The sequence below is a fragment of the Schistocerca nitens genome, chromosome 5, assembly GCF_023898315.1.
Source record: "Schistocerca nitens isolate TAMUIC-IGC-003100 chromosome 5, iqSchNite1.1, whole genome shotgun sequence".
In the NCBI taxonomy this organism is placed as follows: Eukaryota; Metazoa; Arthropoda; class Insecta; order Orthoptera; family Acrididae; genus Schistocerca; species Schistocerca nitens.
Window position 1 is genome coordinate 347479201 of NC_064618.1, and position 144179 is coordinate 347623379.

The 144179-nt window shown below is 45.9% G+C and overlaps 1 protein-coding gene across 1 annotated transcript; it reads right to left on the reverse strand.

Moving 5' to 3' along the window:
- Positions 1 to 34577: 34577 nt before the first annotated feature.
- LOC126260439 (juvenile hormone acid O-methyltransferase-like) lies at positions 34578 to 112597 on the reverse strand. Its single transcript, XM_049957767.1, has 4 exons — positions 112230 to 112597; positions 75947 to 76079; positions 58205 to 58352; positions 34578 to 34756 (listed from the first exon to the last, which is right to left on the reverse strand). The coding sequence occupies exons 1-4, from the start codon at positions 112595 to 112597 to the stop codon at positions 34578 to 34580; spliced, it is 828 nt and encodes a 275-aa protein (XP_049813724.1).
- Positions 112598 to 144179: the final 31582 nt, after the last annotated feature.

The following is a 144179-nucleotide window of genomic DNA, read 5'->3' on the forward strand; positions in this document are numbered from 1 at the left end:
ATTTCGCGATACTTTGCATTAATATTTTAGCTAAATCATTATTCTGCTCTACAGTTACAATATCAATATGTTCTAGTTTCCCACGGCTCAGTTAACAGTTTTCTTCCTCCTGCCTTTGATTATTTCCATTATCTGTAGCAAGATACATTAGAGGAATATGACTCAAATTATCCAGTTTCCCAAGAAAATTTACTTCCTTTGCATTACCATTGTAATTAGAAGAATATCTTGGAGCAGCAAAATCAATTTTGACATTCCATCTGCACAAAAAGGGAGTTCCAAAAAGTACACTTGTATTAAGACCAGGAATAACTGAAAAATTACAATCCACCCTTTGTTCAGCGAATTCTGTGGTTAACATTACATCTTCTTTAATGCCTTTTTCACATTTTTCCAGTAGCAGCAAAATACGAATTCCAGAAATGCTCAGGGCAACTACCCTCGCTTTGTTTTTTATAGAATCAAAAAATGCTTGATATACACTATTTAATACTCTCCCATAGTCCAAAAATCACTTAACTACTACTCCTTGTGACTCATCCATACCCACAGAATTATTCTCTGAAATGTCTCGTTCACATAAGAACGCTTCATTTATTTCTCTTCTAAAAAAACCTGTTACTTAGATTACGAAAATTGTTTTCAATTAAAGTCAAGTGATAAATGATACACAGCAGTATCTTACTCACCACTTACTTCTTCTACATCCCTCTCTTCATCAATAATGCCATTTTTCAGAATTACTTTCTCTTTACTAATTAAATTACTTTTTTCCTCATATACAAATTCATCTTCACTACTATACAATTCATCATTCGCCTCATCATCTGAACTGCTACTGGTGTCACTACGACTGTTATTCAACATTTGTTTAACCATGTGATCCTTTTCCTCGTTATTATTAGACCAAAAAGAGACACATCCAAGTTGGTGCTCCTTATACAGACTAACATTCTGGTATCTCCTCTTGAATGCCCCTGTTTTCGATTGGTAACAGTGGAACAATATTTTCAATTTCACCCTTTTGGTCAGACAACTTTTCAAAACAATCTTCTACACTACTACTACTACTGGAAATTGCTCTATTTAACTCTAAACTAAAGTTACTGGTATCCTCTTTAATGCTTTTTACTTCTTCTGTTATTTGTCTGTACCAATTCATCTACCGGTTCATTTTCATACTGATTTAGCATACAACTTGGTTTCTTCCATTTCCTTCCTGGTATACAAGCTGATTTCTTACCATATCTATAATTTCAAGGGTATATATTGTCATTATCTTTAGAAAAATGTTTAACTCCACTACCTACTTCTTAGAACATAACCAGTGTTACATTTAAAACTGTATGAATCTTTGGAACCTTTTGTCCAAGTTTAAACCTGTACTGGTGCAAATCTTAGTTTCTCTGATCCTGATTTGTATGACCATTTATCCTTTCATTCCGCTTACCTGAGCTATCTGCATCCCTACCTCTTCTATTACTATTACTTCTTCAGTTATCCCTGTGATTATTTTGATCAGCTAATCTACTGATCATATTCATTTAGTAATTATTTCTATTTCAATTTTTCCTTGCTGAAGTGGGTTCATTTTCCCAGAAATTACGTTTAACACTCTCTATTCTACCCACACAACTTAAAAAAATCATTTAAATTACCTCTTGGGATATGTATCAGTAATTCTTTCAGTCTTTAAGCAGTTTATTGTCTTACACGAAGATAGCTCTTTCACTACCCACATCCTGATCAAGATATTTGAGTTTGTTTACCTAATATCGATAAAAGTCTTTTAATGTGTCTCTTTCGCTTATATTTTTCTCTACCACAAAACTCACTCAAGGTGTGTTGTTGTTCTGCTTTGGACTAATATTCTTCTATGAAGACCATTCTGAATTCTGGTCTAGAAGTACATTTACTTGCTACTTCTGCTGCCCACCCATAACCGTTCCCTTTCATAAAACCTCTTCACAAAAGACATTTCGTCTCTTTCGCGACAACCTTTATATAAATTATCAAATTTGCTGTAAAAGTCCATTGGGTGTACATTGTCACAAGCTTCAAAATTTAAAACAACTAATGAATGATGAGACACCTGATACATAGTGATCTCTTCCACCAACACTTCCATACCCTGTTTTTAATTTCAGTAAATTTTACTTTCATGATTTCGCTAACTCCCAACATTGTGTTCTTAATTAAAGAAATACATTTATTTTCTACTTTACTTACCAGATTTAGAATTGAAACATTCACTGCTCCTTTTGTCCGCCCCTGGTAGCTGAGTGGTCAGCGCAACGGAATGTCATACCTACCAGCCCGGGTTTGATTCCTAGCTGGGTCAGAGATTTTCTCCTCTCAGGGACTTGTTGTTGTGTTGTCCTTATCATCATCTTTTCATCCCCATCGACACGCAAGTCGCCGAAGTGGCGTCAACTCGAAGACTTGCACCAGGAACTTTCTGACAATTAGCATTTATTGCTTCAAACCAATGCTTACATATTTTTATGACTTTTCCTTACTACCTTTACAGTGATTGGCTCCATCCTTCTATTTAGAATCTATTTCTATATGAGCATCACTCAACTGGCTCTCTAAGTTACTTTATACTTCAGCAAAGCTTTGGTCAAATTTTGTTAAATTTTCATTTAGAACCTCCAGTTTTTTGTATATATTGCCAGTATTCCCTTTTATTTCACCAATATTAGAATTCATTTCTCCTTTTCAAAAATGGTTCAAATGGCTCTGAGCACTATGGGACTCAACTGCTGTGGTCATCAGTCCCCTAGAACTTAGAACTACTTAAACCTAACTAACCTAAGGACATCTCACACACACCCATGCCCGAGGCAGGATTCGAACCTGCTACCGTAGCAGCAGCGCGGCTCCGGACTGTAGCGCCTAGAACCGCAAAGCCACCGCGGCCGGCTTTCTCCTTTTAGTTCAATCATATTTGAATTTAAGCGTAGCTATTACTTTTGCCATGCTATTATCCATACCATTATTTTGTTCTCTTTTAACTTTACTAAATAATAAGTGGTCACTGACAGGTTCTTGCTTGACATTACAGGGTTTATCAGTCTGTAGATACTTTCCACATTACTTAAATATGTTCCATTAGCCCTTTTCATTTCTTCCAAAATTTGACTGTTTGACTATCATCATAACCTCTTTCATTATCTACCTCAGCATCATTTAAAATTTCTGTTTTAATTAGGAAATTATAAACAACTACCACACTATTCCTGATTTCCTTTATCAACAACAACAATTTTCTTACTGCTAACACTTTTTTCCCTATGATAAATTCTTGTAGAACTAAATTGGAACACTGAATTGAACAAGTTACTCAAAGAGTTTTTAAATATATGTGTCTGACGGGTTTAGTGATGCCTCCTCAGGATCCATTCGGTACTATCTGGTATCTTCTGCTATGCTGCCTTCTACAGCACACCAAACACTGGACTGTTCGATTTTCAAGATAGCTCCCTCTCAGCCGCTCCAGTACCAATCATTCCTTCTTCTATAGACCAATCGAGTTATTCACAACTCCCACGGTCTTCTTCTGTTGTTCTACCTCCAGTCCAGTAATCGATCAAAGCAGGCACTTTGTCCCGAAAAGTTACTATACCTGCCACTACACATTTCACTCAGTCATCTTCTTGTTCTCCACGTAAGTGTACACTCAAGTAACAGTGCCTTGAATAATTTGTTAGTTCGTTAAGGTACAGTGACATGTTTACCATTGTTACTTGTTAAGTCTATGTCTGATTCTAATAATAATCTTGAGCAACACCAGAGCACACTGCATAGAGAATACTGAAATCCTGGGGCAACTTACATACTGATCAAGTCTTAACTCCAAGAAAAACTATAATCATAATCTCGTAATTGTGCATGCTTTGTCTTTATATAGACGCGTGATAGAATATTACATGATTTTGGTTATTTGATTATTGTTTAAAATTTCCTTAGGTCACGGAATTCCTTTCTAAGTAGATTAATACGTTACCGATATTATCAGTAGCTATTAAAATGTGGCATCCAAACTGAGTATTAACGTATGGATATTAAAAATTACGCAATTCTTATTGATTTCAATTACATATTTGTTATTGATGTAATTGGGTTCAGAAAATTATGCCATCAATAGAACGTTAAAATATTACAGAAATTTATAGTGATTTAGTCATAATATGAGCTGAAAGTGTGGGCTGCTTGAAATCTTTAGTTCATTATATCTCCTGTATTAATTACATTTGAGCTAAAATAAACTTGGCTTTGAAGTGAGCAAAAATTGGTCTCGAGTTTAGAGATTATCTACTTTTCACAATCTATTTATTAGCTCACTAGAATATTATGGATGCCTACTAGATCAAAAAATTTGAAATACAATAACTTTCATAATACATCATTTCCAGCAAAACTAATTAATACAAAATGTCCAGAACAGTGAATTGTATAATCTGAATAAAGAAGTTTCACAGGGGAAATTAATTTACATTAGTTTGTAGATTCATGTAGTCCCTGGTCAGATAACGAATTCTATCATCAAAAGTTTTGAGAAGAATAACAATAAGATGAAATAGTTCCTAGCTATTGTAATTAGGAGTATAAAAGACAAAGGAAGACAGTGGGGCCAGCCGCCTTTTGTCAGAAGCACTACTAAAGTGTGCCTAACAGTGGGTGTCCCATCTTATTCATACTGACTTCAATTTCTTTTTTTATCATGTCATCAGACAATTCCTCTACCTCATAAAGGCCATCAATGCACTCTTTCCACACATCCACACTCTCCTCTGCATTCAGCAGCGAATTCCTGTTGCACTTTTAATGTTGCCACCCATGTTTTAATTTGACTGAAGATTTTTTTACTAGATTAGATTGGCTGAAATGGTTCAAATGGCTCTGAGCACTATGGGACTTAACTGCAGTGGTCATTAGTCCCCTAGAACTTAGAAGTACTTAAACCTAACTAACCTAAAGGCATCACACACATCCATGCCCAAGGCAGGATTCGAACCTGTGACCGTAGCGGTCGCGCGGTTCCAGACTGTAGCGCCTCGAACCGCTCGGCCACTCTGGCCGGCTTAGATTAGATTAGATGTACTTTTCGTTCTAATTGACGCATAGTGAGGAGATCGTCTGGGAATTGTCAGAAATCAAGAAAACACAATAAATATTAATAAAATAAAAACAGATCTGCTGATGTACCTTCCACAGATCCAAATGACATTGGCCTTGTTGAAGTGGAATCAGTCAAAAAAACTTAAGCATAATTGCATTCCAGTGGATATAAAATTTGGGCCATAGTGCTCAGAGCCATTTGAACCATAAAATTTGGGATCCAAAATCAAATGTTCAATACACTTTTGTGCATATGATAATTCTTAGACTATTGTAGCCATGTATCACAAAAATAAATAAATAAAATAAACTTTTACAGCATATATTTACAATGATTGCATTATTGCAAAAAATGTGTACAGGAGCAGACTGTATGCAATATTCACATTATGTGCTATTATTAATAATATACACACATCATGTGGTTCTGCTAAGAAATTCTTCATAGAGTAGAAGGTGCTGGTCTCCAATAATCCTTTAGACTCTTCTGAAACTGAACTTTATTATTAGGTAAAGTTTTTATGTTATTGAAAATGTATATTGCTGAACAGTGCACAACTTTATGAACCCAAGTAAGTGACTTTAAATTCTCGTGAAAGTTATTCTTATTTGTAGTATTGATTCCATGAATTGAGCTGTTGGTTTGAAAAGAAGATATATTTTCAATAACAAATTTCATTAAGGAATAAGTATACTGGGAAGACTTGGGCGACTTCTCTATATGCTGAATCAATCCTTCTGGCAACTATACCTTTTTCAATTTCATTACATATATCTCTGCAGCCATTCATAAGTGACTTACATCTGTATTTGTATACTTCTGACACATTTTTGTCCTTTCTTCCGTCATCGATCAGTTGAATTATTTCTTCTGTTACCCAAGGTTCCTTCACAGCTACCTTTCTTCCAACGGCTGTGACTGGGCTTTTAGATATGTCCAGTGATCTTCAAAGGACTGCCCATAGTCGTATTCCTTATTGCAGTACCTACGTATTTGACAAACTTGACACATGTCTCAGTTTTCCTCAGTATTTCAGCATCCCACTTCTTTCCACACTAACTCACTGGACGATTCTTTTGAACCAGTCTACTCTTCATCGTTACCAAATTGTGGTCTGAGTTTACACCTGCTCCTGGGTATGCCTTGCAAACCAGTCTCTGGAATCTTGCCGTCTCGTAGATTTTTTTTTTTTTTTTTTTTTTTGTCATCAGTCTACTGACTGGTTTGATGCTGCCCGCCACGAATTCCTTTCCTGTGCTAACCTCTTCATCTCAGAGTTGTACTTGCAACCTACGTCCTCAATTATTTGCTTGACATATTCCAATCTCGGTCTTCCTCTACAGTTTTTTCCCTCTACAGCTCCCTCTAGTACTATGGAAGTCATTCCCTCATGTCTTAGCAGATGTCCTATCAGCCTGTCCCTTCTCCTTATCAGTGTTTTCCACATATTCCTTTCCTCTCCGATTCTGCGTAGAACCTCCTCATTCCTTACCTTATCAGTCCACCTAATTTTCAACATTCGTCTATAGCACCACATCTCAAATGCTTCGATTCTCTTCTGTTCCGGTTTTCCCACAGTCCATGTTTCACTACCATACAATGCTGTACTCCAGACGTACATAATCAGAAATTTCTTCCTCAAATTAAGGCCGGTATTTGATATTAGTAGACTTCTCTTGGCCAGAAATGCCTTTTTTGCCATAGCGAGTCTGCCTTTGATGTCCTCCTTGTTCCGACCGTCATTGGTTACTTTACTGCCTAGGTAGCAGAATTCCTTAACTTCATTGACTTCGTGACCATCAATCCTGATGTTAAGTTTCTCGCTGTTCTCATTTCTGCTACTTCTCATTACCTTCGTCTTTCTACGATTTACTATCAAACCATACTGTGTACTTATTAGACTGTTCATTCCGTTCAGCAGATCATTTAATTCTTATTCACTTTCACTCAGGATAGCAATTTCATCAACGAATCGTATCATTGATATCCTTTCACCTTGTATTTTAATTCCACTCCTGAACCTTTCTTTTATTTCCATCATTGCTTCCTCGATGTACAGATTGAAGAGTAGGGGCGAAAGGCTACAGCCTTGTCTTACACCCTTCTTAATACGAGCACTTCGTTCTTGATAGTCCACTCTTATTATTCCTCTTGGTTGTTGTCCCGTCTCTCCCTATAGCTTACCCCTACTTTTTTCAGAATCTCGAACAGCTTGCACCATTTTATATTGTCGAACGCTTTTTCCAGGTTGACAAATCCTATGAAAGTGTCTTGATTTTTCTTTAGCCTTGCTTCCATTATTAGCCGTAACGTCAGAATTGCCTCTCTCGTCCCTTTACTTTTCCTATAGCCAAACTGATCGTCACCTAGCGCATTCTCAATTTTCTTTTCCATTCTTCTGTATATTATTCTTGTAAGCAGCTTCGATGCATAAGCTGTTATGCTGATTGCGCGATAATTCTCGCACTTGTCAGCTCTTGCCGTCTTCAGAATTGTGTGGATGATGCTTTACCGAAAGTCAGATGGTATATCGCCAGACTCATATATTCTACACACCAACATGAATAGTCATTTTGTTGCCACTTTCCCCGATGATTTTAGAAATTCTGATGGAATGTTATCTATTCCTTCGGCCTTATTTGACCGTAAGTCCTCCAAAGCTCTTTTAAATTCCGATTCTAATACTGGATCCCCTATCTCTTCTAAATCGACTCCTGTTTCTTCTTCTATCACATCAGACAAATCTTCATCCTCATAGAGGCTTTCAATGTATTCTTTCCACCTATCTGCTCTCTCCTCTGCATTTAACAGTGGAATTCCCGTTGCACACTTAATGTTACCACCGTTGCTTTTAATGTCACCAAAGGTTGTTTTGACTTTCCTGTATGCTGAGTCTGTCCTTCCGACAATCATATCTTTTTCGATGTCTTCACATTTTTCCTGCAGCCATTTCGTCTTAGCTTCCCTGCACTTCCTATTTATTTCATTCCTCAGCGACTTGTATTTCTGTATTCCTGATTTTCCCGGAACATGTTTGTACTTCCTCCTTTCATCAATCAACTGAAGTATTTCTTCTATTACCCATGGTTTCTTCGCAGCTACCTTCTTTGTACCTATGTTTTCCTTCCCAACTTCTGTGATGGCACTTTTTAGAGATGTTCATTCCTCTTCAACTGTACTGCCTACTGCGCTATTCTTTATTGCTGTACCTACAGCGTTAGAGAACTTCAAACGTATCACGTCATTCCTTAATACTTCCGTATCCCACTTCTTTGCGTATTGATTCTTCCTGACTAATGTCTTGAACTGCAGCCTACTCTTCATCACTACTATATTGTGATCTGAGTCTATATCTGCTCCTGGGTACGCCTTACAATCCAGTATCTAATTTCGGAATCTCTGTCTGACCATGATGTAATCTAATTGAAATCTTCCCGTATCTCCCGGCCTTTTCCAAGTATACCTCTTCCTCTTGTGATTCTTGAACAGGGTATTCGCTATTACTAGCTGAAACTTGTTACAGAACTCAATTAGTCTTTCTCCTCTTTCATTCCTTGTCCCAAGCCCATATTCTCCTGTAACCTTTTCTTCTACTCCTTCCCCTACAACTGCATTCCAGTCGCCCATGACTATTAGATTTTCGTCCCCCTTTACATACTGCATTACCCTTTCAATATCCTCATACACTTTCTCTATCTGTTCATCTTCAGCTTGCGACGTCGGCATGTACACCTGAACTATCGTTGTCGGTGTTGATCTGCTGTCGATTCTGATTAGAACAACCCGGTCACTGAACTGTTCACAGTAACGCACCCTCTGCCCTACCTTCCCATTCATAACGAATCCTATACCTGTTATACCATTTTCTGCTGCTGTTGATATTACGCGATACTCATCTGACCAGAAATCCTTGTCTTCCTTCCACTTCACCGACCCCTACTATATCTAGATTGAGCCTTTGCATTTCCCTTTTCAGATTTTCTACTTTCCCTACCACGTTCAAGCTTCTGACATTCCACTCCCCGACTCGTAGGACGTTATCCTTTCGTTGATTATTCAATCTTTTTCTCATGGTAACCTCCCCCTTGGCAGTCCACTCCCGGAGATCCGAATGGGGGACTATTCCGGAATCTTTTGCCAATGGAGAGACCATCATGACACTTCTTCAAATACAGGCCGCATGTCCTGTGGATACACGTTACGTGTCTTTAATGCAGTGGTTTCCATAGCCTTCTGCATCCTCATACCGTTTATCATTGCTGATTCATCTTTTAGGGAAAATTTCCCACTCCAAGGGCAGACGAGTGCCCTGAACGTCTGTCCACTTATCTTCGCTATTTGACGAGGCTGCTGACAGAACGAGGGTGACTTATTATGTCAGAAATACATTAGTCTTATACTTAAGTGACACATTAAAGCTAGAGAACCGTTGTTCTCAATCCAGGACGTTGTGCTCCACACAATAAAATACAGATACTGCTAAATTACCACTGGATCAAATGGCTCTAAGCACTATGGGACTTCTAAGGTCATCAGTCCCCTAGAACTTAGAACTACTTAAACCTAACCAACCTAAGGACATCACACACACCCATGCCCGAGGCAGGATTCGAACCTGCGACCGCAGCGTTCGCGCGGTTCCAGACTGTAGCGCCTAGAACCGCTCGGCCACTCCGGCCGGCTTACCACTGGATCCATTGAATGTTATTCCACATACCGTCAGGAAAAAGCCAAAGTATCAAACAGACGTAAATCGTGCCCTATTAGGAGCTATACATTGCAGGTGTGCAGTCAAGACTTACTAATTAAATACAGTATGTGGAAAATCTGTATGTGACTGGGAGGTACAGTGAATCAGTATTTACTATAAATACGGACGGATGGTGGTCGTACGATGAAGTACCCAGACAAAAACATAGATTTGAGAATATTTCCTATGTTAAAGGATATATGAAAAATTTGTATATATCCTCAGTGCCCCTATGGATCAGTTTAAATTGTGTGTTTACTTGCATCTAAATGTGACAGTCTCTTCATTTTGTATCTAGCAACAGAAAAGAAAATCACTAAGTTTAAAACTAATCGAATAACTACAGTTAACAAGCATTCATTTGCTGAAATGTTAACCTTAATGTTCTATACGAAAACTCCACAAAACTATGGAGGAGAGATGTTGGCACCCAGAAGAAGTGGAATGCCGTAACTGTAGTGTAACGCAGGAAGAAACGCGTTCAGTCTCATGTTGTAAGGTTAGTGTCGTACTGTGAAGGTGGCAGCCAGTCGAATATTTTAGGGGACTGGTTTAAAAAAATAGTTGAAAGGACTCAGTCAAGTCTTTACAAGTTTCATCCCAGAGTAACTTCAGCTGTACCTGTGTAACCCACGCTGCCTGCCTTTCAGAACAGAGGCCGTTCTGTTTGATTAAATCTGCTGACAAAAGACGCCTTTAGCACTCTCCTGTAGTTCGCTGGCGAATGCATGCAATCTGTTAGAGAACAGCGAGCTTGGGAGCCAGGTTCAAATGGCTCTGAGCACTAAGGGACTTAACATCTGAGGTCATCAGTCACCTAGAACTTAGAACTACTTAAACCTAACGAACCTAAGGACATCACACACATCCATGCCCGAGGCAGGATTCGAACCTGCGACCGTAGCGGTCTTGCGGTTCCAGACTGCAGCGCCTTTAACCGCACGGCCACTTCGGCCGGCTTTAATGTTGTGTGGCCGGTCAGTATTTGCCGTTGTTATTTTGGTGGAAGCTGAGCCTCGGTGCTGTTGCGCGCAAGCTTTGCTGCCATACCACACGCTGCGTCCGCACACAGCAGTGCCGGGGGCAATGTCTACTGGGACTGTTGATATTATTTAAAAAATCGGGAATGTGATATATCGATAGTTGAAAAATATCATTGTCGGTCCTCGATGCATCGAGAAAATATCGATATACGAATGCGAAGGATAAACGTATCACCGTACATGCCCGTAAAAATATCTGCAGCACATTGTAAATGTACTGCCGGTTTTAGAGCTGTATATGTAAGTACTGATTTATTATTAGATATTCTGTACATCAACAAACTAGTAGCCTGCCTGTCCCCCTTAGGGCAAGAATTGAAAGGAAAACTATGCACGTTCACGCTTGGAGATAACCACTTTGCTATCATTGGTAACTGCACGTAAGTGCCACAGTAAAAGATGTCCGGTGGGTCTGTCGTTCGGTTTCGTCACATATCGGATTTGACTGGGACACTTCATGCCGAAGTCCCTGGTCTTTTTTTCTCCTAATGCCAACGACCTAACAGTAGTAGGGTAAAAATTTCGTGCAGTTACTGTTTGTAGTGCCGATTACGTCAGCATATTCCCCCACACGTCTCCACCCACCGCAAAAATTAATCTTGTCATTTAGATTATGGTCATCTTATTCAGCAACTGTTTTCGAAGAATGCCGGTGTCAGGAAATACACTAGTTGCGTTAAAAATTGACATTTAACGCAACTGGTGTCCTCTTTCTCCACATCGGAAAACCGGTTATTCCATTCACACCGTCACCGTCCCCACTCTCCCCCTCACCATCACCATCACCAGTGCAATCTTACTACTACTTCACGCCACCTATACTTGCTTCGCACAGTCAAAGAGGAAGACTAGACGTGATGGAAGCTCAAAAAGTAGAAAGACTCCTTCGCACAGTGAAAGTAGAATTATGCTATACTACAATTCCGAACGAAAAATTTCAATTATTTACCGAAAATCCCGAAAATAATATGAAAGAAAAGTATCGGCACTCGATATCGCCATTTCGATGCCCATATGTAGTGGAAACATATATCGCCGATGCTATTCAATCTGTATATTGAGCAAGCAGTAAAGGGAACAAAAGAAAAGTTCGGAGTAGGCATTAAAATCCATGGAGAAGAAATAAAAACTTTGAGGTTCGCCGATGACATTGTAATTCTGTCAGAGACAGCAAAGGACTTGGAAGAGCAGTTGAACTGAATTTGACAGTGTCTTGAAAGGAGGGTATAAGATGAACATCAACAAAAGCAAAACGAGGAAAATGGAATGTAGTCGAATTAAGTCGGGTGATGCTGAGAGAACTAGATTAGGAAATGAGACACTTAAAGTAGTAGATGGGTTTTGCTATTTAGGGAGCAAAATAACTGACGATGGTCGAAGTAGAGAGGATATAAAATGTAGACTGTCAATGGCAAGGAAAGCGTTTCTGAAGAAAATTTGTTAACTTCGAGTATTGATTTAAGTGTCAGGAAGTGGTTTCTCAAAGTATTTGTATGGAGTGTAGCCATGTATGGAAGTGAAACATGGACGGTAAATAGTTTGGACAACAGGAGAATAGAAGCTTTCGAAATGTGGTGCTACAGAAGAATGCTGAAGATTAGATGGGTAGATCACATAACTAATGAGGAGGTATTGAACAGAATTGGGGAGAAGAGGAGTTTGTGGAACTACTTGACTAGAAGAAGGGACCGGTTGGTAGGACATGTTCTGAAGCATCAAGGGGGTCACCAATTTAGTACTGGAGGGCAGCGTGGAGGGTAAAAATCGTAGAGGGAGACCAAGAGATGAATACATTAAGCAGATTCAGATGGATGTAGGCTGCAGTAGGTACTGGAAGATGAAGAAGCTTGCACAGGATAGAGTAGCATGGAGAGCTGCATCAAACCAGTCTCAGGACTGAAGACCACAACAACAACATATCATTGTTTGGAAGAAATAGCTATATATCGATATTTTATCAGCAGCTATAGCGTCTACTGTGCTGCCTCTCGCCTCCCTGCCTGCCCCATAGTGTGTCATCTTTTATTGATAAAGGACTGAATTTACTTTCATTATATACCATACTTACCATGATGCATGAAATTAAGTAAGGCATGGCGCGAAATTATGATGATTTTGCAGAGGTAAAAACGCACTGCATAAACTTTGCGTGTGATTTATTTTAGAAAATAGATTGCAGTGAATGAAATGTAAATAAGACATAGAAATTTATTTACAACTGAGAGTGAAGGAGTACCTCATTTCGTTCTCGAGTTACGGGGTTTTATATGTGGAGGACGGTCGCGTGCGACGTGCACCTTCACGTCGTTGCACACCGTGAGTCATGTGGTCATAACAATCGTTATACCTTATAAACGATTGAAGATGTCGAATCGAGGATTTGTCTGCAAATGAAAGTACACAATGAGGTACATATGTTGTACGATAAATGCTGGAACCTTTATTGTTCAATAGGATATGGAAGTATCTCATCCACAGCAGTGAGAGGCGCAGAGCTCAGGACGCATTCAGATGTTCATAGCAGTGTAGGAAAATCTAAGAAGCACACGTACGCATGTAAGCATTAAGGCAAGCAGTGAGCTGGTGCACTTTTTTCGCGCAAGTTGCAAACATTCAGGAGCAAATTACCCCTCTCCCCTTCCCCAAACCCATTGTTAGGCTACTGATTTATAACTCCCTGGGGATAATTCCTCCTCCTGAGAAATCCCCCACCCCTCCCCCTCCCCTTGTTCTCCTTCACCCCTCGAAAGAAAAGGACTGCCGATCATGGGAAACTTTTTTGTTACACCCTCTCCAGATCAGTTCTGAGCCACTTTTGCCGCTATGGTAAATCTCCTAGCCTAAATCACATCCCTCCGATTCGATCCGATCCCATCCCATCCCATCCCATCCCATCAACACTGCACCACTGCTGAAATAAAAAAAAAAATGTTGGGAAATTGCTCAATTGTGGTACCTCCACTCTTACCTATTGGTGGATACTGATGCAGTTAGGTGAATATCTTTTATTGCCTCCAATCACAACGCCACAGTTCGCCACCGCCTTGTGGAAATACTGTCACACTTTTGATTAATAGACTCAACTGACTTCATCGCTACAGCTCATTTGCATATTTGGGTCTAAATAATCATATTGACTATGTTGGAGGGAAAAGAGAGAACTTAAAACACACACCTCCATTAACATCAACTACATGGCATCTTCAAGCTGGTCGTCCATCAACTGCAGGAGTTCTGGAAACCGCGGCCATACCGACCAGGAGAGGCCCATTGCTGCTCGCCCACCCATCTCCCATAGGCTCCATGTGCCACCACGGCCGGGAGAGGTTTGAAACTGGTATGAACGCAGCAGTCCTCTCTCATCCACTTGCCAGGAAAAGCCTGCAGATGATCAATTTAAAAAGATCACATTTTATTAGAAACTGATCTGACAATTACCCGACAGCCCTGGTACTACACACACACACACACACACACACACACACACACACACACACACACACACAAAAGCGCGCGCTCGCGCGCATGCAAGAAAACCAGCACCTGTAAACAAAAGATGATAATGCACCACACCCACGTGAATCACACATGCCTTTTACAAATCAAGTAACTAAATTTTGAAAAAAAAAAAAAAAGACAAAGAACGTTCGCCATAGTGATAAATATATCCGAGGTCTCGTGTGCACTGTCATCTGAGAACACAAACACCCTCCTCCATGCGCTTCCCATAACCCACGCAACACACAAGATCTCGAAGGCAGCCCGATGTGTACTGAGTAATAGTACACAATAAAGCCGCCGAGAGGGCCCCGTGATAGCGGACACAAGCTAAATTTTTTGTGACTAAATGCCCCCGAGAAATGCGTGATACCGAATGTTGATCTCGCAGCCCAGAACAATGCCGCGAGTATCGGCATCCCTTTGAAATTTGATGGTCGCTAAAGGCTAAGCCGCGTCTTCACGTCCTTCGACGCCACGTCACCACACCGGCCGCTGGCAGTGGACACTGCGAGATAAGCAGGTTCGGCTGGGACTTAAAAAGTTCCAACTGCTACTCCACCCCGCGACACAGACACCACGTTTAAAAAATCCGCTTTTCCCTAGCCAAAACAGAGATTATGTCCATATACCTCACATTTCTAACGCTAAATTTAGATTCCTTCCTCTTCACTCCGTTACTTTCTAAGAGGAGAAAATACAAAAATGCATTAAATGAAGCAGGCAAAAAGGAATTCAAACGTCTCAAAAATGAGATCGACAGGAAGTGCAAAATGGCTAAGCAGGGATGGCTAGAGGACAAATGTAAGGATGTAGAGGCTTATATCACGAGGGGTAAGACAGATACTGCCTACACGAATATTAAAGAGACCTTTGGAGAGAAGGAACCACTTGTATGAATATCAAGAGCTCAGATGGCAACCCAGTTCTAAGCAAAGAAGGGAAGGCAGAAAGGTGGAAGAAGTATATAGAGGGCCTATGCAGGGGCGATGTTCTTGAGGACAATATTATGGAAATGGAAGAGGATGTAGATGAAGACCTAAGTCGAAAAAAGGCCCTGGGAGTAGAAAACATTCCATTAAAACTACTGACAGCCTTGGGAGAGCCAGCCCTGACAAAACTCTATCAACTGGTGAGCAAGATGTATGAGACAGGCGAAATACCCACAGACGTTAAGAAGAATATAATAATTCCAATCCCAAAGATAGCAGGTGTTGACAGACGTGAAAATTAAGGAACTATCAGTTTAATACGTCACAGCTGCAAAATACTAACGCGAATTCCATACAGACGAATGGAAAAACTGGTAGAAGCCGACCTCGGGGAAGATCAGTTTGGATTCTTTAGAAATGTTGGAACACGTGAGGCAATACTGATACTACGACTTATCTTAGAACAAAGATTAAGGAAAGGCAAACCTACGTTTCTAGCATTTGTAGACTTAGAGAAAGCTTTTGACAATGTTGACTGGAATACTCTCTTTCAAATTCTGAAGGTGGCAGGGGTAAAATATAGGGAGCGAAAGGCTATTTACAATTCGTACAGAAACCAGATGGCAGTCATAAGAGCCGAGGGACATTAAAGGGAAGCAGTAGTTGGGAAGGGATTGAGACAGGGTTGTAGCCTCTCCCCGATGTTATTCAATCTGTATATTGAGCAAGCAGTAAAGGAAACAAAAGAAAAGTTCGGAGTAGGCATTAAAATCCATGGAGAAGAAATAAGATCTTTGAGGTTCGCCGATGACATTGTAATTCTGTCAGAGAAAGCGAAGGACTTGGAAGAGCAGTTGAACGAAATGACAGTGTCTTGAAAGGAGGGTATAACATGAACATCAACAAAAGCAAAACGAGGATAATGGAATGTAGTCGAATTACGTCGGGTGATGCTGAGGGAATTAGATTTGGAAATGAGACACTTAAAAAGTAGTAAAGGAGTTTTGCTATTTGGGGAGCAAAATAACTGATGATGGTCGAAGTAGAGATGACATAAAATGTAGACTGGCGATGGGTAGGAAAACATTTCTGAAGAGGATAAATTTGTTAACATCTAGATTTAAGTGTCAGGGAGTCGTTTCTGAAAGTATGTGTATGGAGTGTAGCCATGTACGGAAGTGAAAAATGGACGATAAATAGTTTGGACAAGAAGAGAATAGAAGCTTTCGAAATGTGGTGCTACAGAAGAATGCTGAAGATTAGATGGGTAGATCACACAACTAATGAGGAGGTATTGAATAGAATTGGGGAGAAGAGGAGTTTGTGGCACAACTTGACTGGAAGAAGGGATCGGTTGGTGGGACATGTTCTGAGGCATCAAGGTATCACCAACTTAGTACTGTAGGGCAGCGTGGAGGGTAAAAATCGTAGAGGAAGAGCAAGAGATGAATACACTAAGCAGATTCAGAAGTATGTAGGCTGCAGTAGGTATTGGGAGATGAAGAAATTTGCACAGGATATAGTAGCATGGAGAGCTGCATCAAACCAGTCTCAGGACTGAAGACGACGACGACAACAACAACAACAACAACAACAACAACGTTCGAAGACAGAAGAAATCTGAGCATACACGCATTTTCGCATCGCTAAAGTGTCAGTGCGAAAATCCTGTACAACAGTAAGCCATAGGCTGTATTTCATCTAGGTATTCTCTCATCCGGTTACAACATTTGTTCTTATAAGCTTCACATCTGTTACATCCTGCATTGCAGGACTAGAATATTTAACTTATTTTTGGGTCTTGACAGAGTGCTAAAAGAATGGTCTACTTCTGTCACAGGATACCTCTTCAATTTCGAACTCTTAACATTGTCAAATATCTCTTCACCTACAAAGTCTCTTTTGGTAGTGAAATAGCAGCATAGAGTAGTTATAAGTACCCGTATCAGAGTAATACTACGTATCACTTCATAAACTGGGTTATACAGCTGATTTTATTATAACGGCCATCTCTCACTGTGTAGGTGGGAGCTGGAAATGTCGTTAAAAGCTCACTGCAGTGAAACCACACTTGATTACCACTGCAACTTGCGAAGCATATCCATGCAGTATCACCATTGCTGCCCGCTTGCGTAGCGTAGCGTTACCGCCTACCACTCAGGGGGGGCCGGGTTCGATTCCCGGCAGGGCACTGGGTGTTGTGTGTCCATCATCATCATCATCATCATCATCGACTCGCAAGTCGCCGATGTGGCGTCAACTAAAGAGGACTTGCAATACGACGGCCGAACTCCCCCGCATGGGGCCTCCCGGCCAAGAATGCCATACGATCATCTCTCATCGCTCTTGCATCCACCCACCTGGTGGCACGTCATTCACATCGAATTCATTGACTAATTAATTGAAATGAACATGAGAGTCCCTTTTGCAAGGTGAGTTATGTTTTTCCTACACTCCGATTACATTCGCCAGATAACTATACAGACGCTTCTGTAACGTTTCTGGGGACTTCGCACAGAATAGGTAGCCACTTACTCCAGCACTAAAATGGATGGTAACCAACGTAGGTTAGCTAAAGATATCCAGTAGTAATGACATTATCTCTGTCGGTTGCCTTGTCATGCTGGTGAAAGTGAGTCACTTAGAATTCTGGTATACTGCTAGCAAAGTAATCCTGCTAACTTCCGGCTCACGAACATCCACCCGCACGTCAGCGCTGCACTGCTCGTGGCCGACAAGGCAATGCTCGCCGTGCTGGACATCCGTTAATGACTCCAGACCCTGCTGTCCTCTACTTCTCAGAAGGCCTGAGCACTTAAATGTCGCTGGGATAAATACCATCATGTTGCACAAGATTCTTCGCTTTTCGTGCCTGGAAACCGAAATGCTCCGATGTGTTCTAGAAATATGCCGGATAGTCTGACCCAGTGAACAATAGCAAAAAACGTATCTGCCGACCACCCATCCCAAACGTGTATGAACCTGCAGACCTGGTTTCCCTCAGAATACAACCCTCTAGAAGCCTTCCTATTGGCTCCCGCCAAATTATGGGTGGATGCCTCGGGAAGTCAAATGGGAATCCCTGGAGCGAAGGCGATGTTCTTTCCGAGAAGAACTATTGATAAAATGTAGAGAACCGATATTTAAAGCTGATTTCATGAGGATTCTATTGCCGCCGACATACATTGCGCGTAATGACGACGGCGATAAAATATGAGAAATCAGCGCTCATATGGACGCTTATACACACTCTTTCTTCCTTCGCTCTATTTGCGAATCGAATAGGATAGGACAGGAAATGACTAGTAGCGGTACAGGGTAGCCCCCTGCCGGCACTGTACGATGGCTTGTGAAATATGCATATAGACGTAAATTTAGGTAACCTATTAACATTTAAGTCCACCCATTTACAGGCACATGAAATTCACAGAAGAATGTTGTCTCTTATTTATCGAGAAATTAAAACTCAGAACGTCTGCTACCGATTGTCTATCGGTAAAAACCTTCGTATTAGCCCTCAATTTTCTCAAATGGTTCAAATGACAAAGCACTACGGGTCTTAACATCTGAGGTCATCAGTCCCCTAGAACTTAGAACTACTTAAACCTAACTAACCGAAGGACATCACACACACCCATGCCCGAGGCAGGATTCGAACCGGCGACCGTAGCAGCAGCGTGGTTCCAGACTGAAGCGTCTAGAACCGCTCGGCCACAGCGGCCGGCCCTAATTTTCTCACTGCAGTCACTTCGCTAGACATATTTGAGAGGTTGTAATATGTTTGTCCACAATACTTAACCTCCGTAGAGAGTTCTTCTCTCAACTGTCCTTTCGTTGTGTTCTGCTTACCAACCACATTCTCATGAGTCATCCTTCTTCGACGTATAGCTTTTGAATCCACCTGATTTCGACGAGAAAGAAATGTCACCTGCAAACTCACAGACCAATGCAAATTCCCTCGAAACCACACCGATTCGACAGCTCGACAATACATAGTCGCTGTCTACCAGTCGTGTGAGCCCGCATCTTATCGTGTTATGTGACGAAACTGCGACCTAAAAGCATCATGTTCATGTTGCTAGGATCTTATAAGTTGGCAAACTCCATTCGAGTAAGTGACAAAAAAAAGTTCTCAGGGAAAGACATAGGGGCTGATCCGGGTATGTGCTTTATTTACAAGGCTTCCTTTTCCTTCACCAGTTACTGACTATGTAGAGAGCTGTCACAGTGATACAAATAGCACCCTACGTACAGGGGGAACGTTACAACCGTGCCGAGAATATTTGGACCGCACAAAGAAATTCTGAAGCTTAACACCTACAATTTATCGATATCTAATGTTTGTCTACAAATATCCCCTTGTACATGTTCTGATCTTATCATATTCGTGTGATTACTGCGCTAAAAGTTCGCCAGTGTAATTATCTCAGAGTCTTAGTTGCTAGTACAGTATCTTGTGAAAAATACGTAACCATTTTAAAATGAAGCATACTTTCATAATACTAAAACACTCCCTATTAAACCCGCTGTTATTGACTAGTGGATTATAGCCTAACAGTTTAAAATAGTTTGACCGTGTGCAACTGATAAAAGCTGATCAGTTAACATATGCACAGGAGTTGTTTCGTATCAAATCCAACAAAGCTGATTAGGATGTCAGGTAGCAATAACCGGTACATAGTTTGTTGTTAATGTTCTATATCTTTTGTCTAAACAGCACGAATGAGGCATTTCTCCCTTCGTCTGACAAAGTAATACCGGTTAACTGATCACAGTTCGCCAGTACTCTCCACGTGACACTGAATACTCAATCCTCACGCGGTTGTCGCGTAATCACGGTGCACAAATGAACACTTAAACACGTCAAACAAATCACTCAGTTGACGGCATTTATGTATTTGCTGGAGGTCAGACCCAAGACTTTGGGTGACACGCACAGCCGTTAAACAATTGTAAACGCGGTCGGCCGGCCTGCCGAAATCCGCCGAGCTCGCTTAGCAGCCAACTACTTACTTGCTCGGAGTCAACACGGACTATCCTCTGGCGCACTGGGCGCTCGACTGTCGATAGTACCCACTGCGACCTGCGTGAGGCAAAGATATATTATTTTTAATACGTAAAGGCGGTTGACCCCTTACAATATGAATCTAACAGTACTATAGAACTTTTAATACACTTTCAGCTTCATCATTTACATTGGTACGACAGCCTCACACGTCCACGCATAATTCAGAGTTTATTGCAAGGGTAGGGGCAGATTCGAGACTTAATCATAGTATTGTGCATGTTCTACCGCAACGAAATATTTGGTAGTGAATCGACCATGATACTATATTCTGTCTAGAACAGAACATATCCACATTGGTAGCACACATATGCATAGTGCTTTTAGAAGCAAACCCAGGACTTATTCAACTATCGTAAATCGAGACCCAATTAACTAACAAGTACGAGCCAGACCACATCAATGCCAGTGTTTCCTCCAGTAACAGCAGTCGTCTTGGTAACGTTTACTTCTCTATCCATAACGACGGGATTTGCCACTTGCCTCCTACACCGTCACACAGACAATTACTGGCTTACGGATTCGGATAAACTGAATGGATATGTGCGACTACATAACGTTTGAGAGAAACGTTTACAGCTTCCTTTGCTGAAAAGAGCATGGTTTTTGAGCTCTGATTCATAACTATGGAAAGTGACTGTCCGAATTTGATCCTGCGTAAATTCTAGTAATGCGGAAGTACGTTTAAAAAATCAGTGTGGGAAGTATGTGGTGGAGAAGATCGTAGTTTCAATGTATCATTTGTCGATTATGGACCAGAGTACCCTACACAGCATCACTCTACTTAAAAAGGCTTGCAAATTATTTGTGATCTATGCTACACGAATCTGATTCCAATGCGCCGTAGGATTATAGAGCCTTTTTTCCCCGTAGGCAAATTGCATTTCGAAACCAGGATGGAGTTCATAGGCACGTACATGACATGGAAAATCCTAGCTTTAATGGAACATTTGTTAACGGTGAGAGGGAGTACTACACACAGCAATACTGTACTGAAATAGCACTGGATGACATTTGGAAACTACGCGACAGTATTTCGCATTACTCCCTCTTACGACAGCAGCAGTGTTAGTGCGTCAACGCTCATTGAGCTTGGCGTTGCTACGTTAAAAATAACACCTCGAGAGTCATCACGAGAAGCATTTCTAAAGCAACAAAGTGCCGTGAACAAACATGGTCTGAAGGAAGTAGTATGTGCTGCAGCGGAGCCAAAGTATATCTCTGTTGTTGTTATGCTTAAGATAATGGGAGCACTGATATGGAGATGTGCTGTTCGTGATTTCACTCACTCCATCATCCTAAGATTAACGAAACTTCAACTTAATACAGTATTCTTACGCCATAGGTTTTGTATGCAGTATATGTCGGATTCAAAACATAAAAAAAATTTGAAAAAAGAATTAATAACGAAATATTGTAGCGTAGTTTCCAGTTGTCAGCCAGTGCTATTTAAGTACAGTAATGCTGTGTGTAGTATGCCCTCTCACCATTAACAAATGTTCCATTAAAGGTAGGATTTTCCATGTCATGTACGTGCACATAGACTCCATCCTGGTTTCGAAATGTAATTTGCCTGCGAGGAAAAAAGCCCCAGTAATCCTATGGTGCGCTGGAATCAGATGCGTATAGCATAGGTCACAAATGTCCAGCAGCGCTTTTTAAGTAGAGTGATGCTGTGTAAGGTACTCTGACCCATAACTAACAAATGATCCACTGAAACTAAGGTCTTCGGCATCACATACTTCCCACGCTGACTTTTTAAGTCTACCTCCGCATAACTAGCATTTACACAGGATCAAACTCGGACAGTCAGTTTCCATCGTTATCAATCAAAGCTTAAAAACATGCTTTTTCAGCAAAGGAAGCTGTAAACGTTTCTCTCAAACGTTATGTAGTCGCACATACCCATTCAGTTTGTCCGAATCCGTAAGCTAGTAATCTCTGTGACAATGTAGGAGGCAAGTGACAGATCCTGTCGGTATTGGCATTTATTTGGTCTGCCTCATACTTGTTAGTTAATTGGGTCTCAGTTTACGATAGTTGGTCAAGTCCTGGGTTTGCTTCTAAATAAATACCTAACGCTGTACATATGTGTGCTAAAAATTGTTCAAATGGCTCTAAGCACTATGGGACTTAACATCTGAGGTCATCAGTCCCCTAGATTTAGAATTTCTTAAACCTAACTAACCTAAGGAAATCACACACACCCATGCCCAAGGCAGGATTAGAACCTGCGACCGCAGCAGCTGCGTGGTTCCGGAGTGAAGCGCCCAGAACCGCTCGGCCAAAGCGGCCGGCTTATGTGTGCTACCAATGTGGACGGAATATAGTATAATGGTCGATCCTCTCTCAAACATTTCTTTGTTGTAAAACATGCACACTTATGATTTAGCCTCGAATCTGTCCCCTACTCTTGTAGTAACCCTGAATTGTGTGTAGGCGTATGACGATGTCTTACAAGAGTAAATGATTCAGTGGATAATGTACTGAAATTTCTGTGGTACTGTTGCATTCGTATTATGAAGATAAGCAACCATCTGAGAAAGGTGATGTATTTCTCATGACCCACTTTGCTATTAACGAAGACTGACACCATTACACTGGCGAATTCCTAGCTTAGAAATCGCAGAAATACGATGAAAAAGATAATAACACGTACATATGAATATTTATGGACAATCATTCGCTATCGATAAATTTTAGTTATTGTGCTTGTGAATTTCTTTGCACAGTCCACGTCCACACTGTACAGTTGTGACTTTCCTCCTGTACGTTAGTGTGCTATTTGTCTCATTGTGATAGCTCTCTACACAGTCAGTTACTAGTGGAGAACTAGACAGCCATCTAACTAAAGAAAGGGCTGTCGGAAAGTGATGGGATTTCGAGAGAATTAGCATGGGTCTGTGACTTTGCTGGCGCCATCTCTTCCTCGTCGAGCTCAGGTGGATTCAAATGCTATATATATATATCTCGAAGACTGGAAGATTCGTGAGAATATGGTTGGTAAACGAAATTCGACGAAAGGGGACTTAAGAAGTCAGCTCTATAGGGCTTCTAAGTGTTGTGTCCAAACATATTAGAACCTCTCTCATACGTCTAGGGAAGTGACTGCACTGAGAAAATTAGTTTAGTAGCTCTTTACCGATAGACCGTCCGTAACAGAAGTTCCGTTTTGTTTTCTCGATAAGTAAGAGACAACATATTTCCGTGATTTCATGTGCCTGTAAATGGATCTTAATAGGTTAACTAAATTTACACCTACATCTGTTTGCACAGTCGACGAGCCATCCTACGGTGCGTGGTGTAAGGAACCCTGTATCAGAACCACTCATTTCCATTCTCATCCCATCCGCAAATACAACGTGGTAAGAAAGAATGTTTATCAGCCCCCGTATGAGCACTAATTTCCCGTATTTTATCGTCGTCGTCGTCGTCGTCGTCGTCGTCGTCGTCGTCGTCATTACGCGCAGTGTATGTCGGTGGCAGTAGAATCCTCATGCAGTCAGCTTTAAATATCGGTTCTCTACATTTTCTCTATAGTTCTCCTCGGAAAGGACGTCGCCTTCACTCCAGAGATTGCCATTTGACTTCTCGAAGCATCAGCCCACTAATTTGGCAGGAGCCAACAGGAGCGCTTCTACAGCGCTGCAATCTGAGGGAAACCAAGTCTGCAGGTTCATACACGTTTGGGATGGGGTGGTCGGGCGACAGGTATTTTGCTGAAACTTCCTGGCACATTAAAACTGTGTGCCCGACCGAGACTCGAACTTAGGAACTTTGCCTTTCGCGAGCAAGTGCTCTACCATGATGGTAGAGCACTTGCCCGCGAAAGACAAAGATCCCGAGTCCGAGTCTCGGTCGGGCACACAGTTTTAATCTCCCAGGAAGTTTCATATCAGCGCACACTCCGCTGCAGAGTGAAAATCTCATTCAGGTATTTTGCTATTGTTCACTGGGTTAGACGTTCCGGCATATTTCGAAAACACATCTCTGAACAGTTTAGTCTGCAAGTGCGAAGAGGGGAAGCCTGTTGTTCAGCGCCGGCCGGAGTGGCCGAGCGGTTCTAGTCGATACAGTCTGGGACCTCGCGACCGCTACGGTCGCAGGTTCGAATCCTGCCTCTGGCATGGATGTGTGTGTGATGTCCATAGGTTAGTTAGGTTTAAGTAGTTCTAAGTTCTAGGGGACTGATGACCTCAGATGTTAAGTCCCATAGTGCTCAGAGCCATTTGAAACATTTTTTTGTTGTTCAGCATATTGGGCTTTAATTCAAGTAACATTTAAGGGCGCCAGGCCTTCTGAGAAGGAAATGTTTCCATAAGGTGAGGTTCAGCAGCCGTAAAGTATCTTACGCAGTGCATTTTCGCCATCAGCTGTTTATTTGTCTTATTAGTTATCTACCGGTTTCGGTTATTAACCATAATCCAATATGTAGAGTACAACAGATGAGTTAAAAGAATCGTATATTCCTTTCAAGATGGACAAAAACGATACTATCCGGTGGAACTGTTCAAGAGAAAGTGTTCGTACAATTTCAGTGGGTAATTACGATATTGTTCCTCTTCGAAGGAATATGGGATGCTTTTAGCTAATCTGTTGTTCCCTACATCGTGGACAATGATAAATAACCGAAACCGATGGATGACTAATGGGACAAAAATGCTTATGGTATAAATGCATTTTATAGAAATGGCTTCTGAGAAGGATAGGACAGCAGAGTCTGGAATAGTTACCAGATGTCCAGCACGGCGACCACTGGCTTGTCGGCCAGGAGCAGTACAGCCCTGACGAACAGGTGGAGGTTCGCGACCCGGAGGCGGCGGTGGCAGGTGTTCGCATGCGACCTGGTGGCGGTGGCGTCGCGTGGGCGGATAAGAGTGCAACAGCCTGGTGCCCCCATAGGCTAACGGTTCTCAGCAAAGTTACGTCGTCAGCAGTATAGCACAATTGTAAGTGACCTACTTGTACCAGCGTGACAAGACAACCGACAGAGAGAATGTCATTAGCGTTGGATACCTTCAGTCATCCGACTGCCGTTACCAGCCATTTTTGTATCGGAGGAAGTGATTACCAAGCCTGTGGGGAAACCTCCAGAAACGTTATAGAAGCGTCTGTAACGGTTACCTGGCGCATGTAATCTGAGTGTAGGAAAAGCATTAGTCACCATGCAAAAGGACTCGTGACCATTTTAATTAATTAGTCTCTTAACTCCATCTCAATGGTGTGCCGCCAGGTGGGTGGAAGCAAGGGCGATAGTGCTATGGATACGATTCGTGACTTGGAGCAGTAATCAGGAGTGTTTTCGTTGTGGTGCGATCTAAACATTTCAGTCATCCGCCTACACAGTGAGAAGTGGCCATCGAAAGAGAATCGCCTGCATTACCCAGTTTATAAAGTGAGACGTAGTACACAACTGGCCATTAAAATTGCTACACCACGAAGATGACGTGCTACAGAAGCGAAATTTAACCAACAGGAAGAAGATGCTGAGATATGCAAATGATTAGCTTTTCAGCGCATTCACACAAGGTTGGCGCCGGTGTTGACACCTACAACGTGATGACATGAGGAAAGTTTTCAACCAATTTCTCATACACAAACAGCAGTTGTCCGGCGTTGCCTGCTGAAACGTTGTTGTGATGCCTCGTGTAAGGAGGAGAAATGCGTACCGTCACGTTTCCGACTTTGATAAAGGTCAGATTGTAGCCTATCGCGATTGCGGTTTATTCTATCGCGACATAGCAATGTCGAGATCTAATGACTTAGCAGAAACTGGAATCGTTTGGGTTCAGGAGGGTAATACGGAACGCGGTGCTGGATCCCAACTGCCTCGTATCACTAGCAGTCGAGATGACAGCCATCTTATCCGCATGGCTGTAACGGATCGTGCAGCCGCGTCTCGATCCCTAAGTCAACAGATGGGAACATTTACAAGACAACAACCATATGCACGAACAGTTCGACAACGTTTTCAGCAGCATGGACCATCAGCTCGGAGACCACGGCTGCTGTTACTCTTGACGCTGCATCACAGGTAGGAGCGCCTGCGATGGTGTACTCAACGACGAACCTAGGTGCACGAATGGTAAAACGTCATTTTTTCGGATGAATCAAGGTTCTGTTTACAGCATCGTGATAGTCGCATCCGTGTTTGGCGACATTGCAGTGTACGCACATCGGAAGCGTGTATTCGTCATCGCCATACTGGCGTATCACCCAGAGTTATGGTATGGGGTGCCATTGGTTACACGTCTCGGTCACCTCTTGTTCACATTGACGGCACTTTGAACAGTGGACGTTACATTTCAGATTTGTTACGACCCGTGGCTCTACCCTTCATTGGATCCCTGCGAAACACTACATTTCAGCAGGATAATGCACGACTGCATGTTGCAGGTCCTGTACGGGCCTTTCTGGATACAGAAAATGTTCGACCGCTGCCCTGGCCAGCACATTCTGAAGATCTATCACCAATTGAAAACATCTGATCAATTGTGGCCGAGCAACTGCCTAGTCACAATACGCCAGTCACTACTCTTGATGAATTGTGGTATCGTGTTGAAGCTGCATGGACAGCTGTGGCTGTACACGCCATCCAAGCTCTGTTTGACTCAATGCCCAGGCGTATCAAGGCCGTCATTACGGCCAGAGATGGTTGTTCTGGGTACTGATTTCTCAGGATCTATGCACCCAAATTGCGTGAAAATGTAATCAGCACTTGTCAGTTGTAGTATAATTGTCCAATGAATACCCGTTTATGATCTGCATTTCTTCTTGGTGTAGCAAATTTAATGGCCAGTAGTGTATTAACCATAAATTTACGACTCCTGCGAGCTGCTATTTGACTGCCGCAAGAGACTCAGTAGTTGTGAGGGATTGGACTACCGTAACAGTGCGAAAATTAAGGTACATGCTCTTAGCACTCTGTCACGAGCCAAAAATGACTAATATTCTAGTCTTGTGATGCAGGATGTAACAGATATTAGGCCACCAATTAATACACTACTGAATGGAAATTTAGCTTTGCTGAACTGTTCCACAGAATATTCGCACTAAGAACAATGCTTTAGTGATGTGAAAACGCGTGTGCGCATCGATTTCTTCCCTTCTTCGAAAATAATGCTCATAAATGAGTAATATACCGTACACACGACAAATTGAAGATGTATAGAGTACAACATTTCTGGGTTGGGTGAATTGGATTTTTTTAAACTGGGGAGTATATGTCGCGGGGTGGAATTGCAGCTGTAACTTCACATCGAAGCCGCACTTGCTTGTCTCACAGCGCCTGTGGCCAGTGGTAGCACGGACACGAAGCGTCGAGCTAGGGGAATCCGTGGCTTAGCCTCTACCGACTATCAGATTTCAAAGGGATTCCGACATCAGAGATATTTTACTGCGCTGCAAGATCAAAGGAAGCCGATACTCTGTATCACGCGTTCCTCAGGGGTATTTAGTCGCTGGCTAGCAGGGCGCGCGCGGTCACAAAAAATTTAGCTTACGCCTCTGGGGGGCTGTATTGCTTACTACGGCTCAGTACACACTGGGCTGTTTTTCTCATTGTGTTGCGTGGGCTATGGCAGGCGCATGGAGGAGGGTGTTCGTGTTCTCAAACGTAATGGTATATGGGACTAATGTGTTTAGAACTACGGTGATTTTTTCTTTCGAAATTTAATTACTGGATTTGCAAAATGTGTGATTCATGTGTGTTGCAATATCATTGGTTTATGAATGGTAGTTTTCTTATGTCAATTTCCATGTGTAATTAGTGCAGTGAAACATTTTAAGTCACTTGGGGTAACAACTTCGAATCTCGTGTGTCCAGCTGCGGTGGGTGGGCGTGCAACAGCATCCCTCTCGTGGCCGGCTCGGCCGCGGTCGTCAGCACTCCTGCAGTCGGTGGATTGTGCATGCGAAGATGCGGCCTTGGTATTTCCCGCCAGGTAAGTATAGTGCTGGTGTTTTAAGCGAGCATTTCCGCCGGACAAAATATTCAATTTGATTAGATTTTCTGCCAAAAATGCATGTGAGCTGTAGGAATGAATCCAGTTTAGAGTATTAATCAACTTAAAATGTGTATGAATTGCTATGAGACCAAACTGCTGTCATCGGTCCCTAGACTTACACACTACTTTAAGTTATGCTAAGAGCAACACACACCCATGCCCAAGGGAGGACTAACCTCCGGCGGGAGGGGCTACGCACTCCGTGACATGGCGCCCTAAACCGGGCGGCCACTACTCGTGGCATTCTATTAATCAAAACTATTTCCACAAGGTCTGTGGTGAACCGAGTGGCCCACAGAGGTTAACTATCCCTTTTGAAGTATACTGTTTACTGCGTGCGTCTGAAGTTTTACTATTTTTCTAACTATGAACATATATGGGGCACCGTACTTTTTCAGTCGACTGTCTTTTTGCGTATGTTTTGAATTGTTATAGATATCAGGAATCTTTTGCGGAAGAATCAAGTTTCCTTCTTAAAGAAACCAACTCCTATAGTTTTAGTTTCAAGTGGTTGAGAACAATTGTTTCGTGATAAGGATGGTCCACGTACATACCACTTCGTATTTTGTGGAGAGCAATTATTTCTGAAGATTTTAAGGTGCTTTAACAGATACTATCATCTATTGTCAATGAATGTTGGGGAATTTGGATTGTTCAGTATTGTGGAATGTTTATATTAGTGTATTTGCTTGTAGAGCTATTGAAGAGACTTTTTTTGCATTTCCACGTTTCTTTTGGAGTACTGCATTACTTATGCTTTGCTACTTACGTTTCCCTACTCTGCTTTTTTTTCAAGTCTGCTCTGTAAAGTAATTCGTTTTGCCGTCAAATACAGAACGTTCAGTCTGTTTCTAGAGTATTTTTCTAGTTGTTTAATGAACTATCCTTATTTCGAATTTTATCTAATTTACGTAACTAATGTTCTACCATTCTGCATGTGAGCTAAGTCCATTATCAGTTTAGAAGCAATTGCTTCCATTCCTTTTTCTTCCGATGCCTCAATGGTAGGAGTTAAAAACTATTTTTGCTCGTATGTTTAGTTCCTACGTATATTGACCACATTCTCTTTATTTCGTTAAGATATTTCTTTTGCTATGATCGGTGAAAATAGTGAACATTTTACCTGCGCATTTGTCGTAACCTACGTAATTTTCAACCTAAACTTAAATTGCAAAATTTGACACTTCCGCTCTTTGTGCATGAAGAAAGTGTTATCTGGAGCAGTGTGAAAAAATTCCATAAATGGAGGTTAACATTCTTAGAGTTTGAGGTTGCTGAGATTACACACACGAACTCACTGGGCCCCCACTAAAATCTTAAAGGTAAACAAAAAGAAACACTGAGTAGTCACACTGTTTTGTTATGAAGGTGAAATTCTACTCTGCAGCCCTGTTCTTGCTACTGCGTTTCCAAATTAAAGCAGGTTCTGTATTAATAATCTGAAGTATGCTTTTGTAAATTATTGTGCTGCTTAATATCTAAAATTGAGTAGACTTGTAGAAACTGATTTAGTATGTGCTCTTTCGCTGTTTTCTCACTCCTTGCCGATTGCTGTCGGTATCCGACTGTCTAATAACATTCGCACACCTTTATTTACACGTACTTAGCGGCGCACTGCTGGGACGTATCAGCTGTGAGTTTTCTTCAAGGGCGCTTTAGTAACAGCAGTGTAGCTGTCACTAGTTGAACCAGCGAACGTCCTAACTTCTCCCTCGTCAGAACTATGTACCGCTCCTTCCTCCCTCCCACCCACCCTCCCGCCCGCCCACAGCTGCTCCACTGTCTGCACTTTCCCTTTTCTCCTGCCTTACAGAATTTTCACTACTCTCTCAGCCCCCCCCCCCCTTTTTTTTTTTTTTTCGCGCCATGCAACGCCTTGACTCCCCCGTCAGAGCTTCAGCAGCGGCAAGCCACGCCGCAATCTTGCAAACGCGACTGGGCAGCCATTATCTTTTCAGTGACGTCAAGTCGCAAGCTTAACTCTCCTTCCCGCCAAGCCGTACTCAACCGCGATATTAATGCACTTTTCCATTATCACAAATAGCCAGTGATATTACGGCAAGCAAGCACCGTGGTAAGAACAGAAAATACGTCTTACTGTCCATGCTTCTAGGTCAGTTGTGCATGTACTGTCAACCACTACCAAGCGCCGACTCTGGATAAGCTGACTGAATCGTCTGTCAAGATCACTATTTCATTGCTCACATGTGTCAGAAGCTTGTTTATGTGGTCTCTTGTCTCCGTATCACCCGACAGGCATCATAGCAATGGAACTGCAAGTTTGTGTGTCACCCAGCAGTGGATGTGCGCACTCAGTCGTCGGCGCCTGATGAACCACCCTCCCAGCAGCTCCGTACCACGAGCGCCCTCTGCAGCTGCCACATGGGATGGCCAGCGGCAGCCACCCGGACCACTCACGCTCTGAGCCACCCCACTATGAGACCTTTCCGTTCGTGCCTCATCGTTGTGGACAACGTGAAAGTTGGAATGTTTCTTGCCGTGTTACCTGTAATGGGACTTCATACGTTTGGAGAAATACAAGTGAAGTAAATCTTCTGTCTGCTGTGTTAACTTGTTTGCTCACCATCCCATCCAGCTTTCCTTCGATGACAATTGATACTACGTGTAAACATTCGCATGTTATATATTTTGTGCTTTCCTAGTGTATTTTCGCATTAAGTTTGAGTGGAATTATCTTTTCATGTGTTTTCCTACGAAAGCCATAGGTACTATGGTTTTCCCTCATGATCGACAGGGTAGTTTTCCATGTGATGGACATCAACGATCTACTGCAGATCTTTTCCCTCAAGGCTTTTTGCTTCATGTTACAACCGACGATTGTACTTCGTGATCCTGGTATTTCACTAAGCATTCAGAGGCATGTATTTTCTACAATTTGCGTGTAGTTCACGTTGAAAAAGTGCTGTGTCTAGGAAGCCCTTACACCAGGTCATTCGCTCCTTATTTATTAAGGTCATACCAAATCCTCATTTTACAACTGGACAATGTTGTGTCACATACAGAGCAGTGACTCATGGAACTTACATTATGTTTTGTGCAAAGTTATAACCATTCATTAAGGAGTGTCTCCAAGTAATGTATCGGTTATAAAAGCTACAGTGGACCTGCATTCCTGACAACTGTTCAAACACACACACACACACACACACACACACACACACACACACACACACACACAACCTCTATTATCGTAGGTCAGCTGAAATTAATGAATTTTTCTGGGATGGAACAATCAAAACAATTTTGTTTTTGTATGTGTGTTCCATGCTGTATTTACCTCGATTTATCATTAATATGAATTTCGTAGTCTCAAGGAATATTCACTTTTTATTCTCCCACCCACGGCTTTGTCTCCCTTTCTGGGTCAACACCTACACGAAGAACAACATTTGTGCTAGATTTGTTATTTCTACACCTTTATAGATGTGGTGTATGTGTACTAGACATCACACAAATTGATGCTATGAGATCTTAACTAGTATCTGGCTGTATTGGCCTTTCCCCAGTGATGTATCCGAGTCGAGACAGTGACAGTTTATCAGATGCTCTGGCTAGTTTATGCTACCATTTTTCCAGTTGAAGCATTATGCTGCTTTCATGTAGGTGTAATATTCACTGTATGTGTAGTCTTAAATATGCCATGTTTTGAGGGACTGTTGCTGTAAGAGAATTTGGGGGGTGCAAATCAGTAGGTGGGCCTTTGGTATTATATTTGTATACCTTTTGCTATCTCCTGATTTGCAACCGTTAATATAACGGTTGCAATACATGGTGAGCATATTTTCTTTTAAAGAATCCCAGGGCAATGGGAACAATGTTAAAGTTAAATATTCCAATGACAGCTTTAATGAATTTTACTTTGTTGAATTTCCTTAAGCAGCTAAACTTACTATTTTGAATTGTATTTAACATAGGATGTATTCTGCGCCCTGTTTTTAATGTCAGAACGATAACTACCCCTTCAAGAGGAACAATCTACTTGTATTTCAGGAGTTATTTCATTGTTAATGAATTCCACTGCTATTAGAGTACGAATTCGTGGCATTCTAAAGAAATCAACCATGTGTTTTTATTTAGCAATTAGAAACTTTCCTGTTTTTATGAGTAGGGATGTGCTCTGCAATAAGAAAATTTGTTGTCCTGTGTTTTGATGTGGGTCAATCTAGTTAAGTTATGGGTAATGTGCAATACTACACCATATCCTGGACTTGAGAATTGCGCATTTTAATGTAATTGTCTTAACAGTTTGTAGCCTGTGCTACTCCATTCAACTACTATTTTTGCAAATGGATGGAGGACGTAGCAATTTTAGTTTTTATTAGTGTTTTTCATATGTAGCTAACCCAACTTTGAGTCTGGTTAAGTTCTGTAGGTGATTTTCTGTGTATTCACACGTTTATTTGCACACAATTATTTTGCTATGTTGTATTTTAAATTTCTGGAATTGGGATTAATATTTGCCATGGACAACTGATTTCTAGGGGCACCTGTAAACCATTTAAATATCAGTATGGATTCAGTACCTGCTCTTGTTACACCGAGTTTAACATTGTAAAACTCGAAAATTAAACTGTTTTCAATCATCAACGATCGTTTTATTATTTTACTGTATTCATTGTTACAATTCTGACTGACAACTTCAACTAATCATTTAATATTTTAATATTTACTGATTTGATAATTTTGAATACAATTGCAATGAAGTCCCTTTACATAACACTAAACGAAATATTTGAACATATCCCTGCCATAGCATTGAGGCCCTTACTAGGGCGAACATTCTTTTGGAGAGTAGATGACACGCTGCTCGTAATATTGTCCAGTCCCCACTCCTGTTTAAGGGGAACAGTGTACAAGGTGGCAGCCCTCAAGGATTATTTTAGGGCATTAGTTTAAAAAATTTTATTTTTTTAACTTCACCTGCGCTTACATGAGCCAAGCCGTCTGCCTTTCAGAACGAAGAGTATTCTGTCCGATTGAACCAAATGACAAGAGATGCCGTAAGCCCTTTGTTGACGAATGGACGCCATCTGTTTAGCCAGTAGCGACCTAGGGTAGTAGAGAACTGGTCTGGACGCCATTACTACTGAGGATTATGGTCAGCATGAAGCTATTCTCTGACGAATGACTTCAATGAAATGCGAATTTCATTCTAAAGTGCGCAACAGCTCAGTGATTAGCTTCACTCTGTCGGAAGATTACTTTCTAGTTATTACTAATCTGTAACAGCAATTGTTAAAAATTAGTTTTTCAGTAGAATTATGACGGACCAGGACCCTACCACAGGTAGGATGACTGCTCGTTAATAGTATGGATACACAGGTATATTCTCCTCAATCAATGTATTCACAAGATAATTTTTGCAGTAGTTAAATTACATGCATTAATTGTCTCAAACGTCTCACCAAAATACAAATATTTCAACCAAGAACAATAAATATTAATAAAGTATTTAAAAACTGACAAGGTTAAGAGGCAGTGTATAGAAAAAAATTGAATTACTTTAATCGTTGCAGTATCTGAAAGCTAATGTGTGTTTCCGTGCAGTCTCTTCCGCTGAACAACAAGAATCCGTGAATTGCACGCCATCCTGTACAAAGTATCTTTTATTTGAGCTGAGCTGGCTTCGTAATTTTTCTTCTCGTGTGATCGACCGTTCACAGGGAGTCCATCACCTAGTGGAGATGATAAATTTGAATGCGGAAACAACTTTTCGCTCTTGATGGATTCCTCTTCTGTTTCTTTGCACCAGTCAACCATTACTAGGGCATCTCGAGTAGCTGGTAGGAAAACATGTAGAAATTGGAGGTATGAAGCTCCTCTGGGCGAGTGATTTCATAACTCCTGAAAAATTTAATATTAAACACACACGTTTCATGTCCACTTGAGTTTCAGACGTAGTGAAAGAGTTCGTGATCGGGAATTCGTCTCATCTGGAAGCAAGTGTCAATGTGATCTTCGCTCACCAGTCATGCTATACTTGCCCGAAGACGTGACTGCAAAACTTGAATGTCAAGTAATGTATCACTGAAGTGTCAATTACAATGGAAGTTTGCATTAAAAGAATTAAGGTGTGAGCAGTTCGGATGTTGGCGGCCATACCAGATGAACGAAAGAGGGTAGGGGTGATCGAGAAGTCACGGTTTCATTACGTGGGCGATGAGCGCGTTGTATCTGTAGTAGTACATCAGATCATGGGGAGGGAACGAAATTAGCTTACCACTGGTGCGTACCTCGGCTATGCAGTCCTCCCAGTAGCCTGACTGAAATTCAGGTGGTAGCCTACTGTGGAAAAGGTTTGTAGCTCTCACTCCCTCTGAAAGAGAAGGCACGAACAGTATAGTCGACACAAGGTAGATGAAATTTTTACTTTAATTTAATTGATATCTGCTATTCATTACCTTCACATATTCTAAGTTTGAACTGAAAACTTAGCTACAGTTTCAGAAAACAAGAGAAGGAATTATACAGTGTTCGTTAATGAATAAAAAATTCGGCCAAATTTCGTCCTAATATTGTGTGGACAGAGAAAGCGCGACATACATACATACATACATACATACATACATACATACATACAGATAGCCGTCTAACAGACAGACAGAAAATATATTTTTCTGAGACAGAAATATGAAAGGAGAAATAGTAATTTAATTCTGTAACAGATTTCCACTACTAACAGGGAATAAAATTCAAAAATGTTAATATGATGTGTAGTTGGAGAAGCCCAGATGATATGGAATGCCATCTCCTGCATTATATAACAATGAGAGATTACGAAAAGAGGTACTGGATTGTACGACATACCTCCCAGGACAGAGACATACAGCACAATTTAGCTGCTGAACTTTGATTATTCCTGACGATTGCTTCCGAGTGTAACGAAATGGTACATTGAAATACTGAGAAATCGTGAGGAGTAAATTTTTGTCTGTAGTTCTGTGTTAATGAATACCACCATACTCAAGAAAAGTAAGAGATCCATTATAACAAACACAGAAATTGGACAGGTAAATGTATTTTGAAGGACAGTAACTATGAATGAACTGTGAGAGACATGACTTATGTTGACGTCGCCAAGCAAACATTTCTAATTAAGACAATAAAACAAAATAACACGAGCAGTGAAGCTGATGCAAAATTGCAGCAAATAAATGTGGAAATATCTGAAGAGAAAGTGTCATCGGGGTAATAGATTAAGAGTACAGAAAAAGCAAAGTAAATTGGACGAGAAAGCGTCAGAGTGTTAACGAACTCCTTTTTCAAACGCAGACGGGAGAGAGAGAAGCAGGCGGAAAGACTACATTGCGAGAGAGAAGCAGACGGAATAAGTGCAACTAAGACTTCTACGAGAGACATGAACTGTGGTGACAAGATAGGGGACGAAATAAGTTCTGGCAGACACATGAGACGTAATTTTACAGTCAGAGTTTGAAGCAGCTTTTGAACACTTCAGATAAAATAATGCAGTAGGCGTAGATACCATTCCTTCAGAATTTCTAAAATCATTGCGAAAACGAGCAAGTAAACGGTTATTCAGGTTATGTTCTCCGACTGAAGACATCCCGACCTCAAGAAATACCATCGATACAATTTCGAAGATAGCAAGAGCAATCAAGTGCGAGAACTACCTCGTAATCCGATAACGTCTCGTCCACCCTACTTGATGACAAGAGTAACATACAGAAGAAAGGAAAAGAAAATCTAGGAGCTGCTATATGACAGTAACTTGCGAGATGGTGAAGACGCCATGAGGCGGTATCGACTTCGTTTTTGATAAGGTAAGCATTAACTTAAATTTCGAAATACATTCATAGGATTTGTCAGCGTACAAGTCTTCACCAGCGTAGAATAGTACAAGACAGTCAAAATTCTGAGAAAAAAAATTGGTATAAGCTGTACGGAAATACTGGTATATGAGAAAGCACGTTTAATATTCTACAATATTTTTTATTTCGCTATCCGGTTTTCGTCTGTTACGCTATCAGTCGCTAAGGTAAGTAATGTAGTGCGGTGAAATTTTATTCAATCAAAGATTTTGAACCAGTGCATCTATTATTTCCCCCTCTCCAGATATGAAAAATGTTAATGTTAGGGGGGTTAGCAATAAAACCACAGGGATTATTTCAGTTTAAATGCGATGCAACACTACTTAAGATACGTAACAATGAACTACATACGAGTTACCATTCATAGAAGAAAATGAATTCAGCAATTAACTTCGGAATATGCCATCAAGGATGTGGCTGAACAAAATGTGTTCTACTGGTCCTAAATTAACGAACAGGTTAACATATAATAGCGATATTAAGCAGGCGAGAAGCAGCTGCGATTATACGTAGGGTAGTTTTTTTAACACGTAGAAGTAAATATCTTCTAATTAGTGAAGTCCAGATTGTTCACCAATTAGGCTCCTTTCAGAGTATGCTGATGCAATAGCTCCATACCTGAATCATATACCACAGTTCTCTCGACGAAAGATCCATACCCAAAGAAGGTTAAGTTGCACAGGTCACAATATTCAAGGAAGGTAGGAGTATTCCACTAAATTACAGACCCGCATCATTAACGTCGATATGCAGCGTTATTTTAGAACATACATTTTATTCGAAAATTACCTGTAATCTCTAAGAAAACGATCTATTGACACAGTCAACATGGATTTAGTAAACATCGTTCTTGTTAAACACAACTAGCTCTTTACCCTCATGAAGTGTTGAGTGCTATTGACAAGGCATTTCAGATTGAATCTGGATTTCCAGAAGGCTTTTGACACTGTACCACTCCAGCGGGTTGTAGTGAAATTGCGTGCTTATGGAATATCGACTCAGTTATGTGACTGGATTCGTGACTTCCTGTCAGAGATCACAGTTCGTAGTAGTTGAGAAAGAGTAAAACAAGTGATTTCTGGCGTTCCCCAAGGTAGTGTTATAGGCCATTTGCTGTTCGTATCTATATAAACGATTTGGAGACAATTTGAGCAGCCGTCTTAGGTTGTTTGCAAGTGACTGTCTTATCGACTAATAAAAGTCATCAGAAGATCCAAAAAAATTGCAAATATATTTAGAAGAGATCTGCATGGTGTGAAAATTGGAAATTGACCCTGAATAACGGAAAGTGTGAGGTCATCCACATGAGTGCTAAAAATAATCCGTTAAACTTCGGTTATACGATAAATCAGTCAAACCTAAAAGCCGTAAATTCAACTAAATACCTAGGAATTACAATTACGAACAACTTGAATAGGAAGGAACTCTCAGAAAATATTGCGGGGAAGGCTAACCCAAGACTGCGTTTTATTGGCAGGATAATTAGAAAGTGTAACGTCTACCAAAGATACTGCCTTCACTACGCTTGTCCGTTCTCTTTTAGAATACGACGGGCGTTTGAGAAGTCCGTGCAAAAATAGAAACTACTTACGTGTTTGGGGTGAACTTTATTTTTCGACTTAGTCTCCTTTCAGACTTTTACACTTGGTCCAACGCTGTTCTTATTTGTTGATCCGTTCCGAATAATAGGAATTGTCCAAGTCTGCAAAATAGCTATTAGTTGCTGCAATGACCTCGTTTGAATAAAATCTTTGTCCCACAAGCCATTTCTTCAAATTGGGGAAAAATGGTAGTCCGGGGGAGCAAAGTCTGGAGAATAGGGGAGAGGGGGGGTGGATGTGAAACGAGCTGGAATCATATTTCCGTTAATTTTACGACCACAACTGCTGTGGTGTGCGCGCTGGTGCATTGTCGTGAGGAAGGGCTTTTTTGCCGTCCAGTCGCCGGCGTTTTTCTTTTAGCTCGGTTTTCAAACGGTCTAATAATGATGAATAATACGCACCTGTAACAGTTTTACCCTTTTCCAGATAATCGATGAGGATTATTCCTTGTGAATCCAAAACGACAGTCGCCATAACGTTTACGCTCTAAGGAATGGTCTTCGCCTTTGTTGGTGCAGATTCTCTCTTGTTAACCCATTATTTAGATTGTTGTTTGGTCTCAGGACTATAGTAAAGGATCCATGTTTCATCCACACCTATGTTTCATCATTAACCCTATTCTGTTCAACACTGACTACGCAATTCGCAGGTGGAATTTTAGGATGAACAATGAGACACCACTAAACAGTTCGTACGCGCCCAAGTCAAAACTATAGAACTCTAAGATAGAGGAGTTAAAAACGACTATATGTCTATCCCAATTTACGTAGGAGAAGACAACTAAAAAGGAAGTTGAGGAAGGGCGACAAAAGACGCCTTACAGGAACGGCGGTCCAAAACTAAAAATTAAGTGACATTCGCCATATTGCTTTGACGGATAAAAAGTAAAACGCGGTCGACAGCCCGAGCGTCATCTGCTAGAATGGCCGATAAATCAGACGGCAAACAAGTGGAAACGCAAACCGTTAAAAAATTATTTTGTCAGGAAGTATTTTGTTGTGGTTTTAGGGCGCACAACTACAGTGGTCATTAGCGCCCAGACTAAATTATGAATGCACTGCGAGGCACAAGGTTAAAACAGCAACTAAAAAGGACAACACTATAAAAGGCACATTAACAGGCAAAGGATTAAAAGAAAACCATAATAAAATGTCCTTAGATAGGTGTGTCAAGTGGATAAAACGAAGAACCTGAGCAGCTGCTCCTGGGTCATCTGCTAAAATGTCATCCAGAGTACATGGCAGGCCAAGATCAATGTGCAGTGTAAAAATTCGGACAGGTCGTTAAAATGTGGTGTACCGTCAGCAATTGCCAACACGGGCAGAACGGCGCCGGCGCAGCCGTCAGCAGATGGCGATGGCTGAACCGGCAGTGTCCAACCCGTGACCAGGCCAAAACGACCTCCTCCCGCCAAGAAGGGCGTGAACAGTTCGTCCAAGCCGTGGGGAGAGGTTTCAAGGCCCGAAGCTTGTTTTCGGTAAGTGTAGACCAATCGGCATGCCACTGCGATAAAATGCGCTGACAAATGACCCTTCTAAAATCAGATGAAGGCACACAACCAGAAGCCGTCCGAGTCTAGAGGACCGCAGCCTTGGCCACGGCCTCTGCAGCTTCGTTCCCAGGGATACAGACATGGCCAGGAACCCACATGAAGGTAACCGGAGAACCGTCGTCCGCCAGCTGCTGAAGAGAGCGTTGGATCCGGTGTACGAAAGGGTGAACCCGATACGGATCACTGAGGCTCTGGATGGCGCTCAGGGAATCAGAGCAGATGACATACGCAGAATTTTGGTGGCGGCGGAGGTAAAGAACAGCCTGATAGAGGGCAAATAGCTCAGCTGTGAAGACCGAACAATGTCCATGGAGCCAGTATTTGAAACTGTGTGCCCGACAATAAAAACACCCGACACCGTCATTGGTCTTAGAGCCATCAGTATAAATGAAGATCGTAATAATGAACTTCGAACGAAGTTCGACAATCCGCGAACGGTACACCGAAGCTGGGGTAACCTCCTTTGGGAGCGAGCTGAGGTCAAGGTGAACGCGAACCTGAGCCTGGAGCCAAGGTGGCGTTTGGCTCTCGCCCACTCGAAAGGTTGCAGGGAGTGAAAAATTAAGGTGCTGAAGGAGGTGACGAAAGCGAACTGCAGGGGGTAGCAGGGTAGATACATACAATCCGTATTGACGGTCGGAAGTCTTAAAAAAAGGAACGATAAGACGGGTGGTCGGGCATCGATAACAGCCGACAGGCATACCGACAAAGCAGTATATCGCGCCGGCAGGTTAGTGGCAATTCACCGGCTTCAGCATGAAGACTCTCGACGGGGCTAGTATAGAACGCTCCGATACCAAGACGTAACCCCCCGATGTTGTACAGAGCCGAGGCAGCTTAAGATGAACGGCCGTGCAGAGGAATATACAAAGCTCCCATAATCCAGCTTTGAGCGGACGATCGACCGATATAGGCGAAGTAGGACGGTTCGATCCGCTCCCCACGACGTACCGCTGAGAACAAGGACATTTGGGGAACAGGTACAACGGGCAGCCAAATACGACATGTTGAGACCAGCTAAGTTTCCTGTCAAATGTAAAAGCTAAAAATTTTGTTCTCCACGAATGGGAGAGCAACGGGACCGAGATGTAAGGACAGTGGGAGAAACTGTTTGTAGAGCCCGAAGTTAATACAGACCGTCTTCTCGGCAGAAAAACGGAAGCCATTGGCGACACTCCAGGGGTAAAGACGGTCAAGACAACGCTGAAGACAGCGCTCCAGGAAACATGTACGCTGCGCGCTGCAGTAGATGATAAAATCGTCCACGAAAAAGGAGACTGATACATCAGCTGGGAGGCAATCCATTATTGGATTGATCGCTATGGCGAAGAGAGCGACGCTTAAAACTGAGCCCTCAGGCACCCCATTCTCCTGGCGAGAGGCGTTGGACAGAACGGAACCCACACGTACCCTGAACTGTCGATCCATCAAAAAGGCACGAATAAAAAGAGGGAGGTGACCGCGAAGGCCCATGTATGCATGGTGCGGAGAATGCCCACCCTCTAACAGGTGTCTTAAGCCTTCTCCAAATCAAAGAACACAGCCACTGTGGCGCTTCCGCAAGTAGTTACTCATAATGAAGGTCGAAAAGGTAACCAGATGGTCAATAGCAGAGCGGCGCCTACGAAATCCACATTGTACACTGGTAAGTAGGCGTTGAGATTCGAGCAGCCAAACCAAACGAGAGTTAACCACTCGTTCCATCACCTTACACACACATCTGGTAAGGGAAATGGGTCGATAACTGGACGGCAAGTGCTTGTCCCTCCCCAGCTTAGGACTCGGGAAAACAATAGATTCGCCCCAGCATGCGGGAACATGTCCGTCAATCCAGATGCGATTATAAGTACGAAGAAGAAAACCTTTACCAGCAGGAGAAAGGTTCTTTAACATTTGAATATGAATATAATCAGGCCCCAGAGTGGAGGACCGTGACCAGGCAAGTGCACTTTCCAGTTCCCACATGGTGAATGAGCATTATAACTATGATTCGAGGAGCGGAATTTAGGTGGTATTTCTTCCTCTGCCTGTTTTCGGGGGAGGAAGGGAGGTGGTAATGAGCGGAGCTCGAAACCTCTGCGAAAAATCGGCGGAAGGCATTTGAGACATCCCCAGGGGCCACAAGGACATCATTCGCGACCGTCAAGCCAGAAACTGGTTAGTGGACCTTAGTGCCATATAGGCGGCGCAGGCTGCCCCAGACAACAGAAGGAGTAAAACAGTTTAAGAAGCTTGGGAAAGCAGCCCAGCTGGCTTTCTTGCTGTCTTTAATAACACGACGACACTGTGCACGTAATCGTTTATAATTGATACAATTCGCCATCGTAGGGTGGCGTTTAAAGGTGCGTGAAGCACGTCGACGAGCACCTAAAGCCTCTCAACATGCTGCGGTCCACCGGGGGACCGGTACGCGACGTGGAGAAGTAGTAATATGAGGGATGGAATATTCAGCAGCAGTGGGAATTACTTAAGTGAGGTGTGCGACCTGACTATCGCAGCTTGCGAAGTTTTGATAATGAAATTTCGCCCTGGAAGAGAAGAGCCCCTGTCTGCTTTGGAGAGGTTCCAGCTAGTTTAGCAGGGAGATGGGGTATGATGCAGGAGATGGGTAACACAATGGAAGTGGTCACTAATACGTATCAGAAAGAGAGTACCACTCAAACCAGCGTGCAAGTTGGGTAGTACATATAGAGAGGTCGCAATGGGAATATGTGTGTCCGAAATAAAGATAGGGGCGCCGGTATTGAGGCAGACAAGATTGAGGTGGTTGAAAAGGTCTGCTAACATGGAGCCCCTCTGGAAGGATGCTGGAGAGTCCCAAAGGGGATGGTTGGCATTGAAGTCTCCAGTCAACCAAAATGGGGTAGGTAACTGAGCAATAATTTGCATCTTGTCTGCCCTAGTAACGGCAGACGATGGAGTGTAAACAGTAGAAATGGAAAATATGGGAGAGTAATTCGGGTGGCAACTGCCTGTGATGGGATCATAGTATGTATCATCCCAGACCAGTAACTGAACCCCTCCATGAGCTGGAATACCTGCCACAGGGGGTGCGTCAAAACGCACAGACAGTGTGCCAAGTCAATTCGATCGCATGGGCGTAGCTTCGCTTCCAGGAGAGCTACTATGGGTTGGAGCGAATGCCGCGAATATTTCAATGAAGAATTGCCATCGGGAGAAGAAACAGAAGGAGAAGCAAGAAGGGGTCACCTCTAAGGCCGCTGAGGGTCTGGCTTCGAGCGACCACTGCTGCCGCTATCAATAGGCGGAGAGTATCGTCCATTTTTTCAATAGGTTCGTCGGCCATCTTGGAAAGATGGCCGGGAGGGGGAGCTTCCTCCGCCGGTGAACGGCCAGATGTTCGGCTACCAGCGGTGCGGCCAGGCGAAACGGATGACGGCCTGGGGCGGCAACCGCTGGGTGGCGCAGGAGAAGAAACGCGCCGTGGCGGAGAAGGAGAACTTTGCTTCCTATGAGCCTTCTTGGAAGGTCGTTTAGTCGATGTACTGGTCGATGGCTGGGAGTTCGAGATTGGTAGGAAGTCTTCACGGGATGTTTCCTTCTTGAAGGGCCCGTGCATCTGACTTCTCGGTCTAAGTCTTGGCAAAACCTGATGAAGGTGCTTGTGTCTTAGAGGTGACGGGAGGAAGAGAAGTTGACCGGGCGATCTTAGCACTGGCGAATTGGACGACTGTAGCGCTAAAGGTCAGATCGCATGTCTGCGCCGACACCTCCCTGCTAGGCCGAGGAGAGGCGAGGACAGTACTGTAGTTACCCGCTGGGAGCAGCGTGGGCTTCCTACTGACAGATAGCTTGCGAGCAGCCGACGTGGACACACTCTTTGACCCGAATTTCCTGTATACACCGTTCATCATTGTAGATGGGACAGTCACGGGAGGATGCTGCAGGGTCACCCTGACAGTACACGCAACGAGGAGACTCAGGTGGACTGTCAACCTCATGGGCGTCCCTGCCACAAGTGACGCATTTAGCCACATTAGAACAAGACTGGCGCGTGTGATTAAATCGTCGACACTGGTAGCAGCGTGTAGCTGTCGGGACATAGGGACGAACAGAAATAACCTGATAGCCCACTTTGATGCGCAATGGCAGCTGAACACTCAACGGTCAAGAAAAGTGTCCGGGTCGGTACAAGGACATTGTCGACCTTTTTCATGACCCTATGGACAGCCGTCACGCCCTGCTCAGCGGGGAAAGACTGAACCTCCTCGTCAGTCAATCCGTCGAGTGATCTAGTAGTTACCACATCACGCGACGAATTCGAAGTGCGGTGAGCCTCCACCCAGACAAGGAACGTGTACAGGTGTGGCCCAAAGGAGTTTTTGTGCCTGAAAGGCGCTCTCAGTTTCTAACAACAAGGTACCGTTACACATCCTGGTACCAGACGTGACAGGTACGGCTATGGCATCTACGCCCTTCTGAATAATGAAAGGGTTGACAGATGAAAAATCCTTTCCGTTCTCAGATCTAGCAACTACGAGGATCTTTGGGGCAGGCGGCAGTACTTTTGTCACTAGTGGCTGGTCAAGTTTCCGTTTTTGGGCAGACGTCGAGAGAGAAGAGAAATCCACTGCAGATGAATCCCCCATGATTGCTAGCGTCTCCGATGGCGCGCTCCTTCCTTGTGTGGTGCTTGCTTGTGCTGTCAGTCTGGAGTCCAACGGAAATGAATAGTTTGTGGTGCACGACAAGGAGGCAAGCTGGGCTACGGTATCACCTGGCAACACCATCGAAGAGGATATTCCTGTCAGCGAAGGAGAAAACCATTGCCTTTAAATAATTACTATTAAAAACAGTCTTTATCACGATTTATTTAACTAGGTGACCGGTTTCGACCACTACTGTGGCCATCTTCAGACCATTGAGTAGGAACCTCTTTCTGTTAGATAATCAGTAGTAATTATTTATAAGACGTTTATCACTGCTGTTCCCGTAATGTATTCGAAAGTAAACCATTGCCTTTGTTGAACTACTACGAGCCTTTTCAGTTAGCAGAGGCAGACGCAGGTGTTTGGCCAGAGAAACGTAGGAAGTCTTCATGGGAGCACTCTTGTCTTTCCTGGCCTACCGGTTGTGTAGCTGGTGGCTTGGACAGTTGGACAAGGGGATGGCAACGCTACCTTGACACTGGGTGATTTCGCAACCTCAGAGATGCATTTCAGGTCGCATGTTTGCGTAGCCATGTCCTTCATGGAGTGAGAGGTAACAAGAACAGAACTAAGTGACCAATTGCAGAGCACAGTGTTTGCAACTGAGTAAGGCACTATTTCCTTAACCCCGATCTCCAGGACAGCCTGCTCTTCAAGATGCACAGGATAATCCCGAGAGGTGGCGGCATGGCCACCATTGCAGTTTATACAACAGAGGTGGTTGTTTGGCTTATTGGGGTTGAAGGGACCAGACAGCAAGGTCATCAGTCCCTTGCTTGAAAGGTTGTCCATTGAGACGGATTTACATCTGAGAAGAGTCTTAATGATTAAAGGTAAAAGGCTAAAAACGTTAAAGTGCAGTCATGTTGTCAATGGTGAAAACAAAAGGAGGGAAGTCAGCAAGAGAGCAACACTAAGGCTATGTTAGAGGCAGGAAATATACCACCCCTAATGCAGTACGGGCAAGACCACCTGCTATTTAAAAGCATTCGACCATTAAAATGTGAAAGTGTATATCGTAGGAGACTAACGAAATTAAAACTGAGAAAGTGATTGAGAAGATCTTGGCCAGGAAAATGAGTCAGGAATCTCCAAACATCTTACAGTGGGAGACACTCCAACCCTCACGGCCTTGCCTGTACTCCATACTGAGATTAAAAACCTTAATACTGAAAATAAAAACCATGCAGGGAACAGAACCAGTTCCACCATCCAGGAATCATCTGCCAATATTAAAGGTAAAGTGCAGAGAAGTCCGTACTTAGTACACAGAGCTAAAAGAAGGGCGCATTCCACCAAAATGTGGGCTACTGACTGGAAGGCTCCACAACCACAAAGTGGGGGTGGCTCATGACGCAAAAGAAAACCTTGTGTCAGCCGGATATGGCCGATGCCGGGACGACACAGGGTGGTCGAGTCCTTTCGGGAGAGGTGGAAGCAAGAACGCCACAGGACAGGAGCCACCTTAATCACACGAAGCTTATTAGACAGGGAGGTTATTAGACAGGGAGGTAGCCTCCCAAGAGTTAGCCCATGATTGTGCGAATTGGGATTTAATATGAAGCCGTAAATCTGCTGCAGGAGAGGTTACAGGAAATGTTAAGTGACTGCTCCCTCAGGCAAACGACGTGCAAGCTCATTACCTGGGATAACCACATGGCCAGGGATCCAAAGGAAATCAGCAGAACAAGCAGAATGGTGAAGATCAGCGAGATGGTCATGGATGGCCAAGACCGAGGGATGGCGACTCATTGGGTCCGTACATAATGAAACTCAGTGAAGCTGAGACTGTTTAATAAAGGTAAGGGCCTGGGAAATTGCCATCAATTCTACAGTAAACACCCCACATGTAGGTAGTAGGAAATGATTTTCTGTGCCAACAGAGGACATAAAGACATAACCCACGATCAGCAGATTTAGAGCCATCAGTGTAAAAACAACAGTATCCCGAAACTCCCATAAAATTTGGCGGAAAAACAACATAACACCATCGGTGGGGGGGAGGGGGGATGGAATCTTTCGGACCTCGGCAGAGATCCATCCGAATCCGGGGTTCGTGGAACTAACCACGAGGGAGGGGGTTTTGGGGAGTGCACATGCGAGACAGGAGACAGGACGAGGAAGGAAGCTGAAGAAAAAAAGGCAAAGATATGCAAGGCGGAGCCTAACCAGTAAATCCGCCCATGGGGGATATAAGGTGGGCGACGTCTTTCAACTGGGAACTAGATAGAATGAACCGACAGCGACTGCATAAGAAACCAGAAGCTGGGACTGCCAAACAAAGTGGGGGGGATCCCAGCTTCAACCTGAAAACTACCAACAGGACCGCCCACAGTCGAAGTGAGACAACACTAAAGCCCAAAAAAAAGCGGAGAAGAGTAGATGGTCCATATACCCCAAGAGGTGTGGGCAAGGAAGCGAAGGACATTGCGTCTATTGGAACATCCTATCTTCAGAAGTCTGATATGAGGCAGCCAAGTGAGCTGCTTGTCGAAAAGACGATCCAGGAAACGAAACTGGGGGCCACAGGTAATGATACTTCATTGGGGTGGACCATAGCACAGCGACAGAAGTGGACCACCCACGATTTTAAAGGAGAGAATTGAAACATGTGAGAGGGTCCAAGCAGAGGCAGGCTGTATAGCTCCCTGGAGCTGCCACTCTGCAGAGGCCATTGAAGACGAACTAACCCAAATGCAGGAATCATCCACATACAGAGCAGGGGCGTCCAAAGAACCGACTGATGCCATAAGTCCATCCATAGCAATAAGGAAAACAAGTACACTCAATATGGAACCCTGTGGGATACCATTCTCCTAGGTCTGTGGAGAACTGACAACAGTACCAACCCGAACCCTGAAAGACCGATGGACCAGGAATTGGCGGATAAAATTGGGAGTGGGCCCTGAAGACCTCTCATGAAGTCTAAGATATGATGCCTTGCGTAGGTCGAAAAATACTACAACCAAAATCCAGCGCTGGGAGAAAGCCTGCCGAACTGCAGATTCCAAGCAATGTAAATGATCTATCGGAGACCATCCCTCTCGGAAGCCACACTGGTAAGGGGACGATAGCTCCCGAGATTCGATGACCCAGCTGAGCCGACGGGCTACCATCCATTTAGGTATCTTGCGAACAACGTTTGTCAGCCTAATTGGCTGACAGCTTTCGACAAATAGGGCGGTTCTTACCAGGCTTAAGGACAGGAACCACAATGCTATCCCTCCATCGAGAAGGGAAGTCACCCTGGAGCCTAATACAATTATACACCTGGAGAAGATGTTGCCATTGTGGAGCACTGAGACGTTTAAGTAATTGGCTATGAATGGAGTCTTGCTGGCAGCGAAATGGTCCAGATAAGCGTGGGATAGCAAGGCTAGCAGCACGAACAACTGCATCAGACACGTTATGTAGGACATCAATACAACCTGACAGAGGGGCAAAGACGACCTGTGCAGTGTAGAGAGACCAATTGGTGCATTGGAAAGACCAAGGTGATCTATCCATTGGGGAGCGGAAAGATAGCTAGAAAATCAATGAGAAATTGTCACTATCGCAAAGGCCATCATGTAGCGACCAATGTAATGAAGGGATGAGGGAGGAAGAAGGAAGGGAAAGATAAATGGCAGACAAGGTACCATGACCTGCACTGAAATGGGTAGGGGAGCAATCATTAAAAAGGCACAAATCGTGGTCTGCAGGAAACTGGTCTATGAGAAGATCCCAACTAGATGGAAATCCACTGCCCTCCAAGGGATGATTAGCAATAAAATCCCTGAGGAGGTGGAAGGGAGGAGGAAGTTGCCAAAGAAGGGCAGTTAAGGCAGCAGGTGTAAGAGTCTTGTCAGGGGGAAGATAAAGATCGCAAACCGTGACCCCAGAGTCCAGGTGGACCCTAACAGCAACCACTTCCAATGTAGTTTGAGGAGGAATCCACATGTTAACAACATCCGTACGGACCAATGTACAAACGCCACCAGCGGCCCACAGGGGGCCGACCAGATTTCGACAGAAAGCATGGAAACCACAGAGGGTTGGTGAGTGATCAGTAAAATGAGATTCCTGTAGAATCACACAAGCTGCAGATTAGAATGAAATGAGGGATTTCAACTCCAGAAGGTGACAGTAACATCCATTACAATTCTGTTTGATAACCACAGAATGGTGAATCAAATGGTGAGTTGAACAGGCTAAAGCCAGTCCTGCTACCAGGTCACCATCAGTCACCTACAAGGAGTGGCTGCGACATCGATGAACAGCAGGTCACAGTCAGGTTGCGAAGGTGGGAACAGGACCTCTGGCGACACCAGAGGGTCCTTGTCCTGGGAAATACGTTTGTTCTTTTCTGTTTGAGATTGAAGGGGGCTGTCTTGCAAAAGGGAGCCAGTGGCAGGTATATCTGTATCAGAAAAAGCAGGTGACCTGGGGGCCCACAGAATGGTTCTCGTGGTGGTCGTGTGGTAGCAGACCTTTGGCCTGGAAGGTGCCAGGAAGGAGGGGGGAGGGTCCCCGAGACTTATGTCCTGGACCGGCAGACGCCGAAGAAGTGGGACACTTCTCCAGCTGGAGAGGGGGAGCGGCGCCCAGAGGGGAGGGGGAAGGAGTGGGGTTCGGGACTGGGGTAAGGAATGGGGAGGAAGGGTCAAGATGTAACTAAAGCATAGCTAGACATCATTGATACAGGACGAAGATGTGCATACTTCTTATGAGCCTCAGTGTAGGTTATCTTCTTTTCCTTCTTTTAGGCTGGGCAATCCAGTGAACATGGAGAAAGATTTCCATGACAATTATCACACCGGAGGGGGAACACAGGAACTCCTCATGGAGTGGACGTCCAGTCACCAAAGAGGTGTCTGAACAGTGGGAAGACATGTCCAAAACACAAACACTTGAAACATCTCATAGGTGGTGAGATGTGCGGCTTCACATCAAATCTGTAAACCATGATCTTTATCTTCTCAGGGAGGGTATCCCTTCCCAAGGCCAGGATAAAGGCGTAAGTATCAATTCAATTGTCCTTCGGGCCCTTCTGAACACGCCAAACAAAGTTAACACCCTGTCGTCCTACATTGGCCTGAAGTTCTTTATCAGTCTGAAGGATGAGGTCCTTGTTAAAATTACACCTTGAACCAAATTCAAAGACTTGGGGGGCGGGGGGGGGGGGGGGGGGGTAACGGACACTAAGCAGTTTTGTTCAACAACGAACCTGACCGTATCTCTCTCAGAAAGTCCACTTCACCAAACTTGTCTTCAATGTGTTCCACAAAAAATAAAGGTTTGGTATTGGTGAAAGTATCCCCATGAGTCCTGATGCAAACCAGTTAGTGGGGGAAAGGTTTCGCACTCCAATCAGAGGCTCTCTCCACAGGCACCACCCAGCCACAGCAAGGGCTGTCTGGCGCGGCGACCATTGCCGCGAGTTCCGATCTCCAGGCTGACAAGCAACCACTCCTAGGCTTACATGAGGTGATCACAGCTCAGGTATGAAGTGTGATCCCTATGTTTTCAGGGGACTCAACCAAAAGGGTACATAGATGAGCCGCGTGTAGTTCATGTTTGGGCCATCCTTACGTAACATCTTGTTTTACCATAGGGCAGTCTTGTCATTTTAAATTTGAATTACTGTTGTCACTGAATTTTCTTTCCTACCCCATGAGTGGCAGCAGCAGCGCATATCGATAATTTCCCTGCCATATTAACTTTACTGGATGGCTGTTACTTCCCAGTCGTGGTGTGTCGGAGATATCAGACCTGACAGTCGTGGAGTTGTAACGCAGCAAAGTGCAGTCAGGATGTAGCACCAGTCGGGGACGGAGGCGTGGACAGCCAGTACTCGCCGACTGCTCGCTACACAGGACGTACTGTCCGACGGACTGAGATGGCAGCGGGATCGACCGTTTGTCAGTCTTTCAGTTGGTCGATGTGTGTGAGGTCTTTCGACCATTTTGGGGCCTCATCACTTATCTTGCTGGAAGTGACTCGGTTCCTTCTTGTGCGCAGAAGTCGTGGCCACTGGGCAAGTATTACCTTTGCATGACTGGGTCTGAGCCAGTGTGCCTGGACCGCTTTGTCTCCCAGTTCCAGATGGACATCGGGTTGGAGCTCCAGTGAGCTCTGGATAGTCAAGACTCGCCCGACCGTTGCTGACACACATGGTTTGAGTGGCAATAACCTTGGTTGGTTGTTGATCGTTTGTCTGGTCAGACGAAATGTGTTGCGTCACCGACCATCTCTCGGTTGTGTGTTTGCGTCCGCCAGTGATTTGTTCTAGTTGCTAGTGATTCGTTTTAAGAGTGTTCGAGTTTCTTGTGGCAGTGTTTCTTGGAACACTATGCACCCTGTGTCATTTCGACTGAGCAGTGCTTTAAATGCTGTCTGCGTACTGCAGTAGCAGGTTGGTCACTTGCGACAAAGCAACAAGTGTGTTTTCTTACCGTGTTGATGCTGTCCGCCACGGCGTCTAGTTTCACAGCCGTTGCGATGTTCATGGATGTCAGTAGTTCTTGTGCCTTGGCTTATTACCACACCAATATTTGAAGACTAGTGTTACTGGTCTCTTCACCTCGCTTGCACTTTGGTTGTAGAGCCGTTGGTCTGGTGACCGAAATCAGGTAGTTGGCTGGTTGGTTGGTTGTCTGTCGGTTGGGTTGCCTTCCGATTACAAGAATAGTCAGGATGCTTGTCTTGCCTAAACGGGCGTTAGTGGTACTATTTCAGGCGGACCCTTGGAAACTTTTGAGCGCCGTTCCGTGTCTGTTACATAGTAATTTCCCTGTTTGTGTTTTAGTATTTTGGTTACTGTGTGGCGTTCAGCCGAGTTTAATACCTCTTAAACTGATGTTCCTAAGATTGTGATGCTTTGCTATGGGGCTTTCAGCAGAATTTGCTTGAAATGTTTTAAGATAAGGCCTTCTGCCGTTTGATTGGAACACTTCCTATTGCTTAACATGCTGCATCCAGCCGAGTTCCGTTTAAATGTAGGTGCTAAGGCCTTCAACCTGTTTAGATGGAAGATTTAGAAAATATTTTGCGTCAAACCACCAGAAGAAACTTTTACATTATTTTTTGCTTAGGCCTTGCGTCCGGCAAATTTGAGCGTGGCCTTCAGCCGATCTAAAGTTAAAGGACGTCGATTAAGGTTTTTAGTGTTTTGCATTCTTGTATAATATGGTGTGTGGTCAAATGAAGTTTGTATGTTGAGTGCAACTGACAACTATCAATTTTGGCCCTTTCCACAACCTAACCAGCTCTGGCCTGCTATACGAGGCATTTCAATAGTGTTCCAGCCACAAGGGCTGGCTACCGCACTAGCTATGTACCCTATCATCAGACGACGACATGGAGGGAAAGATGGAAGGAACTATGAGGGCACACGCCGGAGACACTAGGTAAGGTGCTCTTCCCCAAATGGCTCACATTATGGAATATAAATTTAGTAATGGAGGTCAAACCACAGAAAATGCCTATAGGATGAAGTAATTACTCAACGAAACCAAATCGCAAAGCCAACATAAGCAAGGACACCAAGAGAGGTGGAGTAGAGGGCAGAGGGAAGGATCAAGGACAGAAAAAGAGGAGAAGGGAAAGGAAATGCAGGGGCTGCATGCTTGGCATGCACGTACTCCAAAGGACTGAGCCCCCTGGGGGGACGAATCGATGAGAATGTGGAAGCTCAAAGCAGCCTTGAGGGCGCAATTTCGTTTGCTGAAGGCAGAATACAAGGGGACACTGCGATGCTAGAAGCAGTCAAATCCTAATTTTGGGACCGAAAGCTGCGGACGTTCCATTGGAGGACAGTCATGAGGAGGAAGAGATTGAGTATCAACTCTGGCCGCCAAGGGACAGCCGGAGGAGTGTCGCTACTAAAGGGCACAGGAGCAGGAGAATCCTCCTCCATGGGGTCCACAGAAGCATCGGCGTGCTTTTGCAGTTGGTCGGTGGAAGCCAACGCTGAAAAACGGTTGGTAGTGTGACTGGCGAGACAGAGGCCGACCAGGCTAAGTGACCACGTGGCGACACCGTCTAGCAATAACTTCGAGTTGATGAAGGAGAAGACCATCTGTCTTTAGCGGACTACTTCGAGCCTTTCTGGTTAGAGAAGGCTCAGGTGTTGTTTGGCTGGAGGGACCGAGGAAGTCTTCTCTGTAGTACTACTACTGTCCTTTAGGTGAGAGTTTGACAGTTTGTTGCACAGTGGGATTTGGGGGGGGGGGGGGAGAGAGAGAGAGAGAGAGAGAGAGAGAGAGAGAGAGAGAGAGATAGCGATCCTACCTTGACACTGGGCGACTTCACAACCTCAGAGCCTAATTTGAGGTCGCATGTCTGCATAGCAATGTCCTTCATCGAACAAGGGTTAATAAGAACTGAACTGTGCCAGATGGGAGAGCACTGTTTGCGACTAGCCAGTAACTTCCGAGTTACTGGGTAAGGCCCTTTCTCCTGTACCCAAATCTCTCCAACAGCCTGCTCATCTAGATACAGGGGACAATCCTGGGAGGAGGCGGCGTGGCCGTCATTGCAGTTGATACCGTGGGGAGAAGCAGGCGGACATTTGCCCTCATGTACATCCCTGTCACAGATTATGCATTTATCTGGGTGTCAACTAGACGTTCTAGCGTGACTGAACCTATGACACTGGTAGTAGTGCATCGGATTCAGAATGTACGACCTGACTGATGGTTTCGTGACCTGCTTTCATCTTTGACAGCAGCACCACCCTATCAAAGGTGAGGAAAAGAGTGCAGGTGGGCACTAAGGAGGCGTCTACCAAGCCTGGTGTAAATTAGACCACGGGAAGAATCAAAGTTCTATGTGCCTCGTTATGAACAGGGTAACTGGAGAAGCGAGCCAGCAAGGATTTGTTGTGCTTGAGAATCAGAATCCGTCTCCAAAAACGGGACGGAGGTAGTAGGCCATCATGAAATATCCAATAAATAATACATTCTTGCCAACATTTTCCACCTAAAGTGTGAACAAAATTCATGGCCACATTTACAATGCCAATATTTTTTCTCTGTAGACAACTTGTGTACAAGCCTATATTTTTACCCTGATCGGGAGACCTCACTACCCGTGAGGCCATTTTATAGGATAGCCTTCGGCTGTGCGTCTGAGGTATGACTTGTGAGGATCTCTTACCGAGGCTCTAATAATTATATCACAAAGGCCTATAACGGCCCTGTCTAAAATCAAAGTACTTATTAGCACACCTTATACCGTTAGGCATAAAAACAAATTCTCTGTATGCATCCCTAAACTGACGAATTAAATCATTAAGGTTTGGCTTATAATACCACAATTCTTCTAATACAATAACAGCTGCAGAATAATTTATTTTGTTGCCATAAAATGTAATAGCTAATTCATCAATCCTTTGTTGATTGTTGGGAACTAGGAAAGCCAGGCGTAGGTCGTCCGGGTAATTTCGGATTTGGTCACAGTTGACATAAAAAAACTCCAACGCAGACATCAGCTGTAAACAATAACCTTTATTCAGAACGTGACAGTACCTTTCCTTTTACAAAGTCATATAAACTCTCTTTCTAACAAATGTTACGTATTCAACTTCACTCTGAACATTATCCGTTTTTTTCTGGTTCATCACTAGCAATTTGTCGTTCTTTGAAGGGGGAACTGGATGTGTGTGATTCGTCGGAAGTGGAAACCCCGGAGGTCGTTTGCATATCGTCGGATGAGGATGATCCGGAAGTTTCGCGCTGCACGCCCGAGGCGTTGGATACGCCGACGGACGAATCTCAGTATACCTTATTTTGGTCGTATGTGTAGGTGGCGCACATAATTTACGCAAACTGATGGTGTACGATTTTAGTATGGCAAAACGGGTATTAGTGAAAAACATGATGACGAAAAGGCGAAGAACTTGGCCAAATTGCAGCATTATGATATAACGGATGAATTCAAGTTTTTTTCTAACAAATATGCTTCAGTAATAATTAATAAAGTAGTTACGTATGTTTATAGAATTAATGTCAGAATCGAACGTTTGACTTTGGATGAAAGGGCTAACAAAAAAATATTTGAGGATCAAGGTGCTCTTGAAAAAGTACGTATAGCATGTACTAATAAAATTGGTTCATTTGATCTTAATCCGGAGTGGTCAGCTGGTGTTCCGTGGCGTAAATATAGTCGTAGGAATAGATTTAAGTTTGTAACGTATTCTAAACCAGAAACAAGTTCTGATATAGACAAGAAAAAATCATGGAGTGACTTGGAGACTCAGTGTAAAACAAAGAATCGTTTGTTTCAAGGAACGAACCCGTTTTATATTGGACTACAAATTGCTGGTGATGAACCAGAGAAAACGGATAATGTTCAGAGTGAAGTTAAATACGTAACATGTTGTTAGAATAGTTTATATGACTTTTTTTGTAAAAGAAAAGGTACTGTCACGTTCTGAATAAAGGTTATTGTTTACAGCTTATGTCTGCGTTGGAGTTTTTTTATGCCAACTGGGACCAAATCCGCAATTACCCGGACGACCTACGCCTGGCTTTCCTAGTTTCCAACAATCTACGAAGGATTGATGAATTAGCTATTACATTTTATGGCAACAAAATAAATTATTCTGCAGCTGTTATTGTATTAGAAGAACTGTGGTATTATAAGCCAAACCTTGATTTAATTCGTCAGTTTAGGGATGCATACAGAGAATTTGTTTTTATGCCTAACGGTATAAGGTGTGCTAATAGGTACTTTGATTTTAGACAGGGCCGTTATAGGCCTTTGTGGTATAATTATTAGAGCCTCGGTAAGAGATCCTCACAATTCATACCTCAGACGCCCAGCCGAAGGCCATCCTAGAAAATGGCCTCACGGGTAGTGAAGTCTCCTGATCAGGGTAAAAATAAATATAGGCTTGTACACAAGTTGTCTACAGAGAAAAACTATTGGCATTGTAAATGTGGCCATGAATTTTGTTTACACATTAGGTGGAAGATGTTGGCAAGAATGTATTATTTATTGGATATTTCACGATGGCTTACAACCTCCGTCCCGCAGTGGGATTCAGAAGAGGAGATTATGAAACGGATTTACTGTGGTGAAGGTATGACCGTCTTCAATATATGACACCACAAGGAACTGGCGCAGCAGGAAGGGTCTTCCAATCAATGGCCTCATTACGTTTTCATTTCGGCGACGTCGATGGAGAAAAAAGTTGGTTCCTCATTGCGAGGAAATCCGCAATGAGTGCCAGCATCTCTGATGGCCCACTCCATCCAACTGGGCGCCCCTTCACAAGGTGGCGCACCAACCATTTGTTATTGTTCACACCTCAGGTCAGACCTCCTGAACATCTGATGGAGGGACCAATGGGCTATCTGGGAACGTTACAGCTCAGGCCATCACCCCTCCCTGGTCCTGGCCTGTACTATGGGGTAAGTGCGACCCCTACCCATCGACCAGGGGCTGGGAATTACGCGTTACCCATTCACCCTTTACACGTCGGACGCGTGGGCCGACCTTCAGGAGCACACAGGGAGAAAGAAGAAGAACGAGGATTCTCAAACGCCGAAGTGGAAGAACGAGAGGAGAAGGGAAACAAAGAAAGGGAAACAGCCAAAAAGTAAGTTGAGACTGTTTGCAGGTCAGCGACAGAATGCAGAACATTCCCACCAATACCCCAGACATGTTCCCCAAGGGCGGGGAAAAAGAATAGCTAGAGGATAGACATGCAGCATAGAAGGGAAAAAGTGCTGCAAAGGCTGGGACACTGTGGTAGCAAAGAACGAACCTTCCAAAGAGTGGCGAGCCCCCTGGAAGAGGGGGGAGGGAATGATTTGAGATTATCAGATGAAAGAAGGTTTATTGTGAAGGAAAGAAAATACGAATGGGATGTGTATACTGGAAGGCAAAAAGAGACATTTCAAATGTTATTTTTAAGAGAAGTTTGAGTGAGTACTGCTTTACTTCGCACCTAATTCGTTAGAATAATCATCGTCGGCGAGTTAACTTGCTCGGAGCTGATACCACCTCACTTCCCTTAGTCATAAAGATATTAACAAATTAAGCTGTTTCTTTTAAATAAATGTTTTGTATAACAATACTTTTCAAATTATTTTTCACTTTGTTAAGCATAGTACTGTTCCCTACTTAGTAATCATATACAACCGCTCGCTCACCGATAGATCTGTACCTACAGATTGGAAAATTGCGCAGGTCGCACCAGTGTTTAAAAAGGGTAGTAGGAGTAATCCATCTAACTACAGACCTATATCATTGACGTCGGTTTGCAGTAGGGGTTTGGAACATCTACTATATTCAAACATTATGAATCACCTCTAAGGGAATGATCTATTGATACGTATTCAGCATGGTTTCAGGAAACATCGTTCTTATGCAACGCAGCTAGCTCTATTCGCACGAAGTAATGGCCGCTATCGACAGGGGATCTCAAGTTGATTCCGTATTTCTAGATTTACGGAAAGCTTTTGACACCGTTCCTCACAAGCGACTGTATTCGTGATTTCCTGTCAGGAAGGTCGCAGTTCGTAGTAATAGACGGCAAATCGAGTGAAACTGAAGTGATATCAGGTGTTCCCCAGGGAAGCGTTCTGGGACCTCTGCTGTTCCTGATCTATGCAAATGACCTGTGTGACTATCTGAGCAGTTCTCTTAGGTTGTTCGCAGATGATGCTGTAATTTACCGTCTAGTAAGGTCATCCGAAGACCAGCATCAGTTGCAAAGCGATTTAGAAAAGATTCCTGTATGGTGTGGCAGGTGGCAGTTGACGCTAAATAACGAAACGTTTGAGGTGATCCACACTGATTCAAAAAGAATTCCGTTGAAATTCGATTACTCGATAAATAGTATAATTCTCAAGGCTGTCAATTCAACTAAGTACCTGGGTGTAAAAATTGCGAACAACTTCAGTTGGAAAGACCACACAGATAAGATTGTGGGGAAGGCGAGCCAAAGGTTGCGTTTCATAGGCAGAATACTTAGAAGATGCAACAAGTCCACTAAAGAGACTGCTTACACTACACTCATTCGTCCTCTGTTAGAATATTGCTGCGTGGTGTGGGACCCTTACCGCGTGGGATTGACGGAGGACATCGAAAGGGTGCAAAAAAAGGACAGCTCGTTTTGTATTATCACGTAATAGGGGGGGGGGGGGGGAGAGAGGGAGAGAGAGAGAGAGAGAGAGAGAGAGAGAGAGAGAGTGGCAGATATGATACGCGAGTTAGGATGGAAGTCAAAGCAAAGAAGTTCTTCGTCACGGCGAAATCTATTTACGAAATTTCAGTCACCAACTTTCTCTTCCGAATGCTAAAATATTTTGTTCAGCCCAACCTACATAGGTAGGAATGGTCATCAAAATAAAGTAAGAAATCAGAGCTCGAACAGAAAGGTTTAGGTGTTCGTTTTTCCCGCACGCTGTTCGGGAGTGGAATGGGGGAGAGAGAGAGAGAGAGAGAGAGAGAGAGAGAGAGAGAGAGAGAGAGAGAATGATTGTGGTTCGATGAACCCTCTGCCAAGCACTTAAATGTGAATTGCAGAGTAATCATGTAGATGTAGACCAATGTGTGTGAACATCATGTGCAATTTTACTCTTTTCTTTTTGAATACACACTTCATTCTAAAATCGTGGTCTTGGACTATCATTTTATAGGAATAGTTACTCTCCACAACCTAATGGTTGAAGGAGGTTTGTCATTACATGTTACTACATTGCACCATGTAGTGTGCAACAGTTTGTAAATAAAATTTCCAAACATTATTCAATCACAATTCTAGCTTTGCTGCTGCCTGCTTGTTGTGCTTTCGAGAAATCCGCAACATTGTTGTCAAGACGCGAGGTACGTGAAAATCTTGATTCAAGCATGTAATTGTCTTACTACAGTTGCGCATTCAATATAAAGGCAAATTGTATTCAGACCAGTTACAGTTGCATTTGAACTAGGTTCTGTTTAGTCAAAGGTTAGCATACGATTAAAATGGATAACAGTCTGTCGTACATTTTTTGACAATATGTAGTCTTTTCATAAAGTGGGAGGTCAAGTTTGTCTAAATTTCTTACTGAAATACAGTGGGGAGTTCACAACAGTAATATGTTGCTCTTTGTTGTTTCTTATGTCATGTCCTTCACTCACCTCTTATGACGTTTATGTCCTGAGAGTTAAAGTTGACTTCTCTGCACTCAACATTTATGATCTGGAGCCCGGCGTCCACCAGAAAACCTCTCAGTACGTCTGCAGGATCATCTAACAACTGATACGGCGTCACGAAGTGCCTAAAATCCTGTAACAGAAGAAAAATTTCTCATTAAATCACAGAACTCTCGAAGCACTTCTTGTGCACTGGCAACATCACTTTAAAACAACACTAAAACACAGAAGTTCGTAGGTTTAACTATGAACAACGGAAGACTGGATTTAGAGTCTAGTCGACTAAGTCATTACGGACTGGGCGCAATCTGGGTCAGGACACTGGTAGGAATGTAACCGGTCATTTTCTTTTAGACTGAAGTATCCTGCAATTCATCTTAATAGATTTGGCGTAACTATATAAAAACTGAATTTGGGAATGTAAACCGCGGTTCTGCTGACCGAGACCGCTATGCTCATCACTTCCCAACCTCGCTGTCGAGTGATGACAACTACGAGTGGCGTTCCGTAAGTGATGCAACGCATGTTTACTGACGTCCAATTTCGGTTGAAAAAAAACGCAGAATTTGTTGGACATCGTGGAATATTCCCGCTTTAGCCCCTGTAGTTTCATAAAATTCCGAGACGTGGCGGCACTGTAAGTAGCCATCAAAATGGCGTCTGTAAGAGTGCGTTCGGAATTTAGGCATTTAGTTTCGTCTGGCGGAAAACCAGAGCGTCGCAGATACTCGTAGGCGCTTGCAGAGTGTCTACGGTTACCAGGGAGTAAAAAAAAGCATCGCAAGTCGTTCGGCGAAGCGTCTGTCATTGCACCTAGGTTGTGTAAAGCTAGGTTTTTTCCCCGCGTGGCGACCGGCTGCACACAGCTGTGACTCCTGCATTGTTGGAACGTGTGGAGACTCAGAGGTGAGAGCACTACCAACATACTTTCAGTTGTGCACCGAGGTGTTTTTAATCAATTACATGACATTTTGTGTGTGTAAATACATTTAAGCCCCAGAAACTAAATTATCTAAACCTATTAAGAAAAGCTGTATTTTTATATTAATTCCATGGATTGTCTAAGTGGTCTTGTAATGTAGAATTGTAAAAATTTCTTAAATGTTAGAGTAGGGAGATGTTAAAACCAGCAAGAAAGAGCAATTGTACTTTTTAATCGGCAAATAATGCATCAGACGCAGCCCAAGCGGCAATAACAAATGTTATGCGATCAGCCGTGCCAGAAAGGAGGTCAGCGCCGTCTAACGTTTCTTCCACACCAGATGCTTCCAGAACAGGAAGAGACTGAGGAAAAATGACAGCAAAGGTGCCTTCCATTGTGTACTTGTATATAAACAAGTGCAATGTCTTCTGGCTCTCTCTCCAACTCACTGACTCCGAGGCCCGCTGTATTTATGTCTCCGCTCTTGTCGATCGCTCATTTGATGGTCGCTCTCGAGTCATTATCTGACAGGCAGTTTTACTTTGAAGACTTTTCAAGGTGTGTAAATCATACTACGTAAAACTAGTCAGTATATGCATAATTATTTTTTATCAGTGTTTCATTTCAGTAACATTACCCTTGCCTGGGGAACGGTAAGACTGCCGACACATTGTTTACTGGCCGCTGCCGATCACTGACCTTCGAACTTTGAGCAACCACTCCTGCTTCCCTCATACCTGTTGAACCGAGCTGTGAATGTAGTTTCCGGCAGCACTTTTGTACATAACGCGCGATATTTATAATAGGCATACGGCCAACAAACAATGTGCGCGGTCAGTCCACTCCAGCGGTATCGAAGCAGGGTAGACAAAATCTTTTATTATTAATTTCCTCCTCCTTAGTGGTAACTATCTGCGCTGCGTGATAATTTGAACTTACTTTTTAACTGGCTGCTTCTTTTGATTAACGTCACTCCAGTTAATTTTTTCTTATCAAAATTTATCTTTACATTACCACTAAAGAGAGCCACACAAAATAGAACTTCCTTTTTCTAAAAATAATAATTCAGGCACTCCAAGTGGTGTACTCCCCTGCTGGGTTCCTGGCCGCCTAAGAGAAGACCATAAAGAGCAATGAAAGACCGTCTGTGCTGAATTACTTGCGAATTACGAGGCTGATTGTGATAACATTTGCTCAATATTGTCATAGGCTCCGACCTTGACCAGTAGAGTGCTACAATGCGAGCTTACAGGTCCGCCTAGTAATGCGGCGCAAGGCCGTCGCATTGGTGGGGATTATGTTGGAAAATAGTGTTTGGTAGCTGAGAGATGAGTAATATGGTGTACTGAAATCCTGAGTCAAACCAACATAATTAAGAAAGAATGTGTTGCGTTACGTACTGAACGCGCCTCGCTCAGGAAGCCACTCTGGACGTTGCAAGCTGTATAACAAAAACAAAGGAGGAAGGTTAATGGAATCAAGCAATAGACGACAGTTGCTATTTGGGCCGTGAAATAATTTATTTCCAGACGAGAGGATATTAGATATAGACTGGCTGCAAGGGAAGCATTTCTGAAAAATTATTGAAGTGTAATATCTATCAGTTTTAATGTTGGGTAATCTTTTGTGCAGGTCTTGACTGTAGCCATATACGGTAGTGGAAGGTGGACGGTGCGCAGTTCGGGCAAGACTGAGGCTCAGTTCGCAGTGAGGAGATGCGATATGCGATACGAAACTTGACCCGACACACAGACGCAGAGGGATCCCGCATCGGCGGAGCACATGGAAACTAAGTTGAAGCTACGTTAACTGGTTCTCACTTTTGACGACAAGGATACTACACTGGTACGTATCTACAGCGTAGCTCGGCTCAATACTGCGTCCCGATCGCTCTTTGCACCTCTTACTCGTACGATACAGGGCGACGGAAATTTCGGTTCATCCGATGTGCCTAAAAAAATTGTTTCGTATAGATGGAGCAAAGCTACATACATCTCTTGACAGTATCTCTATCAGCGCACGCTCCGCTGCAGAGCGAAAATCTCATTCTTGAGACCACTGCTTTACGTTTCGTATGATTTTGCCTTGCCATTGTGCGCTTTCGATTTTGAGGAAACTATTGTGTAAAACACTGATTTTTCGCATCTTTTAGTCTGACTGGGTGTTGTGCGATGTCCTTAGGTTAGTTAGGTTTAAGTAGTTCTACGTTCTAGGGGACTGATGACCATAGCTGTTAAGTCCCATAGTGCTCAGAGCCATTTGAACCATTTTTTTTAGCCTGACATCACAGCTTCGTAATGTACTGCTTCTCTTTTCGCCAGTGCCCATAGTTATTGTAATACTTTGAAGTAAAGTACAACCACAGGCATATTTAGGAAAGCTTGCAGTGAGAAATGTAGTCGCCAGCTAGTGTACGTTCGGTGCATTTTAGAGGATGTATTACTGTGTAAGAAATGCAGCTAACATACCGAAATTGTTTTTAACGCTGGAGTGGGGGCCGTAACTCTGGCTCGAGTAAATAGGCTATATATTTTGACGTCTGGCCACCACACATCTACACTGCTGCCCATAAATTAAGGATATGCTGACATTATGAAACAACGCTCTGGTGGGCGGTTTGCGGGTTTAAATCGCCTTGGGATGACCATGCGGTGCATTTGACCTGCAGTCGTCGCACGGTGGCGCTGGCAGCAGTCGACATACGCAGAGGTGTGCTGGTACATGTCAGAGTACCGTGCAGCGAGTAAGTGTGCAGTCTTTTTAATACGTGTTAATGGTGACTGTTGAAAATGGCTCAAAGAACACACATTGATGACGTTATGAGGGGTAGAATAATAGGGCGACTGGAGGCTGGTGAAACACAGCAGGTCGCTAGGGAGCCAGTGGGTGTGTTGGACCTTCCATCGAGCTACTGACCCCCTTGAAAATGTCTCCCGCAGTCGGAGACGAAACGTTGGGAATCGACACAGAATTCATCAACCGACCACGGCATAACAGCCCGGATAATTATAATGGACATATTTCCGGCCGTGAAAGTCTACATTTTAGTATGAACAGAGATGGTTTATTCGCCCGGAGACCTGCAAGGCGCATTCCACTGACCCCTGGTCACAGGAGAGCCCGTAAAGCCTGGTGTCAAGAACACAGTACATGGTCATTGGAACAGTGGTCCCAGGTTACGTTCACAGACGAGTCCAGGTATAGTCTGAACAGTGATTCTCGCCGGTTTTCATCTGGTGTGAACCAGGAACCAGATAGCAACCACTTAATGTCCGTGAAGGGGACCTGTATGGAGGTCGTCGTTTGATGATGTGGGGTGGGATTATGATCAGTGCACGTACAGCCCTGCATGTGTGACAGAGTAACTGTAACAGGTCAGGTGTATCGGTACAGGTATCGGGACGTCATTTTGGACCAGTACATCGGCCTTTTCAAGAGTGCAGTGGGTCCCACCTTCCTCCTGATGGATAACGCACGGCCCCATCAAGCTGCCATCTTGGAGTACCACCTTCAAACAGAAGATATCAGACGAATGCAGTGGCCTGCCTGTTCTCCAGACCTAAACCCCATGGAGCACGTCTGGCATGCTCTCAGTCTACGTATCGATGCACGTTTTCAAATCCCCACGACACTTCAGGAGCTCCAACAGCCACTGGTGCAAGAATGGTAGGCTATACCCCAGCAGCTGCTCGACCACATGATGCAGAGTATGTCAACCCATTGTGCGGCCTGTGTACATATGCATGGTCATCATATCCCATATTCATGTCGGGGTACATGCGCAGAAAACACTGGCGTTTTGTAGCGCAAGTGTTTCGGAGCGGTTCTCAACTTATCACCAATACGGTCGACTTACAGATCAGTGTCGTGTGTGTTCCCTACGTGCCAATGATATTAGCTCCAGTTTTGTGTAGTGCCACGTTGTGCGGCACCACATTCTGCAATTATCCTTAATTTATGAGCATGAGTGTACAACACGCTACACACAGCGCTATGGCCGCGCTATGCGGAGCTGCCTCTTATTTCTCTTTTACTGTGCTGCCGATACAGGAGTAAGCATTCAGTAGCACGTGTGCTTTCAACTTTGAAGGACGTCTTGACCTGTGCGTTTCTTTCGGTGCAGCATATAGTAGACATGTTCACACAGGGACTGTTCGATGATATTTCTCGTCCAGCTTGCTGAAAATATCCCTTTTCTATAGGGGTATCGTAATATCATTCGAACGAACATGTGACCGTTATGGTGTGGAGAAAGATTGCAACTGAAATGAACAGGAGGGATTTTCTGTGAAATCTGTAGCATCGTTCGTAACTCATTTGCGATGTTGTCGTTTCTTACTCAGATTAGTACTGTTCTGTCATCCTACAATATTTATCTTATTGTAACAATTACTTCTTTCGAAACAAATGTAGGGGCTTTTATTTAAGTTTCTGAATACGATTGACGGTAGACAAATTGAACAAACCCCAGTTTCAGTTCATTGAAACATGCAGCTTCGAACAACTGTCTACAGTCAAGAAACCGTATTATTTGGTCTTCCACCCGTCATTTCTTCGCCCATAAATAAAGGAGTCTCTTCCTGGGCAAATACCTCTATTTGAGGTAAATGAAGGCAGCATTGTAAGAATGCGACGCTGTCTGTCACACACCCTCAGTATGTGTTAAGTTGTCAGCCGTCAGAAGATGCAAGTCACATGGCTGAATGACGTGATAGTACAACTAGCTCTCCGCCATCCCCAAAAGGGAAGCTGATGCCAGCTAAGAGTGATGCCGAGAAAGGGTTTGCCGACTAGCTGGAAGTTAAGGAAACTTGAGAGAAGACTAGGAATTTTCAGTTGCTGATGGTGACTTTTCCTTCAGTCCATACTTCTCTATTTCAATTATCTTTGTGACAGGTCTAGAAGACCTGAAATTTTCTTCAGGGAAATACCACTTTTCGCGCGTGGAAAATAGATGACTAAATTGCTGCAGCTCTTCTCAGCGATTCGCCAGATGGTAACGTTGAGAGGTAGTGTGCTTCTCTTTCACTTTAACAACATTGGAAGTCATTAGCATTCGTATTTTAGATCATGATCTCAGTATTCCCAGTAGTACATTTGCTGCGTGTGGGTAATAACTTTTCTACGTGGGGAAATTGTGTGCAGGATGTTATGTTAACTGCATATATAACCTACAGCGTGCTTGTACCCTGGGGAGTCGTAGCGGAGGAGACCGTGAACAAGGATTCAGGGCCACAAATGCTGAGTGCAGCGATATGGCCGAGCGAGTGATTCTGGGGAACAGTGTTCAGTGGTCCTTACCCCCAGAGGGGCTTCTGTCTGAAGCTCTCTCCACCCCCTCCGTAGGGATGGACACAAGGGCGCCAGTTCACCTGGGCCGGCCGCCAGTCCATTGCAGAAGGCAGTTGGCTCGATGGGAGTGGAGGAAGCCATTTGAGAGAGACTGCTGTAAACGGAGCTTTTGTGCAAATGGTGGGAATGTTTTGAAACTACGTATATTCTCACATCAGAAGATGGGATAATATGGGGAGAGTGGCTGGAGTACGTGTCTAATGGAGGTATGACTACAAGCACCTTGACGCAAGGAAGACGCCAGTTGTTAGTGAGCGGCGAAACATTTTGCAGGCACGACTGTCTAGGAAGCCTAACAGTCTTATTTCAGATATTGGGAATGATCAGCCCAGAAAGACTAGATCACTCCGTGACTGTGGTCCCGTCCAGGTATATGTTTTTCACAAAATCATAGCCATTAATGGGAGAAAGATGCATCCCTGGCCTAAAGTTTTCGTACAGGAGAAATTTGGAGGCACTGATTGGCTCTTCAGGACACGCAAAGGAGAGGCTTGAGCTCAGTGTTTGAACTCTGGTGCTGTGTCTTTATTGGCTGCCAGGCCAACCAATCAGGAGTGGAGATTCAACGTGCAGAGCAAAGATAGATTCGTTTGTACGTGAGTGAGGGAGAGTGTCGGCGGATTTGGTTTAGCTAATTTGGCTCGCATACTGAGGCTTGGTGGTTGTGATTCTTTGAGCTGCACTGGCTTAAGGTTGTTGAATGATATTCACAGATCCCTGTTCTCAGGTGAAAGTTTCTGCTACAGTTGATCGTAGTTCATTCCCTCTGAATATACTTGAGCCTTATAGTGGCTTCATGTGAACCAAGTCAGGATGCGTTCTGAAAGAAATAATTCAGGAGAGAAATTTTATAGCTTCCATCCCAATGTATGCTTTGCCTATCGAACATTCCATAACTGATTTGCGTTTGTCATTTTTTTGACAAATTTATCAGCTGGTTCTCCAGTAGGTTGTGATTACTAAACGCTTAATGGAACTTATTTTGCAAAAAATACGCCACTGCTCTCATTCATATTCCCTCTATTATTCTGTTTATTGGGTGGTACATGGATACACCAATTTAACTTTCAACATGAATTAATTTAATTATTAGATTCCCGAAAGTGGTTTCATGCATTAGGCAACTGAATTGCGATGAGTATATTTATCGATTCATGTAGACTTTTGAGAGTTGCACACCATTTGAATGTTATTGCGAAGATCAAGTTTCTTTTATGTGAAAGTATTAACATTGAGCTTCACTCAGACTTATGTATGAGGAACGCACTGTTACAGATATAGAGCTGTGGTACTAATGCACCCGAGTTTATTAATTCGGCTGGTCTACGTTGTGGAGCCATTTTTTAAAATAGTTTTAGGTTGTGACGTTTTGAAAAGATTTCTAGAATGTGCACCAGTGGAGCCCTATATCAGTTTACTTTGAACTGTAGAGGATTCCGGAAAGTGAAAAAAATGGTTGGTTGCATGAAAACGCTAGCGAAACTAAGATATCTGAGCGCGAAATTGACAGACGGTGCAGGAAACGATCTGTTGATGCTAACGCCTCACTCTACAGAAGCCATGACGGTAAGCAGTTTGTTTTTGTTTTTTTTTTATTTTGGTTTTAGGGCGCAAAACTGCTATGGTCATTAGCGCCAGGTCCGTGACTGAGGAAATAATAAAAACTGAAAATGGAAAACAGCAAAAATGGGAACGAAACTCAAAAAATTGGACACTAAAAGCAGAACCAAGGCTTAAAAGTCCACTACAGAAAGGGGTTGATGGTCCCCGATAAAACTTCAAATGACTGACGTCATTTCACTGTCACTAATAAACTGGAGAACGCGGTCGGCTGAGCGCGTGTCATCTGCTAAAATCGACGATAGATCAGGCGATAGCCGTAGACGGGAGCGTAACGGATTAAAATAGGGGCATTCAATTAAAAGGTGTCTTACCGTCCACAGCTGACAGCAGTGGGGACAGAGTGGGGGGAGGATCGCCGCTTAAAAGATGTCGATGGCTAAAAAGACAGTGCCCTATCCGGAGTCTAGCTAAAATTACCTCCTCCCGACGACGCGTTCGGGAGGAAGAGGTCCAAGCGCAAGGAAGGGCTTTCACTTCCCGCAATTTATTGCGGGGAAGTGTTGACCAATGCGCATGCCATAAATGAGCAGCTTTACGACATAAACCGCTCCGTAGATCGGTGAAGGGCAGCGACTGAATAGCTGGCCGAGGAAGAGAAACTGCAGCCTTGGGTGCTATATCAGCCGCCTCATTCCCACAGATACCAGCGTGTCCCGGGAGCCAGAGGAACGCCACCGAGACGCCCCCCAGGTGGAGCAAGCGCAGACAGTCCTGAATCCGGTGGACCAGAGGGTGCACAGGGTAAAGAGCTTTGAGACTGAGGAGAGAGCTGAGAGAATCTGAGCAGATTACGTACTGTATCCGCTGATGGCGGAGGATGTAGTGGACAGCCTGGAGAACAGCGAAAAGCTCCGCAGTATAAACCGAACACTGGTCGGGAAGCCGAAAGTGATTTGGGGCGTCGCCAACAATATAGGCACTCCCTACACCCAACGATGTTTTCGAGCCGTCGGTGTAAATAAAGGTGGCGTCCGTCATTTGTGCACATAGAGCAGCAAATGCCCGACGATAAACAAGTGAAGGCGTACCATCCTTGGGAAATTGACAAAGATCACGGAGCAGACAGATCCGGGGACGGAGCAGACAGATCCGGGGACGGAGCCAAGGCGGTGCTGTACCCCAAGTTGTCAAGAAGGTTTTAGGAAAGCGGAAGGAAAGAGAATGGAGCAGTTGACGGAAGCGGACTCCCGGGGGTAGTAGGGAGGAGGAGCGGCCTGCATACCCTACATCAAAGGAGGCGTCGAAAAAAGGGTCATGGGCAGGATTAGCAGGCATGGAAGACAGATGGCTAGCATAACGGCTCAGAAGGACCGCTCGCCGATTGGACAGCGGAGGTTCAGCAGTCTCAGCATAAAGGCTTTCCACAGGGCTAGTGTAAAAAGCTCCAGATGCTAAACGTAATCCACGGTGGTGGATAGAGTCGAGACGCCGTAGAATAGACGGCCGAGCAGAGGAGTAGACTATGCTTCCATAGTCCAATTTCGAGCGCACTAAGGCGCGATAGAGGCGGAGAAGGACCACTCGGTCCGCTCCCCAGGAGGTACCATTCAGGACACGGAGGGTGTTGAGCGTTCGCAGACAGCGAGCCGAAAGATAGGAAACGTGGGAGGACCAGCACAGTTTTCTGTCAAACATAAGACCCAAGAATTTTGTGACGTCTGAAAACGGGAGGTTGACAGACCTAGATGTAAGGAGGGCGGAAGAAACTCCTTACGTCGCCAAAAATTAATACAAACGGTCTTACTGGGAGAAAAACTGAAGCCGGTTTCGAGGCTCCAAGAGTGGAGGCGATCGAGACATCCTTGAAGACGTCGTTTAAGAAGGCTGGTCCGTTGAGAGCTGTAGTAGATCGCAAAATCGTCCACAAAGAGGGAGCCCGAGACGTCAGGAAGGAGACAATCCATAATTGGATTTATAGCGATGGCAAACAGTACAACACTCAGCACGGAGCCCTGGGGTACCCCGTTTTCTTGAGAGAAAGTACGGGAGAGAGTAGTGTTCACCCGCACCCTAAATGTTCGCTCTGCCATAAATTCGCGAAGAAAAAGGGGCAGCCGGCCTCGAAAGCCCCAAGAGAACAGTGTGCGGAGGATGCCTGTCCTCCAACAGGTATCGTATGCTCTCTCCATATCAAAAAATATTGCTACCGTTAGGCGTTTCCGGAGAAAATTGTTCATGATATAAGTGGAGAGAGCAACAAGATGGTAAACTGCAGAACGATGCTTTCGGAATCCGCATTGGGCTGGTGTTAAATGACTGCGGGACTCCAGCCACCAAGCTAAACGGTAATTCACCATACGCTCCAAAATCTTACACTACTCGTGAGAGAAATGGGGCGATAGCTAGAGGGGAGATGTTTGTCCTTTCCAGGTTTCGGAATGGGAACGACGATAGCTTCCCGCCATCGTCTGGGAAAAGTACTGTCGGTCCACATTCGATTATAAAGGCGAAGGAGGTAACGCAGACTATGGGTTGATAAATGCAGCAACATTTGGACATGGATACCATCCGATCCTGGGGCGGAGGAGCGAGAAGAAGAGAGGGCATGTTGGAGTTCCCGCATGGAGAAAACAGTATTGTAGCTTTCGTGATTTTGAGAGGAGAAAGCAAGATGTCGCACTTCCGCTGCACGTTTCTTCGGGAGAAACGCTGGCGGGTAATTTGAAGAGCTCGAGATCTCAGCAAAGTGCTGACCCAATGAGTTAGAAATTGCGACGGGGTCCACTAATGTATCATGCGCGACAGTGAGCCCAGAGACCGGGGAGAAACTAGGCGCGCCTGAGAACCGTCGAAGCCGACTCCAAACTTCCGAGGAGGGAGTGAAGGTGTTAAAGGAGCTAATAAAGAATTGCCAGCTTGCCTTCTTGCTATCGCGGATGACGCGACGGCATCGCGCACGGAGCTGCTTATAGCGGATACAGTTTGCCAAAGTAGGATGGTGACGGAAAATGCGAAGAGCACGTCGCCGCTCACGGATTGCGTCACGGCATGCCTCGTTCCACCAAGGAACTGGGGGGCGCCGGGGCAATTCGGAGGTGCGTGGTATTGAACGTTCCGCAGCTGTAAGAATTACGTCGGTAATATGTGTGACCTCATCGTCGACGCTGGGAAAGCGACGGTCATCGAATGTCGCTAGAGACGAAAAAAGTGTCCAATCGGCTTGGGCAAACTTCCAGCGTCGCTGGCGCATATATGGCAGTTGAGGCTGCAGCCTAAGGACACATGGGAAGTGGTCACTCGAGTATCATCAAGGGCGAACCATTCGAAGCGCCGAGCTAGCGGAACAGTAGCGATCGCAAGGTCCAAATGAGATAAATTTGTCGTGGAGGCAGACAAAAACGTGGGGACCCCAGTGTTGAGGCAAACCAGATCCGCTTGGTGGAAGACGTCTAGCAATAGGGAGCCACGTGGACAAGGATGTGGAGATCCCCAAAGCGGGTGGTGGGCATTGAAGTCCCCAACCAGCAAATAGGGGGGGGGGGGTGGAAGCTGACCAAGAAGATGAAGGAGATCAGCTCGTGCCATTGGTGTGGACGATGGAATGTATACAGTACAAAGAACGTGTATCCAGGAATGGAAAGACGGACGGCGACAGCTTGGAAGGAACTGTTTAAGGGGATTGGGCGATAATGGAGAGTATCATGGAGAAGAATCGTGAGTCCTCCATGGGCTGGAGTGCCTTCCACAGAGAGGTCATATCAGACGGACTGAAAATGAGGGAGAACAAAGCGGTCATTAGGACGCAGCTTTGTTTCCTGAAGACAGAAGATGACCGGCGAGTAGGATCGTAAGAGGATCGACAATTCATCCCGATTGGCTCGAATGCCGCGGATATTCCAGTGGATAATGGACATAGGGTGAACAGAAAATGGAGGAATGTGACCAAGGGTGCTGTCAACTCAACGACTGCTCAGAGCTTGCGACCGACAGCATGGAATGGCATTCGGCCGAAGGCAGAAGATCCTGATCCATAGGTTGGTCAGGAGCAGCTCCTGCCACCAGCGATCGGCCGGTTGACCGGTCACCAGCAGTGCGCCTCGGCGACACAGAAGACGGCCGAGGGCGATTTCCGCCAGGTGGCGCTGTGGATGGGACACGCCTTGGCGGAGAAGGAGAGGAACTGGGTTTCTTTGTAGCCTTCTTGGAAGTATGAGGTTTAGAGGAAGGAGGAACCGATGGTGGTGAAGTTGCCGTACGTAAAAACTCTTCACGAGTATGCTCTTTCTTCGAAAACTTGGCGTCTGACTTTTGGGCTCGAGATTTAGCAGAACCCGACGAAGGGTGAGCCAAAGAGTGGGCAGGCGAAAGTGGTGAAGTTGAACGGGCGATCTTTGCGCTGGCCGATCGGACGACCGTGGCACTAAAGGTGAGGTCGCAAGTCTGCGTGGCCGCCTCCTTTGTTGGCCGAGGAGAAGCAAGGACAGTGCTGTATTTGCCTGTCTGAGGCACGGTGGGCTGTCGACTGGCGAATAATTTTCGAGCAGCAAAGGTCGACACCTTTTCCTTCACTCTTATTTCCTGGATGAGCTTTTCGTCCTTAAAAACTGGGCAATCTCTAGAGGAAGCAGCGTGGTCACCCATACAGTTGATGCAGCGAGGGGATGGAGGTGGACAAGCACCCTCATGGGCATCCCTGCCACACGTAACACATTTGGCCGGATTAGAACAGGACTGGCTGGTGTGATTGAATCGCTGGCACCGATAGCAACGCGTAGGGTTTGGGACGTAAGGACGAACGGAAATTATCTCATAGCCTGCTTTGATTTTCGATGGGAGTTGCACTTTGTCAAATGTCAGAAAGACAGTGCGGGTTGGAATGATGTTCGTGTCAACCCTTTTCATAACCCTATGAACAGCCGTTACGCCCTGGTCTGACAGGTAGTGCTGAATTTCTTCGTCAGACAGTCCATCGAGGGAGCGTGTATAAACGACTCCACGCGAGGAATTTAAGGTACGGTGCGGTTCCACCCGGACAGGTAGAGTGTGTAGTAGTGAGGTATGCAACAATTTTTGTGCCTGGAGGGCACTCACTGTTTCTAACAACAGGGTGCCATTCCGTAATCTGGAACAAGACTTTACAGGACCTGCAATTGCGTCGACACCTTTCTGAATAATGAAAGGGTTGACTGTGGAGAAGTCGTGACCTTCGTCAGACCGAGAAACAACAAGAAACTGTGGCAACGATGGAAGAACTGACTGTGGTTGAGACTCTGTGAACTTACGTTTGTGAGCAGACATAGTGGAAGGTGAGGAAACCATTGCGGAAGAATCCCCCATGATTACCGGCGTCTCCGATGGCGCGCTCCTCCCTTGTGGGGGCCCTCTCTGAGGGCACTCCCGCCTTAGGTGATTGTTCACACCTCAGGTCACACCTCCCGACAAACGGACGGAGGGACCAATCGGCACTTTCGGAAGGTATCAGCTCGGGTAATCACCCCTCCCTGGGCCTGGCCGTTACCAGGGGGTACGTACGTGTCCTACCTGTCTACCCGGGGCGGGGAATTACGCGTTACCCCGTCACCGGCTACGCATGGAAGTGCGTGGGTCGGCCTTCAGACACGCACAGGGAGGAAGAAAGAGAAAGGGAAAGGAAAGAAGAGGTCTCAAACGCCGCAGCGGAAAAAAGGGTAGAGAGAAGAGGTAAGGAAAAGAGAAGGACAAAGGAAGGACGAAGACTTACAAGTAAGGAAGGCGAAGAATGTGGTACATTTACAAGCGTCCATCTCCGGACGTAGGCACAAACCATTTCCCCAGAGGGGGAGAAAAGGAAGGAAAGAGCCAGAGGTGAGGGGGAGGGGCGAAGATGGGGGATGGGGAAGGATGCGGAAAGGGAAGGTATGCAGCCCGGAAAGGAAGGAAGGCCACATCAGCTCGGGGTCCCGTGCTCGCTACGCACGTATCCACAATAGAGTTTTGGATCCCCTGGGGGGGCAGTTGGTGTTTGTGCACTTTATTTCTGGAGGTAGTGCTAATGCATTTTGCTTTCAGGACCCAATAGAGGGAACCTGAAAGAGTGAAACAGCAACATATGATCGTTATTTTGTTTGAGTCGCTTTTACAGCATATTGTGTAAATTAGTAATCTTTACAACGAGGAAGAACAAATTTTTCCAACCTCAACCTGTCTGAAGAATAAATTTTTTCATCAACTGTCAAGCTTCCATCATGGAAACACTATTGGTCGTCTGGTGATCTCTGTGGTCAATTAGTAAAAGACCGACTCGTGGTTGGTTTAACAGTCCTCTCTGATTTACATTTGAGTAACTCTTGTATTCCACCAAATGATACAAAGGCTATGGAGTGCGTTCCTTGAATTCTTTTCAAAATAAAGATTTCCCAACATTGTATGATGAAACAGAAGTTCTGAGTTAGATATACACTTGTTTGAGGGAAGAAATTCAAAGGAACCGTACGATCCAATCAAGCCAGTGAAATTCGGTTACTAACTGTAGTGCACAGCAGACCAGAAAGGTTATATCCTTCCCTTTTATATTTATCAAGGGACGAATCAAGCCCTGGAGAGAGAATCTGAAAACTATGAATTATTAAAAAAGGTAGTTTTAGCGTTATGAAAGAGGTTTCAAGGCAAGAACAGGAGACTCATTTGGTAAGTTTTTTACTTCCATTGAGCTGCTTGAAAGGCTGAAGACAGGAAATTGTGTGCAACAATGAGGATCAATACATAGGTTTCCCATCAGGCAAAATTTGAAATTTTGTGGTAAGTTCTTATGGGACCAAATTGCTGAGGTCATCCGTACCTAGACTTTCACACCTAACCTCAGAGCGAGCGAGCCTTGTGGACTGTGGCAAGGCGCCTAAGACCGTGCGGCTACCCCACGCGGCTCCCATCAGGCCCTTCCGTTTATGGGGAAATTAAAGATTACAGGAAGTCATCCTCTGGAATTAGTTTTTCGACCGAAAGAGAACAAAATCGTTTGGTTCCCAATTATGGTACAGAAGTAACATTCGTGTCCAGAAAGCTGAAGGATGGCACCAAAAACAACAGTCAGTGCGTAACTTTAGTAAAAGACTGCAAATGGAACATGGAAGTTTTAGACCATGTCTATAGCCTTAGATCTGCTTGTAGGGGAAGAAGATCCAAAAAGCGGTGGCATCGTCCTCCTTGGGGTATTATGTATGGTACTGATTCCCATGGTACACAAAACTTGTCAGATAGTTGTTGCAGAATCAACGAAAAAGCACGCCAAATTTAAGAGAACGCAAAATTCCGAAGATTGGCAAAGTTCTGCCGAAGTTCTAAATACAGGGCGTGCTTCAATGCGAGGTATTTTTAATGATTTCCGAAACGAAACTGTCTCGGAATCTGGCAGAAACCCCTAAGAGATTTTGGTCATATATATAAAGCACACCAGTGGCAAGACGTAATCAATACCATCACTGCGCGATAACCACGGTGAAGTCACTGACGACAGTGTCACCGAAGTAGAGTTACAAAACACCGTTTTCCGAAATTCTTCCACTAAAGAAGACTAAGCATATATTCCCGAATTCCAAACAAGAACTGCGAAGATGAGAAACTCACAAGTAGATATCCTCGGTGTAGCAAATCCGCTTAAATCAAAGGCAAGGTTCCCAGTCCAGAAGGTATACCAGTCAGGTTCCTTTCAGAGTATGCAGATGCAATAGCTCTATGTTTAGCAATTATATACAACCGCTCGCTCACAGAAAGTTCCGTACGTGAAGACTGGAAAGTAGCTCAAGTCACGCCAGTACGCAAAAGGGAAATAGTAATCCGCTGATTTACAGGCCCATATCACTAACGTAGAGTTGCAGTAGGGTTTTGGAACGTATACTGAATTCGAACATTATGAAGTACCTCGAAGAAAAAGGTTTACTGACTGTCAGCACGTATTCAGAAAATATCGTTAGTGGGGAACAAAACTAGCTCTTTATACTCTTGAAGTAATGAGTACTATCGACAGGGGATGTCAAGTTGACTCCACATTTTTAGATTTTCAGAAGGGTTTCGACGTCGTTCCTCACAAGCGTCTTCTAACCGAACTGTGTGCCTATGGAATATTGCCTCAGTTGTGTGACTGGATTTGTGATTTCCTGCCAGAAAGGTCACAGTTCGTAGTAAAAGACGGAAAGTCATCGAGTAAAACTGAAGTAATATCCGGCGTTCCCCAAGGAAGTGTTACAGGCTTTCTATTGTTGCTGATCTGTATTGACGACGTATGAGAGACTGAGTAGTCGTCTTACATTATTTGCAGATGATGCTGTCATTTACCGTCTTGTGAAGTCATCAGATGATCAAAACGACTTGTAAAATGATTTAGATAAGATCTGTATGGTGCGAAAAGTGACAATTGACCCTGAATAAGGAAAAGTGTAAAGTTGTTCACATGAGTACTAAAAGAAATCCGCTAAATTTTGATTACGCAATAAGTCAGTCACACAGATCTGAAGGCTGTAAATTCAACTAAATACTTAGGGATAACCATTACAAATAATCTAAATTGGAATGATGACGTACATAATGTTGTGGGTAGAGTAAATTAAAGACCGATTCATTGGCAGAACACTTAGAATGTGCAACAGGTCTACTAAAGAGGCTGCTTTCACTACACTTGTCCTCCCTTTTCTGGATTATTGCTGTGGGGTGTGGGATCCGTATCACATGGGACTGACGCATCATATTGAAAAAGTTCAAAGAAGGGCGGCTCGTTTTGTATTATCACGAAATAGGGGAGATAATACCACGGACGTGATACGTGAATTGTATTGGCAATAATTAAAACAATGGCGTTTTTCGTTGCGACATCATGTTCTCATGAAATTTCCATAACCAGTTTTCTCCTCCGATTGTGAAAACATTGTTGGCACCCATCTACGTAGGGAGAAACCATCACGATAAAGTAAGAGAAATCAGGGCAGGCAGAAAAAATTAAGTGCTCTTTTTTCCCGTGGAGCGGTAGAGAGTCAGCTTGGTGGTGGTTCATTGAACCCTTTGCCAGGCATTTCATTGTGAGTAGTAGAGTAATCATGTAGATGTAGGTGTGGATGTAGATGGAAATAGAATTTGTGAATGGTTATGCAATGTACTGTGAACTGCAGGGAAACTTTCAATTGCTGGAGTTCAGGAGAAATGCTGGTTAAGGACTAATTTATTAGGCAAGCGCATAACCGGTCAGTTCCTGACAAGTTCTGATATGAAGCACAGGTCTACATGCAACAAATGGAAGAAATTAGAATAACCAGTCCCAAAAGATGTAAGACTACGAAATGAAGGTGTTCACTTAGTCACTTGTGCAGCAAAAGGGGAAGATGTGATGTGTGCGCATTAAAACAAAGGTACGATAGACCACACTCAATATTTTCATTTTCTGGAGTATTTCTCTGCTGCCATGAAAAGAGAAATTGTTTTGTTGAAATCTATTTAGTAAATGTAATTACTTTTCCAATGCTCAAATGTGTAACCTCAGTGCATACTAAAATGTTTTCTAGTTACTGTCTATGCTGTACTGGAAACAGTAGGTCTGTGAGCCACTGAAAGGCCACAAAGTCTCTGAAGTGCCATTTTTCTAAAATAGTGGGAAATTAAGATAAAATTCTGAAAATCACTAATGTTGTCGCCATTTACTACTGTGCTCAGTTAAAATACTGAAAAAATTGTGTTTTTGACGGTTCAGGCAACTAAGGCTTAGACACTGCTTTCTTGGACGTCATTTACCAGTAAAACTGGAAATATTTTATTTCTGTGAAAGGTACTCCACAGTTTTGTACGTTTTTCTCAGAAGCTTTCTACAAAAGGAAGCGTTTTACAATGCTATTTTATCTTTCCTACATGCAAATATTTTTCTTGCTCACCTGCACATACAGAGTCCAATAACCCGCCCTTGACAGAGCCTGATACAGGGACTCCACAGCCGTGTAGATGGGCATCACGATAAACGCTTCTCCGCCGCGGTCCAGGAGCTTGTAGATGTTGTGCATCAGCTGGCTGCAAGGCATTGTTTACTGTGAACATAGGACTTTACAGGTAACATACTGTGACAGACAAGGGCTGCGACAGAATTAACTTTAATTTTCTTCTATCTGTTTAAAGATCTAACTAAACATGCAATCCACAAAATACATACACTGCTACTCGCATGATGCAGGGAGCCACTTCTTGTGTCTCACTTGTTGAGATGAGTCAAGAGACGGAAGCGGAATGGAAACTTATTCTAAGTTGCGCCAGGATAGCGAGTTAGGAGAAATGCGGAGATTTCGGAAATTCGCTGTAGTTCCACGAACTACTTCAGCAATTTGATACCAAACTATCATTTGAATGCGTAAAGTTAAGGGCAGGGCGGACTGTGCAAAACTGCAGGCATAATCATTTGAGTGGGCTCCAAACTAAGGGTCATGCGTTGTTTCGTTGAGGGTTGAGGCACTGAATAGGTCCTAAGTCCCTCAATCCGAGGGAAGGTCCTTCGCAATTATGTCGGGAAAGTTCGTGTTCTGAAGATTAAAGTATGTAGGAGTGTTACGAAGACGTTTTAATAAAATTCTTTTTAAAAAAATAATTTCATTAAAAAAAGAGATGAAATTAAATAATTATCAGTTACCCTTTTTTAAAATTGCCTTTTTTGTTAATTACATTGCCTTTCTTTTCTTCTGTACGTACGAACGAACTTTGTTGTAGAACCTTCGTCTAATTTACGTGTGGTAATAGAAAAATGCATTTTCAAAAGAATTGAGTACATTTAAAATTACGTAAACTCATATTAACTGATTATGAATATTTATCTGAGAATTAAATCCTTTACATAATTCGGCCTAGGCACACACTTTCTAAATGCAGTGGGTTTTTTTAAAAATATTTACTGAATTTTTTCCGGCGATAGCTATGGAACACAAGACTGTCTCTATTAGCAGAAAATGGTTAAATATTGCCAAGCCGACGTTTAATTATCACTGATAAAACACACTTCGCTATACATTTAAGTTATTTGAAAGAACCGAAATTGTTAAATTTCAACATTAACTATCCGCCTATGAATGCACAAATGTGTAACTATTTTCAAAATCCGTCAGTCTCAGGGTCGCTGTAAAAGAAGAACATTCTCTTAATTCACTGCTAATTTTTTATCTGTTCCCTATTTACGGGTTTGGTTAATTTTTCTTAGCGGAACAATTTTTTTAAATGTGCCGCCGCTGCAAATCGATCGGTCGCGGCACAGCCCAGCAACACCGCTAAAAATGCTGAAAATTCTTTAAAGAAATATTATAGATGACATGGGCAAGCTAATTTACATTAATAATACACACTTTTGATAAATTATGATGTATTTATACCACAACAATAATTCAACTTACATTAGTTTGTAATTTCTGCTCTAATGGCGGCTAAATCTCGATACAGATTAAAGAAGTCTACCAATTCATAAAATACTTCGTCACAGCTTCCTATCGCTTTCAGCTCTAAAGGAGGAAGACCAAAGAATACATAGTACATTGTGCTTTTATACTACTGCTGACTATTAACATTTCTTTGTAATCTCACAACATTATTTTCCTCTGGCTGAATTTCACATCTCTGTTATCGCAGATATTGACACATTTCGCAATTACATTATGAATATAGAAATATTACCATCCTAAATACAGAGAGAATATTACTACAAAAAATATTACAATAACAACAAATGTCTTTTACACAAAATTCAATAATATTTGTTAAATAATTACAGTATATACAAATTGCTCAGAGCGGCGTATATGGTACAAATAAATTTTAGTTTATTAATAGTGTGAGTTTGCCAGGGAACGTTACAACGTTTAAGGTAGTACTGATGCCGAAGCTGAGGAAGAGTTGCGGAAGAAGGTATGAATCTGGCCAGTACATAGGTCCGAGCAGACCGTCTCCCACAGATCAAATGGATGATCAATCACCACCACCCCATGTCTGACCCCTGCCATTCCAATACAGCGCGAAGACAGTTTCAGAGCGAAGAATATTTAGTCCAGAACAATGGGAATGATGAAAATGTAATGGGCGTCAGTGGGAATGTCAATAACAAAAACATGAAAACAGAACTAAGCAATATATTTTCAGCACGTGGTGCCCACAGCTAATATTTGAAAAATGTCATTACCACATTGATCTGCTGATTAAATACTCTTGTACACAACCAGTTTTAGTCGTCGATTGGTAGGCTGATTGAGGGAGGGGAAGTGGTAAGGGAGCAAACAACGAGGTCCTCAGACCCTTGATCTAAGACTTGTGTATCCAGAAGTAGTGATGTCCACTGAGAAAGATTTCTGATGTATTTGGGAGCTTGGTAATAGTAAATGCGAGGAGCCTATAATGCAAGTCTCTTGTACAAAATTTGTATGTGTGTGTGTGTGTGTGTGTGTGTGTGTGTGTGTGTGTGTGTGTTTGTGTGTGTGTGTGTTTTCCTAAGGGACAAAACTGCTGAGGTCATCGGTCCCTAGACGTACACACTACTTCAACTAACTTATGCTAATAGCAACCCACACACCCACGCCCGAGGGAGGACTAACCTCCGTTAGGAGGGGCCGCGTAATCTGTTACATGGCGCTAAAAACCGCGCAGTCACACTGTGCGGCGTCTTTTGTACAGTCATTAGTAAAAACAAGATTAAGGAATAGGGAAGTCGACAGGTGGGCATCTCCCAGAGCCCTGTAAGGGGGCAGGAAACGTCCCATCCACAGCTGTCCAAACCATGATCCGTCGATCAAGAGTCCACAGGGAAGTGGGTACGGCTGAGAGACGGTAAACGAATCTAGAAGCGATTGAAACATACTAAAAGAAGGATGAAAGTGTAGCCTGGTGAAGGGGAGAGGGCCTACTGAAGGTCAAACACTCTGGTCCTACTATGGAATTAGACTAACACTGTATAGCTGTGAATAAAAACCACTTTCAAGGAGAAAAAACCAGTTCAACCACCGAGGATTCACCTGCCAATGCTAGAGGTTGTGAGTTTGGAAGTCCATACTTAGGATGAAGGGCCAAAAGTATGGGACATTCCAATAGGTAAGATTTACCGTGTGTAAGGCTCCACAACTGCAATGGGGGTGGCTTCTTACAAAGACTTAACTATTGACTAAGGTGGTATGACCAATTTGGGGACTACATAGGACTGTGGATTCCTTCTCAGAGATGTACAAGGACGAGCATCATACTGCAGCTGTCTCCTGGATTGTGTGGAGCTAAAAGGGGAGGTAGCCCCCCCTCCAGATGATTCTGTTAAAGATCTGGTGTACACGTGCAAATCCGCACCTGAGGTCGGCATAGAGAACAAGGAGCAAGTAAATGCTCCCTCTAGTCAAACTATCGGCCATTTCATTCCTCAAGTTTCCCACATTACTTGGGACCAATAGAAAGACAACTGAAGCCTGCAAGACCAGCATTGCTCGACAGATAACGCTAATGGAGATAGTACACTTTAGAATACCATCAAGTTAGTCATTATTTAATAAAATGGAGGGATCTGCTAACGCCTGTCAGCTCCACTGCAAACACTACACGTTGTTGACAGCAAAGAACGTTCCTCTCTGGCAAAAGACGAAAGCACGTTTCATCTGATCCAAAGTTCCACATCACCAGTTCAAAAGCTGGTAGCCCCTGTAACTCTAAGAATGAACATAACATATGCCAAAGGGTCATAGGGGCCACAGACTGAGCTTGGAAGAGACTGAAGGTAATCCTTGGGGTAGGATAATATGGAGTACAGGATAGTCCAGGGAGGGGAGATGGAGATGTTGGCACAGAAAATTTTGGCGCATTCCAAATAACAGTCTCATTTTAGTGAGGTTGGTTGTTTGCCTAATTTGGAGGAGGGTACCAAACAGTGAGGTAATTGGTCCTATGATGTAGGATAGCAGAAAGCAAGGGAGGAACAACAGCACAGTCCAGTCAACATGCAGACAAAGAGGGAAAAGGAGTGTCAGTGTAACAGGAAGAGGAAAGAACGGAAGGGGCAGGGAGGTTGAAACGGGAAGAGCAGGGGCACCCAAGAAATACTATGTGCAGTGGGGCACCAACTCCACCACAAACTCGTCGCAACACTCAGACCACATCAATACCATATTACAGCAGGGCAACAGCAGGGCAACAACAGTGGAAGAAGATAAGGTTGAAACAGGACAAAATGTAGGGGAAAGAAGGGGAGAACCCTGCCAGTATAGAGGCAAGGTCAACATCTATAAACAACGCCCACACTGTGGGATTCAAATTCAGGGGGAAAACTTGGGAAGTTGGGCCTGAGAGTACATACCAGGGTGGAGGGTCATTACAGAGTAAGAGCCCATGGTTCAAGCTAATATGATCAATACGAAAATGACAGAAGTTGGTGGATTCCCACTAGGAGAGGCAAAGGGAAGAATGCCACATGGTGCAAGTCTCGATGGCGCGAAGTTCATTAGATGGGGGTAGCCTCCGAAGCATCAGGCCATGATTAAGCAAAATGGGATTTGATGTGAACCAGCAAATTCGCCCCAGAGAGACCACTGAGAATGGTGGGGTGGATGGCTGAGCGCCAGCCAGATGATCACTGATCAGCAACAAAGTCATAGATGGCCAAGACCAAAAATGGCGGGAAAAACGAGTGATGGACTGAAGGCCACACATTGAATCTGTACATAAGAAAACGTAGGTGAGTGAGGACAATTTAATAAAACATAGGGCCCAACAGATGGCCAGAACGTTTCTGCAGTAGATGGTGTTCCACACCAACAGAAGAGATATCCCACATCAGCAGCATATTTAGAACCATCAGCTGAAAAAATGCCATCCTCAGACTCTCATAAGAGCATTCGAAACAATGGAACGCCATTGGAGTGATGGAGGCTTTCAGAACCTGGAAGAGGTCAATCCAAATCTGAAGCCGAGGAACTAACGAAGTGGTGTGGCTGGGAGGGCACTTGGGAAAAGGACAAAGAGGAGATGGAAGTTGAGGTGGAGAGACGCAAGGCAGAGCCCAACCAGTAGACGCATGTAAGGACAGGAAGCGGACAGGCGACGGCCTGCATCCGCTAAAAAAACGAGAGGGGTTAGCAGAGGAATAGCAGATAGTTATGGCGTAGGGAAAACAAAGGTTTGGACTGCCGAATTTAAAGGGGAGGGATCCCTGTGTTAACCAAAAGACTATCGACAGGTTGGTTGGCTTAAAAGTGGGGGAAGGGACCAAACTATGAGGTCATCTGTCCCTTGTTCCTAATAAAACAATCTCACAAGGGAGAATAAAACAGACATATAACAAAACGGAAAGAAATGAAAACCAGAAGATCGAAGCAAAGGCAACGAACACAAAGGAACAAAAGACAAAAAACATATGGTAAAATAGAAGAGAATAAATAGGAAATGCCAACCACTCTGCTTCACATTAAAATCTCAACCCTTAAAGCACTAGGGTGGAGGACACAGGGTCAAAGGACGTGTGCTAAAACTCAGATCACATAATAAAAACACACCCTCACGAATAAAACGTAGAACTAAATCAGAGAATGGGGCTTTGTCAGATAAAATGAGCGGCAATGAGGCCAGTAGCCCAAGATATCGTCGCTGGGCAGTCAAAGTGGGACAGTGCACCAGAATAAGAGCCACTGTCAATCGGGCATCGCATCGGCAATGAGGCGGGTCTTCACGGCCCAAGAGATAACTGTGGGTCACCCAAGGTAGGCAGAGGACAACTGACTCCCCGCGAGAGGCCCACATAGAAGACTTCCACACATTCGTTGTCTCTTTAACGACACCCAGTCTTGTGTCTACTGTTATGCCATTTGTCTCCCAAAGCCGAACAACACTGGCGTAAGTCAGAAAACCAGTCAAGTTCAGAGATGCCCATCTCCAGAAGCGGTTTCCATGAAGCCTCTTTCGCCAGCCTGTCGACAAGTTCGCTGCGTGAAATGCTGACGTGTCCTGGGGTCCACACAAACACCACTGAATGACGGGACTGGTCCAGGGCATAGATGAAGTCTATGGACGCCCAGGTGTCAGTACACAGAAAAAACGATTCCTTGGGACATTAACGGGTATACTGAAGTGCACTAGATATGGCCACCAGCTCTGCAGTGAATACACTGCAGCCATCAGGCAAGTAATGCTGTTCAATGTGGCCTTCTTGGACAAAGGCGAAGCCAACATTACCATCAGCCATCGAGCCATCGGTGTAAACCACTTCAGAGACCCGAACTCTTCAAGAATCGAGAGGCAGTGACAGTGGAGAGCCGCAGGGTTAACTGAGTCCTTAGGGGCACGCGAAACGTCCAGGCGAAGCTTCGGCCTACAGCTACAACACGGAGGTGTAAGTGACTGGACCTCGAGGAGAAGTGGTACAGCCAAGGACTCCAGACAAGCGATCTCACGCGAACCCCAATCGTTAGCCCTGACTTGGGCCGCCTATGCGGGAGGTGAACTGCCACAGATGGGAAAAGAACATGGTAATTAGGATGTTCAGGAGAGCTATGAATGCGTGCAGAGCAACTGGCGAGCAGTTGCGCACGTCTCATATTCAAAGGAGGGGCTCTAGCCTCTACCATTATGCTTGTTACCGGACTCGTCCTAAAAGCTCCTGTCGCTAGTCCAACTCCACAATGGTGCAATGGGTCGAGGAAACAATTCTGAGGGCGCCACTGAACCATAAATCACAGCTCTGTAGAGCTGCGGCAGCGTGGAGCGATCTGCACCATATTTGGTGTTACTCAGGGTGCAGAGGGAATTGAGGTGCTGCCAACACTGCGATTTAAGCTGACTAAGATGAGGAAGCCAAGTTATACGATCGTCGAAAATCAGACCTAAGAATCGGTTTCTCCACCACAGTGAGTGGATCGTCATGAAGGTAAAGTGCTGGTTCCAGATAAACGGTACGACGCCGACAGAAATGCATTACACGTATTCATGGCCGAAAACAGGAAGCCATGGGCTAGAGCCCATAACTGCGCCTTGTGGATGGCTCCCTGTAGGTGACGCTCAGTAGCAGAAGTACTAGGGCAGCAGTACGAAATGCAGAAGTGGTCTGCATACAGAGAAGGTGAGAGGGTCCAACAGCTGCTGCTGCTAGACCGTTAATGGCCACTAAAAAGAGAGGGACACAATACAGAGACCTGCAGGACTTCATTCTCCTGGATATGGATGTAACTATGGGAGGCATCAACTTGGACACGGAAAGTATGGAGTAACAAGAAGTTTTGGATAGAAATGTGGAGGGGCCCCCCCAGAGATCCCACTCATAGAATTTGGGAAGGGTATGATGTCACGAGGTCATGTCATATGCTTTAATTAAGCCAAAGAAAGACGGCAACCAGGTGTTGCTGTCCTGAAAAGTTTCGATGGCAGACTCGATGGACACGAGATTATCAGTGGTCGAGTGACCCAGGCGGAAGCCGCCCTGACATGGAGCCAGCAAGCTACGCGACTCCAGGATACAAACCAACCGCCAACATACCATAGGTTTCAGCAGCTTACGAAGAACATTGGTGAGGCTGATGGGCGGATAGCTATCCAAATCAAGCTGGTTTTTCCAGGTTTGAGCACCGGAATGATAGTGCTCTCCCACCATTGCGATGGAAAGACGCCATCGCACCAGATCTCGTTGAAGATGACAAAATGTCGCTTGTAGTCGGATGAGAGATGTTCTCTCATCTGGCTGTGGATGGGATCAGGCCCATGAGCAGTGTCAGGTGCATGTGGAAGGGCACTGAGGAGCTCCCACTCTGTAAATGGGGCGTTACAGGATTTACTGCAGCGTGCAGTGAATGAGAGGACTTTCCGCTCAAGCATCCACTTGACTACATAACTCGCCATTTATGGTAACACCAGGGCAGCTGTTGGGGCCTGGTACCTGAAAAGTTTGACCAGACCTGGGAAGGTGCCGTGTTGCACCCAATGGTGGAGACTTATCACTCCCAATATTCCTTCCATTGTTTTATAGGGTCGCTAACACTGGCACAGAGCCATTTAAAAGCTACGAGGTGTTCCAGGGAAGCGTGCCGCTTATGCCGCTGTAAAGCTCGCCGACGCTCCTTAATTGCTTCAGCGACTTCCGGCGACCACCAAGGGACTGCCTTACGCCTTTGGCACCCTACCATCACATCGATGTGACCGTGTGGGGGAGATTCATCAGTGAAAGTAGAGGTGAAAGTTCCCCAGTCCACCTTGTTCATAGCACATCTGGTCAGGCGTCTGTGGGCCTGACGCTTGAGCAATAATAGGAAGATGGGGAATTGGTCACTACCACCCAGGTCCTAATATGCTCTTCAGTGGATAGATGGGAGTAGGCCAGGACTATAAACCTAGAGATCAATGGCCGAATACGTGCCATGTGCCACACTGAAATGTGTGGCAGCCCCAGTATTTAAGAGGGAGAAGTCGAGTTCGAGTTGTGACATTAAATTTTCGACATTCTGCCTCGGTCAGTAAGAACACTGCCACCCCACAAGAGGTTATGAGCGTTGGAATCTCCCGAAAATAGGAAAGATTTAGGGAGTTGATCGATCAGTGCAGGGAATGCGTTCAGGGGTACTGCACCATCTGGAAGAAGATATACATTGTGGTAGTTGTTTCCTGCGTCGCCCTTATCCTGACAGCCACAGCTTCAAGAGGGGTTTGAAGAGGTACAGGTTCACTTCATACTGAGTTCAGGAAAGACGCAAACTCCACCTGACACACTGTAATAGTTGCTACGGTTCCCGTAGTATCTCTTATTGCCACAGAGGGCAGGAGTCGGCGTTGTTGGGAACCAGGTTTCCTGGAGGGCAATGCAGGAGAAGCTGAAAAGCTTAACAGTTGCCCTAGCTCCGCCAGGTGGTGGAAAAAACTGCTGCAATTCCACTGGAAGATGACGGAGCGTGAGGCTGGGAAGGCATGAAGCACGCAAGGAGGCAGGTTATGCCTCAGGGTCACTTACTGCCTCCGGCCTAGTATTTGTAGCCCTTTCTATGGTGGATGAAGCATCAGTGAGATCCAGGTCCGCAGGGGACGCAGATGCAGAATTGATAGGGAGTGGTGGTGTTGGGGCCAGCAGAGGGTCCTGCTTCTTAGCAAATTTCTTAGTTTGCTTGCTCTCTCGCTTCTCTTTAGAGACTTCGTGGAAAGATTTCTCCGAAGCAGCTTCAAGCACAGAGGGAGACCGTGAAGCTCTTCGTACAGCAGGTTTTGGCTCCTTGAGCAGCTATGGGATTAGTGGAGACCTTGGAATAGAGGGCCCCCCAAGGGATCATTTCCACATGAGAAGAGCTGGAGGAGGCTGTTGCTTCTCAAGCAGGGGGGAGGGGGACTGATGTTCCCTGAGTTTGACGGGCCTTGCTCCCATAGTATGTGCTTTGGATAAAACATAGAAAAATTTGCCCCCTGCCACGAAGGGGGTGGATGAATTCTGGTGGTCTGGAGTACCTACTGTTCGTGGCACAGAGTGAACTGGCACTTTAAACAGCAATGCCGACGTAGCTGCATCTTATGTGGATATCAACCAAATCGGGTGTAATCTTTCAAATTTACGTTTAGTCTCAGGGTAAATCAACTGGTCCAGCGTCTTTTACTCCATTTTCCGCTCCTTTTGGACTACTGGGCGGTATGGCGAGCAGGGGAAGTGGTGCTCTCCACATTTGATTCGAGTGAGAGGAGGCGCACACGGAATATCTGGGTGCAGTGGACGTCTGCAGTCTCGACATTTGGCGCTGGAAGTGCGGCGGGAAGACATTTACCCAAACTTCCAGCATAAAGCACCGCATAGGGGGAGGGACGTATAGTTTAATGTCATTGTGGTGAACCATCACCTTGACCTTTCCAGACAATGAATCATCCACAAAGGCCAACACTAAGCCACCGGCAGCAACCCTTTTGTCCTTTGGGTCCCCTGTAAACGCGCGGGACGAAATGAACACCCCGCCGTTATGAATTGGCGGCGCGGTCGTCGTCAGACTGCAAGAGGAGATTGCAATGGAAAATGATCCCCTGGACCATGTTGAGGCTTTTATGGGGAGTGAGAAACAGGAATATCACCCAACTTATCACAGGCGAGAAACGCTCTGTATTGGGCTGGAGATGCTGTCTGAATCCAGACTGCACCGTTTCGCTTCTTTGACAGTTCTGTCACTTCTCCAAACTTATCCTCAAGGTGTTCAACGAAAAACTGATGTTTTGTAGTTAGACAGGAGTCTCCATCAGTTCTGCTACAGACTAAAAACCGAATCGAATATGGCTCTCTCCGTTCTGTAGCCCTATGTTCCTCCAATGGTGTAGCCAGGAACGGAAACGATTTTGGGTCATACCTGTCGGCATTGTATTGTATCTTGCCCTTCAGAGACTTCTGACGCCATAGTCACCAGCAAGAGATGACTTAGTTCGCTTCATTGCGGGTCATCCACCCACTCCAGTCAGGGGATGAGAGTCAGGACCTGGAGTCCTATTGTTACATGAGAGAAGAGCGTGAAGCAGTTCGAATTCAGCAAAAGGTTCATTACACGATTTGGCTGGGAGGTGGTGTAGAACACAGGGAACATCAATTTTTAATTTCTGCAGCAGACATGCAATCGGATAAGAGGGCGCTACTGCTGTCGAAAAGTGGGTCTAAAGATATTCAGCTAGAAGCAAGCTATCAGTACAAAGATCACCCTGAAGGACAACACCCAGAACTGTTTATCATATGCTGTCTAGAAGAGTACAGAGCTTGACCACACCTGGGATAGAGGCATATATTCTAAGGGAGGAGACTGTTCCTATAATTTCTTCTTACTGCGTTTGATTACATAGGTAGCCTCATAATGAAGTCGCTTATAAGTGATGAACTTTATCTGTGATCTATGTCGCTTGAGATGTTTTAGGGCTCTTTGGCGATCAACGACTATTGCTGTGTGTCGTCAACCATGGCACTGGCCAGTGGTTGAGGACAGCTATAGGAAGTGATCAGTAATTCCAACAGCTTGAGAGAAACTATTCTAGTGGGGTACAAAGGAGACTCCTCATTGACAACATCTGTTAACCACTTCAGTCGCCCTCTCAGAGCCAGCAGAATTCCATTACGAAGTACAATGCCCAATTAAAGTTAGAAATTGTTATCGAAATGCGTTACTTTTAGAGAAATGTAAACTGCAGAGGATCAAGTAATAAGATATTTTAGGTCCAGCGGGTGATTGTAGAAACTATCAATCCCACTGAGTGATCACATTACATGTGCCCAGTTTGTGTGTGAAGAAGCCAGGACTTACCACTCCCCAGGATGCGCTTGTGATCAGGCACCTCTGGGGTCAGTGGAGTAGCCTTACTCCTCTGTACCTTCTTTGATTCCTTTGAGGACATAGCCACCACTGTGGGGACACGAGCTGCGGCCCAGGGACCCACAGGTCTGTATACCTTGATACTCTGCAAATCACACTTAAGTGCATGACAATCTTGATCGGACACTCACTTCAACCGTAAGCTCGTGTTGGGCCTCTGCTCTATGGATTTCTGGGGGATAGTGTCTTCAAAAGGGAACGCTGTCACTGGTGGCCACCAGGAAGAAGCTGCTTTTCTGGTCAGGTATGGGAAGTTGTTCCCCTTAACGGGTTTCAGCAACCACAAGAGAAGAGGGCTGTGGAAGAACTGATTTCGATAAGACAGATAGTGGGAGTAATGGCTGCAAGTTCCGCGTAATTGTACATCTTAACAGGGCATGGGCCTTTGGTCCCAATGAAGCGTCCGATTAGTAATCAAAGCGTCCTTGGTCCTAGGTTCAAACTGCGCCACTGCTTATATTTTGAGTAAAAAATCAGCGGCCATGGCAGCTTCAGGCCTAAGGAGTGACTCTCTCTATGCAAACAGCTTTGTAAAATAAGGTGAAGGAGTGGACACGGGTTCACGTTTTCATGCGGTTGGGATGAGAAACTGCAACTAGAAGGCAAAAGAATCAGAAAAGATGAACGGCGTAAGGATGCAGAAGGCAATGTGAACTGCTGCAATAAATTTAATGGTTATCTCCGTGTTTCCCGAAGATAAGAGACTAGTTCCCATGCGAATCACCGGGTGTGGACTGACAAGGAAGTGGTGACCATGAGAAAGGTTTAGTATCCACCGAAAGGATAACCGAAACGAGGAATCACAGATGTCTTAATGTGGTAGGGAAGCTAGAAAATATGAAAAAGGAAATGCTAAGGTTCAATCTAGATACAGTTTGCGGCAGTAAAGTGAAAAACAAGTTTTTCCTGTCAGACTAGCGTAGTATCAACAGCAGCGGGACATGGTGTAACAGTTGTAGGACTAGTTATGAATATGAATTTGATTTGGTTTTGTTTCATAAACGTCCAAGTCGGAACCTCAGAACACGAATACGAGAAAGGAGTTAGAAGTGACTACACGTTCTGCCCAATCGATGGGCACAAAGGCTGAGGAACAAATACATACTCTTTTAGGAAGGTCCACAAAGTACGTCTTAGGGAACATATGCCCTGAACTAAAGACTAAATATTTTTCGCTGTATTTCTACAACGGGTAAGAAAAACGCGATCGACAGCCCGTGTGTCGTTCGCTAAAACGGCCGTTAACTGAAACGACTTCCATACTATAGAACGTAACTGGTTAAAGGAGGACATTCGATCAGTAAATGTTGAACCACCAAAGGTTGATGACAATGACCACCACTTAAAAATCGATGGCTGGAAAGAGTGACCAATACGCTGGAACCATCTCGCGGCGAGAGATGTTTAATTCCCTGAAGCTTGTTGCCGTGAAGAGAAGACTATTATTGATGTCAGAGTGATACCACCTGCCGACAGACAACCTATCACCCGAAGGGATGGAAGAGCTTGCGGACGGAAGGAGGGCCACTCCAGCCTTGGCAGCAGCGCCAACAGCCTTATTTCCAGTCAGACTCACGTGACCAGGAACAACGTGATCACGGCGGCTCCTCAACAGCGAGCAAATGGAAGCTTTCTTGGGCCTGTTCAATGAAGGGATGGACTGTGTATAGCACACACAAGCTCGGAGAGGGCTCAGAGAATCTGAGCAGATGACATTTGAAAAGCCTATGTCGCCTGATATACTGCGTGGCCTGACACAGGGCGAAGAGCTCGGCTGTAAATACTGAGCAGTGTTCCGGAAGCCGATACCTAAAATCTTCGGTGTCAAATCACGGAAACATTCCGAACACCAGTCAGTACAAGAGACATCACTGTACACAAAGGTACTATCGCTAAGTTGCATGCAAAGCTCGAGAAACTTCCAGAGATAGATGGAATGTATAGTTTCCTCGTGAAGTTCGAGGTGAACACGGGCCGCCGCACGAAACCTAGGTGGTGAAGGGTGTACACTCCTCAGGAAAGAGGCAAGCAGCGTGATGTGAAGCTGCCAGTTAATAGCCGAAAACCAACTCAGAGGTAGCAGGGAAGAGGAACACGTCCCATCCTGGCAGTCAAACGAGTCGTCAGGAGGCGGCACAGGATTAGTGGCCAGGCATGTCTGACGAACGGCATGCCTATCCACTGAGGAGAGTATCACGCCGTTATGACAGAGGTAGTTAGGCAGCTTCTGCACAGAGACTCAATTGGGCTAGCATAAAAGGTCTCAGTGGCCAAATGGATTTCACGATGGATTGTATTTAGGCTGCTTAAGATGGACAGATGTGCAGCAGCATAAACGAAACATCCATAGTCTGGTTTGAACCATACGAGGGATCAGTACAAATGGAGGAAGGTTGCCCGATCCGATTTTCAGAAGTACCAATTAGGATGCGCAAGACACTGAGGGACGGGGTGCAGTGAGCAGCCAGGTAACATTTATCAAGCATGATCGCAGGAATTTCGTAGTTTCAGCGAGAGGAAGAGCAACAGGCCCAAGATGTAAAGATGGTGAAAGAAATCCATTGTCCCGGCAGAAACTCATGCATACTGTTTTGAGAGCGAAAAACGAAAGGAATTTCCGAGACATCGACAAAGACGCCACTCAAGGAGGCAAGTTCGTGGCGAACTGCAATAGGTCGAAAGTCGTCAACGAAAAAGGAAGCCTAAAATACCTGGCTGCAGAAAGACCATAATGGAGTTAATGGCTATATCAAATAGGACAAAGCTCAGGACAGGGCCTTGAGGTACCCTATTTTCGTGATTATAGGTGTCGGGCAAGCCAGAACCCACACAGGCCTTGAGAACACAGTCTTAAAAATTCCTGAAGGAAACTGGGCAGACGGCCTCCAAAGCCCCATGTGTAGGTAGTCTGGAGGATACCAATCCTCTGGCAGGTGTCTTAGGCCTTCCTATCAAAAAACACGGCCAGTCTGGCATTTCCACAGAAAACCGTTCATGATGTGGGTTGGCGAAATGACAAGTCCGTAAACTGCAGAACGGCGCGCTCGGAACCCACGTTATGCAGTGGTTATTACATTGCGAGACTCGAGCCACCATAAGAGCCTGCCACGAATCGTATGTTCCATCACCTTGCAAACAAAGGTGGTGAGAGAAATGGGGCGGTAGCTATAATCCAGGTGTTTGTCCTTACCGGGCTTAGGTACAGGTATGACAGTGGCTTCATGACAGCTTCTAGGAAACGTGCCATCTGCCCAGTTATTCTATGCGTGAAGGAGAAAGTGCCTACCCGAAAGAGAGAGGTTCTGCAACATCTGCAAGTTAACATCGTCCGACCCTCGGGCGGAAGATCGATATGAAGTGATAGCATGATCTAGCTCCCTCATAGTTAAGATGGCATTGTAACATTCAGGATTCTGAGAGAAGGGTATCACTCAAACCACTTCCACCTCTTTCAGATGGATCGATAGTGGGTGGAGCTCGATGTCTCCACAAAATGTCGGCCTAAGGTATTGGAGATAGAGATGGGGTCCACATTAACATCTGCTACGGCCAGGCCGGAAATTTAGGAATGGACCTTGGTCCCAGAGAACCAGCTGAGATTGGTACACACTATGGAAGAGGGAGTGGACAAGTCGAAAGAAGAAATAAATTGAATCCAGTTATCTCTTTTGAAGTCGAAAGAAGAAATAAATTGAATCCAGTTAGCTCTTTTGCTATCCCGAAGAATGCGACGGGACTACGCACGCAACTTTTTATAACCAGTACAGTTAGTCATCGTAATATAACTTAAAGACGCTGAGAGCACGTATCCGCGAGCGAATTGCGTCATGGCACACCTTAGTCCAACAAGGGGAAACTAGACGGTGCAGTGAAGACATGCAAGGTATGCAACGTTCTGTGATGGCCAGGATAATGTCAGTAAGGTACTCTACCTTACCACATGGGGAAATGTCCGTAGGTCGCCAGTGAGGAGTAAAGCCTCGAGTTTGCCTTAGGAAGTTGCCAACTTTGTTTACATGTAGGTGGGGTAGGAGTCAGCAAGCTGATAGCACATGGTTAACAGTTGCTCGAGTTCATGTCACAATGGACCACTCAAGATGACGTGCAAGCTGGGCAGTGCAGAACGACAGGTCCAAATGTGAACAGGTGTGTGGAATCTGAAAGTAATGTGAGCTCCAGCGTTCAGTCAGATGTTGAGCTGAGAATGTTAGCCTAGAGGCCACCTTTCTGACAGGTTCTGGAACAGCCCCAAAGCGGATGGTATGCAGTGAAGTCTCAGTACAGCAGAAAGCTGGAAGAAGTCTGCCCTGTTGGCAACGAATGACCACTCAAGGGTAGACAGCTTGCAGCCAGGTGTTCAAGGAGATGGTTTGACTATAAACGTCATGCCAGATTAGCAGCGTGATTCCATAAGATGGAATGCCTTCCTTGTGGGAAAGGTCGAAGAGGACCGGAATACGGGAGATCAAAGCAGTTGCAAGGACAATTTTGTTTCCTGGAGGTAGGAAGCCAGGGGACGTGATTCCAAGAGCTGTCGTAATTCCTCTTTGCTGGATAGAGTGGCACAAATTTCCATTGGAAGGAAGTCATGAAAGGGAAAGGTGAGGGGGGGGGGGGGGGTAAGGAAGGTTTTTACCTCGGTGCCTTGAGTGACAACCTTCGTAAACTCACTGGTAAGCGGCGCAGAGGCTGGAAATACCTGTTTCATGAGGTCTACAGAGGCGTCAGCATTCTTTCTGGGTCGGACTACAGATTCCAAGGTAGAAAAACGGTTGGCCGGTGAGCACCGGCGAAACAGAGGTCCATTGGGCGAGAGTATGAGGTGGCGACACCATCGAAAATCGTCCGAGTCAGTGAAGATGAAGACCATTTGTCTGTCTTTGATTTCTTAGAGCCTTTATGGTGGTAGATGAATACTGATGTTTGTTAGCTGGCAGTTAACAGTCCTCATGGGGATATTTCTTCTGTCCTTTCCAGCCCGCTAGTTGTGAAGCAGGTGACTTCGCCAACAGAGGCGAAGATTTGTTAACTTGTTGCAGAGCTGGAGGAGTCTGGGATGCTGCTATGACACTAGGCGATTTGAGAACTGCGGTACTGAATTTGAAGTCTCAATTCTGCATGACCACGTCCTTCAAGGAGCGAGGCATAAAGAATGGTGCTGTAAGTGCCAGTAGGTAATAGACAAGGCTTTAGACTAGCGAACATTTGCAAGCAATAGTGCGAGGCTATTTTCCTTCACCTGGATCTGCTGAAGATTGAGATAAAGTCGTCATTCTCGGGTTGAGGCTGCATGGTCGTAATGGGAATTGATACAACAGGGAGGAGGAGGCGGGCATTCGGCCTCTTAAGCATCCCCACTGCAAGTAACTCATTTCGCCATGTTTCGACAGGACATTCGTTTGGGATTACAATATTGACAGTGGCAACAGCAAACCAGCTTTTGCATGTACCGTGTGAACGTGATGACTTCACAGCTGGTTTTCATCTTAATGCAAGCAGTACTCTATCAAACATGAGGTGAAGTGTGTTAAGGCAGTATGGTTGCATCAGAATTTTTCATTACCAATTTACTGCAGTGACATTCCTGATCAGATAGCAAGTTTGGACTTCGCTCTGTCAGATCATCGAACAGCCTAGTGAAAATAACACCACACAAAGAATTCAGCATCCAATGGGCTTGGACACCAACAGGATAGCCGTGGAAGAGCGAAGCTGCGAGCAGTCTTTGCACTTTAAAATTTTAATTGGCCTCCAAAAGCAAAGTACCATTACGTAAACGAGATCAGGATTTCACAGGGCCTGCAATTGCATCAACACACTGCCGAACAACAAAAGCATAAACTGTAACAAAGGACCGACCTTCAGTATGTGATAGAAGCAACTGGGAGATCCCTTGAATTTTTAGCCTCATTCCGTTTATGTTTAGTAGACGTTGTTAGAGGGTGATTGGCTCATTGCGAGGAAATCCCCACGATTACCAGTATCCGATGGCGTGCTCCTTCCAACGGGGGCGCACCCGCCTTACGTACGTGTTCATACAACAGATCACACCTCCCGAACACCTGACACAGGGACCAATCGGCAGGTTGGATAGCTCAGGAAATCACCCCTCCGTGGGCCTGGCTTGCACCGGGGAATTTATGTGAACCCTACCTGTCGACCTGGGGCTGGGACTTACGCGTTACCTCAGCAGCTGTGACGCGTCAGACGCATAGTCCAGCCTTCAGGAGTGCACAGGAAGGAAGAAGAAGAAACAGAGGAACCTCAAATGTCAAAGCGGAGGAAGGATGTGAGATGCAGAAAGAAAAAGAAAAGTGGAAGGGTGTTCTGGTGTCAGGCTACCGAAAATTCAGAACACACTCCCAAAAATATCCCAGACGTTCTCCAAGGGAATGGAAAAGAATAGGATGATAGACATGCACAGAAAGGGGAAGGTTTTAAGACTGGGGTCCCAAGGTAGTGAAGTATGAACTGACCAAGGCGTGGTTAGCCCCCTGAGGGTATGAAGACGCTAGAACAGTTCAGTGATAGCCTTATCAGAATCGACACTGGCAACAACAGTGCAGGTGTGCATTAGTTCGCAAGCAGGAGATGAAAAAGCTCTGTACGGATACTGAACGGGTAATTCAGTATGTAAAGGGAGATGGAAATCTAAGTCATGGAGGACTTATGTGGTAGTAGGTAAAGGAGTAAAAAAGGATTACGGAAAAATACGGGTTTGGTAGTAGGCATGAGAGAGGATAAAGGCTAATTGAGCTCTGCTATGATTATCAGTTACTAATAGTGAAAACTGGGTTTAAGACTTCAAGACGGGGTATATTTGAAAAAGATACGAGAAGTTCAGATTACATGTTAGTCCGGGAGAAATACCATTAACAGATTATAGATAAGACGCACCCAGGGGCAGATATAGACTCAAATCGCAGTTTGATAATGAGGAATATGCTGAAGTCCAGGGGAATAGTTACGAAGAATCAGTACACATAGAAACGGGATACGAAAATAAGACATGAAGATAGATGCTGCAAGTTCTCTGAGGCTATTGATATTGCTGTAAGGAACGCCTTATTAGGCAGCTCAATTGGTGAGGAATGGACATCTGGGTGATCACAGAAGTTTGAGAGAAAAGTGTAGGTGTAGGGAAGACAGCTGCGAAGGAACGATGAGTAACAGAAGAATTACTACACGTGACCGACGACAGAAGTAGAAAAACATTCAGGGAAATCCAGTAATACAAAAATAGAAGTTACTTAGAAAAAAAATAAAAGTGCAGCGAGGATAAGGCAAAATGGCTACATGAAAAATGAAAAAGTCTGAGCAAAAATGATTGAAGGGCTGACCCAGCATATGGGGAAGTCAAAACAACCTCCTGTGAAATTGAAAGCACGGGCGGTAACGGTGAGTGCAATGAGAATTCTGTTAAACGCCGAGGAAGGAGCCGATAGGTGGAAAAAAGTACAGTGAGGGCATCTTTGAGGGGAAGGACGTCCCTGATGACTATGTAGGAAGAAATAAGAGTATAGGGAAAATAGTATTAGAATCAGAATCTGCAAGAGTTTTGGAAGACTAAATCAAATAAGGCATAAAGGATACATAACATTCCACCGAAATTTCTAGAATCATTGGGGGAAGTAGGAACAAAATGTAGAATTTGTGAGGTTGGCATTATACTATCAGTCTTTCAGAGGAACTTCCACACTTACTAAGGGTGCAAACGCCTCAAGTGTGGACTTTCGCACCATCAGTTTATCTCTTGCATTCAAGTTGCCGACAAGAGTATACAGAAGAACGGAGAGGAAAATTTGGCATCTGTTAGATGACGATCAGTTTGGCTTAAGGAAAGAAAGGAAGTTCTGACGCTGCAGTTGATAATGGAAGCAAGACGAAGAAAAATCACAGCACTTTCTTCGGCTTTGTCGACCTGGATAAAGCGTTAGACAACGTAAAAAGGTGCAAGATGTTCGAAAGAGAAAAATAGGGTAATCTACAGAGAAAAGCTGGTAATATAAGTACAACACATACAGTAACTAAATGCACGGACTGAAGAGTAAGACAGGGATATAGTCTTCAGACGCTGCTACTGTTCAGTCTATACATCAAATAATGAATGACAAAAATGAAAAAGGTTCGAAAGTGGGATTTAAATTCAAGGTGAAAATGTAAGTTATCAGATTTGCTGTGACATTTCTATCTTCAGCGGAAATGAAAACAGGTGTCGAATGGAATGAAAATCTAATGAGGACAGAATATGGATTGACAGTAAATCGAAGAAAGCCTTCATTGGATGCAGCAAAATTGGAAACAGCGACTAATTTTACTCGAGGATTTAGGATCACGAGTTTGTTCAAGTTAGCGAACTGTGCTACCTAGGCAGAAAAATTTCCATGGACAGGGCAAGAAGGATGTAAGAAGCAGTGTAGCACTGGCAGAAAGGGCACTCCTGACCGTGAGAAGTCTAATATTATCAAACATAGGACTCAATTTGAGAATGTACGCTTGGAGCACACCACTGTATGTTAGTGAAACCGACTATCGGAAAACCTGAACAGCACTGAATCGAAGCATTTGAGATTTAGTGCTACAGAGAAATGTTGAAAATTAGGTGAACTGATAAGGAGTGAGTAGCTTCTGCGATGAATCAGAGGAAAGGAATATGTGGAATACACTGACAAGAAGGGCCAGTATGATACTATGCACCACAGAGTAACTTCCATGGTACTATAGAGAACCGTAGATGGTTGGATAGTAACAACTGTAGTGGTGGTCAGATTTATATACCTGGATTTTCTTTTTTCTTCAAGAGACAAACGTGATCGTGTAGGATGGTGTTCCACGCAGTTGAGATTAGGTGATTGTTTGCAAGGGTTACGTCCCTGTAATCATCGTGCGCACTTACCCAATTTTGGGTTTACCATGCAGTGGGATGACCTGCGACCGAAGCTGAAGCATCTGAAGGAACTCGTGGATGCAGCAGACAAAATGTACGCCTCACTGCTCAGGATTAACCTGTAGCTCCTAATCTGTCTGGCGTGTAAGGTCTTGATGGAAGATGATTCCTTGCACCGTATTCAAAGTCTGGTATGAGGCAATGATCACCAGCATGTAGGGGTTCACATGCCTGAAGAGCCATGGGATGTGCAGAAGAAGCGGCTTTAATCAATAGCGAGAGCCACTGCACATTTTTCCCGATGCCTCAACTTCTAGTTTACGTTCAACACATTCCACAGAAAATAATTGCTTTTCACAGTAGAAATATCGCAGTCAGCTCGAGTGCATACTGCGTGATAAATTGTTTTTCTCTTTTATGTCTAGCTTTTCCTTGTTCTCATAGCATTGCCAGGGAAGGAAAAGCAGTAGGGTAGTAACTATCCGCATTGAAATTTCTGTATCGTGACAGTCATGCTACAACAGTCATTTTTTGTTGTGATTTGAAGCGTCTTATGTGAAAATATTCCAAGAAAGGAAGGCAGAACCTAAGCAATAGCCGAGTCGACAAGCAAGGCTGCCACCGTGAGGACATGTGCACAAACTCTCAGGAATTTCGAATTAATTTTTGGCTATATAAACCGACGTGCGAAACGTAAACACGAGATAAAGTAACAATTACTCGGCGGACAGAAAGAAAATGGGGGAGAACATTGTCAGCGGTCTCCCAGTTGTGCACAGAGTGTTGGGCGTCATATGACGTGTGGGCAGCGTGACTAGCACCAGGAGACATTAGAACGAACAGTAGGGGGGGGAGTGTGTGAATTAGCTATCAGTTATGGTGCACTTGTGGCTGTACATTACAACACGGCCCGGATTCAACACAGTACCACTTATGACTGGGAAGTATTATCGAGAAACTAATTGAGACAAATGTAGCCCAGGGATTTATTGTTGCTTAAGGGCACTGCTGCCTGAAGCAGAGGTGGTGGTCGACCACTCAACTACAGCAGCAACGACCGCTACATTGTGCAACAGCCAAGAAGGAACCCAGATCAGTGGGTATAGTTGCAGTTGTATGTAACAGCACTGCAAGGTGCGCAATCTCTCTCGCTGATCAGTGCGTTCTGCTCCGTTGACGCCCGCACATCGGCGGTACTATTTGCGATGCTGCTACGGGAGCAGAGACTGAAGGAAGAAGGAATTGGGTCCGAGCTCTTCCCAGCTGAGAGCAGATTCAGTCGAAGTAGTGATTGCGGATTCATCCTCTCATCGCCAGACGTGGGGACACGCAATGCAACGAGGAACAATGTCTAATTGGATAGTTTTGTTGGTCCATGTGTTGCGGAGGCGTAAAGTTGCCGGGGTGTACCGACCAAATCTTCGGAAACTGTACACTCACCAGCCAATGTTATTACAATACTGTACTCTTACCCCATATCCGTCATTGCATGATTTCGTTCGGCCCTAGTTTCATTGTTGTGGATCACGATGCGTGACCGCATCAGAAGTTAACTGAGGAAGAAGGGAAAAAAAAGAAAAAAGACAGCGGTAGCTACCTATAGCAGAGCAAGGAAATTGGATTTATCATCGTTTTAGTACAGTGACGTGTCTGAACTTTACGACTTAAGCGTAACTGAGTGTAGCAATAATTGAAGTCTAACAGACTTCCAATATTGATGGTGCAATGGTTTGATTAATTTCGACACAACATCCGAGCTTTGCTGAACGGAAGACTTAAGTCGTTTATGTTTCCTATAAATCGCATTTAGAGCGTCGATAAGTTCATATGGCTGGATTTTACCAACTTTAGTCAAAATTCTCTTCTCATTTCGATAAAAAATTAGGACAACGGCGTGAAGAACTATCTAAGTTTGTGAGGCAGTTAGATTAGGTAACCGCAATGCTTTCTGGAATTAACTGAACTGCATTCTGTGGTGTCAGAGCTCATCTATCCGTTAAAGTTTTTTGAAATTTTGTATAAAACGAAAATCGTGCTTCTTTGTTCTCCCATTAAAACTATTCTCCGGATTAATTCAGAAAACTGTTGAACATTAACACAGAGAAACTTTGCTCTCTTAGGTTTTTTTTGTTCCTATGTGAAAGTCGAAGTTATTTTGAAGTTACCAATGTGTGTAAAAGTTGAGAAAATTCCAAAACGCAGCATTAACGTTCTTGCCGTTTCACAATAGCAATTTACGTTCCATATTGTCATTATAAACACATTCCACAAATACATCCTGTGACTGTGCGACCGCTATGTTCTAGCGCCGTTCCCGAGGTTGAGGCTGTTCCCAGTGACGTCACGCCAACCGAAGAAGAACATTTGCCTCCCAACCCGATTTTTTCTACGGGTATTGTGTCAGTAGACGTTGGCGAGCTGTGGTAGTTAATGGTGGTACGGACCTGACGCGAGACAATTATTCATCCACAGATATCGTTTCCCGAAAAAGTAGCTGGTCGTGCGGAGTGGTTCATAGTTTAATATTACTGTGCTGATCAGAACGTTTGGTTTGAGACAGTGGCTAACAGTGATGTCTAGATCATAAGCCTAACAGGAACAGTAGACGGTTTTCCAATCTGAACCTTCCTTAAGAGGTTTAATTTCCTCAGTGACACCGCATCCCGCTTTAGGATAAGACGAAGATACCTACGTGGTTGTGATCAATGAGAGCATAATAGCTGTTATGTTAATGTATCATTCAAATCCCACGGACTTTTTTCTGATGTTCAGTAAATTTCCTGCACACCTGTAAGTATAAGGAAACAACTAATTCCTCTCCCACAACCACCCAAATTTTCCTTGTTCGGCACTAGCTTGTGCTTTCACGTTGACTTCGTTTTCGCTTGTGTGTTAAAGCTAATAAAAATCCAACTATCTCCGTGGAGTGCCTATTGAAAGGAATGAACTGTATTTCTATCCGACAAACACAGACGTCCACGACCTTACAGAACTTCGTAAAACACTGCAGTAAAGTGACGTATCCTAAATCTCTCACTAATAATTCTGCGATCATCGACCATACGACCTCAGTGCCGACCAAAAAAAATTTTAACAGACTTCCGAACAGTTTTCTGCCTGTCAAGTGCCATAGCACAGAACTCTCAATATCCGGACGTCTAACTCTATACACACACACACACACACACACACACACACACACACACACACTTTTGCTAGCAACGTTTGAGTTACTGTGTCCACTGCTATTAAGCGATATCTCAGTTTAACACGAGGCTTTTTGAAGAGGAGACAGACTGAGTTTTTCACAAATTATTTATATAAATAAGGAAATCTGGTAGAAGCCGACCTCGGGGAATATAAGATGAGATCCCGGAGAAGCGTAAGAACACCCGAAACAATAACTGACCTCGTGACTTACCTTAGAAGACAGGTTTAGGAAAGGCAAACATGTTCACAGCTTTCGTAGATTTGGAGCAACCTTTGGATAACAGACTCCAAAATTATGACGGTAGTGGGGATGAAATACAGGGAGCAAAATTATATTTACAAGTTGTCCAGAAACCAGACAGTATTCTTAGGTGTCTAGAGGCGCAGAACTGAAGCAGGGGCTGAGAAGGGAATGAGATATATATAGGCTATCCACAATGTTATTCAGTGTGTACATTGAACAAGTAGTAAAACAAACCGAAGGTAAGTTTGGGAAAGGAATTAAAGTTCACAGAAAAGAATTAAGGTTGCGGTTTGCCGACGACTTTATTCTTTCAGACACACCAAAGGCCTTGAAAAAAAACTGTTGAAAGAAATGAACAGCGTTTTTAGAGAAATATATAAGCTGGACGTTAACAAAAGCAGAAATAGTGCAATTTAATACAGTGGAACTGAATTAGGCGGTGCCGAAAAAATTAGATTAGGAATAGGTACATTAGAAGCAGGTGAGTTTTGCTATTTGGGCATTACAGTAACTTATGATGGCAGAAGTAGAAAGGATACAAATATATTGGCAACGAAGAGTGAACCTATACTGAAGATTTGTTAACATCGAATATACACTGAAGTGCCAAAAAACATAGGCAAGGGTATTCAAATACAGAGATCAGGCAGAATACGGCGCTGCGGTCGGCAACGCCTGCTATGTAAGACAAGTGTCTGGCGCAGTTGTTAGACCGGTTATTGCTGCTGCAATGGCAGATTATCAAGATTTAAGTGGGTTTGAACGCGATGTTATGGTCGGTGCACGAGCGCTGGGACACAGCATCTCCGAGGTAGCTATGAAGTGGAAATTTCACCCTACCACCATTTCACGAGTACCGTGAAAATCAGGAATCCGGTAAAACATCGAATCTCCGACATCGCTGCGGCTGGAGAAAGATTCTGCAAGAAAGGGACCAACGACGATCTAAGAAAATCTTCTTCAACCCTTCCACAAATCGCTGGAGATTTCGATGATGGACCATCAAGTGTCAGCGTGCGAACCATTGAACGAAACAACATCGATGTGGGCTTTCGGAGCCGAAGGCCGACTCGTGTACCCTTGACTGCAAGAAAGCTTTACGCCTCGTCTGGGCCCTTCAATACCGGCATTGGACTTAACTGGAAACCTGGTGCCTGGTCGGACGAGTCGTTTCAAATTGTATCGAGCGGATGGACGTTTACTGGTATGGAGCAACCTCATGAATCCATGGACCTGCACGTCAGCAGGGGCTGTTCATGCTGGTGTAGGCTCTATGATGATGTGTTGCGTCTACAGTGAGTGGTATGGGACCCTAATACTTCTAGATATGACCGACAAGTGACAAGTAGGTAACCATCCTGTCTGATCACCTGCATCCATTCAGGTTCATTTTGTGTTCCGACAGACTTGGGAAATCCCAGCAGGACAATGCGACACGCCACAATTGCAGAATTGCTACAGAGTGGCTCCAGGAACACTCAGAAGAGTTAACACTTCCCCCAGCCACCTGTGTGCTAGGGGGGCTACACGATATTAAATGTGTCTTTCTTTGACTCTTCAGTGTAGATTTAAGTATTAGGAAGGCTTTTCTGATGGTTTGTATCTTTAGTGCAGCCTTGTATGGAAATTAAAGGTGGACAGTAAGCAGGTGAGACGAAAAGACAATAGAAGGTACTTGAATGTGATGCTACAGAAAAAATGCTGAAGATCAGTCTATCACCTAACTAATGAGGATTACTGAGTTTACTTGGTGTGAAGAAGTTTTAGCACAAACTTACAGAAAGGATCGATGGTCAAAGTCTGAGACAAAGGTATCACCAATTTAGTACCGGAGTGAAGTGTGCGTATGGAAGTTTTTAGGAGAGGACCAAGAGCTGAAGATGGAGGGTTCCAAAGAACGTACGTTGCAGTAGTTATTCTGATAAGAGTAGGCTTATACAGTATAGTCTAGCACGGGAAGCTGCGTCAGACAATTCTGACTTAATATCAAGAATTGGAGTTATGCCATGGTCCAAAGCATATTTCTCTGCCTGATGTTTGATCTCCTAATGCTGAAGACGTCAAGGGCTACAAAAATACACAAATTTTCTGGTTTTAACCAGCTCAGCAAGCCGTATTGTTTATATGTACTCTAATGTCGCATCGTGACATCAGACCACAGCTTTAGACAGCTGATTGGGGCCTGCCGTTGTGGCCGAGCGGTTCTAGGCGCTTCAGTCTGGAACCGCGTGACCGCTACGGTCGCAGGTTCGAATCCTGCCTCGGGCATGAATGTGTGTGATGTCCTTAGGTTAGTGAGGTTTAAGTAGTTCTAAGTTCTAGGGGACTTACGACCTCGGATGTTAAGTACCATAGTGCTCGGAGCCATTTTTGAGCTGATTCGAGCAAACAGGTCTACGGAGACTGAAGGGGACCATCAGCTCTATTTTATCTAGCATTACGGCCAACAACACACAGCTTTAGTCTTACTCTCCTAATGAAGATGTTTTTATATTCGGACGTGATTGTAAGGTGACCAAAATGTAAGTTAAATGTTTGACAGTTCACTAGTGAAGCCAGTCACAATACATAATTATTTTTTAGAAAAGGGGTTTACTATGTAAAGTTGTGCTGTGTTCCATATGGAAGCTTGCTGTCTTTGTAAGGAAATTTTTTTTGTATTGTGGCAATGGCTTCACTATTTTAGTGTCAAATGAACATTAGGCTGTTTTTTCACTTTTTAATTTGTATGATCTCTGTACGTGAAAGTATAGAAATGATTGTATCTTGCTAAATGACTAATATTTCAAATGACTTTGGTGGTTCCTTGATCACAGAGCACGATCTGGTATTACATATTTAGCTGTGGTTTTATCAAGACACCAATCATTGCTATGCAATGATTTACAGATTGCGGGGTTTCAAATGAAAAATGGAAATGTGATGCGGTGGTGTGGCCCTCAACTACGTACCCTCCAACTCAACGTTTAAATATTAAAATTTTTGGCTGGTTTCGTTGTGTAGGAGCTCGGATACGTAGTTGCCGCATTAGAGGCCAAATACTGCTGAGTCTACAGTATACGACAATAATACACACATGAATCGAATAGTCTAAGGTTTCTATCACTCGGCAATTGCGAATTATGAATGTAACAAATTTATAAATGAAAGATTGCAATTAAAATCTGCAGGTTCTAAATTAACGACTTTAAACGATGAGTACGATAGTAGTAGTACTTTTGAGAATGCGGTATAGTTGTGCAAAACACTTATTGGTGTCTATGGTCCAGCAATTAAATAAAATACAAGTTGAATAACAGGGAAACAATAGATTCCTACTTCGTGTAATTAGGCCTAGCTATGAACAACATAGCTCGCGAGATGTTCACTTCCAAACGTGTAGTACGTCTTCACTGCAGAAGACACGGAAATTCCGCAAGTACACGAGTCCACAAGTCGGCACTACGAAATATTTCTATCTCTCGCGGCCACGCGCAAACTGCTCCATTCTAAGTCTTTCCCGCCACTGTGCGTCCGCCGCGCCGTCCAGCACCTCCCGTATCCTGTGCGACTGTCCAGCACTACCCTGTTCCGAACTGCTACGTGTCCTCTCCGGACACGGTGCTCCTCCCCAACCTCCATGCCTATCTCCAAGCAATGAGAGCGCTGTGATTGGCTAGAGCGCTCCCTCCATGCCTATCTCCAAGCAATGAGAGCGCTGTGATTGGCTAGAGCGCTCCCTCCATGTCTTCAAGCCAACATGCACTCACAAACAAATTTAAACACATACCAAAGACTGGATTTACGTTTAAATAACTTGAAATTAAATATTCCTACAGCTGGACCATAAACATGCTCTAACACATTATTAGATACATAAACATATCAAAGGAATAGAACGAAAGGTAGGCCAGTAGCCCAGTCTCTGTGCTTTCTAAAACACAGCAAATATTTAACCAATTTCTTCATGAGTAGTATATATCGGATATAAACAAAGACATAGATGAATAAATGTCTTCATAAGCATGCTGCTATCGTATTTTCGTGTAACTGGAGTACTTGTGGCCTGACGCGATCGATAGCAATCTGCCACTTTGACCTCCAATAACTATTACTATTTAAGTTACATGACTAATTCATACCAATTTAGGTTCGCACTAATAGCTTTCCAAAGACACATCGATCGACGAAATTGGATAAAGCATTTAAATTTTGAAAATCTTTTCTGGGTGTTACTTGTATAATTTACTGTTAGATACTAAATTTTAAACTAGTAAAGATATTTAAAATCTAATTACACCATCAGAATCGTCGTGAAAATAGTGGTAATGTACACGTTTCTTTTTGGCTACTAGTAATTTCTATACGAACAGAGGAGTAATAGAACGACTACAGGTCAGTCCCAATTGACGTAAAAGTAGCTAAAAACTCACGTGGAAAAAGGGATAAAAAAGACCATACAGAGGTCCAAAACAAAAATTAAATGGTCTTCGCCATATTGCTTTGGTGAATACGAAGTAAAACTCAGTCGACAGCACGCGCGTCATTTGCTAAAATGGCCGATAAATGAGACGGCAAACCCAAGTGGGAACGTAAACAGTTAAACAATGGGCATTCCATCGGGTAGTGGCGGACAGTTAAAACGTGGGCGCAATGTGTACAAAATGGTGGGAGTTCTGCTGTGAACACACTACATGATCGCGACAATAAATGAAGCCAGTAGGAGATGAAGTATAACCAGCCCTGTCGATTGTTTTAGAACCATCAGTGTAAAAGATGGTGGCACCCTGGAACTCTGCAAGGTGGCACACAGAAGACGCTGGAAAACCATAGTAGTGAGACTTTAGGACGCTGGAATAGATCGGTCCTAATCTGTGATCTAGGCACCATCAAAAGGGGGTGGGGGTGGGGGGTATGGGAGGAAAGACATGCTGTGCATACCAGTGAGTGGAGATTCGGACAGAGGGAAGAGACATGCCAACTGGCAATCCCACCTGTTGGCAGGTGTTCTGAGGGAGACACCACTTATTGGCAAGGAGCACAGATGGTCAGGGAATTGGCGAATGGCGATTGCATAAGAAACAACAAGTTTACTCTGTCGGGTGTCTAGAGCGGGAATCCCTACTTCTGTGAAGAGACTATCAACAAGACTAGTGGGAAAGGCACCAATAGCCAGATGCCCTCAACAATGATGGAGTGGGTCAAGGTGTTTTAAAGTCGCAGAAGCTGCTGAGCCACACATATGACTACCATAATCTAGTCTGGACAAGACCAGAGCACAGTGAAGATAAGTGGAACGGTCTGCACCTCAAGATGTGTGGGCCAGGAGGCAGAGAGCATTAAGCTTCCACATACATGTGGTCTTCATGTGGCGAATGTGAGGCAGCCATGGCAACTTTCTGTCGTAAGCATGACTCAAGAAACGGGACTGTGCTACAACAGAGGAGCTGGTGGCCTGAAAGTTCTGGATCTGGGTGTACAGTTGGTAAACGACAAAAATGCGTAACCCGCGTTTTGGAGGGAGAGAACTGGAAGCCATGGGCTGTGGCCCACGCAGAGGCCCGTCGGATGGCGCCTTGAAGCTGGCGCTCAGCAGATTTTACTGAGTGGGACCTGCAGCAGATGCAAACACCGTCGATGTACAATTCTGGGGTAACCAGAAGCCCAACAGGGGTCACAAGCCCATTGATGGCAATGAGGAAGTGTGGGACACTTAGCACAGAACCCTGTGGGATACCATTCTCCTGAACATTAGGGGGCGCTGAGTAAAGTGCCAACCAAACCAATAAGAGCCAGTAAGGTAAAAATTCGCCGATAAAAATCTGAAGGGCACCACAGAAGATACAGTCATGGAGGGTAACTACAATGTTATGACGCCAAACCATGTAATACGCCTTATGTCAGAGACGACCGCGACAAGGTGCTGGCAGTGAGAAAGCCTGTCGGTTGGCCGATTCCAATCGGAGTAAATGATCAGTTGGAGATCGTCCTACCTGGGAGCGACACTGATACAGGACAGAAGGACCCAAGATCCGGGTACCCAACAGTGTGAAGCTGACCATCCTTTCGAGCGGTTCACAAAGTACATTCGTCAGGCTCATTTGGCAGTAGCTGTCGAGAGACGTTGGTTTTTCCGGGCTTAAGGACGGGGATAACTATACTGTCTTGCCATTGTGACGGAAAAGCACCCATGCACCAAATGTTGTTGAAGACTTCGAACTGCTGTTGCCATTGGGTAACGTCGAACTGCTGGATCACGTGTTGTGCCAAAATTCTTATTATCAAACCAAGTTGTCTTAAAGTAGAAAGAGCAACAAACTTCTTCAAATCACATTCAAAATTATCAACTAATCCTGGCCTAGGGCTGTCTCTCGTGAGGAGTTAAGAGCCTGCACCAATTCCCAGGGAGCATTACAGGGCAGGATGAAATAGAAGGGGGTCTGTTCAACTCTGTTTCTGCTGGAGAAAGGTAGTAGGGTAGGAAGAGGACGACGATGCCATCGCAACTTGTGTCACGAGGTGTTCTGCGAGGACCAGTCGATCAGTGCACAGACCCTGGGCAGTTGACTGTCGCTGGCGGCCCAGAAGGCTACAGAGCCTAGACCAAATCTACAATGAAGATGTATACGTCCCCAGGGAGGAAACAGCGCTCACAGCATTCCTTGTTACTCCACTTAAGATAACGAGCCGTAGCACAGAGACACTTAACAGTGAGGAGATTGGTCTGAAGGATTCGCTTAAATTGCTGCAGCATCTGTCGGTGGTCCTGGACAGCGACTAGAACATCCTTGGTCCATCACAGTGCCGGTCGACGACTAGGGGGACCTGTGGATATGGCGACAGCAGTGCCAGCAGCATGAAGAATAGTGGCAGAGATGGCTTGCACAACTACAATGGAATTCGAGAGGGAGGTGTCAAACTGCACATCAGACAAAGGCCAACTGGCCCTGCATAGTGCCCAGTGTAGGGGCCTGTCTGCCTGGCGGCAGCAGGGGAACGATAGAATCACCAGAAAGTTATCAATCACAAAAGTCGTCATGGGATGACTAATGTATGGAAGCCACGAGGGCAGGGTAGGAGATTGTGAGATTGTAAGAGAAGGTGCCATGACTGGCACTGAAGTGGGTAGGGGAACCATCATTTAGGGGAGACAAATCGAGGTCCATGATAAGTTGTTTAATTGGGACACCCCTACCCGTTAAAGTGACACTCCCCACAGTGGATGGTGGGCGCTGAAGTCCCCAACGGGGACGGGGAGTTGCTGGATCAAGGCAGACCGTGCAAAGTAAGGAAGTGGCCTACCTGGATGGAGGTGGACATTGCTAATGGTGATTGCTTGAGTCGTTTGCATTCTAACCACTATCGTTTCTAAGTTGGTATGTAGGGGGATATAGTCACTAATGACATTGGAGTGAACTGAGGAGCAGGCCCCACGAGATGCTACCCCAGGCCCGGCATGGTTCCAACAATGCCTGATGACCACTCTCCAACATTTAGTAGTTATCACTGAAATGCGTTTCTTAAAGAACAAGACAGACTGCAGAATAGGGAACAACAAGACGTTGCATTTCCCGTAGATTACGATAGTAATCCGTTGCATTTCCATTGGATGACCGTGCGGCGAGAGTACCAAATAGTCAATGAAGCCAAGGTGGTCAGGTCACTGTCAGCAGTCTTCACCAACTAGGATGGCGTGACATCCATAAGTAAGATGTCAGACTCAGGTGGCGGGGGCACCTTGTCTTGCGATTTATGTTCTCCTCCTCCTATTTCTGAGGTGGAGGAGAGCAGGACACAGGTGGAGTACAGGCTTCTGTAAGGTCTGGAACCGGAAGAGAGCAGGTGTCCTTGAGGCACACATATGGTGCACCTCTTGGCCGAGTGGTTGTGAGTCTTCTGGCCTGAGAGATGCTGGGGAGATGGGTCCCAGGAGGGAATCTGATCGCCAGCAGATGCTGAAGAAGGGGGGGGGGGGCGGCATTTCTTCAGACAGAGAGGGGAGTTGCTACCTGACAGGAGGTTGTGTAAACTGCAGGGGAGGGGGAGTCGAGGGACAGGGCTGGGGTAAGGACAAGGGAGGACTAGTAATTGAAGTAACGGAGACAAAGGATATACTGGAGGGAGTGTCAATTTTGGCGAGCCTCAGCATAAGACAGGCTATCATTTGCGTTTTATTCTTTGATCTTTTATCTTTTGTAAAGCCGAGCAATCCGGCGAGTGCGGGGAGTGGCGGTCAGCGCAATTGACACACATGGCTCCACACAATGGGTTCCCCTGGCCAGTCACCACACAAAGGGTCCACCGAACAGCTTTAAGACGTATGCCCAAATCCCAAGCACCGCATAGGTGGAGGGACATACGGCTTCACATCACATCTGTAGCACATAACCTTTACATTCTCTGGGAGGGTATCTCCCTCGAAAGCCTGAAGCGAGCCGCCAGTATTGCTGCAGTTGTCTTTGCGACCCTTCTGCACACGTCTAACAAAATGAACGCCACGCTGCTCCAGATTAGCCTGGAGTTCATCAGTTTGCAACAGGAGATCCCTATGAAATATTACTCCCTCATCAATATTCAGAGATTGGTGAAGACTGATAGACACCAGGACATTGCTAAGACAATCAGAGGCAAAACAAGTTATGATCGACAGGGAGCCCGACCACATCTTACTAACAAGGGAACCTCCCCATCGCACCCCCCTCAGATTTAGTTATAAGTTGGCACAGTGAATAGGCATTGAAAAACTGAACACAAATCAATCGAGAAAACAGGAAGAAGTTGTGTGGAACTATGAAAAACATAAGCAAAATATACGAAGTGAGTAGTGCATGTGTGATATAGGTAACATTAAGGAGAGCGTAAGCTGAGGAGCTCCGTGGTCCCGTGGTCAGCATGAGCAGCTGCGAAATGAGATGTCCTTGGTTCAAATCTTCCCTCGAACGAAAAATTTATTTTCTTCATTTTCGCAAAGTTATGATGTGTCCATTCGTTCAATGACGTCTCTTCACTGTAATAAGTTTAGTGTGTTTTGCGACCGCAATGCAAAACGGTGCTATTAGTAGACTAAAGGACGTGCCTCTCCAATGGGAACCGAAAACATTTGATCGCAAGGTCACAGGTCAACCGATTCCTCCACAGGAAAACACGTCTGATATATTCTATACGACACTGGTGACAATTGTCTGAAAATAAAAAAATTAAACTCAAGGGAAGACTTGAACCCAGGACCTCTCGTTCCACAGCTACTCACGCTAACCACGGGACCACGGCGTTCCTGAGCTCGCACTTCCCTTGACATTGCATATCTTGCACATGGACTACTCAGCTTTTATATTTTGCTTTTTTTTCATAGTTCCACCCAACTTCCTGTTTCCTCGATAGATCTGTGTTCAGTTTTTCAAGGCCTATCCACTGTGCCAACTTTTAACTAAATCTGATGGGGGTGCGATGGTGAGGTTCCCTTGTAAGAGACTCCACTTCATCCAACCTTTTCCTCGGTATTTTCCACGGAAAACAACGGCTTTGTGGCGGTGAATGTTTCCCCATCCGTCCTAGTACAGAGAAAGTAACGGGGAAATGGTTTCATCTTAAAATGGCGAGCCTGGCCCTCTCCAAATGGTGTAGACAGGGAAGGGATGGTTGCCAGGTCATACAAAGCAGCATTCAAGGATCTTTCACCATTCGAAGAGACGGTCGTTTGAGAATGGCCAGATTTTTGCTGCTTGATACGCTTCATGCACCAAGCATCCGCCCTGATACCACCCACTCTGACCAGGGCTCTCCCCATGGGCCCCACCCAGCCACAGCAAGGGCCATCTGGCACAGCTGCCATTGCTTGGAGTTCCAATGCTCCAAGAAGATAACCAACCACTCGCTGGCATACATGAGGAGAGAACAGCTCAGGTATAAGTGTGATCCTGTCTTGTCAGAGGGCTCAGCAATATGTGTATGTAACAGCCTCACCACAGCGACTGGCTACATGTGCTGGTGACTTAGCAGGGTCAAGGTGGCTACAATGTGGAAGGAAGAGGACGGTAGGAGAGGAATCCACACTAGATGCTAGGAAGGGCGTTCTTTCCCATATGACACTCACTAAAAACAGGAAATTTTGAAATGGAGGTCAAACCACAAGTGGGGACCTGAACGCCAAACAGGATGAAAGAACAGGCAAAAGGAAGAAAATTTCAACCAATACAGGAAACCAGGTGGATAGCCAGGTCGACATCAATCCGAATACGGGAGATGAGGAGGAGGTGGCAACGGGGAAGAAGCGAGGATAAGGAGGGAAGGGGCAGGGTAAAAGAAATGCAGCCAGGGAAAGAAGAATTGGCTGCAATAGCTCTGGGCTCAGTGTGCGTTATGCACGAAATAACCGTGAGCCCCTCCGGTGGGGGGGACTTTGCTGACCTTGTTTGAGTTCGAAACTGCTTTCCGATCGTTTATAGCCTCTGTTTATGTCTCCAGCATTAAGAGACTAAACGTTAGGCAGAGAAATATACCTTGTATCACGACCCGACGTCCACAGAACGAAAGACCGCCAGGGACGCAAATATTGGGTAAGTAAGCCTTAACTTTGTTTTTTGTCTTATCCCTTTAGTTGGCGCAATTGTTTGGTGTGTCGTGGAGCATTTCGTTCTCCGTATTGAGAAGAAGGCTGAACAACGCGGAACGGATAAGCGCTGCAGGTCTATGGATCACCATTTTGGAAAGTGCCGAAGCAGAACGCAACCCGTGTTCATTCTGGCGATGCTTCATTACGCATATTAGCGACATTAGATGCAAATTCCGTGCTTCTTAATTTTTCACTTCGGACGTTCTTCTGAGTAGAGCTCCTTCAACTTCTGTTTGCAGATGGGATACTTCACCCTCTGCAGCAGCCACTTCGCGCCTTACACCCTGCGCATACTTCGGGTTCCGCACGCAGCTTTGACAGTTTACAGTGATGGCGGTGCAGGGGGAGACTCCATCAGACTTCTGGGTAAGACCTTGTCCGAGGGCGGCGGGCCCCCACAGCCGAACTTCGTGAGCCACCCGCAGCCAGCGCATTCACACTCAAACTGAGGTACACTCCGCAATGAATTTAATAACCGTCAATATTTTCACCATCAGTTCGAGTCTGCCTGGCCACTACGAACGCCACAGTTAAATTACATTCGAGGTATGAACGCAATCACTTATCGAGTTGCGGGTTTAAGTCAGTTAAAATTTGAAGTCTTTTAGAGCTCTACTTACATCACCTGCTTCCCGTTCCTGAACATTTGTCAGCCGTAAGTCACTTAAGTTTTCTCTTGCCTTATGTTTTTGTTATATATGGAATAACTTTTACTAAATTATTTGGTAACTTCTTAACGGAATCCACTTGCGCTAATGAACTCAGGAATTTATCGTACCTTCGAAATCCCTTTCATAGCCAGTCATATCCGTGTACAAGAACGAAGGAAACTAAGTGATTACCCCTGCCAACTGCTGGGTCGAAAATTAGCGTTCATTAACTCCGCTGCGCACAGTTGAATTAGTACAGTTCACTGGGAGGAGATGACCAGCGTCATTCTCACTGATAGCGAGAAAGATTTTTCGAAACTTAACGATAAGGTTTCACAGTCCGTTACGGTGAGTCACTAACACAGTGAACAGTCATCCTCACTCGGCATCCATCCGTTTCGCTTCTGTCCATCTGTCTATTGGAAGAAGCGTATCCAGATGGAACAAGACCTAAGAAAGATACTGAACTCTTGAGTGAACAGGCTACAACAGGAGTTTAGTGGAATACGTTGACAACGTAATAGGACCATCCACTTTACATGAAATTCATTCCACGGAACTAGCAGCATTTGGCTACCGTAAACCGGTGGACAGTGTGCCCGTGGTGATTACAAATGCACATTCCGGTATGAAGGATTCATCTGAAATTGGAGGTAGGGAACCCTTGTGTCTGGAAATGGTCATTCTCAAAAATACAAGCAATAATTATCAAATTTTGCGTTCGTCTGCTATCGGTAATAAAAGCCAAACAGCCTTTTCTCAAATTTGTTCAGTTCCACATCCTGCTCGAGGTGCCAGATTTACGATTGTTTAACATGGTGTCGTATCAACTTGTATGCAGGCACATGTCCCACAAAGTTCTGTACTCATGTAAACACATTTCACAGGCAGAGAGGATTTTTCACTATCACAAGAATAAGAAAATGGGGGTTAAATATCAGTCCACGAAACACCGCCTCCCACGCTTTGTCGGGTTACCGTACAGTAGAATTTCAGCAGCTGCGTACATAAATTTATCGCAGTTTGCGACGAATTATTCGAAGGTTTTCGAATTCCAGTGGAACATATGCATCATCAATCTGCCTCCGTAAATTTCACTCTGTGTGTCCTGGATTTGGGCACTTCAGTAAGACTATTTCCTTTTGCTTACAAGCTAGTGCAGACACCACGCAGGGAACCCTTTTTTCCCGCTGCAGAGCAGGGTAGGCCTACACTTCGACACTGTCTCAGTGTATGTGCAGCTACGATCTCAGTGCTTGGAAGCGATTGCTCGGAGGAGTGCTTACTTCTGATCCCGTATCGACTGCAAGTAGAAGAAGCTGAAGATCTTCGTGTACGGTACCAGGTTCCATGCCTCAGTCGCTTGGATGTCAGGAGCCCCAAAGTTCACGGTAATGAAGCCCACGTTAGGGAAAGGAAATCTTGCTACGCACTCAGCAACCATCTCGGGTCTCCCGTCGCCTGCGACGATGAAAACATCGTGCGGCAGTCGCGGCAACAGGTCGAGACACATGGTCTCTCCAGTGGCACAACCAATGACCAGCACCTTGTTGGACTGCGCGGACCAGCTCAGACGCGGCCACACCTCAGCCAGCAGCGTCTGAACTAGCTGCCTCTCCAGAATGCTGCACTGCTGATGCTGGAGGCCTTCCATGACGACCTGAAAACATGTCATTTATGGCAATAATTCTAACATTTCATCTATATATCTTATGCTCTAGAACCTATATTAATGAGTAATCCTGTGTTGTGAGACACTACGTTTGGTTGGTTTAAAAGAGGGGCGAGGGACCAAACTGCTATGTCATCGGTCTCTCGTTCCAATTAAAAAACTCCACAAGGGTGGAGTAGAATAATCGAGACATACAAAACACATCTGGAAGAAAGGAGAAAACCACAATGAGAAGGGCAACAACCACTAAACTAGACCAAATCTAACAAGAAAATCACAGACACGTGAGAAACATGTACAAGAGATCAAAACAAGAGGGCAGATTACCATGGCTGGCTGACAATAAGAATAAAAAGGAAGACAGCCACTCTGCAACACATTAAACCTCCACCCTAAAGCACTTAGGTGGAGGACACGGAGGAACAAAGGAAGTGCGATGAAAAAGATCAAACGATAAAACCCAACCTCACGAATGAAAGGCAAAACTAAAGCTGTTCTTGAGGCATTGTCGCCCATCGTCGAAGGTAGGGTGCCGGGAAAGTTTAAAGTCTGCCTCAGAGTGGCTAAAAGTGGTCAGTTCCAGCAAGAGGTGGACGACCATCATTGGTGAGCCACATCGAAACTGAGGTGGGCCCTCTGACTGGAGGAGGTAACCATGTATTAGCCACGGAGGGCCAATGCAGAGCTGGCAGAGTACAACTGATTCCCTGCGAGAGGACGACATGGAAGACTTCCTCACATCCCTAGTCTTCTTAATCACACAGTTTGTTGTGCGCACTGTTATGCCATTCCATCTCCCAAAGTCTAAAAACCCTGGAGCGTAAGACAGAACACAGGTCAGTTTCGGAGATGCCCATCTCCAGAAGCGGTTTCCGAGTAGCCTGTTTGGCCAGCCTGTCATCAAGTTCGTTGCCTGGGATTCAGACACGACCTGGGGTCCAGAAAAACACCACTGAACGACGGGACCGTTCCAGGGCATAGATGGACTCTTGGGTGGTCGCCACCAAGGCAAGACGAAGGGGAGCCCTGGTCGATAGCTTGTAGGCTGATCAAGAAGTCGGCACACAAGAAACGACTCCCAGGGCATGAACGGATGTGTTCAAAAGCACGATATATGGCCGCCAGCTCTGCAATGAAAACACTGCAGCCATCTGGCAAGGAATGCTGTTCAGTATGTCCTCTATGAATGTATGCAAAGCCTACGTGACCATTAGCCATAGAGAGGTCGCTGTAAACCACTTAATGGCCCCAGTCCAGTACATATCGAGGAGAGTCGCAGGGTTAACCGAGTCCATAGGGCCATGCGAAAGGTCCTGAAAAATATGCAGCGATCGAGGTGTACGTGAATGAACTTCGAGGAGAGGTAACAGGAAGGACTCCAGACAGAAGAGACCAGACGCTAACCGCAATCTTAAGCATAAGCCCTGACCTGGGCCGCCGATGCGGGTGATGAACAGCCGTAGTTGGGGAAAGGAGACGGTAGTTCGGATGCACAGGAGAACGTAACTGGTGAGCAGTTGTGCACGCCTAACCTGCAATGGAGAGACTCCGGCCTCCACCAGGACACTGTCACCAGACTCGTTCTGAAAGCTCCCGTTGCTAGGCGAACGCCACAGTGGTGCACTGGGTCGAGTAAACAACGTTGAGGGAGCCACCTAAACGGAAACAAGTCTCCCGAAGTCAAGGCGGCATTGAACTAGGGCTCTGTAGAGCTGCAGCAGCGTAGAGCTATCTGCACCATAGTTGGTGTTGCTCATGCAGTGGAGGGCATTCAGGTGCTGCCAGCACTTCCGCTTAAGCTGATGAAGGTGAGGTAGCTAAGTGAATCGGGTGCCTAAAATCTGTCCCAAGAATAGATATGTCTCCACTACAGTGAGTCGATCACTAAGGTAAAGTTCTGGATGGACGGAGCGACGCCGACAGAAATGCACGACACGTCTTCGCGACTGAAAACTTGAAGCTGTGGGCTAGAGCCGATGAATGCGCCTTGTGAATGGCTCCTTGTAGGCGCCTCTCAGCAACTCCAGAACTGGAGCAGCAGTACGAAATGCACGTGTCATCCGCATACAGAGAGAGTCAGACCGACGGCCCTACAGCTGCTGCTAGACCGGCAATAGCGACTAAAAACAGACAAACTCAATATGCCGTTTTCTAAATACAGGGGGAACTACGGCAGGCAAAGACTGACACGGAAAGTACAGAGTTACAAAGTTGTGGATAAAAATCGGAACGGGTCCCGAGACCCCACTCATACAATGTGGCAAGGATACAATGTCACCAGATCGTGTCGTATGCTTTACAGAAGTCAAAAAGATAGCAACCAAGTGTTGGCGTCTGGAAAAGGCTGTTCGGATGGCAGACTGGAGGAAAACTAGGTTATCAGTAGTAGAGCGGCCCTGGCGGAAGCCGCCCTGACATGGAGCCAGTGGGCTACGTGACTGCAGGACCCATCCGAACCGCCGACACCATACGTTCCAGCAGCTCACAAAGGAAGGTGGTGAGGCTCATGGGCCGATAGCTATCCACATCAAGCGGGTTTTTACCGGGTTTGAGATCCGGAATGATGGTATTCTCCCACCATTGTAATGGAAAGACACCATCACATCAGAACTGGTTGAAGATGAGGAGATATCGCTTGTAATCAGACGAGAGATGTTTGACCATCTGGTCCAAACTGGCCCAGGAGCTGTGTCGGGGCAAAGTTCATGGGCGCTAAGGAGCTTCCGCTATGTAAATGGGGCGTTATAGGCGTGTAGCGAACGAGCGAGAGGACTTCCACTCCACCGTCTGAGGGTGTGAAAGGCCGGGGGGGGGGGGGGGGGGTAGTTCAACGCAAATGCTCGAGCATAGTGCTCAGCAAAGCGCTCGGCAGTCACGTTTGCGTCGGTAGATAACAGCTGTTGGGGTCTGGTACCCAAAAATACGTCTGATCTTCATCCGACTTGGAAGGTGACGTATGGAACCCAATGGTCAAGACTTCTCTCCAAACACTGTTTCCGTCGTTTTATAAGCTGGCGAACGCGGGCACGGAGCTGCTTAAAGGCTATTAGATGCTCTAGGGAAGGTTTCCGCTTACTTTTTTTTTGTTTGTGGTTTTAGGGCGCAAAACTTCTATGGTCATTAGCGCCCAGCCCGTGACTTAGGAAACAGTAAAAAACCGAAATTGAAAACCAGCATCAATGGGAACAAAGTCATAAAATTGGAGAAACAAAGCAGAAGGAATGCTTAAAAACCCACTACAGAAAGGGGTTGGTTGTCCCCACAAAAAGCTTCAAATGACTGACGTCATTTCACAGTCACTAAAACTGGAGAACGCGGTCGGCTGAGCGCGTGTCATCTAAAATCGACGATAGATCAGGCGATAGCTGTAGACGGGAGCGTAACGGATTAAAATAGGGGCATTCAATTAAAAGGTGTCTTACCGTCCACAGCTGAGAGCAGTGGGGACAGAGTGGGGGAGGATCGCCGCTTAAAAGATGTCGATGGCTAAAAAGGCAGTGCCCTATCCGGAGTCTAGCTAAAATTACCTCCTCCCGACGACGCGTTCGGGAGGAAGAGGTCCAAGCGCAAGGAAGGGCTTTCACTTCCCGCAATTTATTACGGGGAAGTGTTGACCAATGCGCATGCCATAAATGAGCAGCTTTGCGACATAAACCGCTCCGTAGATCGGTGAAGGGAAGCGACTGAATAGCTGGCCGAGGAAGAGAAACTGCAGCCTTGGCCGCTATATCGGCCGCCTCATTACCACAGATACCAGCGTGTCCCGGGAGCCAGAGGAACGCCACCGAGACGCCCCCCATGTGGAGCAAGCGCAGACAGTCCTGAATCCGGTGGACCAGAGGGTGCACAGGGTAAAGAGCTTGGAGACTGAGGAGAGAGCTGAGAGAATCTGAGCAGATTACGTACTGTATCCGCTGATGGCGGCGGATGTAGTGGACAGCCTGGAGAACAGCGTAAAGCTCCGCAGTATAAACCGAACACTGGTCGGGAAGCCGAAAGTGATTTGGGGTGTCGCCAACAATATAGGCACTCCCTACAGCTAACGATGTTTTCGAGCCGTCGGTGTAAATAAATGTGGCGTCCGTCATTTGTGCACATAGAGCAGCAAATGCCCGACGATAAACAAGTGTAGGGGTCCATCCTTGGGAAATTGACAAAGGTCACGGAGCAGGCAGATCCGGGGACGGAGCCAAGGCGGTGCTGTACCCCAAGTTGTCAAGAAGGTTTTAGGAAAGCGGAAGGAAAGAGAATGGAGCAGTTGACCGAAGCGGACTCCCAGGGGTAGTAGGGAGGAGGAGCGGCCTGCATACCCTACATCAAAGGAGGCGTCGAAAAAAAGGTCATGGGCTGGATTAACAGGCATGGAAGACAGATGGCTAGCATAACGGCTCAGAAGGACTGCTCGCCGATTGCACAGCGGAGGTTCAGCAGTCTCAGCATAAAGGCTTTCCACAGGGCTAGTGTAAAAAGCTCCAGACACTAAACGTAATCCACGGTGGTGGATAGAGTAGAGACGCCGAAGAATAGACGGCCGAGCAGAGGAGTAGACTATGCTTCCATAGTCCAATTTCGAGCGCACTAAGGCGCGATAGAGGCGGAGAAGGACCACTCGGTCCGCTCCCCAGGAGGTACCATTCAGGACACGGAGGGTGTTAAGGGATCGCAGACAGCGAGCCGAAAGATAGGAAACGTGGGAGGACCAGCACAGTTTTGTCAAACATAAGACCCAAGAATTTAGCGAATGTCTGAAAACGGAAGGTTGACAGGACCTAGATGTAAGGAGGGCGGAAGAAACTCCTTACGTCGCCAAAAATTAACACAAACGGTCTTACTGGGTGAGAAACGGAAACCGGTTTCGATGCTCCACGAGTGGAGGCGATCGAGACATCCTTGAAGACGTCGTTCAAGAAGGCTGGTCCGTTGAGAGCTGTAGTAGATCGCAAAATCGTCCACAAAGAGGGAGCCCGAGACATCAGGAAGGAGACAATCCATAATAGGATTTATGGCGATGGCTAACAGTACAACACTCAGCACGGAGCCCTGGGGTACCCCGTTTTCTTGGGAGAAAGTACGGGAGAGAGTAGTGTTCACCCGCACCCTAAATGTGCGCTCTGCCATAAATTCGCGAAGAAAAAGGGGCAGCCGGCCTCGAAAGCCCCAAGAGAAGAGTGTGCGGAGGATGCCTGTCCTCCAACAGGTATCGTATGCTCTCTCCAGATCAAAAAATATTGCTACCGTTAGGCGTTTCCGGAGAAAATTGTTGATGATATAAGTGGAGAGAGCAACAAGATGGTAAACTACAGAACGATGCTTTCGGAATCCGCATTGGGCTGGTGTTAAATGACTGCGGGATTCCAGCCACCAAGCTAAACGGTAATTCACCATACGCTCCAAAACCTTACAGACACTACTCGTGAGAGAAATGGGGCGATAGCTAGAGGGGAGATGTTTGTCCTTTCCAGGTTTCGGAACGGGAACGACAATAGCTTCCCGCCATCGTCTGGGAAAGGTACTGTCGGTCCAAATTCGATTATAAATGCGAAGGAGGTAACGCAGACTATGGGTTGATAAATGCAGCAACATTGGGACATGGATACCATCCGGTCCTGGGGCGGAGGAGCGAGAAGAAGAGAGTGCATGTTGGAGTTCCCGTATGGAGAAAACAGTATTGTAGCTTTCGTGATTTTGAGAGGAGAAAGCAAGATGTCGCACTTCCGCTGCACGTTTCTTCGGGAGAAACGCTGGCGGGTAATTTGAAGAGCTCGAAATCTCAGCAAAGTTCTGACCCAATGAGTTAGAAATTGCGACGGGGTCCACTAAGGTAGCATGCGCGACAGTGAGCCCAGAGCGGGGAGAAACTAGGCGCGCCTGAGAACCGTCGAAGCCGACTCCAAACTTCCGAGGAGGGAGTGAAGGTGTTAAATGAGCTAATAAAGAATTGCCAGCTTGCCTTCTTGCTATCGCGGATGACGCGACGGCATCGCGCACGGAGCTGCTTATAGCGGATACAGTTGGCCAAAGTAGGATGGTGACGGAAAATGCGAAGAGCACGTCGCCGCTCACGTATTGCGTCACGGCATGCCTCGTTCCACCAAGGAACTGTGGGGGCGCCGGGGCAATTCGGAGGTGCGTGCTATTGAACGTTCCGCAGCTGTAAGAATTACGTCGGTAATATGTGTGACCTCATCGTCGACGCTGGGAAAGCGACGGTCATCGAATGTCGCTAGAGACGAAAAAAGTGTCCAATCGGCTTGGGCAAACTTCCAGCGTCGCGAGCGCATATATGGCAGTTGAGGCTGCAGTCTAAGGACACATGGGAAGTGGTCACTCGAGTATCATCAAGGGCGAACCATTCGAAGCGCCGAGCTAGCGGAACAGTACCGATCGCAAGGTCCAAATGAGAGAAATTTGTCGTGGAGGCAGACAAAAATGTGGGGACCCCAGTGTTGAGGCAAACTAGATCCGCTTGGTGGAAGACGTCTAGCAATAGTGAGCCACGTGGACAAGGATGTGGAGATCCCCAAAGCGGGTGGTGGGCATTGAAGTCCCCAACCAGCAAATAGGGGGGGGGGGGGGGGGGGTGGAAGCTGACCAAGAAGATGAAGGAGATCAGCTCGTGCCATTGGTGTGGATGATGGAATGTATACAGTACAAAGAGAGAACGTGTATCCAGAAAGGGGAAGACGGACGGCGACAGCTTGGAAGTAACTGTTTAAGGGGATTTGGCGATAATGGAGAGTATCATGGAGAAGAATCATGAGTCCTCCATGGGCTGGAGTGCCTTCAACAGAGGGGAGATCATATCAGACGGACTGAAAATGAGGGAGAACAAAGCGGTCATGGGGACGCAGCTTTGTTTCCTGAAGACAGAAGATTACCGGCGAGTAGGATCGTAAGAGAATCGACAATTCATCCCGATTGGCTCGAATGCCTCGGATATTCCAGTGGATAATGGACATAGGGTGAACGGAAAATGGAGGAATGTGACCAAGGGTGCTGTCAACTCAACGACTGCTCTGAGCTTGCGACCGACAGCATGGAATGGCATTCAGCCGAAGGCAGAAGATCCTGATCCATATGTTGGTCAGGAGCAGCTCATGCCACCAGCGATCGGCCGGTTGACCGGCCACCAGCAGTGCGCCTCGGCGACACAGAAGACGGTGTTTCCGCTTATGTCGCTGTAGAACTCGCCAACGCTCTTTAATTGTATCAGCGACTTCTGGCACCCACCAAGGGAATGTCTTTCGCTGGGGGCACCCTGGAGGACGAGCGATCGCGTTTTTAGCTGCAGAAACGATCGTTTTAGTGACCTGCTCAACGACAACATCGATGACGCAATGTGAGGGAGATTCAGCGGTGACAGGTGAAGGCTTCCCAGTCTGCCTTGTTTAAGGCACATCTGGGTAGGTGTCCGTGGGCGTAATGCCGGGGGAGTGACAGGAAGATGGGGAAGTGGTCACTACCCCACAGGTCGTCATGTGCTCTCCAGTGGATAGATGGTAGAAGGCCAAGACTGCAATCTGAGGGATCAATGACCGAATATGTGCCCTGTCCCACACTGAAATGCGTGGGGCACTTGTATTTAAGAGGCAGAGGTCGAGTTAGTAAACTTTCGACCTCCCTCCCTCGGCTAATAAGGATGGCGCCACCCTACAGGTGGTTATGAGCGTTAAAATCTCCCAAAAGTAGGAAGCGCTTAGGGACTTGATCGATTAGTGCAGCAACACGTTCAGGGGTACTGCACTATCTGGAGGAAGATATACATTGCAGACATTTCCTGTGTGTCTTTATCCTGACAGCCACAGCTTCAAGAGGGGTTTGGAGGGCCATATACTGAGTTCAGGACATATAAACTTCACCTGGCACTATTATATTGGATACAGTTACAGTAATACCCCTTACAGCCACAGAGGGTAGAGGTCCGCATTGTGAGGAACCAGATTTCCTGGAGGGCAATGCAGAAAGCAGGTGTGAAGTGTGACAGTTGCTGTAGCTCATCCAGGTGGTGGGAAAATCCGCTGCAATTCCACTGGAGGATTACGTGCTGGTTAGCCTGGGAAGGCATGCAACTATGAGCAGTCCACACCTCAGTCACCTGCTGCCATCAGATGAATAACTGTGCTATCGACATCCATTGTGAGAGCGCCCAGCGATATCTAGTTCCTCAGTGGACGCCATTATCTCCACCTCATCCTCAGATAGCTTTTAGATGGTTGTGGTATGGGCGCCACAGCAGTGCATTGGTTCTTGGGGGTCTTTCTTTTCATGTTTCTCTCACTGCTCCTTAGATTTGTCCAGCTGGGAGGGCTTCACTGATTCAGTCTCAGTAACTGAGGACCATGAAGTCCTACGACCCGCCACCAGTGGTTGCTTCAGCCCCTGGTAGGTGTAAGCTTTGCCACTGGTAGGAACCTGGGAAGGGAGTGACCCAAGGTATCCCTTCCTGGTGAGAATAGCTAAAGAAAACTTACTCTTCTCCAGCTGACATGTGGGGACTGAAATCCCTGATATGGTTGGGAGGGGGGGGGGGGGGTGCTCCTGAAGTAGGTTGTGTAGGAGCAACAGAGAAGTGCCCCCCCCCCCCCCTCACCATCAGGGGGGCAGGAGGAGTCTGGCAGCTCAGAACCAACTGTACGCAGCAGAATGGAAGATGGTGGAACTGTTGTAGCGGCAGCGTAGGTTTACATCTTATGCACAGGATGTAGCATCTCATTTTCTCTTAGCCTCACTGTGTAAGTCATTCGCTCCATGGTCTTTTCTTCCATTATTTTTTTTGTCTGTTTGGAGAATCCTGCAGTTCACAGATTTTTTTTTTTTGGGTTTTAGGGCGCACAACGTCAACGGTCATTAGCGCCCAGACTACTTTAGGAATGCACCGCGAGTCACAAGTTTATAACATCAACGAAACGGAAAACACGATGAAAGACATACTGACAGGCATAGGATTAAAAAAGAAAACAGCATAATCAAATGTCCTTTGAGAGGGTTGTCAAATTGATAAAATGAAGAACGCGAGCAGCTGCTCGTGGGTCATCCGCTAAAATGGCTTCTACAGTACATGGCAGGCCAAGATCGAGACGCAGGGTGTTAAAATCCGGACACGACGTTAAAATGTGGCGGACCGTCAGCAATTGCCCACATGGGCAGAACGGCGCCGGCGCAGCCGTCAGCAGATGGCGATGGCTGAACCGGCAGTGGCCAATTCGCAACCGGGCCAAAACTACCTCCTCCCGCCGAGAAGGGTGTGAGGAGGACGTCCAAGCCACGGGAAGAGCTTTCAAGGCCCGAAGCTTGTTGTCTGGAAGTGCAGCCCAATTAGCATGCCACAGCGATACAATGCGCCGACAAATTACCCTGCTACAATCTGACGAAGGGACACAACAACAAGCTGTCCGAGGCTGGAGGACCGCAGCCTTGGCCGCGGCATCTGCAGCTTCGTTCCCAGGGATACCGACATGGCCAGGAACCCACATAAAGCTAACTGGAGAACCGACGTCCACCAGCTGCTGAAGAGAGCGTTGGATCCGGTGCACGAAAGGGTGAACCGGGTACGGATCACCGAGGCTCTGGATAGCGCTCAGGGAATCGGAGCAGATGACATATGCAGAATGTCGGTCGCGGCAGATGTAAAGGACAGCCTGGTAGAGGGCAAAGAGCTCAGCTGTGAAGACCGAACAATGGCCATGGAGCCGATATTGGAAACTTTGTGCCCCGACAATAAAAGAACACCCGACCCCGTCATTGGTCTTAGAGCCATCTGTATAAATGAAGGTCATATTAATGAACTTCGAACGAAGTTCGACAAAACGAGAGTGGTAGACTGAACCGGGGGTAACCTCCTTCGGGAGCGAGCAGAGGTCAAGGTGGACGCGAACCTGAGCCTGGAGCCAAGGTGGCGTGTGGTTCTCGCCCACTCGAAAGGTGGCAGGGAGTGAAAAATTAAGGTGTTGAAGGAGGCGACGAAAGCGAACTCCAGGGGGTAGCAGGGCGGAGACATACAACCCGTATTGACTGTCGAGAGAGTCATCAAAAAAGGAACGATAAGACGGGTGGTCGGGCATTGCCAGTAGCCGACAGGCATACCGACAAAGAAGTATATCGCGCCGGTAGGTGAGTGGTAACTCACCAGCGTCAGCATTAAGACTCTCGACGGGACTAGTATAAAACGCTCCGATTTCAAGTCGTAAACCCCGATGTTGTATGGAGTTGAGGCGGCGTAAGATGGATGGCCGTGCAGAGGAGTATACGAAGCTCCCATAACCAGCTTGGAGCGGACGATCGACCGATATAGGCGAAGTAGGACTTCGATCCGCTCCCCACGACATACCACTGAGAACACGGAGGACATTGAGAGAATGGGTACAACGGGCAGCCAAATAAGACATGTGGAGACCAACTAAGTTTCCTGTCAAATGTAAGACCTAAAAATTTTGTTGTCTCCACGAATGGGAGAGCAACGGGACCGAGTCGTAAAGACGGTGGGAGAAACTCTTTGTAGCGCCAGAAGTTAATACAGACGTCTTCTCGGCAGAAAAACTGAAGCCATTGGCGACACTCCAGGAGTAAAGACAGTCAAGAGAACGCTGAAGACAGCGCTCCAGGAAACACGTACGCTGCGCGCTGCAATAGATGGTAAAATCGTCCACGAAAAGGGAGCCTGATACATCAGCTGGGAGGCAATCCATTATTGGATTGATCGCTATGGCGAAGAGAGCGACGCTCAAAACTGAGCCCTGTGGCACCCCATTCTCCTGGCGAAAGGTGTGACAGGACAGAACCCACACGTACCCTGAACTGTCGATCCATTAAAAAGGAACGAATAAAAAGAGGGAGGCGACCGCGAAGGCCCCATGTAGTCATGGTGCGGAGAATGCCTGCCCCCAACAGGTGTCGTAAGCCTTCTCCAAATCAAAGAACACAGCCGCGGTCGGGCGCTTCCGCAAGAAGTTATTCATAATGAAGGTCGACAAGGTAACCAGATGGTCAACAGCAGACCGGCGCCTACGAAATCCACATTGTACATTGGTAAGTAGGCGTCGAGACTCGAGCAGCCAAACCAATCGAGAGTTAACCATTCGCTCCATCACTTTACAGACACAGCTGGTAAGCGAGATGGGTCGATAACTGGAGGGCAAGTGCTTGTCCTTCCCCGGCTTAGGAATCGGGACAACAATAGACTCGCGCCAGCATGCGGGAACATGTCCCTCAATCCAGATGCGATTGTAAGTACGAAGAAGAAAACCTTTACCCGCAGGAGAAAGGTTGTTCAGCATCTGAATATGAATAGAATCAGGCCCTGGAGCGGAGGACCGTGATCGGCCAAGTGCGGTTTCGAGTTCCCGCATGGTGAATGGGGCATTATAACTTTCACGATTCGAGGAGCGGAAGTTAGGTGGCCTAGCCTCCTCTGCCTGTTTGCGGGGGAGGAAGGCAGAGTGGTAATGAGCGGAGCTCGAAACCTCTGCGAAAAAGCGGCCGAAGGCATTGGAGACAGCCTCAGGGGCCACAAGGACGTCATTCGCGACCGTCAAGCCAGAAACTGGTGAGTGGACCTTAGTGCCAGATAGCCGGCGCAGGCTACCCCAGACAACAGAAGGAGAAACTGTTGAAGGTGCTTGTGAAAGCAGCCCAGCTGGCTTTCTTGCTTTCTTTAATAATACGACGACACTGTGCACGTAATCGTTTATAATTGATAGAATTCGCCACTGTAGGGTGGCGTTTAAAGGTGCGTAAAGCACGTCGACGAGCACGTAAAGCGTCTACATGCTGCGGTCCACCAGGGGACCGGTACGCGTCGTGGAGAAGAAGTAGGGTGACGGATGGAATATTCAGCAGCAGTGAGAATGACGTCTGTGAGGTGTGCGACCTGACTATCGCAGCTTGGGAATGTTTGATCCTGAAAGGTCGCCCTGGAAGAGAAGAGCCCCCAGTCTGGTTTGGAGATGTTCCAACTAGAGGAGCACGGAGAGGGGGTTTGCTGCAGGAGATGGATGACACACGGGAAGTGGTCGCTCGAATATGTATCAGAAAGTGCATACCACTCGAACCGGCGTGCAAGTTGGCGAGTACATATAGAGAGGTCTAAATGGGAATAGGTGTGAGATGTGTCCGAAAGAAAAGTAGGGGCGCCAGTATTGAGGCAGACAAGATTGAGCTGGTTGAAAAGGTCTGCTAACAGGGAGCCCCTCGGGCAGGATGCTGGAGAGCCCCAAAGGGGATAGTGGGCATTGAAGTCTCCAGTTAACAAAAATGGTGCAGGTAGCTGAGCAATAAGTTGCATCATGTCTGCCCTGGTAACGGCAGACGACGATGAAGTGTAAACGGTACAAATGGAAAATGTAAAAGTGGGGAGAGTAATGCGGATGGCAACTGCCTGCAGGCCGGTGTGCAACGTGATGGGATCGTAGTAAATATCATCCCGGACCAGCAACATAACCCCTCCATGAGCTGGGATACCTACCACAGGGGGTAGGTCAAAACCCACAGAGGTGTAGTGTGCCAAGGCAATTTGATCGCATGGGCGTAGCTTAGTTTCCTGGAGGGCTACGACGAGCGGACGGTGCAAGCGGAGCAGCAACTTCAAGTCCTTTCGGTTGGAGCGAATGCAGCGAATATTCCTGTGAGCAAGTGCCATCGTAAGAAAAAAAAAAAGGGAAGATGAAAGAAGGGGTCACCTCGAAGGCCGCTGAGGGCCTGGCTTCGAGCGAGCACTGCCGCCGCTATCAGTAGGCGGACAGTCATCGTCCATTGGGTCTATAGGTTCATCGGCCATCTTGGGAAGATGGCCGGGAGGGGGAGCTTCCTCCGCCGGTGAACGGCCCGATGTTCGGCTACCAGCTGTGCGGCCAGGCGAAACGGATGACGGCCTGGGGCGGCAACCGCTGGGTGGCGCAGGAGAAGAAATACGCTGTGGCGGAGAAGGAGAACTGTGCTTCCTATTAGCCTTCTTGGAAGGTCGTTTGGTGGAAGTACCGGTCGAAGGCTGGGAGGTCGAGGTACGTAGGAAGTCTGCACGGGACGGTTCCTTCTTGAAGGCCCGTGCATCTGATTTCTGGGTCTTCGTCTTAGCAGAAGCTGATGAAGGGGCTGGTGTCTGTGGGGTGATGGGAGGAAGAGGAGACGTCGACCGCGCGATCTTAGCACTGGCCGAACGGACGACCGTGGTGCTGAAGGTCAGATCGCATGTCTGGGTTGCCACCTCCCTGGTAGTCCGAGGAGAGGCGAGGACAGTACTGTATTTCCCCGCTGGGAGCAGCGTGGGCTTCCTACTTGCCAATAGCTTGCGAGCAGCCGAGGTGGACACTTTCTCTTTGACCCGAATTTCTTGGATACAGCGTTCTTCCTTATAGACAGGACAGTCGCGGGAGGATGCGGCATGGTCACCCTGACAGTTAACACAACGAGGAGACGGAGGTGGACAGTCACCCTCATGGGCATCCCTGCCACAAGTGACACATTTAGCCGCATTGGAACAAGACTGGCGAGTGTGATTGAAACGCTGACACTGGTAGCAGCGCGTAGGTGTCGGGACATAGGGGCGAACAGAAATAACCTCGTAGCCCGCTTTGATGCGCTATGGCAGCTGAACACTATCGAAGGTCAAGAAAAGTGTCCGGGTCGGTACAAGGTCATTGTTGACCTTTTTCATGACCCTATGGACAGCCGTCACGCCCTGCTCAGCGAGGAAAGATTGAATCTCCTCGTCAGTCAAGCCGTCGAGGGATCTAGTATAGACCACACCACGAGACGAATTCAAAGTTCGGTGAGCCTCCACCCGGACAGGGAATGTGTACAGGAGTGTGGCCCAAAGCAGTTTTTGTGCCTGAAAGGCGCTCTCAGTTTCGAGTAATAAGGTACCGTTACGCAACCTGGTACAAGGTTTGACAGATCCGGCTATGGCATCGACGCCCTTCTGGATAACGAAAGGGTGACAGAGGAAAAATCCTTTCCGTCCTCAGATCGAGAAACGACGAGGAACTGTGGGGCAGGCGGTAATACTTTTGTCACTGGTAGCTGGTCACGTTTCCGTTTTTGGGCAGAAGTCGAGAGAGATGGAGTGAAATCCATTGTGCAGGAATCCTCCATGATTGCCAGCGTCTCCGATGGCGCGCTCCTTCCTTGTGGGGACCCTCTCAGAGGGCACTCCCGCCTTAGGTGAATGTTTACACCTCAGGTCACACCTCCCGAGAAACAGACGGAGGGGCCAATCGGCATGGTCAGAAGGTATCAGCTCAGGCAATCACCCCTACCCGGGCCTGGCCTTTACCAGGTGGTACGCGCGTGCCTTACATGTCTACCCAGTGCGGGGAATTACGCGTTACCCCGTCACCGGCTACGCGTGCGAACGCGTGGGTCGGCCTTCAGGCGCGCACAGGGAGGAAGGAGAAGGAGGCAAGGAGAAGGAGGCAAGGAGAAGGAGGCAAGGAGAAGGAGGCAAGGAGAAGGAGGCAAGGAGAAGAAGGCAAGGAGAAGAAGGCAAGGAGAAGAAGGCAAGGAGAAGAAGGCAAGGACATTATGCAGGGGAAAGAGTAAGGAAGACAGTGAGGTGGAGAAGAGCAAAGAAAGGAAGAAACCAACCAAAGAAAGGAAGAAACCAACCAAAGAAAGGAAGAAACCAACCAAAGGAAGGAAGAAACCAACCAAAGGAAGGAAGAAACCAACCAAAGGAAGGAAGAAACCAACCAAAGGAAGGAAGAAACCAACCAAAGGAAGGAAGAAACCAACCAAAGGAAGGAAGAAACCAACCAAAGGAAGGAAGAAACCAACCAAAGGAAGGAAGAAACCAACCAAAGGAAGGAAGAAACCAACCAAAGGAAGGAAGAAACCAACCAAAGGAAGGAAGAAACCAACCAAAGGAAGGAAGAAACCAACCAAAGGAAGGAAGAAACCAACCAAAGGAAGGAAGAAACCAACCAAAGGAAGGAAGAAACCAACCAAAGGAAGGAAGAAACCAACCAAAGGAAGGAAGAAACCAACCAAAGGAAGGAAGAAACCAACCAAAGGAAGGAAGAAACCAACCAAAGGAAGGAAGAAACCAACCAAAGGAAGGAAGAAACCAACCAAAGGAAGGAAGAAACCAACCAAAGGAAGGAAGAAACCAACCAAAGGAAGGAAGAAACCAACCAAAGGAAGGAAGAAACCAACCAAAGGAAGGAAGAAACCAACCAAAGGAAGGAAGAAACCAACCAAAGGAAGGAAGAAACCAACCAAAGGAAGGAAGAAACCAACCAAAGGAAGGAAGAAACCAACCAAAGGAAGGAAGAAACCAACCAAAGGAAGGAAGAAACCAACCAAAGGAAGGAAGAAACCAACCAAAGGAAGGAAGAAACCAACCAAAGGAAGGAAGAAACCAAAGGAAGGAAGAAACCAAAGGAAGGAAGAAACCAAAGGAAGGAAGAAACCAAAGGAAGGAAGAAACCAAAGGAAGGAAGAAACCAAAGGAAGGAAGAAACCAAAGGAAGGAAGAAACGAGAAGTGAAAAAGCAAAATGACCGCAAATAGAGGTCGTGGAACCGTCCGTCTCCGGACGCAGGCGCTAACTACCCCCTTGAGGGGGAGGGACTCCTTTTAGTCGCCTCTTACGACAGGCAGGAATACCTCGGGCCTATTCTTACCCCGGACCCGCAGGGGGGGCAGTTCACTGAGCAAGGGGAATGGTGCTTTCTGCAGTTGACAGATGGGAGATGAGGCACAGGGAGTATTGGAATGTAAAGGACGTCCACAATCCCGGCAGGTGATGCTGGAATTACAGTGGGAAGAGAGATGGCTGAACTACCAGCACTTGAGGCACAGCATTGGGGGAGGGATATACAGCTTTACGTTACAGTGGTAGACTATCGCCTTGACCTCCTTGGGTAATGTGTCATCCTCTAAGGCCAAGATGAAGGCACTGGTGGCGAGCTGATTATCTCTCCGACCCCGGAGGACACGCCAGACGAAATGTACACCTCGCCGCTCTTAATTGAGATGCAACTCATCGTCAGACTGCAAAAGATGGTCCCTGTAAAAAATGATACCCAGGACTATATGTAAGCTCTTATGGGGCATAACGGAAGCTTATCACAGGCGAGTACTGCCCATGACTGGACAGAGGATGCTGTTTTGATGAAGACCGACACTGATCGCATTTTGCACAAGCCCTCCACCTCCCCAAACTTTTCCTGTAAATGTTCAACAAAAAACTGATTTTTCATTGACAAGAAAGATTCCCAATCAACTCTCATACATACGAGGTGCCAGGGTGAGTAACCTTTGCTACAATACTTATCCTGGGGTTTCTCCCATGGTGTGGTAATTCGGGGGGGGGGGGGGGATAATTTGGGATCGTATTTCTTAGCACTGAAGTTAGACTGACCGCTTAGAGACTGCTGGTGTTTGACCACCAGCAAGAGATGACAGACTACACATCATGGCATGCATCTGCCCTGATTCCATGGTCTCCTATGAGGGGGCCTCCCCATGGGCGCCATCCAGCCACAGCAAAGGCCACCCAGCAGGATGGCCACTGCTGGGAGTCGTCATGCCCAGGAGGATGAGCATCTACTCCTTGGCACATGTGGCAAGGTAATGGCGCAGACATCAGCAGAGCGATCCTTGTGTGGTCAGGGGGCTACGAACAGGGTACAGGGCAGCCCCACCACAGACTGGCTAGCGTGCTGGATATTAGGCACAAACAAGGTAAGAAGTCCATTATTGTCGACAGCACAGAAAGCAATAATGTACAGAGGATGGAGGAAAAGGCACCCAGGAGGGCCAGGTGGTGACCTCGCCCAACAGCTGGAGAATGACGAAGTGCAGATCTCTTTTTTTTCTTTTATTTTGGTTTTTAGGGCGCAAAACTGCTATGGTCATTAGCGCCCGGTCCGCGACTGAGGAAAGAATAAAAACTGAAAATGGAAAACAGCAAAAATGGGAACAAAACTCAAAAAATTGGACACGAAAAGCAGAAACAAGGCTTAAAAGTCCACTACAGAGAGGGGTTGATGGTCCCCGATAAAACTTCAAATGACTGACGTCATTTCACTGTCACTAATAAACTGGAGAACGCGGTCGGCTGAGCGCGTGTCATCTGCTAAAATCGACGATAGATCAGGCGATAGCTGTAGACGGGAGCGTAACGGATTAAAATAGGGGCATTCAATTAAAAGGTGTCTTACCGTCCACAGCTGAGAGCAGTGGGGACAGAGTGGGGGAGGATCACCGCTTAAAAGATGCCGATGGCTAAAACGACAGTGCCCTATCCGGAGTCTAGCTAAAATTACCTCCTCCCGACGACGCGTTCGGGAGGAAGAGGTCCAAGCGCAAGGAAGGGCTTTCACTTCCCGCAATTTATTGCGGGGAAGTGTTGACCAATGCGCATGCCATAAATGAGCAACTTTGCGACATAAACCGCTCCGTAGATCGGTGAAGGGAAGCGACTGAATAGCTGGCCGAGGAAGAGAAACTGCAGCCTTGGCTGCTATATCAGCCGCCTCATTCCCACAGATACCAGCGTGTCCCGGGAGCCAGAGGAACGCCACCGAGACGCCCCCCAGGTGGAGCAAGCGCAGACAATCCTGAATCCGGTGGACCAGAGGGTGCACAGGGTAAAGAGCTTGGAGACTGAGGAGAGAGCTGAGAGAATCTGAGCAGATTACGTACTGTATCCGCTGATGGCGGCGGATGTAGTGGACAGCCTGGAGAACAGCGAAAAGCTCCGCAGTATAAACAGAACACTGGTCGGGAAGCCGAAAGTGATTTGGGGCGTCGCCAACAATATAGGCACTCCCTACACCCAACGATGTTTTCGAGCCGTCGGTGTAAATAAAGGTGGCGTCTCTCATTTGTGCACATAGAGCAGCAAATGCCCGACGATAAACAAGTGAAGGCGTACCATCCTTGGGAAATTGACAAAGATCACGGAGCAGACAGATCCGGGGACGAAGCCAAGGCGGTGCTGTACCCCAAGTTGTCAAGAAGGTTTTAGGAAAGCGGAAGGAAAGAGAATGGAGCAGTTGACGGAAGCGGACTCCCGGGGGTAGTAGGGAGGAGGAGCGGCCTGCATACCCTACATCAAAGGAGGCGTCGAAAAAAGGGTCGTGGGCTGGATTAGCAGGCATGGAAGACAGATGGCTAGCATAACGGCTCAGAAGGACCGCTCGCCGATTGGACAGCGGAGGTTCAGCAGTCTCAGCATAAAGGCTTTCCACAGGGCTAGTGTAAAAAGCTCCAGACGCTAAACGTAATCCACGGTGGTGGATAGAGTCGAGACGCCGAAGAATAGACGGCCGAGCAGAGGAGTAGACGATGCTTCCATAGTCCAATTTCGAGCGCACTAAGGCGCGATAGAGGCGGAGAAGGACCACTCGGTCCGCTCCCCAGGAGGTACCATTCAGGACACGGAGGGCGTTGAGCGTTCGCAGACAGCGAGCCGAAAGATAGGAAACGTGGGAGGACCAGCACAGTTTTCTGTCAAACATAAGACCCAAGAATTTTGTGACGTCTGAAAACGGGAGGTTGACAGACCTAGATGTAAGGAGGGCGGAAGAAACTCCTTACGTCGCCAAAAATTAATACAAACGGTCTTACTGGGAGAAAAACTGAAGCCGGTTTCGAGGCTCCAAGAGTGGAGGCGATCGAGACATCCTTGAAGACGTCGTTTAAGAAGGCTGGTCCGTTGAGAGCTGTAGTAGATCGCAAAATCGTCCACAAAGAGGGAGCCCGAGACGTCAGGAAGGAGACAATCCATAATTGGATTTATAGCGATGGCAAACAGTACAACACTCAGCACGGAGCCCTGGGGTACCCCGTTTTCTTGAGAGAAAGTACGGGAGAGAGTAGTGTTCACCCGCACCCTAAATGTTCGCTCTGCCATAAATTCGCGAAGAAAAAGGGGCAGCCGGCCTCGAAAGCCCCAAGAGAACAGTGTGCGGAGGATGCCTGTCCTCCAACAGGTATCGTATGCTCTCTCCAGATCAAAAAATATTGCTACTGTGGCGTTTCCGGAGAAAATTGTTCATGATATAAGTGGAGAGAGCAACAAGATGGTCAACTGCAGAGCGATGCTTTCGGAATCCGCATTGGGCAGGTGTTAAATGACTGCGGGATTCCAGCCACCAAGCTAAACGGTAATTCACCATACGCTCCAAAATCTTACAGACACTACTCGTGAGAGAACTGGGGCGATAACTAGAGGGGAGATGTTTGTCCTTTCCAGGTTTCGGAATGGGAACGACGATAGCTTCCCGCCATCGTCTGGGAAAGGTACTGTCGGTCCAAATTCGATTATAAAGGCGAAGGAGGTAACGCAGACTATGGGTTGATAAATGCAGCAACATTTGGACATGGATACCATCTGATCCAGGGGCGGAGGAGCGAGAAGAAGAGAGGGCATGTTGGAGTTCCCGCATGGAGAAAACAGTATTGTAGCTTTCGCGATTTTGAGAGGAGAAAGCAAGAGGTCGCACTTCCGCTGCACGTTTCTTCGGGAGAAACGCTGGCGGGTAATTTGAAGAGCTCGAAATCTCAGCAAAGTGCTGACCCAATGAGTTAGAAATTGCGACGGGGTCCACTAAGGTATCATGCGCGACAGTGAGCCCAGAGACCGGGGAGAAACTAGGCGCGCCTGAGAACCGTCGAAGCCGACTCCAAACTTCCGAGGAGGGAGTGAAGGTGTTAAAGGAGCTAAAAGAATTGCCAGCTTGCCTTCTTGCTATCGCGGATGACGCGACGGCATCGCGCACGGAGTTGCTTATAGCGGATACAGTTTGCTAAAGTAGGATGGTGACGGAAAATGCGAAGAGCACGTCGCCGCTCACGGATTGCGTCACGGCATGCCTCGTTCCACCAAGGAACTGGGGGGCGCCGGGGCAATTCGGAGGTGCGTGGAATGGAACGTTCCGCAGCTGTAAGAATAACGTCGGTAATATGTGTGACCTCATCGTCGACGCTGGGAAAGCGGTCATCGAATGTCGCTAGAGACGAAAAAAGTGTCCAATCGGCTTGGGCGAACTTCCAGCGTCGCGGGCGCATATATGGCAGTTGAGGCTGCAGCCTAAGGACACATGGAAAGTGGTCACTCGAGTGTGTATCATCAAGGGCGAACCATTCGAAACGCCGAGCAAGCGGAACAGTACCGATCGCAAGGTCCAAATGAGAGAAATTTGTCGTGGAGGCAGACAAAAACGTGGGGACCCCAGTGTTGAGGCAAACCAGATCCGCTTGGTGGAAGACGTCTAGCAATAGTGAGCCACGTGGACAAGGATGTGGAGATCCCCAAAGCGGGTGGTGGGCATTGAAGTCCCCAACCAGCAAATAGGGGGGTGGAAGCTGACCAAGAAGATGAAGGAGATCAGCTCGTGCCATTGGGGTGGACGATGGAATGTATACAGTACAAAGAGAGAACGTGTATCCAGAAAGGGAAAGACGGACGGCGACAGCTTGGAAGGAACTGTCTAAGGGGATTGGATGATAATGGAGAGTATCATGGAGAAGAATCATGAGTCCTCCATGGGCTGGAGTGCCTTCCACAGAGGGGAGGTCATATCGGACGGACTGAAAATGAGGGAGAACGAAGCGGTCATTAGGACGCAGCTTTGTTTCCTGAAGACAGAAGATGACCGGCGAGTAGGATCGTAAGAGGATCGACAATTCATCCCGATTGGCTCGAATGCCGCGGATATTCCAGTGGATAATGGACATAGGGTGAACGGAAAATGGAGGAATGTGACCAAGGGTGCTGTCAACTCAACGACTGCTCAGAGCTTGCGACCGACAGCATGGAATGGCATTCGGCCGAAGGCAGAAGATCCTGATCCATATGTTGGTCAGGAGCAGCTCCTGCCACCAGCGATCGGCCGGTTGACCGGTCACCAGCAGTGCGCCTCGGCGACACAGAAGACGGCCGAGGGCGATTTCCGCCAGGTGGCGCTGTGGATGGGACACGCCTTGGCGGAGAAGGAGAGGAAATGGGTTTCTTTGTAGCCTTCTTGGAAGTATGAGGTTTAGAGGAAGGAGGAACCGATGGTGGTGAAGTTGCCGTACGTAAAAACTCTTCACGAGTATGCTCTTTCTTCGAAGACTTGGTGTCTGACTTTTGGGCTCGAGATTTAGCAGAACCCGACGAAGGGTGAGCCAAAGAGTGGGCAGGCGAAAGTGGTGAAGTTGAACGGGCGATCTTTGCGCTGGCCGATCGGACGACCGTGGCACTAAAGGTGAAGTCGCAAGTCTGCGTGGCCGCCTCCTTTGTTGGCCGAGGAGAAGCAAGGACAGTGCTGTATTTGCCTGTCTGAGGCACGGTGGGCTGTCGACTGGCGAAAAACTTCCGAGCAGCAAAGGTCGACACCTTTTCCTTCACTCTTATTTCCTGGATGAGCTTTTCGTCCTTAAAAACTGGGCAATCTCTAGAGGAAGCAGCGTGGTCACCCATACAGTTGATGCAGCGAGGGGATGGAGGTGGACAAGCACCCTCATGGGCATCCCTGCCACACGTAACACATTTGGCCGGATTAGAACAGGACTGGCTGGTGTGATTGAATCGCTGGCACCGATAGCAACGCGTAGGGTTTGGGACGTAAGGACGAACGGAAATTATCTCATAGCCTGCTTTGATTTTCGATGGGAGTTGCACTTTGTCAAATGTCAAAAAGACAGTGCGGGTTGGAATGATCTTCGTGTCAACCCTTTTCATAACCCTATGAACAGCCGTTACGCCCTGGTCTGACAGGTAGTGCTGAATTTCTTCGTCAGACAGTCCATCGAGGGAGCGTGTATAAACAACTCCACGCGAGGAATTTAAGGTACGGTGCGGTTCCACCCGGACAGGGAAAGTGTGTAGTAGTGAGGTACGCAGCAATTTTTGTGCCTGGAGGGCACTGTGTGTTTCTAACAACAGGGTGCCATTCCGTAATCTGGAACAAGACTTTACAGGACCTGCAATTGCGTCGACACCTTTCTGAATTATGGAAGGGTTGACTGTGAAGAAGTCGTGACCTTCGTCAGACCGAGAAACAACAAGGAACTGTGGCAACGATGGAAGAACTGACTGTGGTTGAGACTCAGTGAACTTACGTTTGTGAGCAGACATAGTGGAAGATGAGGAAACCATTGCGGAAGAATCCCCCATGATTACCGGCGTCTCCGATGGCGCGCTCCTCCCTTGTGGGGGCCCTCTCTGAGGGCACTCCCGCCTTAGGTGATTGTTCACACCTCAGGTCACACCTCCCGACAAACGGACGGAGCGACCAATCGGCACTTTCGGAAGGTATCAGCTCGGGTAATCACCCCTCCCTGGGCCTGGCCGTTACCAGGGGGTACGTACGTGTCCTACCTGTCTACCCGGGGCGGGGAATTACGCGTTACCCCGTCACCGGCTACGCATGGAAGTGCGTGGGTCGGCCTTCAGACACGCACAGGGAGGAAGAAAGAGAAAGGGAAAGGAAAGAAGAGGTCTCAAACGCCGCAGCGGAGAAAAGGGTAGAAAGAAGAGGTAAGGAAAAGAGAGGGACAAAGGAAGGACGAAGACTTACAAGTAAGGAAGGCGAAGAATGTGGTACATTTACAAGCGTCCGTCTCCGGACGTAGGCACAAACCATTCCCCCAGAGGGGGAGAAAAGGAAGGAAAGAGCCAGAGGTGAGGGGGGGGGCGAAGATGGGGGATGGGGAAGGATGCGGAAAGGGAAGGGAAGGTATGCAGCCCGGAAAGGAAGGAAGGCCACATCTGCTCGGGGTCCCGTGCTCGCTACGCACGTATCCACAAAAGAGTTGTGGATCCCCTGGGGGGGAAGTGCAGATCCATGTCAATGAAGGATGCGAGAGGGCTTGGGGGGGGAGTAAGGGGGAGGGGGAAGGGGTTATTACACTTTTCTGTGTCAATTGTTACAAATTATTTGGTACAGCAGTCCGAGAGAACGATGCCATGGTCTACAAATAAAAGGAACTAAAGTGTAAAAGTAGCCTGTGGTGATCTTGACTAATAAACGCACGTTTAGGAGCTAAGGTCCAGTGAGCCTTAAACTGCAGCCTAATCACTGTCTTAAGGTTTTTCTTTTATGACATTGACATTTAATGCAGAAACCATTCAGAGACATACTGCTGAAAGAACAATAGGTTGGTTGGGGTTTAAGGGACCAAACAGCAACATCAGTCCCTTGTTTGAAATGTGGTCCATTCAGACAGTTTGGCATCTCAGAAAAGTCAGGACGATAAAAGGCAAAAGGCTAAGAAACGTAGAAATGAAGTCGTGTCATCAATGGTAAAAACAAAATGAGGGAACTCAGCAAGAGAGTAACCCCACAGCTATGCTAGAGGCACGAAATATCCCAACTCTGATGCAGTATAGGCAAGACCACCTGCTATTTAAAAGCGGTCAACCGCTAGAATGTGTAAGTTATTATTGGAAAAGGAGACTAACCAATTCTAAAAAGTGAAAAAACGGATGAGAAGGGAAAGAAGAGGATCTTGGCCAGAGAGGGGATTGGGAATCTCCGAAAACAGCTTACAGTGCGAGACAACCCCACCATCACCACCCTGCCAACACCAGAGTAAATTTAAGAACCTTAAAACTGAGAATAAAACTCACTTTCACAGAGGAAACTGAGAACCAGTTCGACCATCTGGGAATCGTAAGACAACATTAAAGGTAAAGTGCAGGGAAGTCTGTATTTAGTATGCAGAGCCAAAAGGGGGCATTCCACCAAAATGTGGGTTACTGACTGGAAGGCTCCACAACCATAAAGTGTGGGCGTCTCATTACGCAAAAGAGAACCATGGTCAGCCTCGTATGGCCAATGCGGAGAAGACACAGGGTGGTTGAGGCCTTTCGGGAGAGGTGGAAGGAGGAACGCCATGAAACTGGTGTCACCTTAATACCACGAAGTTTATTAGATAGGGAGGTAGCCTTCCAAGAGTTTGCCCATGATTATGTGTAGTGGGGTTTTATGTGAAGCCATAAATCAACTGCAGGAGCGGTTGCAGAGAAGGAGGGTTTAAGTGACTGCTCCCCATTCAAACTATCAGCAAGCTCATTACCAGGGATAACCACATGGCCAGTGACCCAAAGGAAATCAACGGAACAAGCAGCATGGTGAAGATCAACGAGATGGTCATGGATGGCAGAGACCAAGGGATAGCGCGTAAAACACCGGTCAATAGCCAGAAGGCCACTCATTGAGTCCGTACATAACAAAACTCGGTTGCGTTCAGGCTGTTTAATAAAGGGAAGAGCCTGGGAAATTGCCATAAATTCCACAGTAAACACCCCACATGTAGGTGCAGGAGATGATTTTCCATTCCAACAGAGGACGTGAAGGCATATCCCACATGATCAGCAGATTTAGAGCCATCAGTGTAAAAAACAGCATCCTGAAACTCTTATAAAATCCGGCGGAAAAAGGAATGGAACACCATTGGGGGGATGGAATCTTTCGGACATCGGTGGAGATCCATTCCAATTCGAGGCTGAGGAACTAACCAAGGAAGGGGGAGGGGGGTGGCGGGGAAGGATGGAGCGAAGAAGACAGGACAATGAAGGAAGCTGAAAATCACGGCAAAGATACGCAAGGCGGAGCCCAACCGGTAAACCCACCTGAGGGTGGGAATCAGGTGGGCGACTTCCATGGCCTTGGAACAGGATAGAATAGGAAGGATGAGTGGGAGACGAACGGAGAGCGAGTGCATAAGACACCAGAAGCTGGGACAGCTTCAATTCAGGAGACTATGAACAGGGCTAGTAGGGAAGGCACCAGTGGCCACACAAATGCCACGATGGTTGACTGGATACAGCACGTGTAGTGTGGAAGGAGCAGCCGAACCATAAACTTGACAACCATAGTCCAAGCGAGACAGAACTGAAGCACGATAAAGACGGAGAAGGAGGGAGCAGTCCGCAACCCAAGAGGAATGGGCAAGGAAGCAAAGGACTGAGTTTATGGAAACATCCTACCTTCAGAAGTCTGATATGGGACAGCCAAGTCAGCTTATTGTCGAAAAGAAAACCCTGGAAACAAAACCGTGAGACCACAGCCAATCGTTGTGCATCGAGATACAGCTCAGGATTAGAGTGGATCTTAGTACAGTGACAGGAGTAGACCACCCACGATTTTAAAGGAGATAATTGAAACCCATGTGAGAGGGTCCATATGCAGAGGCACGCCATATAGCTCCCTGGAGCTGCCACTCTGCAGAGGCCATCGAAGAGGAACTAACCCAAATGCAGAAATCACACAAGGCATGGGCGACCAAAGGACCGACAGAGGCCACAAGTCCATCGGTAGGACACTCAAGACAGAACCCTATGGGATGCCCGTCTCCTGGGTCCGTGTAGAACTAAAGACAGTACCAACCCAAACCCGGAATGGCTGATAGAACATGAACTGGCGGATAAAAATCGGTAGTGGACCCCAAAGGCTCCAGTGATGAAGTAAGATGTGATGGTGCCAAGCCGTGTCATAGGCCTTGTGTAGGTAAAAAAATACTGCAACCAAATGACGGCGCTGGGAAAAAGCCTGCCGAGCTGCAGATTGCAAGCGAAGTAAGTGATCGATCGGAGACCATCCCTCTCTGAAGCCACACTGGTAAGGGGACAATAGATACCGAGATTCGAGGACCCAATTGAGCCGACGGGCTACCATCTGTTGAAGTGATTCACAAACAACATTGGTCAGACTAACTGGCCTATAGCTATCAACAAATGGTGGGTTCTTACCAGTCTTAAGGACAGGAACCACGATGCTATCACTCCACTGAGAAGGGAAGTCAACCTGGAGCCAGATATGGTTAAACACCCGAAGATGATGTTGCCGTTGTGGAGCACTGAGATGTTGAAGCATTTGGTTATGAATGGAGTCTGGGGCGTGGGATGTATCATGAGAACAAGAAAGTACGGAAGGAAATTCCCATTCATTAAAAGGTTCGTTGTAAGATTCTGACTGATTAGGGGTAAAACGTAAGGTGGAAGCTTCAGCCTGCTGATTCCAGTGAAGGAAAGCAGCCGGATAGGAGGCTGATGCCATTGCAAAATGGGTCGTAAGATGTTCCGCAAGAACTAACGGGTCCATACAAAGGCCATCTGGGAGAAGGCCTGGGATGGTGGACTGCCGATGGCAACCTTGGAGAGAGCGAAGTGTAGCCCGTGACAGAGGGACAGTAGAACCGAGGGAAGAAACAAATCGTTCAACATATCCGCTTGCTCTGTTTGATTAAATAACGGGCTTTAGCGCGAAGGCGTTTAAAGGTAATAAGGCTGGCAATGGATGAGTGCCTCTTAAGGTTTTGCAAAGCTCGACGGCGATCACGGATGGCAATGGCAATGTCCGTACTCCACCAGGGGACCTGCCGGCGACGAAATGGTCCAGATGAGCGCGGGACAGCAAGGCTAGCAGCGCGAACAATCGCGTCAGACACGTCACATAGGACGTCATCAATACAACCCGACAAAGAGGGACAAAACACGACCTGTGCAGTGTATAGAGGCCAATCGGCGCGGTGGAACGACCAACGAGGTAACCTGTCCATCGGGGAGCGGGAAGGTGGAAGGTGGAAGGTGGAGAGAGAATCTACAGGAAATGGTCACTATCACAAAGGTCGTCGTGTGGTGACCAGTGTAATGAAGGGAGGAGGGAGGGAGAAGAAAGATAAATGGCAGTAAAGGTACCATGACTGGCAATGAAATGAGTAGGGGAGCCATCATTACGAAGGCACAAGTCGTGTTCTGCAATAAAGTGGTCTATGAGAAGACCTCGTCTATATGGAAATGCACTGCCCCTGTAAGGGATGATGAGCATTAAAATCCCAAAGGAGGGGGAAGGAAGGAGGAAGTTGCTGAAGAATGGCAGTTAAGGCAGCATGTGTAAGAGTCCTGTCAGGAGGGAGATAAAGATTGCAAACCATGACCTCAGGGTCCAGTTGGACCCAAACAGCAACCGCTTCCAATGTAGTTTGAAGAGGAATCCATGTGCTAGCAATGTCTGTACGGACCAACGTACAAACGCCACCAGAAGCCCGCAGGGGTCCAACCCGATTTCGATAGGAAACACTGAACCCACAGAGGGTCGGTGAGTGAGCATCAGTAAAATGAGATTCCTGTAGGACCACACAAGCTGCAGAGTAAAACGAAATAAGGGATTTCAATTCCGGAAAGTGACGATAGTATCCATTACAATTCCATTGGATAACCACAGAACGATGATTTAAATGGGGGCTGAACACGGTAAAGCCAGTCATACCGCCAGGTCCCCACTCATCACTGACAAGGAGGGGCGACATCCACGAACGACACGGCAGAATCCGGTTGTGAAGCCGGGAATGGGACCTCTGGTGACACCAGAGGCTCTTTGTCCCGGGACTTATGTTTCTTCTTTTCAGGCTGAGGTCGAGGAGGGCTGTGTGGTATAAAGGAGCCAGCTGCACCAAGATCGGGAACAGTAAGATCAGGCGACCTGGGGGCCGACAGACCGCGGCTCTCGCGGTCGTCGCGTGGCAGCAGACCTTTGGCCTGGAAGGTGCCAGGAAGGGGCATCCCAGGAGAGGCGCCCTTGACCAGCAGACGCCGAAGGAGTGGGACACTTCTCCGGCTGGGGAGGGGGAGCAACGCCCATAGGAGAAGGTGTGGGAGCCGCAGGGGAGGGGGGGTGAGGAGAGGGGTCCGGGATTGGGGTAAGGAAAGGGGAGGAAGGGATGAAGACGTAACCAAAGCATAACTAGATGTCGTGGACACAGGGTGAAGACGTGTATACTTATTACAGGCCTTTGTGTAGGTTTAACGATCGAGGGACTTACTCCTGTATCTTTGTTTCATTCTTATATACTGGGCAATCTGGTGAACGTGGAGAATGATTGCCATGACAACACACACAGGAGGAGGAACACAGGGACTCCCCTCATGGAGTGGACATCCAGTCACCACAGAGAGGGGCCTGTGAACAGCAGGAAGACACGTGTCCAAAACGCAAGCACTTAAAACACTTCATAGGAGGTGGGATGTATGGCTTCACATCACATCCTTAGGACACTTCTGAACACGCCGAACAAATTGAACACCCCACCAAGACAGTCCCGAAGTTCCTAATCAGTTTGATGGATGAGGTCCCTGTGAAAATCACACCTTGAACCATATTTAGAGACTGGTGGGGGTTAATGGACACAGGAATTGTGCCAAGATGGGTACAGGTACGAAGGGCTGCAGATTGGGCAGCTGAAGCAGTTTTGATCAGCAACGAACCCAACCGCATCTTGCTCAGGGAGTCCATTTCGCCAAACTTGTCTTCATTGTGTTCCACAAATAATAAAGGTTTGGTATTGGTTAAAGTATCCCCATCAGTCCTGGTGCATACCAGATAATGGGGAAAGGTTTTGCCCCTAGCCGACGGGCCTGACCCTCTTCCCATGGGCTAGTCACGGAAGGGAAGGCCGAAGGGGCAATAGAAGCAGCACTCGAAGAATCAGTTCCACGCAGAGAGACGGCTGCAGAAGAACCGCCAGCGTTCTGGACCCGTATGCTTTTCATTTGCATAGCGTCCGCCCTGATACCACACATTCCGATCAGGGGCTCTCCTCACGGGCGCCACCCAGCCACAGCAAGGGCCGTCTGGCACGGCGGCCATTGCCGGGAGTTCCGATGCTCCAGGATGACGAGCAGCCACTCCAAGGCTTGCATGAGGTCACAGCTTAGGTATCAGAAGAGTGATCCCTGTGTATTTAGGGGGCTCAACCAAAAGGGTACATAGCGACCCCACCACATGGGCTGGCTACCATGCTGGCTATGCACGCTAGCATCAGACAACATGAAAGAAAAGGTGGAATGTACTAGGAGGGCACACATCGCAGACACTAGGTAAGGTGCTCTTCTCCAAATGGCTCACACCAAGGAATAGATATTTAGTAATGGAGGTCAAACCCCAGAAGGGGACCAGGGAGAGCCAAAAGGATGAGGTGATTACGCAACAAAACCAAATATCAAAGTCAACAGAACCAGGAGGATACCAGGGCCAACTTAAGCAATGAGGGGAAGGGAGGGGAAGGGAGGGGAAGGGAGGGGAAGGGAGGGGAAGGGAGGGGAAGGGAGGGGAAGGGAGGGGAAGGGAGGGGAAGGGAGGGGAAGGGAGGGGAAGGGAGGGGAAGGGAGGGGAAGGGAGGGGAAGGGAGGGGAAGGGAGGGGAAGGGAGGGGAAGGGAGGGGAAGGGAGGGGAAGGGAGGGGAAGGGAGGGGAAGGGAGGGGAAGGGAGGGGAAGGGAGGGGAAGGGAGGGGAAGGGAGGGGAAGGGAGGGGAAGGGAGGGGAAGGGAGGGGAAGGGAGGGGAAGGGAGGGGAAGGGAGGGGAAGGGAGGGGAAGGGAGGGGAAGGGAGGGGAAGGGAGGGGAAATGCAGCCCTGGAATGAAGGAAGGCTGCAATAGCTCGGGGCACCGTGCTCGCCACGCACGTACTCACGAAGGAACAATAGGGAGGTACATACTGGTAGTAATAAGGGAAGCATCTTTAAGGAGAAACGTAATTATGACTAACGAAAAGTAGAAGGATGTACAGCAAAGCTATTCCGTTGTAGATAAACCAAGGAAACTCCTTGCTACATTCTTTTGGGTCGTGGCCTGACGAAAATTGAAGGTGCCACCACACAATAGGTAGGCTGCGGATACTATGATCGACGCCATGGCTATGGAGGAAAACTTCGTGAGGTCTAACGTCGCAAGTGGAAGCAACGTGAGCTCTAATCAGCACTGATGAACAAACCAGAATCGCTGACTTACCAGAAGGCAAACTAACAGCTTTGGCTATCAAATAACTTCCTGTAATTCAGCCAGGTAACACTTTCGGTAACCACTGATATTTCGGCGAGAGAACACCAGCCATTTTTAAGGCAAACTGCAACGGACAGGGGAAGTATATGCAAATTTAAAACCTGGGTTCTTTGAAGCAGGAAATAACACACTGAACACTAGTGCCACCAAAGATGACCAAAGTCAGCTATCGATAGCGAGACTACCAATTCGCAGGTGAGGTAGCATTGACTTGCTATCACAGGAGACAACGGACTACCCATCGCAACTCTGTTCTCGTAATACTGGTCATTGAATAAAAAGTGGATGTCAACACATGCCGATAGAGATTACCTAATTTAGCACCAAACCTGGTCTGAATTAACCGCAACTAATCAGAGGAACACGAGTGAAGGGACCACGTCATCTGTTGAGTCCACAAGTAGGTGGGTGTGAACATCATATAAGGAACTCAATTGATTTTTTACGTCGTTTGGAGGGACTGCGGTTGAATGACATTTTAGTGAGTATCGATGTGGTCTCTCTCTTCACTCGTGTTCTGTCCGATTCGTTGCGGTTAATTGGTGCTCAATTAGCTAATCTATTTCGACATGTGTTGACATCCACTGACTTATTACGATCAGACAGATGGAGTTGCGATGGATAGTCCGTTCTCTCCTGTGATAGCAAATTTGTTTATGGGAGACTTTGAGGAACGTGCATTGGAGTCGGCGCCTTTGAAACCCGCCTGTTTCTTTAGATATGTTTACGATACCTTTGTTGTTTGGCGTCATGGTAGGGAGAATTTGAATGTCTTTCTAGAGCATCTGAACTCGATCCACCTTCGTTTTACGATGGACGTGGAAGACGATGGTTGCCTTCCCTTTCTTGACGTGTTGGTTAGGAGGGATGATGATGGATCATTGGGACATGGAGTCTCCAGGAAACGTACACCGACTTGTACTTACAGGCTATTAGTTGTCACTATCTGGCTCGGCGTGAAGGGTACTTCGTACCTTGGTACACAGGGCCCATGTCGTTTCTGACGCTGAGACTTTGCCAGCTGAGCTGTCCCATGTTGAAATTACATTTCGTCAGAATGGTTATAGTGCTAGATTGAACGTGTGTTGCGCCATGGACCAACTGTACATCGGGTGATTGATGAAAATTCTGAATCAACACTTAAGTCTACTGCCTTTTTGCCTTACGTAGGAAACACTCCAACAAGATCGGTCTTATTTTACGGAAATACTGTGTGAAATGTGTTTTCTGCCCTCCATCCAAAATTAGAGCGCTTTTGAGTTCTGTTACGGATGACCTTGGTCTGCGTAAGGCGGGTGTATACCTTATTCCTTGTAGCTGCGGCATGGCCTATATTGGTCAAACTGTAAGGACCGTGGAGGACCAATGTACTGAGCATAAACGGCACACACGATTACAGCAGCCAAGTAGATCTGCTATTGCCGAACATTGCTTGGATACTGGACACCATGTTATATAATAACGAGATATTGGAATTCAAGTCCAGCTGTTGGGACAGTGTTAAGGAGGCAGTTGCGATTAAATTTTCGAGCAACCTCGTTAACAGGGATGGAGGTTTCTCTTTAACCTCTGTTTGGAATCCGGCTCTCTCCCTTGTCAAGTAACAAAGGGACAGAGTCAATGCTACCTCACCTGCGAATTCATAGTCTCACTATCAATAACTGACCTTGGTCATCTCTGGTGGCACCAGTGTTCAGAGTGTGTGTGATCTTTCCTGCATCAGTCCGAGAACCGATGTTTTCAATTTGCATGTAGGTCGCCTGTCTGTTGCAGTCTGCCTTGAAAATGGCGGGATG

Bases quoted from the DNA above. Each gene is read 5' to 3' on its own strand.
- LOC126260439 (XM_049957767.1), bottom strand. From the start codon at position 112,597: ATGGAAGGCCTCCAGCATCAGCAGTGCAGCATTCTGGAGAGGCAGCTA. The intron at 58,353-75,946 runs GTGAGCAAGAAA...CTTCTGTTACAG, and splicing joins ATTGGACTCTGTATGTGCAG to GATTTTAGGCACTTCGTGAC. The intron at 34,757-58,204 runs GTGAGTGAAGGA...CTTCTCTTTCAG, and splicing joins GGACATAAACGTCATAAGAG to AGGGAGTGAGAGCTACAAAC.